We start from the raw sequence: 144,179 nt of genomic DNA, 5'->3' as shown, positions 1-144,179 counted from the left end.
GGTGGGTCCCCAGTGAAAAATCAAGTCTCTTTCCCCAGAGTGTTGTGGCACAGTGGCTTCCCTGGGGCAGGGCAAGATGAGGCTCTGCACTGAAGAGAGACGCATGGAGGTGGGAGATACTGTTTTTCGGTTCACCGTCTTCCAGTTCCACCTCTCAACCTTCCTTCTCCTTCAAACTGCTAATTAGCATACCAGGTATTTCACTCTGGGGAGCATACACTCATTCTCCCCAGGAATAATCTTGGATGTGTACACAGCTTAGAATTTTGGAGATGCAGAAGTGGAATGGGTTAAAGGAGTGGTATTGGAGATGAAAGAAGGGTGGGTATCATGGCCTCCTTCCGAGCAACACCTGGTTTTAGTTTTGCCCAGGACAGCATACTTTTGATTTAATTGGAAACTTGAATTATATTTCTACTGATGTACCTTGAGTTGTTTGTGTTTTTTTTTTTTAAATGTGAAGGTAAAGCAAAGACATGATAAGAGTAGACAGTGTTTCTTTCGTTCCTTTTTCTAGAACTGATCTCTCTAAATTTTTTATTACATCATGGAGTATAACTAATTTAACATGTTATTTTATTGATTGAACAAACAAAATATATATAAGGGCACCAGAGGAGCAAAGAAAAAAGCTGTTGAGCAGATCCTGCTTCCCCAGGCAGGGTGCTCATTTACTTTTTTGTGTGCTTCCTGACCCTCAGATCCTGGATTTATTCTGCCCCCCATGTTCCCATATAAGTGACGTCTCTGGTGATTCAAACTAACAAATCATAATGCACCCAGGATTTCCAAATGTATCCTAGAGTGAAACAAAATGACAACCCTCATTAGGGAAGAAATATCTTCCAATTAAATGTTATACTTATGCAGATTCTAGTTTGGAAATATCTTATTCTGTTGCTGTTTTAGAAAACATATGGGTTTGTTTCTTCCTCAAACCTATTTGTGAGATTCCTAATTTGGCATATTTTCTATAGTCAGTAAAAAGTTAATAATTGATTTAACCTGGCACAGTGGCTCTCTCCTGGAATCCCAGCGGCTCAGGAGGCTGAGGCAGGAGGATCTCAAGTTCAATACTAGCTTCAGCAACTTAGCAAGACCCAAAGCAATTTATTGAGACACTGTCTCAAAAACAAAAACAAAAACAAAAAAAATATTGCAATAAAGTAAAAAATAAAAATAAATGCTGAGAACATAGCTTTGTGGTAAAGTGCCCCTGGACTCAATCCCCAGTACGAAAAAAAAAAAAAAAAAAAAAAGACTGAATCATGTAAGAGCAACTCAGTTTGTTTTTTTCCTACTTTTTTCCTTTCCCTTTTAAAAAAATCCCCCTTTAGTTCAAATCACCTAATCTAGCATGCAGATTTCCCTCATGCCTCTATCTATAAGCCACCAAAGCAGAATGGACCTGACATTCACCAGACACCTGTTACATGTCAAGCATTATGACAACTGTCTTTGCATATGCTATTTCATTAACACCTGTGGTATCTTCAGTGGACATATGTGTAACCCAAGACTCAGGGAGGTTAAAAAATGTGTCCAAGGTCACAAAGCTAGTAATTGGTGCGTTCATTTTAGAACCCACATCTATCTGTTTTCAAAGCACATTCTATGGCATGTGATATTGCCAGATAAGATGGATATTAGTTCATCAAGAACTACTAAGCACTGCAGGAACAAATAAACATTAGGAATGTTTAAAACAGTGCTGGAAGTGAGAGAAGAATGTTGACCATAGGGCTCTTATATCTGACTTGTCTTGTGGCACCGTCTCTTCATTTAGGAGCAGCCAGAGGGAGGAGGGAGAGCTGCTGGGCCCAGTGTGGGGCAGTTCCAGGGAGAAAGGGTGACAGAAGGCTGAAGCTGGGACACCATAAAGTAGGTCTGAAAGCTTGCAGATTGGTCAAAACAAAGCATTCTCTTACAGGGATGTTGACTCATTCTTTCATACAATGAATATTTATTGAATGAGGTTGTGAGTGTCTATGAGAGACCAGACATATAAAGCCATCATCTCACGAAATCTTACGAAGACTTTTCTTCCTTCATTACTGAGAAACAAATAAGTGAACAAGCTGTTAGAATAAATGAGATAAAATATGTTGTCTGCTACACTTAGATGCCTCTTTCATCATCAACATGTTGTAGGCATGTGCTGATTTTTGGCAGTTCAGCATCTACTCCACCTTGATTTCTGATGACACTGTTAAATGGAGATCCCCTCCACATTTCACTAATCACTGAAGAGCCACCTGACCCAAGCTGAAGAAATCATCACTCCTTAACAGGAGGAGAGAATAAAAAATGGGGAGATACCAGGTGTGGGGGTGCACGCCTGTAATCCCAGAGACTCTGGAGGCTCAGAAGGATCCCCAAGTTCCAGACCAGTTGCAGCCACTTTGCAAGGCCCTGTCTCAAAATAAAAAATAAAAAGGACCAGGGATTGTAGCTCCATGGTAAAGCACCCCTGGGTTCAATCCCCAGTACCAAAAGACAGAGGGAGCCTGGAGAAGGAAAGAGAGAAATAAACAAACAAACAAACTTAGATTTGGGGCAGGAAACTGGCGACACTGTTGAACGGCCCCTAGATCTATCCAATCCCTACCCCACCAGTTTCTCTCTGAATCTTCTGGTTCATCCTGAGAGCTGATGAAAATATTTGCCCCAAATTCCTATGACTAAATAATGGAAAAACATAAAAGATCCTCTCGGTGAGAAGTGGATCATCGAGGGAAGATTGAAAGCAAGGAGGGCACTTAGCGGCAATTGCAGTAGTTCAGGTGAGCGGTGGCAGAGGCCAGACTCCTTGGCTGGAGAGATGGGAAGGGAGGAACCCCCACCATCAGAACAGATGGACCGAGCCAGTCTTGGGGATTACTGCGTGCAGAAAGCCAGGGATCTAGGTAAGTGAGATGAGGAGTTTTTCAGCGAAACAAAACAGGGCAGCTGCCTCAACCTCCTGACTTTTAGTTGCTCTCAAGGTGCACGCTGACCTGGCTGCGGTTGGGGCAGTACTTTCTTACTGGCTCATCAGCCTTGTTCCACCTCCACCCTCCCAGCCCCGTAATGAACACATCACTTCCTCCTAAAACATTATTTTCATTACCTAGGAAACTTGGCAGGGGCACCAAATGACTCTTTTTATCTCGTCTCATAGGGCCCAGGGATACATGTTCAAGGAGATTCTTGGAAGCAGTCCTGGCCAGCGCATTCCACTCCAACAACAGGCACACTCTAAAGATGATGTGTGTCACAAGGACACTCAGTCAATTCACGATCCCATTTACATGATCACCTGTGTGACCGCAGCCCACACAGTTCACACAGCCTCATCTCACATCTCTGTAGGGATTCCCAGGGTGCTCTGTGTTGTCAGCTCTGCCACAGAGCAAAGGTGTTCAGGTACTTGTGGTCATGTGGAAAGAATTCAGCAACAACACTTGGTCCTGCAGAGCTGGACTGGGTGAACTGTTTTTCCCATTAGAGAAGCTCATAGAGCACGAGCAGACAGCAGCCTCTGTGAGTCAGAGCCCACTCTGCCTGCTTGTCCTTTGCACCATGTCTTTTGAACCAGTAAATATAGTAACATCCATATCGGAAACCTTTGATCTGCAGGACAATAACCCAGTAGCACAGCTGTGCAAGTCACTGAACAAGCATCCACAAGGACTCTACCTTCCCTAGAAAGTCCCTAAACACCAGAGTTGGGAGACTCAGTTTTGAGAGCCAAATGATTAGTTGACAATCTGTTTGGGTCTTTCTGTAGTTTATTATATTAGAAGATAACTTGGGAATTGGATATATTAAAATAAAACACAACAACCAACATATTAGGGGTATTTTGGACTATTACATTGTTTCTTGGGTGATCATTTGAAATAAAAGCAAGGTGTTTGTGTAGTCTAGTAACTTTTGGAATCGCAGCATTTTCAAAATCATGCTATTGAAAATCATATGTATGGTTGCACAAGTAAACAATATACTCTGGGTATTCAGGTTGTAAAGGAAATCTTGATGGATAGTAGAAGAAAAGCAGCAAAATTTATGCTCTCAGATAATTTCGCTAGATGAGTACGTCACCGTATTCATTGCTGCTTGATCACCTGTATTTCATCTTAAATAAACTTTCTTCACTTTCTTTGCCAACAAAGCATATTTGCTACAAATGCCTCAAAATCAATTTATGCTGCTTCACCAGTTTTATGCATTTTAAATATAAGGAAACAACAATTAGGATATTTTCAATCATGAAAAGAACTCCATTAAGCTGCCACAAATGTCAAAAGTTCCTGGCTATGCTAACACTTATGTAATTGTTCTGGAAACCCCACGCACCGGAATAGACCTACAACACCAAGCATGACTCACTGAATATTTCTATGCACATACTCTCTCTAAAACGCTTTCCAGTTGGGATTCATTTTTTTTTTTTTCAAGAAAAAAATATACAAAATATGGTACATCAAATCAAAAAGTTCTTTCTGTGATTTTTTGGAAAGTTCTGTTGCCTTGCACAAGAGCATTAGAAGATGCTGCTGTTTTCATTAATAAAGCAGCCAGATGGGCTAGCACTAAAACAGTTTGAAACTTTGAAATTCTTCTTAAAAAAAAAAAAAAGAAAAGAAAAAGAGAACATGTGGGTTCTCAAATTTCCAAATGGTCCTCATTTCCTCTTGTGACTTTATTCTGAAGTTTGTTTTTTAAAAGTTGTGGCTGGTAGCATATGACTGGTGTCCCAATCTCCTGAGCAATGCTAAAGAAAATGATATGCCATAAAAATTCTGATCAGCACATGCAGGCCTGGACCTACAACACCAAGTCTCATGGGTAGCATGCCCTCTAATAACTTTTACTGAGTACCTTCTGTATGTCCAAATGCTTTGGGGAGGGGTTAGCCAATCATTTGGCATCCTGATAGCCTGTATCTCCAAAAGACTGTTTGGTGCAACCTCCAATACTAAGGAATTGCGTTTTTCATTAGCAATATTCCAGAATGGAGCTCAGGAATTCCATCAGTGGTGAGCCAAACCAGGCTTGACAAGGCAGTTCCGACAGGCAGCTGAAACAGGTTATAAATGGGAATTTATGTCTAAGCAGTAATGGAGGAGTTTAGCCATATGGTTGTCATCATGGACTTGCAATAAGAAGTCATCAGCCTGTGCTCCACCTGCAGAAGGGCAAAGACAAGGAATCTGGCAAGCTAAACTAGCCCTGGACAAACCAGTCCTGATGGGGCTCCAGGGACAAGGACTGGGTTCCACGAGGGACCCATGCTCTAGGAAGGATTGATAAGAAAAGGGGATTTCAGGCTTACGAAAATTGAAAGGCAGAATGTAGAAGAAGAAGTAATCCTAAATCCCAGTTATGGAACTAGAACACAAGACCGAGCTGTGATGGGATTCAAGTGGAAACCTGGAAGCTGGCAATGAAGCAGGCGCCTGGAGCAGACCCCAGAGCCTGAGAGATGTGAACTGCTTACATTTCCTGGGACTAAGAGAAGCTGAACCAGCATTCGGGGTAGGACTAAGCCGCAGGTAGGTCTACGTGGCCCCCGTCCTGAGGTCGAGCCCCAACTCAGGAATTCAGGGATGGTTCCAGGAAGAATGGCCAAATGCCACCCACACCAAAGTCCTCCTAGTTCCCAGCCCTGTTTGTCACAACTTCATCATTTGTTGCAAGCTGGTTTTGTTACTTGGAATTCCCCAGCCCCAGTTGTTTGGGCTGCTTCGTTGGGAGGCACTCCCTGGTTCCTCTGGTTCTAGGAGTGCTTCATACACATCTCTCTGATGACACTTATACACCTCGTCTTGTCCTATTTTTCCTCATACATCCCTTGCCCTGCCTGGCCTTTAAACTTCTTGCCCAAGCAATCTCACTGTCTCGTGAGTCCACCGTAGCACCAAGATAGAAAAGGATCTCAAAAAATGGCTGATGATTGTCATGGTTTGGATCTGGAATGTCCCTCAAAGGCTCAGGTCTGGAAGGCTCTATTTCCAAAAAGAGCAATGTTCAGAGGTAGGGCTTTTGGGAATAAGGGCTGTGACCTCATCAGTGGATTTATTCACTGATAGCTGAATGGACTACTGGGAGGTGGTAGAAACTGGAGGTGAGACCTTGTTGGAGGGAGTGGGTCCTTGGGGTCTGACTTGGCTACTACATCTAATCCACAGCCCCTTCTTCTTCCCTCTGTCTGCTTCCTGGGCCCCATGAGATGAGCCACTTTCCTCTGCCCCACCTTTCCACCATGATGTTCTGCCTCACCTCAGGCCCAGAGCAATGGAACCAACTGACTTGAATTGAAACTTCGAGTGAAAATATACCTTTTCTTCTTTAAGTTGCTTTTCTCAGGAAGTTTTTCACAGTGATGAAAAGCTGACTAACACAATGATAAGTAAATGAATGGAGTGGTTGAGGAAATGGTCATTAAATAAAAATCATTTATTGAAAATCCATTTATTAAATGAAAATCTGTCAATCAATTAGCAGGTTAATCCATACCATATATTGACATGAATAGCAATAGTAATAGATAGCATGTATGGATTAATGACTGTCCTGGGCCCTGGGCTCAGTCCTTTTCATAGATTATCTTTTTCTACCATCATTACAACCTAGGACATAGGTGTTATTCTGACACGCATCTCACAGATGAGAAAGTGTAGGCATCATATCAGAGTCATGAGGAGATTGGTCTGATCTGGGATCTGTATGCTCTACTTAGCAATAAGACCCCTCACTACTTGAACTTTTCACTTTCCACAAGTGATATGGTCACTGTTGGAGGGATAGTGAGAGTGTTATCTGGCTCTGCTTGTTTCTGTTTTCTCCTTCTCCCCGTGTCTTGGATTACCGAGGAGAATATGTCCCATGCAATTCTATTGTCAGGTCCCACACATTTGCCTTTCTGAGGATGATGATAGAGGCCACTCTGGAATGGGACAGAGACCCCAATTCTCCCTTAAGCACTTTACTTTGCTATACTCAGGTTATGGGATGTGCAGAGACTGAACTGAAATGATAAGGAAAAAAAAAAAAAAAACACACACACACACAGAAAGAAAGAAGAAACAAATGCAGAATTGTGGGTATAGCTCAGAGGGAGAACACTTGTCTAGCATGCACAGGGTGCTGGGTTCCATCCCAGCACCACCGCCAAAAAAAAGAAAAAAAATCATATTCACCGGATAGTTGCTTAACTACCTTGTTTAAAGGACCACACAGAGTACTTTACATACATTATTCTCTTTAGTTCACTCCATTAACAGAGTAGGTTTCCTTATCTCATGGCCTACATATAAGGCACTTGAGGTCCCCAGAGATTTTGCAACATATCCAATGTTCCAGAAGCTGGAAGCTGAACCAGGATTTGAACTGAGGCCCAAATGACCCCAATTCGATGCAATTCAATACCTACCAAAAACCTTCTCATGAATCCACTCTTGTTCTTCCCACATAACTTATTGTCACCAATAATCCTTAGTGCCAGAGACTTGGCCATAATTGCCTTTTCTGACTTTTGTTCAGGATTTCCTTTAAAAGCATAATGTTACTGGCAGATTTTTGGTCTGTTTCTTTGGAAAAAGTTACAAAGACCCCCGTTCGCCAGTTTCAACAGCACTTAAGAGACAGCAGAGAGAAGAGCAGTTCCGAAGATCCTTTTGCCCTTCTCTCTTTTGCTCTTTAGCAACTCGTGCTCAGTTTACATGCAGCCATTTTTGGTGACCTGTTCGTGATGGATGCTAACCTGTTGAAATGAGGCACCAGTAGAAGAGACGAGCCCTGTCTGCATCCTACACTGTTTGCTTTGTGAAATTCCAGACTGTTTAATCTGCTCTACCTCATCCTAATAACTCCAGATTCCACTTTTCTTAATGACTTTCCCCTCCTTAAATGCCTACACAGTTATCTTTGAAGAAGGAGAAAAAGCATAGATGAATCATGAGCAGGAAATGGGGGGAGAGACATGTGGTTGGAACAGCAGATGGCTGAGCGTGTGGGCACATAGCTGTCTCTGTTGTTCCTTCCACCACCCTCTGGAAACAAGTCCTTTGGAAGTGTATATTCATTCCAGGGTGGGGGCTGTATCCGCTTTCAGGTACTAACATGTAAATCCACATCCGTTTAGATACATCTTAGACATCCAAACGCCAGACTCCAGCCCAGGTTGGGCTATTTATCCTCTCCTTGAAGTTTTGACACTAAACCTTCTAAAGATAAGGTGATAAACTACTTCAATTAGTGGTGACAGAGTTTCTTGTGCTGTCTGCTTTTGTTCCTACAGGATATGAAGTAACTATATGAATATTCTTCATGTGCCATAGGCAAGCTCCTTGACCACATAGGAGCTGGGAAGTTCTTAGAAGCCAGAGGAGACAGTACATTCAAAGAAAAATATGTTTAAGCAGGAAAACAGATTGTTCTTGCTGGAGCTTTTGGTGATGGGGGCGTGGAAAGGACATAAAGGAAATGTATGACAGCCTTGGGGACAAGTATCCATGTGTTGCTCCCCAAGGTTAGCCTTTTATTAGGGGGGTGACGCTAATGGTAATTCATTTCACTCAAATAACTGAAATACATTTCTAGAATCCAAAAGAACATGAAGTTTGAAAGACTTTAACTTTCCCAGAAGGTTTCATTCAATTCTTTTATTAGTTTTATATAAATTTCCAAATATCATCTGAATGTATGCCAAGTATTTGTTATCTTTATGTGTATGAAACTTGTTTTATTTCATTTATTTATTTGTTGAAACTTTTTTATTGATAGTCCCTGTTTCATTGATATTTTTTCCCTACCACAACCTGTCCTCAAGATTGGTACCATAGTACACAAATATGCAGAAGAATAAGTGTTGGTGATTTTTATCCTTAGTGCAATAGGTGTTTTAGTGAAATATGTGCCTAGAAATTGGAATACATGTCTTGGCACAAGTTACTATATCTGAGTTGGAAACAAAGCACTGTGGTTATGAACATTTTAAAATTAATGAACGCTCTTTTAAAAATCACCTATAATAATAAACATTGTCTGACAAAGCATGAGTAAACTCAGCCCAGAAATCAATCTGAAGAATTGTAAAAAATATTTCAGCAATCATAAATCTTGTTATTAATACAATTAACACCCCATACCTATTATGAGTTGGTGATTCTTTTTAATCTGAAAGTCATTCATAATAAACTCTACAAAACCTCTAATCCTTGGATCTTAAAAGGTTTTAAAATTAATCGTCATAATTTTAAGATAAAACTATACCAGACCAATTTTTGGGCCTCTCAGATTTCCAGCCCCACCTGCCCACAAATCTTAGCCTTTTCCTACATCGACCTCCAGTCTGCAGGATGAGACCTGCAAAACCTCAGTGGCTCCAGAACACAGGCTGACCTGAGGAGGCTCTTGTACCTGACTCTGTGACCGCCTTCCTCCCTGTTCCTGCAAGCAGTTTAGTGGGACATGGGATCTAACTTCCCCACAGACACCCTTAAATGACTGAATAACAACCCCAAAGTGCAGGGAAGTTAAATTTTGGATCAAGGAGCTGGTGGCCAAGAAGATAAATTCCTCTTTGTTTCTCCATTGCCCCTTCCCACCCAGTGGATTGCTACAAAGCCACGTGCAGGAACCAGCAAGTGGCTGTTTCCTTGTGAAGTTATAACCAGTCCTTAACACACCACCCAGTATTTGCATTCCTTCCCCTCTGCCTCACCTCGCTCCCTCACTTTTATAGCCTTTGAGACTGCACCCTCCCTACTTAACCTTAGCAAATAATCTCTGCCTCGGGTTTTATTTTCTAGGGAATTTGGGTGAGGTAATTTTTAAACCCATGTTATGCTTTCAATTTGGCCTCTAGCCTGCAGCCTGTTTTCTTCTTAATGAGATGGATGAATGAAGACCTATAATTCTTATGAAGGGTAACTAAAGTCGCTCCAATGAAGTGTCTCTGGGTTAAGAACATGTTCCCTGATTCTCATCTAACTTTTCTGAGTTTAACCTCACCACAATATGATTGGATGCTGGCTGGGGATGTAGCTCATGGCAGAGCATGTGCTTAGCATGGCCCTGGGTTCCATCCCCAGCACTAAAACCAAACCCCCCCCCCCCAAAAAAAAAAAAAAAAAAAAAAGACAATCAAACATGATTAGATGCTAGCAGTTATTTTCTTGGATTGGTTGTTTCTGTCCAGTCCAGCATGGAAGTCCTTCCTACATACATTCTACCTGCAGGTATTTACAAACCTGTTTCCTGAGCGCCATCTTGCATTCTGTGTCACCTCCTTTGTCTTCTTGGTGTCCTTGCCACCCATTTCACATTCTGTGAATTCCAGATAGGTATCTAAGACAAAGCCAGTTCAAACTAATATTCACAAGCCTTTCGATTCAGGATATTCTACTTTGTGTAAAACACATTATCTGTTAAGTCACCAGCTAAGGAATATCAGCTGCCAAGAGCGATGTGATATTTAGGGGTTTGTAAACAGGCACTTTAAACCATCCCCAGACTGACAAAGCAGCAAAGGGACTTTTCTGCTTCTTTCTTTAATGGACAAGATAATCTCTCTTAATGGAAGGTGGGGAGTTAGATAAAGGCTTTCAGATATTTAGTAGTATCATTTTCTTTTTTCTGTTCATGCAAAGGCAGAATATGTGATACCATAAAGTAATATTGAGGCTTTTTTCTTTCAGAGCTTTTTATTATTTATCAGAGAATGACTTTTTACAGAGATGGCACTTGCACAAAATAGCCTTGGAATTCCAGTGTATGAATTTTTGTTTGTTTGTGGTGCTGGGATTGAACCTAGGACCTCCTGCATGCTAGGCAAGCACCTAAACATTAAACACAAGGCTTTATTTTTTATTTATTTTTTGTTATCGGGGATTGAACCCAGGGACACTCAATCACTAAGCCACATTCCCATACCCTTTTTATATTTTATCTAGAGACAGGATCTGTCTAAATTGTTTAGGTCCTTGCTATCTTCCTGCCTCAGCTTCCAAAGCTATTGGGATTATAGGCATGTGCCACTAGGCCTCGCCCAAGACTTTGTTTTAATCACTTAAAATTCCTCAGAAAATGTGCATTGATAATCTATGCCAGAAACAAAGTTTAGCACAAATAACTCTTCTGGGATTAAAATAAAACAAACAAAACCCACGTTCCACCCATGAGGACAGTTTTCTTTACAATTTGAGGTTTAGAATGAGTTGAGAAGGAAATTTCGGGCATCAGTACATTCTGTCTGAACGTGTGCTTTTAGACAATTGAGTGACTCTACAATTTTTCCTGTGTGAAACTACTGATGAAGGGTATTTAAGTTCACTGGCTATAATGAACTTAAAATTATGGTTGAAAATAAGGTGTAAAAGTAGGATGAACAATCCACTTTAAAAATGGGTAAAGAATTTAAATAGCTCCTAGAAAAGGAAACTTGAACAGCCTTTAACCATATGGAAAATGGTCAATTTGACCCTTAATAATGTTACCAAAAGCTCAGTCATTGCCCCAAATGCCAATCCAATAATGAGGACATGATTTTGAGAAAAAGGAAAAATAATGTTTGTTGCTTTGCTAGCAAAGGAGAAGCACAGGAGACCCTTTTCCCAGAAGCTGTGATTCTGCCCATCAGGGGGAATAGAGGAATAAGAAATAAAGAGGTATTTCAAAGGTTACATTCCACGTGTTCTCTGTTCTGAGTTGTAATTCACTTGTTAATTTGGAAGATAATCATTTCTGGGATTTCTGGTGCTATCCCCAAATTACTTCGTTCCTATGCTGGGTCTGTGCTCAAGGACAGATAATTCTTCCTAGGATGAGGAAGAAAGGTAATCCCGTTTCCCTGAGATTAGAGGGTGGGGAGATTAAGAAGGAGGAGGGAGAGAGAAGAAAGAAACATGTCTATTTAAAAAATAAGTCTCAGTGGCAGGGCAGTAAGGGCTATATTCAAATCATAAAGTGGACCACTGTTATAATAAATATCAATTGAAGTTACCATGAGATATAAATATTCACCCACCAGATAAGCAAAAGGGGTTTTGAGCACAGTGTGTCACTGAGGTACTGGGGATACATTATTGGTGGGATACAAACTAGCAAGTCCCTAAAGAAGGCACTGGATGATACCTATGGAGATTATAAACTCACATGCTCTGACCAAACAATTCCACATATCTTTATTCTAAAGATATATTCACATAAAAAGTGGATAAATGTGTTGACTTTTTTTTTTTTTTTTTTACTCATTGCTTGCTATAGCAAAGCAGATTATGAGAATCTTCAGGATTCATCAAGAGGAAGACTGGGTAAGTTTCACCTTTGATTGACATATAATAATTGTACACATTTATGGAGCACAATGTTATGCTTCCATGTTACCTTGATTAAATCAAGGTAATTAGCAAATCCATCACCTTAGGCATTTATCATGCTTTGTGGTGAGAACACTCAAAATCTCCTTTCTTCCAGTTATTTAAAAAATAACACTTATTATTTTTAGAGAAGAAAAAAATTCAGTATTATACATGAAAACATTTGAAAGGGGGCTTTCATCTAATTTGTGGGTAAATTATATTCTGTAGTTCCAAATCTCCTGGAAGCAGTAGTCACATGAAAAAAAAAAAAAAAAAAAAAAGGCAAATAGTTTACCTTTAAAAGATCAGAAGTCAGAATTATAAAATGGCAAGGCACTGTATTAATAAATGTGCTCTCTCTTTATAATTGATTCTTCTTAGCAGTACCATGTTTTTAGTTGATTTCTTTCAGCTCTTTGCAGTAAAGGAATCTATTAAGCTCATGGAAGAGTACATGCATATTCAGACTGTGATCTGTGATATTTAAACTGTCCATGAATTAAGAACTGCATTGTGGAAGGATTAAAAAAGGCTTATTTTTCTGTACTTTGTAATCTCCCAATTGCTTTGTAATAAATTTTACCACTTAGTTTTGCAAGAAATGCATAACAAAATAAATGAATCAGAATAATTTGTTGCCATAGTGCAAATATTTCCATTTGAAAGAACTAATCATTCATTACTCATGCAAGTGTATCTCAGAAAGGAGCATATATTATCTTCTTCCTATGTATTTCTGACATGTCTCCTCTTTATATCACTGTAAAACAGTTTGTTATTTTATTAGTAGCATTTTGTGTTGGGGATGGAACCAAGGTCTTGTGCATGCTAGGCTTGTGCTTTTCCACTGAGCTAATACTCCCAGCCTTGTATCCATTTAGTTTTTTCATATATAAAACGAAGCACTTTGGAGATTTCCTCTGTAAGGTCAAATCATCCCAACCTGGTAGGAAGGAAAGACTCCATCAGTCACTCAACACAACCATCCTTGTGGGTTTTGAATGTTGATACTGTTTTAACACAGCATTGTGTGCTACTCTTGTAACTTCTTGCTTAGATACAGTTCTGTTAGTTTCTTGATGACAGCATCCCCATATTATTTGTCTTTTTATCTCTCAGAATATTTTGCAACAGTTCAGAAAACATATTGCACATTGATTCTTTTTTTTTTTTTTTTTTTTCTTTTGGAGGAGAAGGTACTGGGAATTGAACCCAGGGGCACTTGAACATTGTGAGCCATCCCCCCTCCCTTTTAATTTATTTATTTTTGAGTTAGGGTCTTGCTAAATTGCCTTGAACTTGTGATAGTCCTGCCTCAGCCTCCCGAGTCACTGGAATTACACCACAGTGCCTAGCTTGAGCACTGATCTTTTAAAAAGCAGATGACAAAGTCATTTTGGCAACACTTAACGCAGTTTCAGTCTGTTGCACATTTTGCAAGACACTGATGATACTTTTTCAAAAAGAGAAGAGAATTTCAACGTGGCCCATGGCAGTGAAATGGAGATCTAGTTTTGGGAAATAGCAGCACAGGGAAAAGGCATGACCAGCTGCCCTCGACTGTCAAGACTTCAACCTTCAAAGGGCAAAGTACAGTCTGAAACATTATGCCCAACTCAATGTGAGAACCTCCTTCTAGTATATCCCCTCGATTCAGCAATAGAAATAACAGGAGCAATATCCCCCACACTCCCGTTCATAATAGAAAATAGTCCTTTCTTTACAAAAGCTCACTTTGTAGAGCAGTGTTTGTAACCAAACAGATTGTACTGGTACTTTCATCCAAAAGGCATTGTGCCCTGGGATTGAAAAATGCCACTTCCTAGGAGATAAGTACTGGGTATTTCTGCTTAAGTTCCCCTTCATTTTTTGCTTTCTTCTGAGGTGCTGGGGATTCGAGCCCGGGCCGGTGCGCGTGCTCTGCAAGTGCTCTACAGGCCGAGCTAATCGCCCTTAAGTTCCCCTTCAAAGGGTTCCTTTGATGCTTTTACTCCACTTGCAATTTTTCTGTAAGTCTGAAATTTTTATAATAAATATTAGTGGGGGAAAGCAGTTTCTTTCCTCTGCGTGGAATTACTGGGACTGGCATTTACAATAACATTTCCCTCTTTCCCCGCTGTAATTACACACATCTCTCAGTACCTCTCTGCATGAGGTAAGACAAGTATTTTGTCATCTCTGGTTAATAGGGAGGGATTTTGAGTCACCTGGAAGACTAAGTGACTTTTCTAACCCCAGAAAAAAGAAAACAAAAACTAAGCAGGTTGATTAGTACATTATTTTAAGAAGAGGGAAACAGTGCCAGGCTAGCCTGATTTTCCTGGACAATTATAATTGCTTCCTAATTGGCTTTCCTACCGTCAGTTTCTCTCTTTCCTCCAATCTTCCCACTCCTTCATTACTAGTTTTATATTCTGAGATCATGTCACACCCTTCCATAAATATCTTTGATGACTTCTCACTGCCAAGAAAGAAGAAAGAAAGGAAAAAAAAAAAAAAAATTCCCAACTCTTTCTAGGGCTCTGCACTGCCCTGTCCATGCTCTTTGCCATGCACATGGCTCAGGGACTCTCCAATGGTCAAGCATGTTCATCCCGCCACACCTTGGCTCACGAAGTCTGTCTCTTTTGCAGAGAGTGCCTTTCTTCTCCTATCCCTCAAATATTACGATTTGGATCCTGAATGTCCCCAAAAGATACAAGTTAAAAGGTTTGCATTCCAGCCTGTGGTAGTAGTGGAAGAGGGTAAAACCTTTATGAGGTGGGGCCTGGTGGAAGGGAGGTAAGCCAATGGGTACTTTTGAAAGTGATACTGGGATCCCAGCACAGTGTTCTCCCTCCCCTGCCTCTCCTACCTGCCCCACTCCGCTTCATGGCTGTCTTGAGGTAAGCGACCTCCTCTGCCACACACTCCCACCATGATGTTCTGCCTCAGTACAGGCCCAAGAGCAAAGGGGCCAGCTGACCATGATCTGAAACCATGAACGAAAATAAATTTTCCCTCCTTTAGTTGATTTATCTCAGGTATTTTGTCACAGTGACAGAAAGCTAACTCTCAGGGATGGGGAAGAGGGATAAATCTGCTTACCAACAGGGTAAGCAGATACTGCCTTCTCTGGGTCACTTCCCAATGCTACCCTCCTTCTCCCTCACCCTGTGGTAGTTGAACCACTTCCTCCTCTTGTTCCCACAGCACTTCCTTTCTATTGCAATTGCCACATTTATTATGTTGCATTCTAGCTACCTAGGCATGTGTCTAACTTCCCCAATCAGACTTTTTTTGTGACAGCAGGGCCTGAATCTTACTCATTTTCATCTGCTCCAACAGTCATTTCAGTCCTAGTCATACATTTGGTTCTCAATAAACACTTGACGCTGTTATCCAGAGACACTTTCTTTCATTCAAACACCACAGGCAGAGAAGGGTTGTTTCAGGTTTCCTGAATGAACTCAGAGCATGTCAGTTCCTGAGCTGTACCTTCAAGGGCAAGTGGATGAGATATGTCTAGCATTGTTTTCCTATTATGAGGTTCAGGTACTTCTAAGTAAAGGGTACTATTTGATTCATTTTTCAATGGATCCTCAAGAATATTCCTATACTCATTGACCAGAGGTGATGAGTCAAGAATCCCGATGTTAGGGATATCATTTGGAGCCAGCTTCCTGGCTGCTGGATAGGGGGCCTCCCCAGTTCTTCTGAATCAGAACCCTTGTAGGGGAGGCCAGGAGGTGAACTGGAAGCAGGTACTTCCAGGTACTTGTAGACATTTAATTTTGAGCTCCACTTGTCTGGCTGGGAAGCTCTCCTGCTCATTGGAGATGTCTGCCTAGACAAGAGACAGATGTGGATGAATGTCATGAATCTGCCTAACTCAATGGCCTCAGTGCAAGTCACATGTTAGCATTCTTCAGGGAGCTCTTGAAAAATACCATGTCTAATATCTGCCTTAGACCAGTTTAATCAGAATAACTGGAGATGGGATTTGGGCATCTGTATTTTTTCAAAAGCTTTTCTTCTGAGCTGATTTGGAGGTAGGGTAGGTATAATTATTCTGATCAAACTCAGGGTCCTTGAACTGAAATAGTTAGAGGTCCCAGGTTTAGATTATCATCCTCACTCTAAAAGTAAATCTCATACCAAATTTAACTGAATTGAAAAAATTTCCATCTGGTAGGTACAGCCATATACTATGGCTGGGAAACTGTCCTCCCTGCCCTCAGTACTCTGATTAACAGCACTTTGCACAAAGGGCCCTGCTAAAGCTAACACAGCAATGTTCCCAAGTCAAAGCTGGAACTCTTTTGGTCTCATTGGGGCAGGATCCGAGGCTCCAAGGTTGGAAGTTACACTGTTATAAACACAGGTAGACTTATATCTGGTCATGTCACAAGTCATAAGCCCATCAATTTTCAAAAATAGAAATAATTCTTCTAACATCTTTTGTGTTAAATTTAAAAAAGCCCTCAGGTCATCAAGTCGATTCACATTAAAGAATGTCACAGCTAAGCCAGGTGTTGTGGCCTATGCCTGTAATTGCAGCTACTTAAGAGGATGAGGCAGGTGGCTCTCAAGTTCAAGGTCAGTCTGGGCACTCATTGAGATCCTATTTGACAAAAAAGGGACGGGGTGGTAGACGTCCCCTGGGTTCAATTCCCAGTACCACAAAAGAAAACAACAACTTGGTACCACATGAGTAAAAATTACTACAGAAACCATACTAAGCAGTGGTCTGTGTACTTGAGGTTGGTGAGGCTTCTACATCGTGGATCCCAGTAGTCTTCTTCACCCACAAATGGAGGATTCCTTCCAGTCATGGGAGAGTGATTTTCATACTCAGCTCTGAACTACCTCTTCCCTTGCTACCTATACTTGAAGGGTATGAAGTTAGAGGGAGGAAGGAAATTCCCAGAGGGTGAGATTTCTTATTGGCAGGACTCAGAATATCATTGTGTGCTCCCACAAGCAAAGGCAATCCCAGATCATTGAGAGAGGATGAATACTTGGCTCAGGTCAAATTTTCGATTCCCCTCTGAGCCAGCAGTGACGGAGAAGGAACAGTACCTCCTACTTCAACAGGCGAGTCCTAGACTGTTGGCAAATCTTTGGGTGCGATCAGCACTTTCGTTGTCCCCAGTTTCCAGCACATGGAGAAACCCTGATTTCTGGACTGCTTATCTCAGCAATAATAATAATAATAATAATAATAAAGTAATTGAGTCTGTTCTTTCTTTCCGCCAAATTTTATGTGGATGAATTTTCTATTCCTAAGAACTAAATTGACACATGTTTTTCATTTTATTATCGTTTTCAGCAAGGTTTATAAACGTAGTGAGAGCTGTGTGTGTTATTGGTAAAAGCAGGTAGCAGTCAACGAGTTAATTGTTTTAGGGTTGTTTTTACCACTTTACAAATATGACTTATTAACTGCCAATAGTTGATGGAATCATAGTCCCATTTTTTAGATGAGAAAACGGAGGCACAGGAAGACTAAGTGATTTCCCTCAGGGTCATATAGCTAGAAAGCAGGTGAGCCAAGATTAGCATCCATAGTCTGACTCCAGAACTCCCAGTTTGGATTAGCAAGATGAGGTATAATGAATTATATAGAAGCTGCCATTATATAACAGGTTAAATTCATAGTTGGTTGCACAACATGCTCTAAGACCACTATTATAGAATGCAGTATGTACTAAAGAGTCTTTAAAGGAATGGAGGTATGAGTTTGGGTTATAGCATAACTATCTGACATTTGAGCGCTGGGTTTCCCCACTGTAAAACTATAGTAATATAAACTCACTTTGCAGGATTATTATGATAGATTTCACATGTATAAGACTGGAGTGAATAAATTCTAACCATAACATTGCTATGCGCATGATACATTAAGATATAACTTTTGTAATTAATCTACCAATGGCTTAAAGCAGTATTGCTTAGACTGAAGTCTGGGGTTTCCTGGGGTTCCACCAATATTCTTGAGGCATCTGTGAGTTAAGATTGATAAACTGAGCTAAAGCACCCTTCATTTTGTGGACACAGTAATTTCCACTGACTGCTGAGACAAAAATAGGGTGGCAGGGAAACATTACTTAGAAAAATAACTAATTCTCTTTCACAACAGCTATATGTACTGTTCACAAATGTATAAAAAAAGGAACAGAAGAAAAGACACCAAATATGGCCCATCCAAGGAGGCATTAGGCAAATATTCAGCCTGTAGGTGCAGCATGATTAATGTCCAGGATGCCACACACATGGTACATGACCAGAGAAGGCTTTGCAAAGAGGAATACACACATGGTCCCTTGCCTCCCAAGAAAGCGGTATAAGCTATATGTTCCCACTAAGGACCACAGCTGGGGCTTCAGAAATAGGATAATAGGAAGCAAGGTGTGTTTCCAAAACAATAAATAAGAGGCAAACAAGCTCAGATATACTGCAGAAATGTCAACATCCTAATGGTTTCTTACATATGCATTTATATAGACTTTTACATTTCCTACTTTGTGAAAATTAAAAGCTGAAAGGAAAGAATGAACGTTTTCCCAGTGGAAGGAATGGAACTAAGACATCTGAAAGAAGAAATTAACATTCTTTAAATAAGCTTCCTTGCAAGAGATTTTCCACCTTTAAAACCGTATTCAGTGTCCTTGAGTTCAGCATGGAAAGAAAAAAAAAAAAAAAAAAAAGCATATTCTGGAAAAGAGAAATGCAAGATAGCCGACAATGACCATTACCTTTAAAAGCTTAGTCAAATTGGCTACGGCCTGAATTTCACAACAGAGGAGTTTATATTTTTCTTCAGATTATGCCATCCTAGCAGGGTGGGAAAGTGCCATCCTGTTTATAGGAAAGTTCTGATCATCCCCCTTAGATGTGCCTATGGAAGGGTGATGATGGCAGAGCTTGGAGGCTGCCTCTTCCCTGCAGTTTACCCTAACTTGTCTTTCTGCCACCGTTTCACTGTTAGGGTTGACATCCTAAACAGTGCTCAGTAAGTGCTCAGCAAGAGCACAAGAAGACCGTGTTTTCAGTAAGACCCTGCAGCTCCTCACCAAGACACCTGGAGCTTCCATGTGAGAAGCAGTTTGATTGTAAACCAGAATCTGCAGTTCTGAGGAAATGCTCTCCTGGTACCTGAATTGGGGACTATCTAAACCTCTGTTTTTTCTCTGTGCACAGCCTATCAATACACATAATCAGTATTTCCTATTGTAGTCCCTCAGGCTTCCTGGGCTCCTCTGTTCAGACTTCCATGGTTTTTTGTTTTGTTTTGTTTTGGTTTTGGTACCAGGGATTGAAACCAGGAGTGCTTACCCACTGAACCACACACCCAGCCTGTCTTTATTTTTTTTGAGACAAAGCCTTGCTACATTGCTGAGGCTGGCTTTGAACTTGCCATCCTTCTGCTTTAGCCTTCTGAGCTACTGATGTTAGGTGCACACTACCACACCCGACTCTTGCTATTTTTTTGAGGTATCTGTTAGGAAACCTCAGGGTAAAACTGGTACACCCCATATAACTTTAAGTCAGACTATTTCAAACTGTATCCCTTATAATACTGTTAAATTTTGCTCTGAGGTTTAGCTGCTTTGAAAACCACTGTCACTTTGAGGGCCTCCCTGAGACCTCCAACAGTAAATCTTAACCATGCTACACGACTTTTTTGGAAGTAAGACCTTCCAAAACACCCTCTTCTTTGCTGAAAATCTGTTTAACTATTTTCACATGATGTGTTAATAAATGTCATTGTATTCAGAGAGATTACTCCAAGAAGATTAAAGGTCATACTAACTCATGTGGGCCTTGTAAATCCCAGTGTCCTTAAACTCAGAAAAATTCCTGCAAACTTGGACTGCTTCCCAGTAGAAATTCATAACCAAAAGACTTACCAACAACTTTTAAGCTTTCCGGGGGAAACACCAGGAGGAATTAAAAAATCAGGTTCTCTGTGCATGCAACACCGAGAAACTAGGATCCACAGAACCGCACCTCTGCCATTAAGACAGTGGGTCAAGATGACTTGCTGTATTCACCAATCCTTAAACACAGCCCCTATACATGAATGCCATTCTAGAAGGGAACTGAAGCCTCTGAAATCAAGGAAGCCTGGGAGTCTTCCCACCGCTAGCACCATTATCTCCTGAAAAAGATTTTTGAAGCTTGTCCAGAAGCGCCATGATGGTAACATTCAAGGCAGGATAACCAGCAAAAGCTTTATGCAGAAATGAAGCAGTGATCTTTTTAATAATCATCTTTTGTAGGGTACCTACTTCGTACCCTACACTTTTGGGGTATCATTGTGGTTCTTCCTAATCCTCAGTCCTTTGGGGTAGGTATACATATTCCCCAGGTTTACACAGTTCTCTGTTCCTTTCCTTGCTTAATTTTTCTCCGTAGCACTTCCACTTGCTAACATATTATAAAATGATTTAGTTTATTATCTCTCCTTATTAGAAAGTAAGTTCCAGGCAACTTATTCTTGTCTGTTTGAACCGCTGCTTCTTTCCTGGAACCCTAGAATAAATGAGTGCATGAATGAATCAAAGTGAAGCCCAGAGAGGTTCAGCGACCTTTCCCTCTATCAGACCACTAGCAAGTGACAGGCTATTAGATAAGTAAAAGTAGTTGTGAACTAAAACCTAGGATGTAATCTTAAGGAAAAATCAGAATATGTTTCAGCTAGTGAATGGTTCACTAATGAAAAGTTCTGTGCAATTGAGAAAAACACTGGAGGGTAAAAGGAATAGGCAAAGAAGCCTAACTTTCTATCTTTGACATTTGTGGGGTGGGTGCAACAGAGTACCTGACCCTAGAAAAGCCTGGCAGTCAAATTCAAAATGCAGTCCTTGAAATCCTTCACATTTTGGCAGAAACAGCACATGAAGGTGAGTGAGGGGTCCACAACACCCTTGTTATCTGTGCAAGTGGTAATCCTTTAGGATCTATAAAGAGACTGAGTTGGAATGCTCACCTCATCATTTGCTACTGTGTAACCTCAGGCAAATTCCTTCATCTCTGTGAATGGGGATAATTTTACCTGGGTTTTCTGGATACTGGCCAATTTATGCATGTAAACAGAAATAGGGCTCTTCCTACCCTGTAGTAATTGTCTAATATACACTATTTCTACTATACCAGCTCGATGTGGTTAGAAAAAAATATTTAAAAGGATATCAGCAAGAAGTTACAAAGGTAGCTGGGACCACTCTGGTAATTTTACTATGAAATTCTGAGCCTGGTCTAGGAAAGCTCCTACTTTGCTTGATAGGTAAACCAATGGATTAAAGTGATTAGCGTAGTCCCTTCGGAGAGGTTTACTGCAGGTGAGATTTCGAAGGCTGTTAGGCCTCAAAGGGCATCTTTGGGATGGAAAGAAACGTCCCAAAGGGCTCAGGCCACTTTGCAGGTTCTTCGTTCAGAATAATAAAAATTAAGTCGACAGTTAATGGCACACTCACCATGTTAGGGCATTTCACTGCACCCTATGAAATAAAAAGATAGAAGTACGCCAACGTGTTAGGCTGTAATTTAGAATAGTCAAGATGAAACCGAGGTCGCACTTCTGAGGGGTGGGATTCAAACCGTGGTCGCTTTATTTCTCGGGACCCAAGGCCCTTTATGCCGCACCGAAGATCTGAACGTCATTCAATAAAATGTGCCTGGAAGGGCGGATGTTCCCGTTGCCATAGGGTTCAGAGGCAATGTTTCCATCTTCCAATTGCTAAGTGTTGCAATTATCCTCTCAAATCTGTGCTCTACTCAGGTAACTGCACTTTAAAAACAGGTAAGCCGAAACCCAACTTCCCTCCTTTCTTGTTGCAGGTCCTGGGTTGAAAGGAGTGCTGTTCTCATTCCCGCTGCAGGGCATCCTACCTCCAGCCTCCCGACCCCTGAACCCAAAGACATAAAAGGGTCTTGGGGTGGGTACGTAACAGTTGTGGAAGAATGTGGAGGGGAGTGCCTAAACTCGCGCAGGCCGCCCACACTGGAAATGGAAAATATCCAGTAAAATATGGGCGTATCGTTCCAAAGGCTGCCCAAAAAAGGCTCGGGGAGAGGCGGCAACCCCCACCTTCGCCGAACACGCTCCCCCAGGGGCTGCCTGCCTTCAGCGGAGCTCCAAAATTGGCAACTTGGGCCTCGCAGCCGCCTTTTTTAGCCCACATTTCCCAAACCAGGGAAGAGGCGGGTGACTGAAAATGTAAATTGCAGCGGGGGCGTGCGCAGGCAGCTCGTGGGTGCGGGGCGTCGGGCTAGGGGAGACCCTGTGACCTGAGGCATTTTCGCTGCGTTCGCAGTGGGTGCAAAACGCAGGGAAGGAAGCTCCAGGAGCGGCGGGCGGCTACACCCGCTTCCGCCTCCCAGGCAGCTTTGGGACAAAGCGTGGCCTCTTTTCCGCCCGGGGTTAGGGAGGGGAGGCCGGATTAGGACTCCCGCCTTCCGGCCACAGCCCCTCGGCTCCTCCGCTCCCGCCCGCCGTACACAGGTGGTTTTCCGCTCGGGAGGGGCAGGCCTCGGCACTTTTATATAACAATAGGGCTCTGCTCGCTGGGAATGCGACTCCGGGCCCCGCCGCCCCCCTCCTCCATCCGGCTCCTGTTCACCCGCCTTGCTACCCCGCGCCTTGGCTGCGGGCAGCAGCACCTCCCCAGGTTACCTGCGGGCTGTGCAGGACAGCAGAGACAGTCCCTGCGACTCCCCGCACTTCTTGGGAGCAAAGGGTTCCCGACAGGATTTCTTTCTCACCCTCCCCACCCCGAGTCCCTGGTCTCCACCGAATCCAGAGTTCGGCATTCAGCCCGGCACGCGTCCACCGGGTGGTACAAAGCCCCGGCTCCCGCCCCTCCCAACTTGCGAGTGGGAAGGTGGGGGCAGTGGGGCGGTGGCAAGGAGCGCAGCGCGCAAGCGCGACTGGTTCTCCTGTCGTGCACTGCGCGGGACAGGGGAGGGGGGCGGTGGGAGCAAGCGAGGGGGCGATGTAGGGCAGGGTACGAAGGCACTCCTTTGACTCGCCGATCTACAGTAACCAATGGCTGAGCCAGCGTACTGGGGCCCTGTAGCCTGCGGGCTTTGCGGGAGTATTTCCCAATGTCCCGCTGATGGCGGGGAAGGCTGGTGGTGCTCCGCACGTTTTAGTGCACAGAACCCAGGCAGCCCTACTAGACCGGCTCTTCCGCCAAAAGCCGAACTCCTTGCCCAGAAATCTTTGAAGAGCACGACTCTGAACGCGTGTTGGGTGACTGCGGCGGGGCGGGAGTTTGGTGACTTGGGTCCCCGGAACAATGGCTCATAACGCCTCAACTGCCGGACAGGAATAAAAGCTTTAGACTGCCCGAAGAGCTTTTTTCTCCCTACGGTTTAAAACGAAACACTGTGTGTTGGGTGGGGAGGCTTCCGATTTTCTGGATAACCAGAGGTTCGTTTGGTTGCTTTAAGTTGTTTCAACAAAATCCTGGTTTGTTTCGAAAGATGTTGGATTAGCATTTAACACATCGTCGGTCACTAAAGCCCAGGCAGTTCACTAGCCCCAACACAGCCTCTGCTAAAAGAACATCAGAGCAAACAGAGCTAGGCTTTTAAAATAGGCAAACAAATGCCACACACTGCCAAAGAGGGCGGGGGCAGGGGGTTAAGGCGAACTTGAGTCCAAGTGAGTTTGAAGGGAATAAAAAGGGAAAAAAGTCGGCACAAGTTTTCCTAAAGCAAGCTGGAGAGCACAGGAGTCGCAAACAAGGGCTTTTGTGCATGCTAATTGCACCATTTGTGTGCAAAAGTTCCGACGCGAAGTGTGAACTCTCAACAGAAGGAAACATGAGACAACTGAAGTGCCCTGGTTTATGTGCCCTGCTCCTCCTCCACCGCCGCCTCCTCTTCTTTCTCCTTCCTCCCGCGGAGCCCGCTGTTGCAGCTTGTTTGCACTGGGGCTTATCCGGAGCGGAAATTCCTTTCCGTTTTTGTGAATGACAAACTCATTAACAATTCATCAACACAACCTGTTCCAGCCGGCCCGTCCCCACGGCAACAGCCCCTTCCGCAGCGCGCTCATTGGCTGGCTGGGAGAATGTATCCATTGAGACGCTCGCTGTTTGTATCCATTGAGGAGCTGCCTCGCGCTGGGGGTGTGCGAGGACTGGGTCCTAGGGGCTGTGAGCAAATCGAGTTTTGAATAATCCTGGGAGAAAGGCGCCCGGGTGGATTTGAGGTGCAGCCTTGTAGGGAGGGATTAGGAACCTCTAGACTTTTTCCCCTCCTCTCTCAGTAGCACGGAGTCCGAATTAATTGGATTTCATTCACTGGGGAGGAACAAAACTGTCTGGGCAGCTTCATTCAGAGAGATTCATTGACTCCCAGAGTGAGCGGCTGCAGCCGGCTGCAGAGACTGCCGGCTTCACTTCTGTCTCGCATCCAGCCGCTAGCTAGCCTCGGCTTGGGAAAGGTGAGGCCGAATTAAACCCCGCTCCGAGAGCGGCGGCTTCGCTCAGAGCGCTCGGCCTATGCCAGCCCGGAGGGGCGTCTGGTAGGCACCCCGCCCTCTCGCAGCTCGACCCCCATGATAGATACGCTCAGACCCGTGCCCTTCGCGTCGGAAATGGCGATCAGCAAGACAGTAGCGTGGCTCAACGAGCAACTGGAGCTGGGCAACGAGCGGCTGCTGCTGATGGACTGCCGGCCGCAGGAGCTGTACGAGTCGTCTCATATCGAGTCGGCCATCAATGTGGCCATCCCGGGCATCATGCTGCGGCGCCTGCAGAAGGGTAACCTGCCGGTTCGCGCGCTCTTCACGCGCGGTGAGGACCGGGACCGCTTCACCAGGCGCTGCGGCACCGACACCGTGGTGCTCTATGACGAGAACAGCAGCGACTGGAACGAGAATACGGGCGGCGAGTCGGTGCTCGGGCTGCTGCTCAAGAAGCTTAAGGACGAGGGCTGCCGGGCGTTCTACCTGGAAGGTACGCGTCTTGGGGGTAAGCGCGCGGGGCAGGGCGGGGATGTGCGGCTACCGGCTTGCGGGCCGGGCGCGCCGGCTGAATTCCTCTGCTGCTCCAGGCTGGCGCTTGAGTCGCGCTGCCTAGCCAAGGGGCTGACCGCCGGCGAGACAGGGGCTGTGAACCGCGAGCGTTCCCCACGGGAGAACTCGGCCAGCCTGCACTCCTGTTTCCGGCCATAGGAACCCGTGACCCATGGTTTTTTTTTAACAAATTCTGCGTGTTCTTCCTCGGAACATCGTCCACCTTTCCCTGCTTTTCTATCATTCCATTTTGAATTTAAATGTGCAGGACCAGAGAGGTTGTTGCGGGTGCAGGTTGGCACCTGCTAGCCCCCTCAATATTCGGAAAAGTTGCCATTTTGTGCATTTCCGGATTCAAAAGGATAAGGGTTCTCAGGGGAGACGACTGTTAACAATTCCCAAAGGTGCACATTGAAGTGTCTTACATTTGACTCTGCGTGTAGGTGAATGGAGGGTGTTCGAGGTGTTTCCTGCACCCAGCTGCGGTTCTCACAAGCTGTGAAAACTACTACGGCATCTCGGGTTACACTGTTGCTTTTCTCGTTCTGGCAGGTGGCTTCAGTAAGTTCCAAGCCGAGTTCGCCCTGCACTGCGAGACCAATCTAGACGGTTCGTGTAGCAGCAGCTCGCCGCCGTTGCCAGTGCTGGGCCTTGGGGGCCTGCGGATCAGCTCCGACTCTTCCTCGGACATTGAGTCTGACCTGGACCGAGACCCCAATAGTGCAACGGACTCGGATGGCAGCCCGCTGTCCAACAGCCAGCCTTCCTTCCCGGTGGAGATCTTGCCCTTCCTTTACTTGGGCTGTGCCAAGGACTCTACCAACTTGGACGTGTTAGAAGAGTTCGGCATCAAGTACATCTTGAATGTCACCCCCAATTTGCCCAATCTCTTTGAGAACGCAGGAGAGTTCAAATACAAGCAAATCCCCATCTCGGATCACTGGAGCCAAAACCTGTCCCAGTTTTTCCCCGAGGCCATTTCTTTCATAGGTGAGACTAATTAACTGTGGTGGTTTTGACTTTTAAATGCAAAACTCGTGGCCATTCATAGAGTTTAAGCCGGTAATCGTTCTTGCTACTTGCTAATTTGTCCAAGGCAGGTCTCTAATATTCTTCTGGTGTTCTTAATTCTGGCTTACTACTTGCTAAGGAGAGAAAAGTGTCTTTTGACACGTCTTCAAATCTCAGGTCTATCTGAAACACTTGTTTCTTTGAATCTTTCAATTCAGGCATTTAACAAGGTGGCCGTTCATAATCAGACAACAGATTTTTCCCAGTCTTTGAACTGGGAATGAAGGTGAAAAAACTGGATAGAAATATTTATTGTAGACAAGATTTCTAGCATTGCTTTGTAATTTTAAAAGACCTAGGAGTTGTTTTAGGACACCAAGTTAGTTGTTGGAAAGTCCTATGAATGCTAAATGTTATTCAGTTGAGCGATACTTTGATACGGGGTAACAGTGAGACAGTGTGGGTAACCTGATCCGGGCAGGAAGAACTGTGGGCTGGAAGCCTGGGAGAAGTGAATCTCCAGGCATTGTAGTGCATTTCCTATTACAAAGGAACTCATTTTCAAGCCATGTCGACATCCTGTTCCTCCTAATGGGCTGTCCCCTGTGACTTCCCTCTCTCTTTTAAAATGCCTGAATACCTCCATTGTTAGCTGCACAACAGTTGGGGAATAATTTAATAGACCCTTGCAGTCTGCTTGTCTGTATAAAAGGCATTCATGACCATATTGCAGGGTTTCTGGTATTCACATGCTGAGGCAAAGAATGCACACATTAAGGAGTTTTTTGTTGGTAGAAACTTAATACAAAAGCTCTCTTTTCAGAAAATATCTGAAATATGTAATTGTGTTCAGTGTACATGTTTATTTCAGTGATACATTTTCTGCTGCCTGCAGGGTTCAACTGCCACACACAATTGTTTCATATCTTTTTCTTCCACATTCAGGTTTTAGACTGATCATTCACATAGGGTGGTGTTCAGCTTACTGAAATCTTGCTTTTCTTTTTGTGTTCACAGATGAAGCCCGGGGCAAAAACTGTGGTGTCTTGGTGCATTGCTTGGCTGGCATTAGCCGCTCAGTCACTGTGACTGTGGCTTACCTTATGCAGAAGCTCAATCTGTCCATGAATGATGCTTATGACATTGTCAAGATGAAGAAATCCAACATCTCTCCTAACTTCAACTTCATGGGTCAGTTACTGGACTTCGAGAGGACGCTGGGACTCAGCAGCCCCTGTGACAACCGGGTTCCAGCACAGCAGCTGTATTTTACCACCCCCTCCAACCAGAATGTCTACCAAGTGGACTCCCTGCAATCCACGTGAAAGGCCCCACACATCTTGCTGGGATGTGTCCGTTCCTTCCGCAGTTTCTCTTGGCAGCGTCAGCTGGGCTGCTTTCTTTGTGTGTGGCCCCAGGTGTCAAAATGTCACCAGCTGTCTGTATTAGACAAGGTTTACAAAGTGTGGAATTGGTTATTACAAAGGGAGAGATTTGTTCCATTCTCTTTGGAAGGACAGGACTCACTGTCTAGTTACAGGCAGTAGGTTTGCTCTGCACCCATGTGTACAGCCTACCCATGCAGGGACTGGAATTCAAGGACTTCCAGGTATATAGGGTAGGACCAAATGGTAGGGTTAGGAGCATGTGTTCTTTAGGGCCTTGTATGGCTGTTTCCTTCTGCAAATGGAACTAACTATATATTGTCTTCAGTGAAGACTGACTGATTCAACTTTGCATATAGAGGAGCCAAAGAGAGATTTCAGCTCTGTATTCGTGGTATCAGTTTGAGAAAACAATTTGATACTTCCTTTGATTATTGTAAATATTTGATCTTAAATCACTTCAGAGTGTTTGGATTGTATTTTTTTTTTCTTTGATGGGTTTAAAATCATCCAAAGGGAGAAAGAGCAGTATGCCACTTCTTAAAACAAATGAAAAGGAACATTTTGCTCTTTTCTAATCCAAAGGGTATATTTGCAGCATGCTTGACTATATTGTACCAATTCTGATGACATTTTCATGGACATTATCACTAAGACCTTGTTATGGTGCAGTCTTCAGTCTTTCATATATTTTCCTTATGATTTTTTTTCTCAGTGTAGTTTGACTATGCCTTATCTTTGTAAATATATTGGCTTGTGTTGTCTTAAAGGGGATATCTTGGACAGACACCAAAATCATGGGCTCAATTTTTTTTTTTTTTTTTAACTTCAGCTGTGCTAAACAGTTTTATTACCTCTGTACAAAATTCTTCAGGGAGTGTCACCTCAAATGCAATACTTTGGGTTGGTTTCTTTCCTTTTTTTAGAAAAAATTTGTATAAAACTGGAAGTGTGTGTGTGAGCATGGGTACCCATTCGATAGGTGGAATGCATCAGATTGTGAAGAAGGGAGAATTAAGTTGCTCCATTAAGTTCATGGTGTAAAGTTTTGAGCTGGAATTTATTATAAGAATGTAAAACCTTAAATTATTAATAAATAACTATTTTGGCTATTGAATGTGTATCTAATTTTACCTACATACAGAGTGACTTCTAGAAGTTTTCAGCCATGGCCTGATAATTGACTGTAGGAATAGCTAGGTAAAATTCTTATTTTTAAGCTGTTCCTAGAATGTTTTTCAGGTGCAATTTATGAAATTCATGTTTTGCTTCAAATCAAGATGGCATCATAGAATGACTGTATCATGTTTATATGTTCTGTTGAGTATACTTCAGGATAATTTAAGATGTTATTGCCCCCAAGGAAAAGTCCGCATCTACCTTGCTGAGTTATACAATTCATGAACAGCCATAAGAAGGTGTACCAAAATAAGGTGGTAGCCACATGTTAACCTGTCTGTTCTGTACTGTCAGGAAGATGTGTGGGTGGTTATTTTTCCAGGCTGTGGTTACTATGTGGCAATTCTGCAAGTTATCCTAGCATAGGCATGCTGAATCCCGGAATGTGGTCTTTTCCCCTCATGTGCACAGGGCATGTTCTGTTTTCTCATTGAGCCTGAATCTGGCTTTGAATTGTGCATTGGCATTTGAGATGAAACTTTGCCATCCTTGTTTTAATGTGCTTTTGTGCTTAACTGGTTTAGAATGTAGGTCAGAATCCCCTGTTGAACCTTAGGTGGAGATAATTTTGAATAGTTGTTTCTTTCCATGCTAAAGACTTAATATTCTGTCGTCGTCCTTGACTTGTCTCCCCACCCTGAGTGTAAAAGAGTACACAAGCCAAAATAAAGGTAAAGGTGAGGGTATAGAATCAAAACAACTAGAACATAACATTTTGGGCTCTTTCAACACGAACTCAGTTCCTTCCTCTGAAGTAAGGAAGATGAGCTTTTAACCCAAACGGCACATATGACATGTCAGTTCAACTGTTTATAGTCTAATGTGTTAGGAGACAAGTGACCCATAGCAATTGCATGAAGCTGCCCAGTGTGATTTTTGAGCAACTAAATATAAAAAGCAAACAGATGCTGCAGAAAAATAACCAAGTCAGTCTCTTATTTGGGTGTCCCAAGTCAGCAGGAGCACACAGAAAGGAGAAGTGGATTGCAGTTCAACTTGGCTCCTGTTAATCCAGTTCTGAACAGTTTCCGCTCCTGGCATTCCCTAAACTGCCTGTTCAAAGTAGGGATTTGCAAAGCAGCCTTAGCAATTTCCTGTCCAGCTGCAGCTCAAGTAGCTGGTTGCTTTCTCTCCCCTTTCTTTTCTCTAATTTCTTTTTTCTTTCCTTCTTTCTTTTTTTTTTCTTTCTTCCTTTTTTTTTTTTTTAAAGTATGGGCTGTGGATAATTTTAGTGCATTTCCTCTTTGTGGATTATCATCTCTTTCCTCCTTGCCTGCATACATTGAGTTCCTACTGCTGGGCTCAAGCCCACAGCTGGCCTCCCCAGCACTTCCTCTCGTTTCACCGTGGGTTTGTTGTTTGTCAGTCCACTTCTGAAATTAATAATGTTTTCTGGCCAAGTGCCACAAGCCATTACCACAAAGGGGAAGTAACACATATGAATAGCAGGAAGCCATGCAGGGTCACAGTGTGAGCTGAACCTGTGGAGGAGCATAATTGAGCCTGGCCCATTCAGCAAGTGTCTGAGGGCAATTTGGGGAGAGGGAGCTCACAGCATTTAAGCAGCTCAAGCTGAGAAAAAAAAAAAGTTTCCAATAAATTGGGAGCAAATGGTCTTTGTCACCAGTGTGAATAAGGGAGCCAGAGCAAGGAGAATTTAGGGCCCCCATAAAGTCACAATGTTTGGGGTTTCTCCCCTCTCTCCTGGCATATTGTTTCATAAGCTGGTGAACAGAGGGGAGCCTGTTTCCCTCTCTTCCCACCAAAGGACTCGTGTTAAATGGGTGGTTTTTATGGTTCACATAGGCCAGAAGATTCAAAGAGCTATTCTCCTTCCTTTGTTTTCTTCTCTGAAAGGTGGAAGGTCGGAACTGACAGCACGGACCCCCACTCGCCCTGTGCGCCTCCCTTTCTCCTGGTCATACCAGCACTCCTCTGGCTCTTTTGTGCTGCATGAAGACGGATCATTTTGCATCTTGGAGTTGGGCTGGCTTCCTGAATGGAGCCTGCATGGTTACTAGGGCAACCTTTGCCAGCAGCGGCAGCTGCTCGCCCTCCCTCCTCACCTGCTGTCCCCATTAGAGGCTTGCGCAGGTCTCAGACAACACTACCTTTCTTGGCCTTCTGTAGGGGCCTGGGGGGCCCTTGGGAAGAGGATGTTATCTGCAGGTTTGTGGGGGCTGCAGGAAACTTAGGGCATGCAGTAATTAATGGTATGGGCTGATCTTCGGGTTAAAATTGGAATGAGGAAGGGTTATCTGGGGATAAAGATACCAATACAGTCTTGAAAGGAATGAAAGTGGAGTTTTGGCCTGATGGTACAATGAGCAGACCTGAGCTGTAATCCTGCTTTCTCACTAATGAATCAGTTAGCTCTGGGCAAGGTACCTGACCTCTCTGAGTTGTTGTTTGTTTGTTTGTTTGTTTTCCTTTTCTGTAAAATGGGGAAATGTTTATCTCTCATTCTAGGGTTTTCTTAAAATTCTAGCTTTCTGATCATGGATTGGTGACACTAAGTGATAAAATGAGGTATGGAGTGGGTGAAGCAAATAACATTTATTATGGGTTCCAGATACTGTACTTTGAGGACACTAGCATCTCATTTGATCCTCAAAACAGCTCTGTGAGAGAGGTCCTATTGTTATTCTTATTTTCCAAAGAGGAAATGAGCAGAGAAAGGCCAGTAATGCTTAATGCCCACCCCCATGGGATACCTGTTCACTGTCTACCACTGTTGGGGACTGAACTTTGAACCATTAATTCTTTCTGCTGCAAACTGCTCGTCCTCGTCTGTATATGCTCTTCTTTATAAAGTCCCGTGATGTTGGCTAGGAAGTGGTGTTCCCTATTTTATAGCTGAGGAAGTAGAGGAAGCTGTCAAATTAAACCTAAATTCGACAGTCAAACCAAACCTAAATTCGACAGTCAAACCATGAAAAGGTCCCAACCTGGTGTGCCAGGTGTCAGTTCATCTGGAACCTTCTATCCTCCCTTTCCACAGAAAGGTTGCTCATTTTGGAGTCCATTAGTACATGAATTTCAAAACAGATTTCCCTAGGGATCTCTAACCTGGCAAGCAGATACGGGGCCTGGGCCTGGCCCTGACTCTTGCTCATACTGCCCTTTCAAGATTACACAAGATAGTTTCCCCAAAGGAGCTCACTCTCATACTCTGATCCCTCCAAAAGAAACGTGGGAGAGGAAGATGGGCAAAGGAAGGGCAGGTGGTAGGCTGGAGAGGTGAGGGTAGACATGGTGAAGGGGGAGGACATATAGAGGGCAGGTCATGTGGTAGCTACCTGTAAGACGAAATTCTTGAAAAGTTCTCCTTAGAAAGTCAGTCTGCAGACCCATCCTGCTTCACAAGGATTATTTTAGATATAAGTTCACATGCAATTCCCCACATGGCTGTATTTGTTTTCTAAAAGATCCTGCAAAGCTTTCAAATGCCCTTACTCCCCTATGTCCTCATTGCTCACGTTGCAATTGGCTCTGGAGCAGCCAGTTTTGATGAATGAATCTTCAAACTTCTTTAAAGTTAGTAAATTGATTTCCTAAGAGGATTGAAGGGCACAGAACAAAGTTTGAGCAATTCACAAATATTTACCCAGGCCTTGATGTGTGTTGCACTGGTTCAACGAAACAAGGTAAAAATAAAGGGCAGCTAAAGACATTAATAGGACCCCTCAAAGGAGGGAGCCATGTTATATTTCTAGACGTTGCTACTCAACCTTTCTGCTAGTGCCCCAAATCAAAGAGGGTTCCTTGAGGGACACATTCTGTATGTCCTTCTTTGCCTCAAAAGCCAACTAACATTTTAGATCCTGCATTTGAATAGTTACATGAGAAAGGATTAATAGTTCACATGTATGCAGTTTGACTCACCCACTTCTCTACTTGTAGAAAATACCATTGAAGAAGGTGTGTAGTATATCCATTGCTTATTATTGCTGGGCATGGTGTCACACACCTGTAATCCCAGAGACTGTGGAGGCTGAGGCAGGAGGATCTCAAGTTCTAGGTCAGTCTCTGCAAATTAGTGAGGCCCTCACAATTTAGCAAAACCTGGTCTTAAAATAAAAAAATAAAATAAAGGGATGGGGATGCGGTTTAAGGTTTAAGTACTCCTGAGTTCAATTGCTGGTGCCACAAAAAAAAAAAAAAAAAAAAATTCTGATGCACTAGAAAAGTTTTGAAATAACATTCCTCCAAAACTGAAGTCAGTCAGACACACAGGAAAAATGAATAGCAGTACATTATCTTGTAATGATATCTTAAAAGACACAAAGCAAATCTGGAAAAGGTTCTTGCTTCACTAGAATTAACCCCTACCTGCTTTTGGAGAAAATTTAAGAATTTGCTACATCAATTTTGTGTGTGCGTGCGTGTGTGTGTGTGTGTGTGGGGGGGTGTCTTAGGAACTGAACCCAAGGCCATGTACAGGCTATACAAGAGCTCTATCAGTGAGTTACAATCCATATCATTGTTTTTTATTAGGTACAGTTTAATTTCTATTGCAAACGTTAATAGGACAAAAAGGAAAGAAAGAAGGGAAAGTACGAAAAGAATCTTTGGGAGTGCCCTGTCACTTTATTTTTTATGTTTCAGTTATTGTTATAACAAACTACTCTGAAATTAGTGGCTTCAACAATGATCATTCAGTTTGTTCATGAGTCTGCCTTTGGGCAGGGTCCCTAGAGAAGTCCCATCTCTGCTCAGTGTAGTATCATCTGGGGCAGTTCAACTTCAGGCCAAGAGACCCACTTCTAAGATCCCTTTTTAACTTCACTGGCAAACTACTGCTGGCCACTGCAGCTCAGCAGGGCTGGGGCCCAGGACTTTGGTTCCTCTCCATGTGGCCTAAATTTCCTCAGAGTACAGTGGCTGGATTCCATGGATGAAATCCCAGTGAGGGTGCCAGGTGGAAGTTGCATTGACTTTTATGATCTGGGCTCAGAAGTCACTTCTGCTATACAGAAGTTCAAGGAGAGGGGATTTAAAAATACACTTTTAGTGGAGGAGAGACAGGACTCTGAAAGAATAGTTGGAATAGAAAATATTATTGCAGTCATCGTTGGAAAATACAATGTTACATCTTACATGGAAGATGTTTGAATGTAAAACTGTAAGAAGCAGCAGTGCTAGGTGCAGTGCAGTGGTGCACACCAGTAATCCCAGTGGCATGGGAGCCTGAGGCAGGAGGGTTGCAAGTTCAAAGTCAGCCTCAGCAATTTAGTGAGGCCTAAGCAATTTAGTGAGTTTCTGTCTCAAAATAAAATATAAAAAAATGCTGGGAATGTGGCTCTGTGGTTAAGTGTCTCTGGGTTCAATCCCTAATACCATCTCCCTCCAAAAAAAAAAAAAAAAAAAAAAGTAATAATGAGGCTAGGCATAGTGGTTCAGGCCTGTAATCCCAGTAGGACTAAGTCTGGGGAACTTAGTGAGATCCTGTCTTAAAAAAAAAAAAGGGAGGGGATGGTGCTGGGGGTGTAGTTCAGTAGAAGAGTTCAATCCCCAGAACTGCCAAAAAAAAAAAAGGGGATCCTAAGGAGATAAATCAAAAGAAGCTTTGCTTGTGTTAGTCTCTTGGTCCCATCTTGAAAGCACCATTTTCAATAACTGCTGTCAATATTCTTTTAATTTTACTTTTTTCATCTGTTTTTATGTTAACAATAGAGCAATGCCATCAAAACATTTTTTAGATTGAACTATTAAAAGAGATTTTCATAAAAAACATTATTTTGATGGAGAAAATGTTACGTTTGAAATTTGTTCATCCAAGTTATCGAATCAATAACTTTCCTTTCTGGAGAAAACTCTATTCCCACTATAGGGAACACTATAAGACCCTAGCCAGGCCCGGAAGTGCCCCATTTTCTGATGTCGGTATTAGTTTGGGGATGGGACCAGCTGATCATATTCATCATATTGCAATCTGAATTTATGTATGGAAATGACTTTCCCTTGGGGTTGCTAAGCCACAGACCTTCTGAGTCAGATTATTGGAAATGAGGCTCAGGAATCTGTTTTTTTGCAAAAGATCTCTAGGTGAGTCTTTTGATTGTCCAGTTTGGGGATTACCAGCTCTGCCATGTGTATCAAATTGGTAATTAATTTAATCCAGCATCTCATCTCTCAGTATTCTCAAAGAACAGTGAAATGATCTTGACAAATATTTCCCATAACACAGACATCAAATGTAGAGCATAGAATTTTGTGTAACTACACATAAGCTATGACAGACTCACAACTGTAGACTTTTTTCTAGTTTATTATTTGACTTTTGGAATAGCACTTGAAAACATGAATTGTCCTGCATCACTTGATTTTAATTTCACCAGGGCTTCTGTGTCTTTGCTAGGACTTGGTGTTACAAGCTCCATAGACTGTTTCAGTGCCCCTTTTGATCTTAGAGACTCTGGCCCACTGATCACATTTTGTCTTTCCAGGGTAAACCATTTCAAAGTTTCTTTAATTTTTTTTCAAATCTTAATCAGTTTAAGTGTCTCTGGACAGTTTCTAGGTTCATTATGGCATTTTTGAGGTTCAGTAACTGGAACTATATGCTGTATTTCTGGAGCAGATGAATTCTGGTGTCTGGGTGTATGTGTGTGCGTGTGTGCGGACACGCCTAAGATCGTACTTTCTATTTTGTTCTTAACATCCTTCCTGATGATGCTTGCTTTTGTGACTGCCACAATACATTGGACCCACCTCTTCAGGGAATGGTCGGCAATGATGCCATCGTCCTTTCCTGGATCACGTCTGCACTTGGAGGCCTCCGTTCCCCCGATGGAAGGTGGGTTTTCTACTGCAGCCATGACCAGGCAAAGGGACTCCCCTGATTATTTTTTGTCAGGTTGGTGTTTTAAGTGCCAGCAAACCTGACTGTCCTCTGCATATTTGAAGTTTCACTTTACCGATATTTAAATTGTTTTTGGAAATTTGTAAGCAAGACTGTTCTATGTATAAATCCACTAAATACACTATTTATTTATTTATTTGCTTACTTACTTATTCATTTTGGTACTCGGGATTGAACCCAGGGATGCTTTATATTTGAGCTACATCCCCAGTACTTTTTTTTTTTTTTTTTGTGGTGCTGGGGATCGAACCCAGGGCCTTGTGCTTGCAAGGCAAGCACTCTAACGACTGAGCTATCTCCCCAGCCCCCCAGTACCTTTTATATTTTTATTTTAAGAGAGGATCTTGCTAAGTTGTTGAGAGTCTCACTCAGTTGCTGAGGCTGGCCTTGAACCTGCCTTCCTCCTTCCTCAATCTCCTGAGTCTCTAGGATCCCAGGCATGTGCCAATGCTCCCAGCTACATTCACAATTTTTAATATATCTTTAAACAGAACAGTGATTACACTTTCAATCTGCCCTTAGAATACCCATTCACAAACCTAGGCGTACTAGGACTTGATTTAAAAAGCCAATGAGCCTCCTATGAAAATATTTTTATGATAATTTCAAAAGTCCTTATCCTTCTCCTCTAATTCTAATAAGAATGCTCTTCCCAAACCCTTCCTACAAGGAAAATAAGAATTGACACAGATCTCTATCCAGGTTTAATACTTTTAAGGACCCTAGAATTTCCTGACAGAAACTATTCGAGTCATAAAGGTTTTCACAAGAGAGACAATGGGCAATGGGTGTGGCTCAGTGATAGAGTTCTTGCCTAGCACACGTGAGGTCCTGGGTTAGTGGGTTTGGTATTCCCAGATGTGAACTCATATCCATCACTTGTGTTTGACCATGAGCAAGTTACTTGGTCTCTCTGAGGCTTGGTTTTCTCACCTATGCAGTGGGAATAATAACAGTTGATGGAATCATGAGGATGCAGTGAGACAATTGATAAAAAACACTTAGAACAGTGCAAATAAAGTGTGAAGAATGAGATTCCAGGGAGTGGATCTATACCATACACACATTCCCCATTCATTAGTTCCATGATATGTAACCCGTCATATTCAGGGAATATTCTGGGGGTCATAAAAGATAAATTCAATGTAAGTCTTGACCTTTTGTTCTTGATAAGAAAACAACAACAGACACAAATCATTATAAGATGTACAGTAACCAGGAACATGAAATTAAAAACATAGGTTCTAGATTCAGATTCAAACATTAATTTTATCTGCATTTACTGATGTAACCTTAGACCAGTTGTTTAATCTCACTAAGCTTTTTCTTCTCATCTGTTAAAAAGTGAAGATAATAACAGTATTTATCTCAAAATATTATTGGGATTAAATGAGAAAATCCACAAAAATTGTTTGGCACTTTGACTGACTCATTGAGGATAATGTTAACTATTTCTATAAAGCATCCAGAAGAAGTCCTGCAGAAATTCAGAGGAGCAGAGAATTTCCCTCTGTTTGGGGAAGGGAAAAATCATGGAAGACTCCCTGTAAGAGGTTGATAAATCACAAAGCAAATTTGAGTTTGTTGAAGAACAGAAGTTGTACATTACCATGCAGCTGACCCAACTACATTAGGAAGTAGGTTTTATAGGAATATTAAGTCTTCATCTTTCAGATGAAAACAGAAATCCAGAGTTTTAATTAAGCAACTTGCTGAATTTTCCCCAGGAACCTTTCGATAAAGCTGGTATCTGTCCTCAGGTCTACTCCAAGGCGGAGATTCTCACCATCTGCTCAGTGCCCCTCCGCATAGATGTGGGGGTTGCTCATCTGAAAGGCTTCTCTTTTCCCTGGGATGAGGATGAGGGTAGCCAGGGAGCTGAATTTGTCATTACAAGATTCAGAGTTGTGGGAATTTGTGGCATACGCTCTCCAGGTTATATCAGGGTGGAGACCAATCTTACTGTTCTGTGGGAAAACAAAACAAAAACCGTGCCTTTTTAATCACTGGAATGTTAATGTGATGCTGGACCACTCTGACAATTTATTATCCTATGGGTCTCTTGTCCTTGCCTTTTTTCTGGAATTCCAATCCCTTCTGCATTGGTTGTTAAGATGTAGCTAGTTAAAACACAAATTGTTGTTCATAGGTTAGATTCTTTACCTAATCTAACTTTACCCTAATCCCTAGATCAGAAACAGAAATACACTAGTTCATCAACCTCAATTAACAGATGATTTTCTGTAGTTAAAACGAAATCTACATTTGTGGAGGCCTTCCTTTGTGCCAGAATGGATGCTGCATGCCGATGATCTCATCTAACCTTTGCATGCTCGAGTGAGGCAGAAGTTGCTCTCATGTCATGGTTCTGGAAGGTTCTGGGCTCCACCACTTCCTGGCTGGCTGACATGGAGCAAGTTAACCTCTCTATGCCTCTGTTTCTTTATCTCTAAAATAGAGATAATATAAGGGCACAGAATTAAATGAATTAATACACTCAGGGTGCTTACAACAGTGATTTGATCACTGTTAGTAAACAATGCATGTGAGCTCTGCTGGAGAGGAAAACATTTTCCATTACTCTCTCAGGTTCAGTTTGAGGGGGCTACAAATAAAACTGACAAAAGACAAATTAGCAAGAAAAAAGGTTTTCATAAGATGACGCATGGAAGTGATTCGTAATAGGTGAGGGAGAGAGGGAGAGGGCTGGTCATGGGAAAATAAATGACTTTGAAGGAAGATGAATGGGCACTTGGGAGAACAGATGGGAGATATGACAGTCTTGTGACAAAGCCGTTTAGGTTATTTCTTTTCTTTCTACTCTCTGGTGTGTTAAGAGTCAGACTTTCCTGGTTATGAAATTTCTGGGAGGGAGTTTATGACATTTGACCTTCTTTTTTTTTTTTCAAACTACTGGAAATTGAACCCAGGGACTCATGTATACTAAGCAAGTGTTCCACCACTAAGCTACATCACCAGACAGCCCTTTTCATTTTGAGACATAGTGTTGCTAGGTTGCCCAGGCTGTCCTCATACTTGTGTTCCTCCTGTAGCTGAGGGTATAGGCCATGGTACCCAGCTAGACATTTGGATACTTATGGGAGACTATGCTTTTAAGCAGATCAGAGAAGTTTAGCAAAAAACTCCTCATTCAGACTAGTGTATTTGAGACCCCCTTCAGTTCTCATTATGTCCCTTTGACAGATGGCAAAATTGAGACTGAGAGAGATAAATTCGCCCAGCATTGCTAAAATGGTAAATAGTGAAGCTGAGATTTGAACCCAAGTTAGTCTGACTTTAGAGCCTTTGGTATTGCCCCTATAAGAAACCACAGGAGTTACTAATCTTGTCTCAAATTTCTGGGGGAATATACATTCTTCAGAATAAATTTATACCAGGTTCATATCTCCATCATTTTTGCAAAATGAGAATGTTGAACAATATAAATTTTGAAGGTCTTTCTACTTTCAAAATTTTTATTTCTTTTGGGTGTTCTAGGCTTAAATCATCGGTGGAAAAGAATCTATGGTCCGTCATGTTTCAAAGAATGTTCGAAAGGGACCATTTCTGTATGTGTGTGTAGACCCACGTGCATGCAGGCATACCTGCGTATGTGCTTCAGTTGTTCTGAAAAGAGTGATTGTCTTTGGAAGGAAAAGGGAAGATCCAGAGCTGTAGATAGTTAATTGTTTATTTCTGTAGCACATGCTGTTGACCTAGGATTCCGCACGTCCTCAGGGAGTGTCTGGTAGGCTTTTTCCAAAAGGTGATTGGCAAGGGAAGTCCTTCAAAAAGAGATAAGTGGCTTCTTAAAGTAAACCTAGAATAAATGGAGTACAAATTCTGTTTACTAAATATTTCCTGGTTGATGGCCACTAACGTGCAGGCGGGCATGGCGTGTTCTTGGAGGAATGGAAGACATGGAGTTAAATCCTGTTTCTCTATCATCACAAAATTCATTTAAATACATTCCTTGTAGTTTATTAAATCTGTAGAATTCTTTACACAACCACAATTTTCTCTGTGCAGTTCACTTCCTTTCTGCCAAATACCCTTTGCATTTTCAAGGTTACCTTTGAGAATTGTGGTTTTTTCTGCTGGTGGTTAATCTTACCAAAGGCTTTTCTCTTACTCTTCTAAGGGCAGATAGGAAAGAAGTGTAGCTGAGCCAATTGACTTAAACATTCTTTTCTTTTGTTCCTCTTCTTTCTAAAATAAATAAATAAATAAACAAACAAAAACTGTTCTTTTTACTGTTTGTTGGTGTTGAGTCTTAGCAATGCTAATGCAGTAGTATGATTCTTGCATTGTTTCTGACTTATCAAAATGAATTTTTGAGCCTAAGGATCATCTGTTGTGGCCAGGCCTATAATTCCAATAAAAACAAAGGCTAATCTAGGAAGAGAAGTCAAAGGATTCAGAAGGCTACCTCAACCACACTGAGCCATAAATTAGGGAAAGAAAATATACAATCTGGCTTCTTACTTCACCATGAGAAAATACAAAAACAAATAAAAGTGAACCAAACAAAACATAAGGACAGTAAATAAATAAATCACCATTGACCCACAAGAGCCTGCCTGCATTGGGGAAGAGAAGTGGCCTATAGCCCATTGGGTCAGAGAAACAAGAAAGGAAGTGGGTGGGATCACTAAATGAATAAGGTTTGAAGGAGCCATAAAGAATCCCACTGATGTGTAGATTTGAGGCTTGGAGAGGCCCTAACCAAAGTGGGTGGAACTCACAGGTCATCAGCAGGTCACAGAAGGACAGAGGAAGCTCAGGCAGCCTCAAAATCATGCCATCCAAGGTAAACTAGGGTGAGGTCAGTCATTCACTTAGTTTAAGGACAGTGGGTAAATCCCTTGAAGGGAGAGTTTGGGGGAAAATGAGTTTAAGGGAAAGAGCATTTTCTTTTCTTTCTTTCTTTCTTTTTTTTTTTTTTTTTTGGAGCCTATTCTTCAATTTGGAGAGATAATCAGGACTTTTAGGGTTTTATTATTTTATTTCAAGTATCCATATATTTACCTTGGTTGGAACAAAGAAGTTCTCCACACGTGCCTAAACAAATGAATTTTTTCTGTTTCTTTCCTAAAGCCTCTGTCCTCTTCAGAATCCAAAACTTTGCTCTGGTAAATTAGAAAACTTTTTTATGGAACCTACTTGGGCTTGCAGTGTGTGTACACCCCAGCTTCACTTCTAATGCACGAACTAATACCAAACCTAGGCAAGACCCAGTGGCAATAGTGTTGGGGTGGAGCTTTCCAAGCTTCAGGTTTGTCATGCAATCAAAGGTCAAGAAGAAGAGCTCAGCACAGGTCCCAGCATGTCCCTATAGTAACTGTAAGCTCCTGGGCAAGTTCTCTCATCTCTCTTCACCTCAGTCTTCTCTTTTATGAAAGAGCCATAATGGTAACCTTGCCAGGGTCATTTTGCAGCTTAAATGCAATGAAGTGTTTTCAAGTCTTCTTAGTAAATATCTCTGTTTCCTTCAAGTCTTAGCTCAAATGCCACTTCTCCTGGGAAGCTTCTGAATTCTCTAAGCAGATTTAGGAGTTGATTTTAATATGGTCTTGACAAATTTGTCTTTGTTGATACTGTATATACCTCATATTCTATTATAAATGTTGGTTCAACTGTGTCCCTCGGTCTTTGTGGCATGGTCTTTTCAGGCAGCATACTGGTTAACAATTAGGCTTTGGCATGGGTTAAAAATCTTTGTTCAACTCTTTACTCTCTGATACTGAACTAGTTGCTTAACTTCTCAGCACCTCAATTTCTTCAACTATAAAATAGAAATGATAATACCTGCCTTGTAAGTATCATTGTTGTTAACCTGTAACCTGGAATGGTGCTGGTGCATACCATATGCTCAATAACTATTGGTAGAATGCATGAACTAATAGCAACATTGTGCATATTTATGAACTACATAAATAAAGCACAGTGTCATGGACTTTGCAGACTCAATACATTTATTTGTAAAGTGAATTTTTAAAAGGTCTAGGTCACTGCATTTCATTAGATAGAAAATGTATACTTGCTTGTGCTCTAAGGGTGTAAGATCTTGTATAAGATTTTGCTTAGGTGAGACGTGAAAATAAATGAATGTTTGCTAAATATGAGTCACCTAGAGATAAGAAGAAAGTCTTTGGGAATTTGATATCCTTAATGTGCTTAGAATTATAGAACTTTTTGGGAAAGAAGGGCACTTTGAGAATCTTTATCCAAGTCTTTTATTATGTTAATTTTTAGTTTGTTACCATTTCTTTGATTTCTGCTCTTATTTGAATGTTACCTTTTTCAATTTATTTTGGACTTACTTTTCTTTTTCTAGCTCCTATTTAATTTAAATTTTTGTGGTGCTGGAGATTGAATTCAGGGCCTGGTAAGGAACTCATCCTAGAAAAGCTGTCTTCCACTGAGTTACATCTCAGTCCAGATAACAGTAATGTCTCCTTTCTTTCAAACTGTTTGAATCTATTTCTTTATTTACATTTTCTTTTCCTTTTTTCAGTACTGGGGATTGAACCCAAGGGTGCTTTAGCACTGATCTACATCCTTGTTCCTTTTTATTTTTTATTTTGATACAAGATCTCACTAAGCTGTGGAGACTGGTTTCAAATGTATGAATTTACAATCCTCCTGCTGCCTCCTGAGTTGCTGGAATTACAGGCATGTGCCACTGTGCCTGGCTCTTTCTAGCTTCTAATGTAGGAATCTTGGATTCTTCACTTTAGTCTTTCTTTTCTCCACCTACCCCTAAAACACACACACACACACACACACACACACACACACACACACACACTCCCTCTCTCAAAGCTATGATTTTCCCTTCAGTCACTCCTTTAGCTGCATCCCACAAAGTTTGTTTTCTTCAACCTACTGCCTTTAAGAAAATGAACCCCCTGTCCCATACAGGAATATTTAGGCTTAGTACCCTAAATTTAGAAGAAATGTTGCCAAGGACAATATTTCTATAGGGATGCCTAGGCTGGGAGGTGGTAGGGGATAGGTTGGGTATTTATTGAGCACTTGCTTTGTATATTCAAAAGCCATTGCATATATTATCTCACTCACTCCCCAACATCAGCCCTGTAAATTAGGCAGTGGTGTTAATATTCTGTCTTTACAGAGGGAGAACCTTAAGCTCTCAAAGGGCAAGCATGCCCTGTCTGAAATGGCAGGTGCCAGATATGTCTGCACTGAGGAACAAGCTTCTGATCTCTAAGAACATGCCGTGGAGAGTATGTGGGGCAGGCAGGAGCAGGAGGTGGACGGTGGGCAGACCTCAGTCCCCAGGGGACAAGTGCCTTTGTGAGCCTCAAACCTGGGACTGTGTTCAGAGATCAAGACTGTCCTAAACTGTCCTAAACTGCCCCTTACTTTTGGCAACAGTAGGGCTTATGTTTCCAGAAATCATAGTAGTGATCACAATGAGGCTGTGTTCATATGTAATCTGGTTTGACAGAAATTAATATTTAATAAGAGGCTCCATTCAGTCAAACAATTGCCCTTAGGGGCCCATGTCAGGGTCGGTCACCCAGGGCTTGGCACTGGAACAGTATGTGCTCTTGGCTGTGGCCTAGGGAGAGTGTGTGTGTGTGTGTGTGTGTGTGTGTGTTTGTGTGTGTGCACACATGTCTATGTTTGTGTGTGTATTTGTGGTGCGTGTTGGGGGGAAGATTCTGATTGGTCTTAGTCAAATTTTAAACCAGGATTATGAGTTAGTCTGGGGAGGAGGCACCTGAGCCATTTTTGATTGTCAAGAAGAATAAATGAAATGCCCATTTTGGTCCCAAATACTAAGTACACTTTCAAATAACTGGAGATCTGGCAGATGCCCAGAGCATGCCCTTTGCTGTGGATTTAGTAAATGCTGTTTACTCTGTGCTGTTATTTAATCCTAAAAGCAGCCCTTCAAGGTACAATGTCATCAACTCAATTTTATACAGTATGTATTTATTTTTAACTTATTAATTTATTTTTGATCCTGGGCATTGGACCCAGGGGTTCTTAACTGAGTCACATCCCCAGTTCTTTTTGTGTTTGATTCTGATACAGGGTCTAAGTTGCTTAGGGCCCCACTAAGTTGCTGAGACTGGCTTTGAACTTGTAGTCCTCCTGCCTCAGTCTCCCGAGTTGCTGGGATTGCAGGTGTGTGCCACTGTGCCTGGCCAGAGACTGCATTTTACATACAAGGAAAACTAAGTCTCTGAGTGCTTACGCGACTCAGAGGAACACGGGCAACTAGAAAGTTGGAAGGTGGGACTCCATGATGCTTGTGCCAAATCATCTCATCTCTTCGCTGTGGAGATGAATGTCCATCTATCACCATTCCCCTGAAAAGGGGTAGTTATTGGAGGCAGTGCTCCAACTCTATCCCACTTGCTCTTTCTCTCTCAATAGAACGATGTAAAACAACCATATTTATGCCCACTACAGATTTTTCTACATACTATCAAGCTGTATGTCACACATATCTTTTGCTTGTTACCAAAACCAAGAAGGTGGTTTTTACATCATTTTCAGAAGCTCTGGGGGCTTCTGTGCTTGTTCTTTTGGAGACTGCTTCCGTTTTTCTGTGCATTTTCTCAGGAAATGTACACTTTTTCTTTTCTTTCTTTTTATTCTGTGAAAAGGCAGAATCTTGCAGCTCAGCCTGCTCCACGTGGGTGTCGCTGCCATTTCTAGTACTGCAAACTTATCCTCCAGCCGCCCCCGAAGGCTTTATCAGGAGACAGGGTGACTTCTCTCCTAAATTACACAGATTGGTTTAAAAATAGAGTGCAGGGGTTCCCTTGTCAGGAGCACTGTCAGGCTGCCCACTTTTGACAGTCTCTTCTACCTCCCTTCATTGGTACACGTCAAACCATTTTTATTTTTGTTTTTAAAATGTTCTGCTTAAGGAATCTGGAGGTCTGAAAATACCAAAACGGTTCATTTCAGCATCTCAGGGTGCCTTCAGAAATGTTTCTGTTCCCTGGCTTGAAATCATGCACAATGTGATTTTCTATGCCTTACCATCTTTGCAGGGGCATTGTTAGCATGAAAATGAATTTTAAAAATACATTCTCGCGGAGGCGAGAGGGCTGACTTGCAGAGATCCGATCTATGTCAAGGTAGGCTAAATTGGGGGCATGAAGTGGCTTTTGTGCTCCGTATATATTTATTAGTCTGCATGGACAGCGTAACAAAAGGAAATAAAAAATTAAATCAACAGAAGACAAAACAAAAACCAAGACACTGAAAAATACAGTCTGGAAGTAAAATAAAAAAATCATGATGATGATGAAAATCCCATCACACATAGAAATGCTGGGAAAGAGAATGGTCTGCCACTTGAATAAATATCCTTTAGTTAATCCTTTTCCAAAGTTACAGGATTTGTTGAAACATCTTGTCCTTTGTGTGAGGGAATATAAAAACCTCCATTTTTTTCTGTAACCTTTTGCCTTTTCATTCCTCTCTTCTTATCTGCCCTGTCTGCTCCTCCCATATATGGCTGTCCTCGGAAGTCCAGGAATTTGAATGTTATGTGAAAGGCTAATTCTAATTGGGCTCAGTGACATTCATGTCAAATGGGAGATGTATGGGGGTCACCGTGGAGAGATCAACAAGGACCTGCATCTGCTGCTCTGCATTGCTTCTTTCATTCCTTTCTCTCTAAATACCAGCCTTAGCTAAATGGCCTAACAGTCCTCTGTCCCCTCCAACCAGACCCCCCTCTTGATCCCTCTGTTTCCTTAATTAGCAGGACAAAGACCATTTCCTAGCTGTTCTTTAGCGTTTCAGCTTTGCAAAAAAGATGTTTACGTTTATGATCTCATTTATTACACAGAGAAACCTGTGAGGTAAAGAGGGCAGGCACTTTTAAAGCATGTTCATTTTATAGCTGAAGAACTGGAGACTTTAGGAGGATCTCCTCATTGCTGTGACTGCACGGTTCATTAAAGGCAGAGTCCACTTCCCCTCTCCCAGCCCCAGGCTCCTTGGCGCCCTGTTTGGGTGGATTTCCTTAAACAGAATACTTCCTGACTTTGGACATCAGGCACCACTTGTGGTTCCAAGGGAGATAACTTTGTAATACGAATGCTCATCCAGATTTATGCCTCCACATTAAATAAGCTTTCCTTATCTCAATCTAAATGACTTCATGCTTTAGGAAGTATATTAGCTTCATCTATTTAACAAATATTTGTACTAGTTTAAGTATATAGCAGTGAACAAAACAGAGAAAGTCTCTACCTTCATGGAGCTTACATTCCAGGGAAGGAGACCAAGAACGACAAGGAAATAAACTTATGTGTGATAGGTCTGGTGGTGAACAATGCTAAGGAAGAAAATAAAGCAAGGTGAGTGTAGTGTTGTTAGTTTTATATGAAGAGATCAAGAAAGGTAGTGACCTTTGGTGAGATACCTGAGTATTCAAACACGTGGGTGCTCCAGATATTTGGGGCACAAAATAGTTCTAAGGAAGGGTGTTGGTACATGCAAAGGCCCTGGGGTGGAGAATGCTTGGTAGGTTAGAAGAAATTCAGAAAAGATGTGAGGGAAGAGGTCAGATAGGTGGGAGGGGGAGGTGTCGGAGGGACAGAGCCATAGTGAGAATTTTGACTTTAATTCGGAGTGACATAGGACACCCCTGAAGGGCTTTGAGTGAGGGATGTGGGATGTTGGTATCAAAATGGGCCTTTAGACAAATGTCTGCATCCTGCTGGGCTATGGCCCAGTTCTGACCCCTTCCATTCCAGCCTCTGTCCCACTCAGTCTCTTTTCATTGCTCACCAGGGGTGGTGACATAAGTTGCATGTCCTGGTTCAAAAAGGATGTGTTGCCTCTTGTTCAAATAGCGGGAAAAAGGGTACAGTTAGAGGTACTCAAATACAATGCTTTTTCCTTCTGCAGTCTCACGTTCAACTTGGTGTTTAAAATTTGCTCTGAGGTTTTAAATTTGCTATTCATTAATTCTAAGAAAAAAACATTAACATTTGAAATTATTAGCATGAATTCCATGGTTCATCTTTATACTGTGTGATGCCAGTTTTCAATGCAAACATAAGCATGAGCATTTTCTGGCATGCAAAATCACCAAAGTGATATATTTCCTGTTTCATAGTTCATTAATACTTATGTATTGTGTTTTCTTAACCAGGACAGTGCAAATACTACACAAAATGAGCTCAGTTGTTTTTCCTTTCTGATCTGCAACATTCTACCAACACCCTACCTTTTGCTCGCTGATGAATAAGGAAGGATGAAAAGGAAAAGGAGCTGTTGGTTTCCCCATTTTTCTATTTTTTTTTCTACATCATTATTTTAAGAGTAAGTGACTGACTTTCACAGGGAAGTATTGGGGAGCAATGGGATGTGAGAGAAGAAGAGCTAGAACGTCCTTGTCTTCTTTATGCATTTGAAGCAAGTTCTGGTTGGAATGGAAAGTGTAGTCCCTAAGTGTGGACAGCAGTCACTGAGGTGACATGCTTGCCTTGTATGAGCTTTCTGTCTTGCCAAATTCCCAAATAGTATAGATTCCCAACTTCTGTGTTCATGGAGCATTGCAGATGCTGCATGGGAATGGGGTGGTGATGAGTGGTAGGCAGGCATATGGGTGGACCTCTGCTCATGTCTGCGCTCCATTGTCCCACTGGACTTCAAAGCCCAAAGCTGGAGGACAGAATTAATACGAACCCACATGCATGTGCCCTTGATGCACAGGTCGCAATGCCCATGAAGCTGGTCCTGTTGTTCACCCTGCATTTTCTAGGACTAGCCTGGTCTTCGTGTAGGAGGTGTTAAAGGGCTGAAATAAATAAACCTACTGCCAGAGGCCAGTCCATACACTTCAGCCAGATGATGGTTCACACAGCTTATAAGGAAGAGAGTTCTTAAGAAATTCTGGTTGAGAAAGTGGTACTTGCTTAGAACAGAAAAGTTATATCAGACTCCCTGAGAAGCGTTCTTCTCAAGCGAGTATGAGAGAAGTGGATGAAGAAGACACAATTTAACATGAGTGAAAAAGCATGTGGGGAATGGATGAGGAGAATATGGCTGACAGTGAGGGCAGCCATATGGAGGGGTCTGCAGTAGCATTGGTGCCAACGACTGAAAAACACGACTGGGCTCAGAAAAAGGGGTCACCATGGTGACATTGGTGGTTCAGCTGGAGTTGATTTCAGTCTTAGGACTACAGGCTGGCCTACCTCAAAAAAAGAGAATCTTAATAAAATTAGGAAATAATAGGGCCCAGGAATGAGGAGTCAGTCGGGTTTGAGTTGAAAACAGTAACGGGGCCCTAGTTCCCTGATTTCTTCGGGGACGTGAGGGAGGAGAACCGACTTTAAGATGCTTGCTGAGTATGATACATATCTATCCTCCCCACTTCCCCTTGGGGGAGGATGAAAGAGTAGGATCACCTTGGGGCAGGATGAAATGTCAAGAAAAGACAAGCTTTCTGAATTTGGAGAAAATGAGAAACTCAGTTTCATTTTCACACTGAAGAATAATGTCAGGAATGAGACACTGGAAAGAAGTTGGCTGCCTGACATTTGTTTGTGACTTATGGTTAAGGTGGTGGGGGTGGAGGCGTCGTCCAAAAGTAGTTGGAGCACAAAGGACTTCCGAAGAGTCCATGGGTCTGTGTGAGAAGAACCAGATGGCATCTCAAGGTCCCCTGGGGCTAAGGCCCAAGATGATTTAGAGGATAAGGCTGTGGTCTGTTCAGTGTTGTCCTGAGACCGAGGCAAGTAGTGCCCCCACCTTGGGCCCCACACTTGAGAGGCTCCTCTCCTGACTTCCTTGGGGATAAGTAGAAAAGACGTCTGAAAGTCCAAAGGGGCCACCTGCAGTCCGTGTTCTCTTTGGAGACCATATTATTGATGCCCATGGACCCCGACACCCACAGGCTTGGTTCCAGTTCCATATAGCAATTTTCCTCCTCCCGAATCAGAGGACTATTGTACACTTATGGGTCTGCGGGATTGCCAAAGGCCAACTATTAGGCAGAGTTGAACTGCATGGCTAAGGGGCTGCCTGTGGCACAGGGTAGATGTGGGAGATGGAGGGGATGGGCAGGGGCAGGGGCAGTGAAAGCTGTCCCTGAGTCACTATGCTCAGGGAGGAACACTGTGAGTCCACAAAGACTGAATTTGAACCTGGCTTTCCTGTGTATTTTCAACTTTTTGACACTGTGATCAAAATACCTGAACAAGAGCAACTTAAAGGAGGAAAGATTTATTTTGGCTTGTGATTTCAGGGGTTTCAGTCCATGGTCAAATGACTCTAAAGCAGAAACATCATGGTGGAATAAATAGCACAGCAGAGAAAAGATACCGAACTCATAGCAGCCAGGAAGCTGAGAGAGAATGAGAGAGCCAGAGAGAGAGAGTGTGTGTGAGAGAGAGAGTGTCCAGGAACAAGATACACCAAGGGTATGCCTTCGGTGACTTATTTCCTCCAACCATGCCCTGCATGCCTCTAGTTTCCAGCTCCTCCCAGGGGTCCATTTAAATTATTAATCCATCAAATGGATGAATCCACTGATGATGTCAGAGCACTCATGATTCTCAAAAACCCCACCTCTAGACCTTGCTGCGTTTTGGACCAAGTCCTTAATACATAACCATGTGGGGGACATTCCAGATCCAAGGCAACACCTTGTAACTAAGAAGGTATAGTTGTTAACTTGGAGGATCACATGTACCTTTTTTTTTTTTTTTTTCCCAATTATTTACTTCTTTTTATAAGTTTTACTGATTAATCCATTTGATACGTGGGCCTCCCTTCGTTCTCCTATCCTGGTTCTACTCCACGTGAATTCTTTCTTGGCTAGTAAGGTTTAGAAAGTGGCAGAGGGTGATGAAATTCCCCCTTCCCTCCTGCATTATTACTGTTTGTTATTATGTTATTATCCTTAGTAATTACATTGAAAACCCTTAAAGACAGAGCAGTGTATATATAATATATATATATACACATACATATATATATACACACTTACATATACATATATATTTATTTATTTTGCCTAAGTGTACCCTTAATTATTTCTCATTTTATGAATGGATATAGTTATCTTTAGGTGAAGAGTAAAAATATCTTGATGTTTTAGCTATCACATGTTCCTTTGAAACATTGTACACAAGGGGAAAGTGGAAAGACCAGAATTACAGGTTAAACTGACTATCCTGTTTCAGAAGTTTGCAAGACATTCTTTACTTTGGGGGCTGGGGCAAGAGTTCTTCTGCAACTTGGGGAAGAAGTCGACATTAGTCCATACAGCTTGATTTCTTCCCACTTTGCTTTAAGCCCAGATCCTGAGCATTTATTTCTTCCCGAGACTTGGAATTAGGGGGTGGGTCAGGAGGGAAGCAGCTTAGGCAAGGTGAGGTGTGGATCCAGAAAGTTCCGATGAAGTTAGGATGTACAAGTTCTGCATTGTTTCCAAAATACACAAGCAGGAGGACCGGGGTTGTGACTCAGTGGTAGAGCGTTTGACTTAGCATGTGTGAGGAACTGGATTCGATTCTCAGCACTGCATATAAATAAATGAATGAAATAAAGGTCTATCAACATCTGAAAAACATTTTTAAAAAACATGCAAGCAGAGTTGGAGTCTAAGCAATTGAGAGGAAAGCAACATTGGGATTCCTTTACTGTACATGCGACCTGACAAACATGTTGGGATTTGACAAACACGTCAACAATAAGACATTTCCTGAATACCTCCTAATGTGCAAGCATATGATGGACACATCATGTAATTAATACATTCTAATATGATTCTTCTTCTCATTTTATGGATGAGGAAGGATGAGGAAACCACAGTGTTGGGAATTTAAGACACCTGCCCCCAATTTTATAGTCATTTATGGAACTGGACCTGAAAAATGGTTCTTTTTGATAATAAAGCTCATGTTTTGACCACAATGCTATACTCACAGGCTCTCCAACAGTACTTGGCATAAGGTTAGGATAGTTTTGTCATTTAATTTGCAGTAGACCAGCATTTAGGGAGGTCCACGTAATCTGACCTTTCCATTTAATTAGTTGTGAAAGCACAGACCCAGAGGAGTCAGATGATTTGTTTGAGGTCAAACAATCAGTTAATGGAAAAATTCAAATCCAGATGTGCTGTATTCTAGGTTGGCACTCACTCTGCTATAATCTGATGAAGGACTTAGTTTGGAAATGCAGGTTGAATAATGGCGATGGGTGAAGTAGAAATGTTTCCTTTTAAAATTCAAACTTGGCGCAGAGTTTCCAGTCTCTCTTGTTTCCTTGCACTTTCTTTGCTCTGCAACCTGTTGTATGAATTCTGGGAGATTTCATGCGGAAATGTTTTGCTTATGGTTTGACTTCACTCTGTCATATTAACAATGAAGGCACAGGGTGGTTTCCCTACAAAATTAATGGAAGGGTGTCGATGGGCAGGAAAGACATGCTCCAATTTTTTTTTTTTTTTTTTTTTTTTGCGGTGCTGGGGATTGAACCCAGGGCCTTGTGCTTGCGAGGTGAGCACTCTACCAACTGAGCTATCTCCCCAGCCCAGCTCCAATTTTTAAGTAACAAATTTATGCTTGTGGGATCACCCTTTGTTCTCCATCATACCTAACAGAAATGATGGGGAGAAGTCACATGGTGTCTCTAATTTTCTTTAACATACTCTAGCTTAAAAAAAAAAAGATGAAAAAGATGAGTTTAAAAAAAGAAACTGAAAAAAGTTTTTAGTTTTACCTACTGTATGAGGTCAGAAGTTGTTTCAGTTAGTTTTGACAGTAGAACAAATGCTCCCCAAATTTCGTGACCTTTTATTTGTCCACAGTCATGTGAGTGAGTAATTCATTTTGCACTCAGCTGGCACTGTCACCTCAATTTTCACTGTGGCCAGTGCAGTGATGCAGTAGGTGACTTGCAAAGATGGCGTGACCATGCCTTCTGTCTCCGAACAATCATCCTCTTGCAACGTGACTTGGTCACTTCTCCGTCAGACCGGAGAGATGATTGCTCATTTCTCTGTTCCTTGTAGCTACATTGAACCATGTAACTTATGCCCCAGGGAACATTTGCAAATGTGACACAGAAGATATACGAAAAGTCCTTGGATTTTGGGCTTGCTCTCTTGGAGCACAGAATGGGGGACCACCTTTTGATAAATCCTCAACTGGCTTTTTGGAGAAAGAGAAACTGTGTTGATGTGGTTTGAATTTGAAATGTTCCCCCAAAGATTCGTGGTTGAAGACTTAGTCCCCAGTGTTGCTATGTCTGGAGGTGGGGCTTTTGAGATGTGATTGGATCGTGAGGGCTCTGATCTCATCAATGTATTAGATCTTTGGGCTTCTTCCATGTGCTTTCCCTTTGCTTCCCAGTTGCCCCAAGGAGGACAATTCTCCTTTGCCACTTTCCCTGCAACATGATGTCGTACTTCACTACAGGCCCATAGTGATAGGGCTATGCCACCATAGACTGAAATCTCAGAAGCCATGAGCCAAAATAACCTTTTCTTTCTTTTGTTGATTTTCTCAGGTTTATTGTCACAGTGATAGAAAGCTGACCGACACACTTGTGGAAAAAGAGATTAAAGATACTGGCAATTCTGTCTTAGATCTTAGATATGTAAGTGAGGTTACCTTAGACCTGCAGTTTGCATAAAGTTGACACAGACCAGAAGAACTGAGGGAAATAATAAATCATGGGCACCAAATATTCATTTTGGCTTGCTTGTTTTAAATATTACATTTATTGCTCTTGATCAAGTCTGACATACAACAGGTATTTAAAAAATTTTTGCATGCTAAAGGAATTTGAATAACTAGCTAGGAATCTAAGACAGTTTCATAAATTTTGTTTCACTAAATGGTGTTATTGATATATCTCATAAAATAGTGGTTGTTCATGGGTCATAAAACTTGGAAAGCAGGAAGTCCTTGCTGGCAAAGAAACTTAATCAATGAAAGGAAAGTCAAGATATTGTGCTAGTGTCACAGATTGTCACGTAGCTCTAAGCAAACTCTTTCACCCTTCTCTTATGGCAAGAGGATCAAAAGCTAAAAACACCTTCAAAAATCAAGTGGTACCTGTAACATTTACCTAAATGGATAAAAGTCAAGTTTGTAAGCTAAATTAATGGAGCTCATGATTTAGAAAATTAAAAATAAAGATGCAAACTGGTGAATGTTTTTACACATTCCTCTTGAGAGTTTTCTTCAAGCAGGAGCAGGGAAATCGCTTCATACTCTTACTTACAAAGTGTTAATAGGTAGATTATACTATCAGGTCTAATCACATCAATGTCTTATGAGAAAATAATCCCATTGGCTTTCAATAGATATGGTGCATAACAATTCACTAAGAAACACTCTGCCGCTATGCCTTTGACTGGATAGAGACTTAAAGGGAACTGCTCATTCTGTCCATGTTTTCTAAGTTCTTTGCTGTTGATTCTGAGTCCACTGGACTAAGCAGCTCCGGTTGTGCTCTTAGAATCAAAGTCAACCCCCATCAGGACCTATCTGAGCACAGCTTGTGTGGCTTGAGACTGGGTAGGTCCTGGGACACAGGATGGCCAGGCTTATGGGACATAAGAATAAGGAGAATTGTGAGCAGTGCTGGACCTGGTTCATCAGAAGGCTCCTGGGTTATGAAAAGCTTAATCCATTCAGTTTTGGAGTGTTTTGTTTTTCACTAAGAACTAACCTATATAGAAATAGAGCAACTTTAGAAGACTGCTCAGAGTTGAGTAGCCTTTGGAAAAATAGTGCTAATTATGCTTGGGATTTTTATAGAAACGAAGTTTTCCAGATATGAATAGCATAAAATTACTGTTATTAACATCAGTGATGGTGGTGATGACTCTCATAGCCACAATGTGACTTACTTCCTATATCATCAACAGTCTTTATTATGTATTATGCAGTTATATGTTACGTATAGGTATGTATATACTAAGAAACCTGGGCATATACAATATGTTAGATATGACATTGTTCTCTAAAAGTTAATTGGTACAATGGGAAATATAAAACTGGCACACAAAAGTAGTATATATAATAGAAAAGGGTAAGGACCATATGTTATGGTTTAGATGTGAGGTGTCCCCCAAAAGCTCACGTGTGAGACAATGCAAGATTTGGAGGAGAGATGATTGGGCCATAACCTTAATATAATTAGTGAATTAATCCCTGATGGGAATAACTGAGTGGTAACTAGAGGCATGTGGGGTGTGGCTGGAGGAAGTAGTTTATTGGGGATGTGGTTATGGGGTATATATTCGGATATGGTGAGTGGAGTCTCTCTGCTTCCTGATCACCATGTGAGCTGCTTCCCTCTGTCACACTCTTCATGATGTTCTGCCTCACCTTAAGCCCCAAGGAATAGAGCTGGCCTTCTGTGAACTAAGACCTCTGAAACCGTGAGCCCTCAAGTAAACTTTTCCTCCTTTAAAATTGTTTGGATCAGATCTTTTAGTCACAACAGCGAAAAAGCTGGCTAAAACACCATATCAGTAGGATGCTTTCACTGGAGGTAACCAAACTCCACTCATAGTGGCTCTAATGATGAGGAAATGATGGGCTTATGTAATTAAAAAGTCCAAAAGTAGATCAAGCTTAGGAAGCTTGCTCTGCTGAGGCTTCGTCCATTTCTTCAGTTATGCTCTCCTTTGTATCAATTTTATCCTCAAGCTGGTTTCCTTCGTGGGAACAAAAAATATGCCCATGGCATCATGAGCCAAATAATCTCTATTTTCCAAATGCAGAAAGAGAGTGTCCTCTCCCATGACCACTCATGGACAGTCCTAAGATTTGGGCCAATTGGACCTTGCCTGAACCAGGGAAATCTGTGTGGTCAGAAAAGTGACAAAGGCCTATTGGTCAGATCTGGATTACCTGGACCAGTGACTCAGTCAGAAGAGACAGATTATCCTTACTGGCACAGAGCCTGCTCTAGGAAATGAAGGTGGGCTCAGTCTCACTGACATTGGCTATTACCACAGGTTAGAGTGGGTGGAACAATGGTGGGGGGTGGGCAGATGACCAAAATGTCTACTCCAGAAGAGCCATTGGTAACACCACAGGAGTTCAATGAACTCAGAGGTTGGCCCCATTGGTTAGGAATCTTGGTGAATTTGTGTATGAGCTGGTCATAAAGCTCATGAACTGGCTTTGGATATGAGGGAGAGCAAGGGTAAAAGGCATTCCAGGAAAGACAGCTGAATGAGTCAAGACAGGCAAAAGATCACAGAGTGTGAGTGAAGAGCTGTTAGGCAGATGAACCCAATATGGACTATGGGAAAATGCATTCTGCAGTCCAAGTACTTAACAAACAAGGTTTTGAAACACAACCCATTAGTAAACTGGGTTCTCTTAGCGATAGTGGTAGCCCTGTTATAATTTGTAATGCTTAGATTTTAATAAGTGTAGAGTTGACCATGCAAAATCATAATAGAAAAACTATAAACTTGTTTGAAAAAGATGGCAGGCAACACTTCCATTTAATAGTCCTGTGGAGCCAAAGATTACAAGACTTTTGAATCATATTTCAAAATATGATGACCAATGACATATTTTATAGCAAAATATTTGTTGACATGTATAAAAAAAGAATTCCTTTCCTCTCTGAGGACCTTTGTGGACTACATGTTATTAATCTAAAGAGTGATTTAGATTAGAGAGAAAAGGCAATTTTAAAAGTCAGATTTTGTAAAGAATGCTATGAATCTTCTTGTTCTGTTTATCATTTTATTTTGAATATTTACAAAGATTATTATGTTCTTAATTTAGTATAAACTCCCTAAACAAAATTTGAAGTCCATTAACAGTGTGAAAAGAAGAGGAAGAGAAAGGAGAAGGAGGAAGGGGAGGTGTTAATATGTGTGGGAAAAGTAGATAAATGGGAAGACAAAGTTAGTTATCAGAACAATGAAAGTTCTAGTATCTTTTAAGCCTTTTAAAATGTCTCCCTGGCTTTTTCTTTTCATTTGTAATGTATGCATCTCTTCTTTTTCTTAAAAGTTTAGCTATCATTGTACCTAGCTTGCTGTGAAACAACAGTAGGACATTTTTCAGGGACCTACGTCAGTCCTGGTCATTTCCTTGAAGCATATTTGGATCCTTCTCTAAAAAGTTTCAAGCTTTGTTAGCGTTCATTGACTTCCCCACTGGTTGAGTCTAAATTTGTAATGACCTCTTGCTGGAGAGGAGAGGATTAACAGACCTTACCCTAATTGCTTGTTTTTGTAGAGTTGTTAAAAAAGATTTGGGCTCCAGAAACAGAGGGTGTAGCCAGACAGAAGGCAGCCTGGAGTTCAAAAGTCTTGTAATCTTTGGCTCCACAGGACTATAAAATGGAAGTGTTGACTGAATGTGAACAGCCTGCAGTCTGAGTGGACCAGACCCAAGAAAGGAGAGAGGTCCATCATCAGTTGAAATGGCAGGGGTTCATAATGACTCGTTAATGGATGGTCACATTTGATTTCCTGGCCCCATGAATACCAGATCTGGAGCAGTCTGCCACACAACAAAGCTTTGCTTAGCTCCCATGTTCCTGGAATTTAAGAAGGAATGAGGCCTCTTGCAAAGGTCCCACGTGAAAGGAGTAAATTGGAAATATTAAGAGATGGCGATGCGATCGTAATACACCCTTGTTTCCTGGTGTCCCTCTTGAGGTAATCATTATAGGCTTGTAATTTGTGAGCAAGATTAAACTCAATATTAAAATGTTATTACAGGCAAGTTGGAGTTCTTCTGGGAAAGTGCTAGTGATCATTCACCTCCTCACCTGGAAGTCTTAAGGTTACCGGAGGTTATAAGGTTTAACGAGTATGGAAAGTTTTGCTGGGAGAGGCCATTTAAAAAATTCAGCTTCCTAAATTGGAAACTCTTTCAAGTGAGTAACTTCACAGCAAATCCTGCCTTCCTGCTCTCCATGGCGTTTTAATAAATTGACTAGAGAGTTTTGTAAGAAAAAAATCTTGGTTCTAAATGAGTAAACTACATGGTTTCCCTGATTGATTTATGAAATAAAAGATAGATGTGTGATTTTATTTAAGAAGATGCAACATAATATCACATCAATCCTGGTTATAAAAAGATGTTACTAGAACAATAGAGATAGACTTTTAAAATGTTTATGTTTTAACTAGGCAGAAACAGGAAAGAACAAATGACAATGGCTTTCTTTTCTTTTTAAGTTTTTTTTTTTTTTTTTTTTTTTTTTTTTAACACAATACCTTTATTTTATTTTTATGTGGTGCTGAGGGTTGAACCCAGGGCCTCACTTGTGCTAGGCAAGTTCTCTACCACTGAGTCACAACCGCAGGCCCCTAAGTTGCATTTTTATCAGTAAGATAACTTTCAACTATTTTGGTAGAGATCTATTTCATTCAAATTTGAAAAAAAAGAATAAGTGGAAATAAATATTTTTAAATGATTTGAGTGAATCTGATTTTTGCCCCTTTCCTCTTCAGAGGAAGACTCTTTAATTTTAGAAAATCCTCATTTTATTTTCATATTTTGCTAAAGCAAAGATAAAAACTGTATCTCAGTATTTGTACTTTATAAAATCAGGAGGTTTCCTATAATCACACTTTTATCTCTAACTCCATTCGTGATGGTATTTAAATTTCTCAAAAAATTTCCAGGGTTTGCTATTTGAGAAACATATTTCTTATTCACTTCTTGTACTCATGTGTGATCTTTTAAAACTAAAAAAACTAAAATAATTTGAGGTCCAAATTTTGCAAAGAGATGCTTGTTATGGGAGCTTTGTTACCATGTATTTTCTCATACACAAACACTTCTGAATCCATTGTTACTAGAAGACACTGTCTCTTTGATGCTATGCATTATTTTGGCATCTCTCTGACTTTCTGATCTCTGGAAAAAAAAATGTCAACACTTGTGAAGCAATATGGCCTCAGAAAGTAGTTACTGAATTGTCTGTTTAGAAGGAACATTTTCATTTCGAATAGAATAGTTTACCACCCTGCAGAGTGTCTGTCAGTTCCGTATTTAAGACAATGTTTTCTTATGTGGTACTGGGGGGAGAACCCTGGATCTTTCACTGCAAGGCAAGTACTCCACCACTGAGCTACATCCCAGGCCTTTTTTTACTTTTGATTTTGAGACAGGATCTTGAGAAGTTGCCCACGCTGGTCTTGAATTTGTGATTCTCCTACTTCAGCCTCCTAGTTGCACTTCTAACATATTTTGGACTTAAGTTTGGAGAAGCTCTTTCTTCAACCCCAGAACATCAGTCCCACAGCCAGGCAGCATGGGAGGTTGAGCAAACCTTGTGGCTTCTGTGGCAGAGTACAAAACCTGTCTCCTCTGGGAGTTCTTACCTGCTGGTTTGTGGGAAAATGTAAACATATTTTTAATATGTCTTCAAATTAGTTTAATCTGCCTCTCATTGTGGTGCACCCCTGTAATCCCAGTGACTCAGGAGGCTGAGGCAGGAGGATTGCAAGTTCAAAGCCAGCCTCAGCAACTTACCTAGGCCCTAAACAACTTAGTAAGACCTGTCTCAAAATAAAAAATAAAAAGAACTGGGGATGTGGCTCAGTGGTTAAGCACCCCTGAGTTCAGTCCCCAGTACAAACAGAAACAAACAAACAAAAAAAACCCCAAAAAACTAGTTAGTTCGATCTGCAACTTAAATAATCCTTTAGGTCATACTCAGCTTCTGGAGAATAAATTTATTCAGAGTCTCATGTGGTCCCCGTTGTCTCTTGCCCCTGTCTATATCACTCAGTATAAGTGTACAGGTGAGTTTGCTTGAGCCTTGAGAAGGTGAGGACTTGGGGCGGGGGGCCTCTTTCAATTTGGTGTCACCTGGGCTCCAAGGTCACCGCTGCTGGTTTCTTGGTTGCTGAGTCTCTCCTGGCTTTCAGAGGATACAAACCTATGGATTGTTATTTTGCTGAGGCAATGCTACCACTGTGGTCCCTGGCTGTTTTGACTTCAATCACCGAGTCTTTGGCATATCTTTGATTTGACTTTAATTTCAGCTATAGAGCCCTTATGCTTTGCCATGGTGGCTCCATGGTTGGCTCACTGAATTTCACACTAAAATCAGACAACAGGGAAATGTGGGTAGTTTAGGAATACTAAATCTCAAGGCTTCTTGGCCTGTCCACATATTACTGCTAAGGTTACTTTGAATAGGTGTGCCTCAAATTGGATTCTCTGCTAGGTGGTCTCTTTCAGACTCTAAACAGGATAACTGTCCTTATGTGCATTTTATTTATCATATTTCTTCCTTCATATGGTAGAAGCCAAGGTGGGAAAATTTGGAGGCACATGTTTATTCAATTATTTTTTCTTCTCTTCTCTTTTTTTTTTTTTTTTTTTTTTTAACTATCTTGTGTCCAGGAAAGGACAGACTTACTCTTGCTTTATGGAACATCTTCTGTCTACCATAGAGATGTCCTCACTGCCATAGGAGGATGGGTACCTCTTCCACACCACGATAGAACTCTATGCTCTGAAACTATCCTACTTAGCTCTTGATACGTTGGAGGAAAGAGTCACGTGGTCTGGAAAATCTTCTTTCAATGCAATAATATGGAACGCAAGGCTGTTGTCTTGGAGCATTTTCAGACTTTGTACCTCACAAGCTTTACGATGCCATGAATTTACAAAACAAAACGAAAAATGTGGATAGTATCACTGACAGGTGCAACATATCTTGGGGAATTTTACAGATTCTTGGGGAATTGAAGTCTGTTAGATCTGTTCCTTTTTTTCTTCAGCCCCTTCACTTCAGCAATATTCTTGGTATTTTGTTAATTAAAATGGAAACTAAATGTAACCACATAGTGTGTGTGTTTTCACTTTCTGACACGATCTAGCCTGCATGAGATGTTTACCACCTCTTTTTCCTCCTACTCCATCAATTAATTTGTTTCTGTTAACTTATTGTACTTTATAGCACTTAGTCTTAATGAAATTATATTTTTTTCATTTGCTTGCCTGTTTATATCCTGTCTCTCCCACTAAAATGAAAACAAAGATAAGAAGACTTTATCAGTTTTAATCACTGTGATATTCCAAAACCCAAAATGGGGTACACTTAGTAAGTGCTCAAAAAACATGTTGAATAAATGAATTTATTAATAAATAGATGGATTCATATCCATATTCCACAGTCAATTGATTTTTGCTTTTCCATGTTAGTTCTAGGTCTCTACAGAATTTGACCTTGCAATGACTCATTGTCAATGATGTTACAATAGATGCCTAAACAATCTTATTCATTGAGTTAACTGTAAGTTGTGCATTTATTTTAAAATGTCTTTTAGCCTGAATATTGTGTTAGTTCATGGAGAAGTTATTTTTCTTGGGTTGGAGTAGTAGTATTCTGATTGTGGAATTAATGGAAGAGAAACGTATGCAACATTCAACTAGTACTATATACTTCTACTAACATCTTGTTCATCATTTTATCTTGGTGCCCAGCCCTGTACTTGTCACATAGTAAGCATCATTAATATTTGCTTAATCAGTTCAGTCTGAAAGGTACTTGCCAGCCAGCTATGAAAAGGCATTGGTGGAATTGGTGTTTCCTTGAACATCTCTGCTAGTAATTTAATAAATATAAAAATGTGAAGTTCATTACCACTGTCATTTCAGTCTATGATATAAAATTATGTTTTTTTTCCAATATGCTCACTAGTCTGGAAGCAGAAGAAAAGAACTATTCTCAAGCTGATCAGGAAGCCCTTGCGTGTCCTTGTGGTTGAGGACTTGCACAACCATTGTTGACTGCATGGGATGGCAGTTTACTTAGACCCTCTGTGCTTGGAGGGGCTCACCCCAAGAATTGTCCAGACATTCAGGAATAAGTTATTCCAGGCCAGTGTCTATAATGAACACAACAACCCTTCTGCTTTCTCATGATTATGGCTGTGAGTCATCTCAACTTTGTGCCCAAGCCATCTGGATCTCCTGGAAAGACCTCACCTGTGTTCACAGGCTGGGCTAAAGGAACCGAGGTCTGGGCACACTACCGTAGCCCCGGGACTGTTGGCACATCCAGGCAGTTCTCCAGCTGTTCAGTGAAGTGATTAAGTTGAGTTATTCTCTCATTGATGATGACAGCGGTGCAGTACGGGGCACTTTTCAGACACATGGATTTAGACACAGAGCTAGGATGTGTTGTTATTGTCTACAGATATTTTCCTGGCACAAAAGAAGCATAATTTTTTTTTGCCAATATGATGTTTAGTTTATTGATCGTAGTTCACTTAGAACAAGAAGGACCGATGGAGAAATCACTCTCTTCAATGAAAAAATGTGTATTAAACATCTTTGGGGTGATAGGTACTACCATACTAGGTAGGCCTTGAGAGCTATAAAGAGAAGCAAGAAATGATTTTATCCTTGAGGAGCTTAAAATCTACTGAGGCAAAACTTAGACTTTGATATACATCAGATATATTTTGACATAAGAAGATAATTTTTTTTCTTTTAGTTCTCATTAAGAAAGTTAATGGGTTGATGGATTTTTTTTTTTTGTCTTTTGAGTCATATAGAATATCCTTATATGTCCTTTGCTCATGTACCATAACCATTAAAAATAGCACCAAAAATTGCATAATAGAAATGGGTGAGTTTTAGTCAAACTTAATAAGAAAACAACCTAACAATGAAAACACATGAGTTATTGAGTTGGAAGTTTATACATTTTATACATTCTTTGATATTTATTTTCTTTGGATCATTTCCCTCCTGATGTAGAAAGCATGCAAAAGAAAATCCCTGGTTGAGATTTATTTTATACTTTGCTGAAGCCTGTGTGATTTTTCAGAGTTCCTTTCGGTTACCAGTTTCAAAAGCATAATATTTTAAGTTTCAGACTCTTGGTGATTATTTTTATTTCTCAGGAAAATCCTTTTTTTCCAGCCTTCTATCCTGCTCATCAGCAGAGAATACAGCACCTTATAAGTCTCTCTTTTCTCCCACAGCATGCTTCCCAATGTTCTTTCAACGTGTAAGTTTTCCCAGCGTTCTTCACTTCAGCTCAGCTTCCAAATTTAATTCATTTGTTAGGCCTATTTTTACCTTGAGACATGAAATCTGAATGTGTTGCTAAACTATCAGAGAAAGTACTTTTCTTCGTGCCTTCCATCTAAGGCAATGTGTGTTTCCTAATGGTATTATTTATAGCTGTGAGCTGTGGCAATGGAGTACAGACAGGCTGCCTACATCCCATGTCACGCTTGCTTTCTTTTTTTTTTTTTTGGAGTAGTTAGTCATTATTACTGAATTGTTTGGTCACGAGCAGAATGAGAGTGAAAATGTAAAATTCAATATGCTTCATTTCCACAGTTGTGGTGTGACATCTGGGGGGAGGGGCAGGGAGAAACTCCTGAGTGAGGTAAGCACCAGGACTCACCTGACAAAGGGTTCCAGGTACATGGTGTATCCTCAACACCTTTCTCCTCGTCCCTTCTACCTGGAAGTTTGTGTTCGTGAATATTAGTCAGGACAGGGTGGTGTAGTTCATGCTGCAGTAACCAATGACCCCAAATCTCAGTGACTTACAGAATGATGTATCTTCTACACCACATCCTTTCTAGATTGGTTGTTGCTCCCCTCTCTGTTATCTAATGGAGCAGCTTCCATCTGGAACACTCAGTCTTTGTGGCAGAAGGAAAACCCAAACCAAACCAAACCATGGCGAACCGCTTGCTGGTTCCGAAAGCTTGTGTGTGAAAGTGACACATACGATTTCTGTCCATATTGCACTGGCTACGGCAAGCCATTTGGCCACCTGAGTTCAGCAGGGCAGAGATACACATTCCTCCCTCAGGGAGAGACTCTACGGGAGGGCCCTGGAACATGGTTGGACAGTGGTGTTCACTGATTTTGATTCCATGAAAGTCAACAGCAAGTAAGGCTTGAACCTGTGGACTGAGATTGGCCAAGTACCAGTATCTTCTTTCCTAAGACTCTTTTCCTCCCTGGAAGTGGGGAAGTAGACATGACATAGATGGTCTCATTATCTAGAACACAAAGTTCTTGAGGGCCCCTTTCTACTGTGTTTACGTCTGTGCTACGCTTTCTCTCTGTATTAGTTTCTGTTTTCATCTACCTAGTTAAAAAATTAACCTCTGGGGGTTTTGATTTCCAGGCGACTCTGATTTGGCCTTTTCTTCTGTACCTAGTTTCTCTGTCACCACAATCCTGCCTCAGACTCTAGGCTCTGGCCACGATTAATCATTTGTTATTTTAGACATTTCCTCTCATCCTTTAAAAGGACTCGAAATCCATATTGCTTTTCGCAGTTCAGGGTAGGTGCTCTGTGTTCCAATAGCAGGCAGCCCTTACCTGTCTTTACCGTAACTCTTATCCTGTAAATAACACCATTTGTTTGCCAGTCTCTCTCTAAGTTTAACTCGTCTTTGCTCCGTGAGGCCCTGACGCCAACATCATTTCCCATGATTCTGCTCTTTTGCTTCTGATGCTCCAACCAGAGATCCTCTCTTGGTTATGTCAACAAGCCTAATTTCACTGCACCTTAGGGGCCTTTCCATTATCTGTGTCTGCCTGGAATGTTTTTCCCTCTCCTCTTTAGAACCCTGGCCCTTTTTGTCATTCATGTCCCAGCCTAAATGTCACTTCCTCAGAGATGCCTCCCCTGACTTCTCAGTCGAATGTGGCCAACCAGAGTCTGGCTACCATGCTACCTTACTCTAACATCCTCATCACTACCCAGGGCTTTTCTCATTTATTTATTTATGCATCATCTGCCTCTTTCATTAGAATATAAACCTCATGAGCAGAACCTTTTTTTTTTTTTAAATTTATTTTTATTGTAAACAAATGGGATACATGTTGTTTCTGTTTGTACATGGAGTAACAGCATACCATTTGCGTAATCATACATTCACATAGGGTAATGAGGTTTGATTCATTCTATTATTTTTTCCTCCCCCCCACCCCTCCCACCCTCTTTTTCCTCTATACAGTCCCTCTGTCCTCCATTCTTGCCCCCTCCCACCCCCATTATGTGTCATCATCTGCTTATCAGTGAGATCATTTGTCTTTGGGATTTTTGAGATTGGCTTATCTCACTTAGCATGATATTCTCCAATTTCATCCATTTGCCTGCAAATGCTATAATTTTATTATTCTTTATAGCTGAGTAATATTCCATTTTATATATATACCACAGTTTCTTTATCCATTTATCAATTGAAGGACATCTAGGTTGGTTCCACAGTCTGGCTATTGTGAATTGAGCAGTTACGAACATTGATGGGGCTGTATCTTTGAAGTATGCTGATTTTAAGTCCTTTGGGTATAGGCTGAGGAGTGGGATAGCTGGGTCAAATGGTGGGTCCATTCCAAGTTTTCTAAGGAATCTCCACACTGCTTTCCAGAGTGGCTGCACTAATTTGCAACCCCACCAGCAACGTATGAATGTACCTTTTTCCCCACATCGTATCCAACACCTATTGTTGCTTGTATTCTTGATAATTGCCATTCTAATTGGGGTGAGATGGAATCTTAGTGTAGTTTTGATTTGCATTTCTCTTATTACTAAAGATGGTGAACATTTTTTCATATGTTTGTTGATTGCTTGTAGATCTTCTGGGAAGAGTCTGTTCATATCCTTAGCCCATTCCTTGATTGGGTTATTTGTATTCTTCATGTAGAGTTTTTTGAATTCTTTATATATTCTGGAAATTAGTGATGAGCAGAACCTTTTCTGTCCTGTTTACATCTGAGAACAGTTTAGCTATTATTAGTGTTAGGTAGTGTCAGAGTCCTGATTGGAATGTCCCCTCAAGACCTCTGTGCTTAAGGCTGGTTCCCCACTGCAGCTGTATATAGAAGGAGGGATGTGGAGGAGGGACTGGGTCATGAGGGCTCTGAACTCATCAGTGGATTAAATTCATAGCCAATGGCATTGTCAGGAGGTGGTGGAAACTACCGGAGATGGGGCCCAGTGGGAGGAAGTCGGTCACCAGGTGTGCCTGGGTAGGGTTTATCTTGCCTCTGGCCCTCTTCTCTGTTTCATGGATGCCATGCCCATCAACCATGATGTTTTTGACGAGGAGTTATCCAAGCATAGACTGAAACCTCTGAAACTAGGACACAAAATAAATCTTTCCTCCTCTAAGTTGATTTTCTCAGGTGTTTATCACAGAGATGAAAAATTGACTAACATAGGTAGTCTATGAATAGCGGTTTGATTTTGAATGAATTAATAGAGTTATGGTAGTTCTTCTAAATTCAGACTAAAGCACCCCATATGTATTAGTTGATTATTAAGTAATAAAATTTTTGAGGTTCTTCAAAATCCAGGTTAAAAATCTCATTTTCTGTTGACAATTTCTACCCATACAAGTCTTCCATAACACGTCTCATTATTTTGTAATATAGTCACAATATACTCCATTTTTTCCCATGATATTTAGCAACAATTTTCTATTTTAAAGTAGTTTTTTTTTCTTTTAGTGGTGTTATAGTTTGTATCTTAAAGGTGTCTTCTCAGAAGTTCATGTGTTAAAGGCTTGGTCCCCAACCCATGGCACTATTGGGAGATGGTTGAAACTTTAAGAGGTGGGGCCTAAAGGGAAGAATTTAGGTCACTGGGGGCAGGACTTTAAGGGAGATTTTGAGACCCTGACGCCTTCCTCTCCTTCTCTTTTGCTTCTTGCTATGTGGTGAACAGTTTTGTTCCCTATATACTTCTGCCATGATGCATTGTTACCACAGTCCCAAAGTCTTTAAGACCAAAACAGAGCCAAGAGAAACCTTTCCTCATTTTAAGTTGATTATCTCAGGTATTTTGTTGCAATAACAGAAGGCTAATGCAAGTGGATTGTATAAAAAAAAAAAAGCTTCATTTTGCAAATACCATTGCCATAGATTACTCATATCTAAAATAAGTTCTACCAAGATAAAGATTCTTCAAACATCTTGAATCACTCAGACCAAATTTTCCTGACCTTCTATGAGTTAAGCACGGAGAATTAATTTCCATGAGTCTATGGAAATTGCTTGGCATGAACTTTTAAGAAGATTCAACATGATTTAGTAATTACCAAAGAAGCTTTTCTAAAATTGTTTTAAAGCAGAATTTCATTCTCTTGCAAATGGAATATGCATCATATTGTGATTTTAATATAGTTTTACTTCATTTATAAGCCATATTAATCTTGGACATGTAGGTTGAATTCTCTGTGCCTCAGTTTCTCCATCTGTAGATGACAGATAATATCACTGACTTCCCAGGGTTGTCGAGAGTGTTGCTATTTAGCTAGTTAGCTAACTTAAAATATTTCCTAAAAAGAAGGTACTACATAATTGTTAGCTATCATCACTATTATTTTTTAATAGTCATCTGCCACACACTGGTGTTTCAGTCAACAATCAACTGTATACCTGATGGTGGTCCCTTAAGATTATATTGCCTAGTGGCATAGTAGCCACCTTAGTTTGTATAAGTATGCTCTAGGGTGTTTGTACACCAAAATGGCCTAAGATGCATTTCTATAATCTGAATTACATATAACTGTAATTTAAATTAAAAATTAATGGTGAGTTTTTAAGAAAGGTGCAACTTTTTTGTTAGAGAATGAAAGCAATGAAACAAATCCCAGAAAATAATAGGTAGATTCAATTTTCAAGTCTCTGTTAAAACAGTACCACATTTGTCTTTCCGAGGCCACTGTAAATTTACCTTCAGGGATTCTAAAATATAGCACCTAAAATTTAAGCCAGTGGGAAACTCAGTTTTATGGGACTCCTTCTGAGGACACGTAGGGTATTTGGAAGGGAAGGAGCACAGAATCTGGTGTTTGGGACTCCTTACCTCCTAACTCTGCTCCCTTGGTTCCCTGTTGTAGTTTAGAACAGCAACCTTTCCTGTTTTAAAATATTAGACTTTTGTATAAGATTTTGGGTCCAGGCTTTCAGAAAAGGGATGAGAGTTTGAACACATTGATCTCACTTATACTTTGGGGAATGAAAGTTAAATATGTGGCATCTGAGGACAAAGAACAGCAGGCAGTTCAGATCCTGGCCTGGCTCTTAGAGTGACCCAGAACTAAACACAGGGTATCAGCTATGGGTTACCACCCTTGTCTCATCTGCTCTGCCTTTTCTTCTTTTGTTCCTTGCCCCTACATTCACTTCCATGCCCTTGACCGTTACTTGATGACCAGCTCCAGCATTTGGTTTGCTCATTATCTTGATCTTCTACCTGTGATATTGAAAGATAGGTTGTTGTTGTATATGTATGACAACCTCTGCCAATTTCAGACAAGCTGATGTCAAAATGCCCAATCATATTGATGAGCAACCTCAGACTAAATGGTCAGCATAGAGATAGTTTAGCTGGTTGTCATACAATCATATAGAAAGGTTCTTCACTGATGTGGCAAATTCGTTGTTTTTCTGATGCAGCCTGAGATCAAAAGTAAGAAATACAGAAAAGTTTCGGTGGAGTGATTCAGGAATTTTTTTTTTGTTAAGGGAAAGCATTGGCATGGTTAAGTTGGAAGGGATAGCTTTATTAAGCTATATTTAGGTCTATCCTACCCACCATTTTGCCTTAGAAAACCCTGACACATAAGGATAGGTATATATTTTTGGTTTACCATGTGATGTTTTGATATGTATATTCATTGTATAATGTTCAAATCAGCATAAACCTATTTATATCCTCAAACATTTAACGTTTTTGGTGAAAACATAAAAAAATCTGTTTTTTAAAAATACGTTATTGTTTTCTATAATCATTCTATTATTCAGTAGAACACTAGACTGTCTCACTCTGATCTATCTATAACTTAGTATATGTTAAGCCACCCCACCCTCTCTCCTCCCCCATACTCTCCCAGCCTCTGGTAACCACCATATATTAATCCTATTTTTTGACCATTTAGCTATGTTTACCTGTCTCTCTGTGGATATGTCTCTTTTCCTCATTCTCTCTTGCCTTCTTTTCATTCATTCATTACCTCTCCCTCCTTTAAACTCCATCCCTTTCCTTTTCTCTATTGTTTACCATTTTCTCATGTACTAGCTAAGAGATATATATTTTCTCTAAATATTGCTGATGTGAATAGCCTCCATCAAATAAAACAATGTCTTAAATTGCTCATAGCAAAATTTATTATAGACTAAATATTAATCATTTTGGTTTAGACGTAGTATCCCCCAAAAGCTCACTTGTGAGACAATGCAAGAAGGTTCAGAGGAGACGTGATTATATAGTCTTAACCTAATCAGTGAATTAATCCCTGATGGGATTAACTGAGTGGTAACTGGAGGCAGGTGGGGTGTGGCTGGAGGAGGTGGGTCATTTGGGAATGGCTATGGGGTATATATTTTGTATCTGGAAAGTGGAGTCTCTCTCTGCTGCCAAATCACCATGTGAGCTGCTTCCCTCTGCCACCCTCTCTCGCCATAATGTTCTGCCTCGCCTGGAGCCCCAAGGAATGGAGCCAGCCTTCTATGGACTAAGACCTCTGAAACCCAGAGCCCTTAAATAAACTTTTCCTTCCCTACAATTGTTCTGATCAGATCCTTTAGTCACAGCAGTGAAAAAAGCTGACGAAAACATTAAGAAAATGGCTCCGGGCTGGGGAGATAGCTCAGTTGGTAGAGTGCTTGCCTTGCAAGTATAAGGCCCTGGGTTCAATTCCCAGCACCACCAAAAAAAAAAAAAAAAAAAAAAAAATATATATATATATATATATATAATAATAAGGGCTCCTTCACAGTGTTTAGATCTGAAAATTCTCATCCAGAATACTTTGTAAGTGAAGTTGGTGGAAATAATGACCTCAAAGGAAACCTCACAAGGCTAGCAAAAGTTGATGACAAAAACTTATTGATGGGTGACATTGCATTATTACAACTTAAATGGAAAATAGTTAAGACACACACACACACAAAATGCAGTTGAAGAAGAAAATTGAAAAAGGAAAAGATTCACCTAATCAAACTTAAAATGTTTGTTATTATAAACATCCTCAGAGTTGAAATTTCCTCAGAAAAATAACATATTAAAATATGGGGTTGAAATGTCCTGTAGATATTATTCTGTAATCTGCTTTTCTGAATAACAGCTTATTTTATAGAATTTTGTGTGTCATTGAATATTCATCTGTCATATTTCAATGGCTGTATAGTATTCTACTCTGTGCAGTCATCTTTAACTAACCTTCTTTTATTATATATTAAGATTGTTTTAAACATTTTGTTATTACAATTCCATGAAGAATATCTTTGTAGGTGGGTGGCAGAATTTTCACTAAAGGAACATTTCTTGAATCTTTCTGTTTTATATGGGTTTCAGAAGTACATATTGTCTGAAAAGTTGCTGTGAAGAAAAAGAGATTCTGTTTGTCATTCTTATTCCATTCAAGTTTGATTATCTGGCATTAAGACTATTTATTAAATACAAGTCTTTTGGAACAAATTAAATCTTTTCTTTAACTTTCAGTGCTGCCTGGGACTGTGACAAAATATGATATGGTGTCTGATCTTGACTTTTAAAATAAGCAAACCCAAAATACCTCAACTCAAATAGCTCAAAAACAGCATGAAAGGATTGAAATGTCACAGGGAAGCTGTAGGATTTGATCAGTGGGAATTTATTTGACCTGTGCTTATTCCTGTGCTATTTATAGTCAAAGGCAAATATAATTTTAGGTCTTCTTTTGAAACCACAAGCAGAACCAAATGTCATTTCTGTATGAGGTTAGAAGAAATGGATTGGGAACAAACTAATTTCATAGTCACTGCTTATCACAGCAAACACAATTCATGAACAGTTATTAAATGAATGAATAAATTGATTAATTAAAAAGGAATATTAATTCCATACTTGTGACAAGCAAGATAACTACTAAGTCTACCACGCAGCACAAGCACAGCAAATTCAGGCATTCAACATGATTTCCTGCCAAATGAATAAGAAAATGATAAATTTTTCTACCACTATAAACATCATTGGCATTTAAAAATATCTGAGATCATTGTGGTTGCATTTTAGCACTGGTTACACTAAATAGTCATTGGCCTGCAGAAGGGCATATGGTGATCTTTAGTGTAATTGGCAACAGATGAAACCTATGAATGAATGCTATGAGGGAATTAGTTTTCCTTTCAAAAGTAACCACACTGTGTAAAGCTTATACTATGTGTCAGGTACTCTTCCATTTTATAGATGAAGAGTTAGAGGGTAGAAAGTTTAAAAACAAGAGAACAAAACTCTCTCCTAGTTGTACAGACAATAGATTGAATTAAAGACCTCCCACTTCTTCATGATACAAAGCCCAGAAACCCCATTAAACCTACTGCCTATTTTATAAGTATAAAATTAAATCCAAAAATGCATATTAAAATTACTTGTAGTCCTACTATATAAAAATAGTTGCTGGTATTTTCTAGAATTTTAGGAACCCTACCTATTTGCAAAGAGAGATATTTGATATTATATGTTTTTTCCATGATATTTCCTTTCTTTTTCTCTTAGTGATATATTTGAATATTACTTCATAATGTTAAGAAATTTTGACCATATACTTAGGTGGCTATTCACCATCCCTAAACCTCCAGGTAAATTATAAAGTCTTTGAGAGCAGGGACTTTTAAAAAAGTACCATTACTTTACTGTTTATAGTTATATTGGGTATAACATAGATAATATTTATTATATGACTATAGCTAAATTACATAGTGTTTAATATTGGGCCAGGGATCAGTCCAAATGCATCATGTGGATTGATTCATTGAACTTTGAAAAAAGTTCTATGAGGTGGTACTATTATTATCCCACTTTCCATATGAGGAAAGTGCTTGGGTCAGTTGTGGTTAGTAAGTGGAGGAGGCAGCTTTCAAACCTGGGTGGCCTGGCTTCAAAATGCATGCTTCCAACCACCCCACTCATCTACCTAAAATAGATATGAAATGAGTACTTGTCAACTCTAGGAAATGGAGAGTAAAGGTAATTACACGTATGCCTTGACATCTCTCATGTGTAATAAGCCACACTTCATCTCCTTAGCTACTGCTTGAGTTCTCAATTCTTCTGCTAGGTTTTCTAATTAAAAACCAAGTTCATTCTTATTTCTTATAATTTCCCCTTGAACTTTTGGTCTAGTGAGAATGAATGCATGAACACCCATACCATTCTCATTTTTCTGTCTTACGCTATCCAAATTTTCTCAGCCACAGAAGGACTAGCTCCGTTCTGGTGTCCTCTATGAAACATGCCTTACATCTTGCAGGGCTTGTTGCCTGTTCTTCCTTCTAACTCTTCTGGTCTAATAATTACACAAGGATTCTGTTTTATTCATGTCTATATTTCTTATTGTCTCAGAAAAAAAAATGCTTGATTCATGGCAGATAGGATATCACCATTCCATGGTTGAAAGAAAAAATGGCAAAGTAAATAAGTGAGACACCTTTTGAAACATTCTGCATCTGTACTAGTCTTATCTCTGTAAATAGACTATAGGTTCTAGGTAGAGAAGACTCAATTTTTGAACTTCCTCCAATCCCCCAGAGTGCCTCAGATGACCTAAGTCTAAACAAGATCCTTGGCCAATTTATTGTTGGGGCTTAGTGGGGAGAACATAAATGGTAGAGAAGATAGTGACCTGTTTTAATCTTTTAGCACTTGGACTAATTAGTTTTAAAGAATAAAGCCTACTTGCCCTTTTATTAGATGTGCTTAATTTCTTATTTACTTATTTTCTATTTGCTTATAAAGAACATATATTAAGGAATCATTTTGAATGAATCACCAATTTTCAGGGTTTGATAAGAATAAAAAAAATCTTTACATAACATGACCAACAAATATTGTTGCTAGAATTTTCCTACTTCCCAACTACAGTTGAGGGTGCTACCTACAAATGAATTTATTTTTTCTAGACAGACAAACTAATTAACTACCATTTAAATTGGTATAAGTGGAATTATTAATGCTTCTTTATTGTGAAATATAGCATTCACACAGAAAAGTACACGGAGTAAAAATATATGGCTCAAAGATGTATGTTATGGTTTGGACCTGGTCCCCAATACAGTAATATCCAGAGGTGGGGTTTTGGGGAAATTATTGGATCATGAGGGCTGTGACCTCATCAGTGGCTTAATAAATTTGATGGGTTAATAATCTGAATGGACTACGAGGAGGAGGTGGAAACTATAGGCAGGTGGGCACATATATAATCATCACCCCAAATGAAGAAACAGAATGTTTCTAGTACTGTAGGTTCCTCTCATACCTGTTCCAATATTAGTTCCTCCATTCCCTTCAATAATAATAGATACTCTGACTTTTATGATAATCATGCTTTTCCTTTTCTTTACAGTTACATCTGAAACCATGCGTGTCTATAGTTTAGTTGTACTTGCATTTGGACTTCTATAAATGAAATTACTCATTATGTATTCTCTGAGACAGGATTATTAGATTTAACATTACCTTTAGAAGATTCATCTATGTTGTTGTGTGTGGTTGTATTTCATCTATATTCACTGATGAACAGTATTATTTTACTGTATTTGGTGACTATGCTTCAATTTATTTATACATTTTACTGTTCTTAGAATATTTTTGGTGTGTCCACTTTTGATTCTGAGGGATAATGTCACCATAAGCATTTTCATACATATTTATTGATATGAGTATATATGCGTTCATATTGGTTACATATATGAATGGAATTGCTAGTCCATATAGTAGCATACAATACCATGTTGTTGAGGCCAGTGTGGTGGTGCACACCTGTGATCCTGGGACCTTGGGAGGCTGAGCTTAGTGAGACCCTGTCTCAAAATTAAAAACAAAACAAAATCAAAACAAATAAAAAGATAGGATCAATTCCAATACCAACCAACCAACAAACCAAAACCAAAGCGGGGGGAAAAAAAAAACTGTTCAGATAATCTGCTTTCCACAGTGTCTATACCAATTTATACTTCCCCCAGCAATGTGCCTACCCACATGGTTGTCAGCATTTTTTTTATTGGTCTCAGATTTTTGCCCTCCTGATGGATATGTAGTATTATCTTAATGTGGCTTTAATTTGCATTTTTACAACTTCTAATACATTCGGATTACTTCATGTGTTTATTGACCATATATTTTCTAGTGAAATGTTTAGGTTTTTTTTTTGTTTTGTTTTTTTTTTTTTTTAACCTCTTAATCTGTTGGATCTCCTGTGGTTTATTATTATTATTATTTGTAGGAATTCTTAATAATTTCTGGAAATATGCCCTTCATGAAGTAGTCTTACAAAAATCTCCTATTCTGCCTGTTTATTAATGATTATATATATATATCTTTATATCTTTATATATATCATATATATATGTCTTTTTTTTTTTTTTTGGTAGTACCAGGGATTATGCCTTGGGCATGCTAGGGAAGCACTCTACCACTCAGCTACATTCCCACTCACTTTTTTTTTTTTTTTTTTTTAAATTACAGCATTATAACTATATATAGTATTTGAGTTCCTGTTGACAAATTGTATACACAAGGAATTTGATTGCGATTCCCCCCACACAAGTTTTCCTCCCCTCTTTTCCTGCTCTTCTCCCTCCTCTACTCAACTGATCTTCCTTTCGCTCCTTTATTTATTTATTTTTAATGGGTACTTTCTATCTACACGTAACAGTGAAATCCCCTTTGATACACTTACGTGTGTACATGACATGATTCTTTTAGATTTATTCCGTATTTCTTTCCCTTTCCCTTGCTTCCTCCTTCCCTCTCATTCTCCTACTTCTAGTCCACTGATATTCCCTATATCCGATCTCCTCCCCCACAGCCTTCTTTCCTTTATTTTGCTTTAGCTTTCACATACGAGAAAACATTCCACTCTTGATTTTCTGAGTTTGGCTTATTTCACTTAGCATGATTTTTTCCCATTTCCATCTATTTAATGCTAAATGCCATTATTTCATTTTTCTGTATGGTGGAAAAAACTCTATTGGGTATATATATATATAGACCACATTTTTTCTTAGATATGTTCATCTATTGACAAACTTCTGGATTGATTCCATCATTCAACTTTTGGGAATTGTTCACATTGCAGTAGCCATATTGCTATAGTATGCTGATTTTTGTTCTTTTCGATAAATACCAAGAAGTGGGATAGCTGGGTCATATGCCCACCCCTTTGTGAACTTTGCGACAGGGTCTTGCTAAGTTGTCCAGGTTGATCTTGAACTTGTGATCCTCTTCTCTTAGTCTCCTGAGTCACTGAGATCAGAGGCATGTGCCATCACTACTGACTTAGAAAACTTTTATTGTTGCATCATTAAATGAGAGTTCTGGGTCCTTGGTTTAATGCTTTCAGCCATTATCCTTTAATATTGCTTCTGACCCAACTGTCTTTTCTCTCTCTCCTGAATCCTGTAGTATATATTAGAATCATCACTGCTTTAACTCTCTTTCCATCCCTTTATGTCTCATTCTATTCTGAATATTTCTTTTGATCTTTCTCCTAATTCATTAATTTTTCTCTTCATCTTATCTAATATGTTGTTAAACTCATCTGTTGCTTTAAGTTTACCTGCTGTATTTTTTCATTTATGTTTCAGAGCTTCCACATGAATTTTTGTTAATAATTTACAGTTTTCTACCAAAAATTCCCAGTGTTGGGTTTATGTCCTGCAACAAAGAAAATGTTGATATTTTAAGCCCGGATCTAGCAATACCTTGAAGTCACTGTTGCGTGGTTTTTATTGTCTATTTTTCCACGGTTTTGAATTTTTGTCATTTTTCTTTTCTTTCATGCCTGGGTATTTTCTGTTATAATTAGGACAGTGTGCTTAATTGTTTATAGGAATAATTTGAGTCCTAAAATGAAGTTACTTTCCTTGCTTGAATATGGTAAATTTCAAGCATGGAGATGATGTGAAGGGGAGATTTAATCCTTAAAAGACTTCTTCTTTATGGCTCATTCTGAAGTTGTTCTTTTTAAAGTCCTGGTAGAAAGTAAGGAGGGTTCACCTAATTTCTCCTCCTTGGTGCACTCCAACCCCAAACTTTGTCCCTTTACTTGTGACTCCCCAGATTGTCCAAGCAACCCAATTCAGTTGTCCAGCTTCTCTTCCACTTCCTCTGGAGCTGGAAAGGTAGCCCTGGGTGCAGTTATTCTTAACTGAGTTTCTGTTTTTTCCTGGAGCCTCATCCTTCACTGCCATGTTAGTTTTGTAGTAACTTCAAGTAGAGATTTATATATATTAAAACGAGTCTGCTTCAGAGTCTGTCATTAGTGGAATCAGAAAAGTGTTACTCACTTTTGATTTCTTACTTTTCATCCTTTATACTTCTTGGTGGAATAAATCTTTTGAATTTTACTCATATTCCTCTCTCTCTCTCTCTCTCTCTCTCTCTTTTTTAGCACTGCAAAATAAGTTGCTTAGCTATTTATAATCCTAACTATTTAAAGTAATCCAAATGATGGGGGTTTGTTGGAGAAAGGAACTGGTCACGTACATGGCATACAAATACAACTGGGACGACTAGTAATGAGTGTTGAAAATAGGTTATTAAGAAGAGAAGAATGCTGTCAAATTTGACTTTTGTGTATCATGAATATACCTGATTTTTCTTAATTGCAAATTAAGTATGCTAATTTTTTTTCATTGGATTGTTATTTTAGTAACCTTAAAACAACAAACCATATCCTTTGGGTTTTTTAAAATAATAGCTAATAGAGAAAAATATTTATAAACATTCTTTGACAGTTAAAAAGAATTTTTATTGGAAATAACTGTAGACAGGATTTATACCAAATAGAGAGGTATTTTATTAATTGACAGATTAAAAAAAAATACTGACTAGTGAAAATACTGAACTGCTTCATTAGGACTAGTAATGCATTTTTTGTTTTTAGTTATAATCAATGAATATGTAGAGAGCTGTATCAAGTACCATTCATAATACAGTAGCCAGAGTAATTTTTAAAAGTAATACAATTCAAATCAACCTTACAATGGCTAACAATTGCATCTAGAAAGAAATAATCATTGCAGGATTTCTTATATAACCTATCTGATCTGACCTCCACTCTCCCTCACCCTCCTTCCTTTCTATGTATTTTTGAATGAACTGGGATTGTTTCTGCTATAAGTGTTTGCACTTGTAGATCCCTTTGTCTGGAAGTTTTTGCCTTTAGCTTTTCTCGTGGCTGGCCTCAATTTTATTTATTTATTTATTTGTCCTAATTAGTGATACATCACAGTAGAATGCATTTTGACCCATCATACATTAATGGGGTGTAACTTCTCATTCGTCTGGTTGTATATGATGTAGAGTTACACTGGTCATGTAATCATATATGCACACAGGGTAATAATGTCTGATTTACTCTACTATCATTCCTACCCCCATGTCCCCTCCCCTCCCTTTACTCCCCTCTTTTTAGACCAAAATACCATTATTCTCCCCACCCCCTTATTGTGAATTAGCATCTGCATATCAGAGAAAACATTGAGCTGGCCTCGATTTTGCCATTCAGGTTATAATGAGAACTAATCTCACAGTCTGAATTAAGCTCCCCTCATCTCTGCTGCCTGTAGTTAAATACCATTAAATCAACTCACTTGATTTTCATTTTTTTTTTTTTTTTTTAGAATCTCTATCTCTTTGTTGAAATGATCTTTTGCTTCCTGCAGTTGCTCTTTCAACTGCTTATTGGAGTGATCATTCATTGCCTGCATTTGCTCTCTTATCTCATCCTTTGCTTCATGAATCATTTAATCATGTATTTTCTGAACTCCTTTTCTGACATTTCTTCTACCATGCTGTCGCTGAATTCTATTAATATAGGATATAGGTTTGTTTGAAACATTTTCTTCCCTTGATTTTTCCATGTTGTTCACGCCTCTTCCCCTCCAGCAGTGCAGATCTGGGTTAATGCAGTTTCCCCCTTATAGTCTTATAGTGACCCTGCAGGTTTTCAAAACCTCTTCTTTAAGGAGGAGATCAATATTAGTAGCACCCAGTACAGACAATATGCAGTCCTAAACCAAAGAGCCCCTATGAAGACGTTAACAATATTGTCATAATAAACAGAGAGGATGAGTTCAATTATTATCTGCAGTGTAACAAATAGATTTGCAGTTTCTAATGGAGGACAAAGAGGATGGGGAGGAGTGTAGGATGTAACTGTTAAGAAAAGAGTATGCAGAAGTCCTAGATAGTAGAAAGAGTGCAGATGTAATCATGAGTGTTAGTATGAGAAAAGGGAGAAAGAGACTCTGAGGAAACAGGTAAACAAAAGGAAAATAGAGCAAGAAAAGCAAAGAAATAAAAACTTAAAATTTTTGAAAAGGAGGAAAAAAAAAAAAAGAAAAAACCTACACTATAACAGTCACATAGTATTCAAACCTCCCAGTCTTCAGTATCGTGATGCGTGAGAAGTACCTGACAATAAGCTTCCATTCTCCAGCAGACATCTCGGGATGGGATTTGCCCCACCTAAGGATGGGAGTTTCTGCTTCCAGGATAATCCAAGATGGCCCACTAGCTTCCAAATGTGTTGACAAATGGGGAGCTGCAGCTTGGGGTGTGGGCATGGTTGGCTGGGGGTCCTGGAGATGGGCCTTGGTCAGTCTGGCCCGGGATCCTGCAGGATCCCTGCATGTCCTGGCTGTTGTTTCAAAATGGCAGCAGCCATATGTAATCAAACCTGTGGGTACTGTGACAGTGGTCTTCCAGGCAACAGCAGGCAGTTGGCAATCCGTTGGTGGCCTGCGGTCGGTCTGCAGGCTACTAGTGGATGATTAGCAGGTGGACCTCGGGTGGTGGGTGATGAGTAGGTGAAAGGCAGGCGATGGGCAGGCAAGAGGCAGGCAAATGGCAAATGATAGGTGCCAGTCAGTGAGCAATCTACACTCAAAAAGTAGTTGATATGCTGGCAGACTGCGGGTGATTGCAGTGGACAAATAGGGTAAATAACAGGGGATCGATAAGCAGCAAAGGTTGCCTCCCAGAGAAACAGATATCCTCTGCTTGAAACCCAAGTTATGGAGTGACTCACTTGATTTTCTTCATAGTGTGGATCATTGTCTGAAATTAGCCTATTTATTTGTTGACTTGCTTATATTTCCCCTCTTTGGAAAATAAGGATCTCTACAACTTTCAAAAGCCTAGAACAGTACCTGTCACAAAGTAGACCAGAAAATGATGCTTGATAAGATCTTCAACGCGGTATTTCAAAGACTGTGGCAAAATATATTGTGGTTGTTTTCACTGAGAGTTCCATTGCCTAGAACAGCAAATTTTATTTTGGAGAAAAATTTGGTAGCATGAGATTCTTTGGGGTGAGGTAATCCTAAACTAAAGAGTGTTAAATGTCTAACTTACAATGAAACCAATCTTCAGCGTTCAAATTTGCCTAGAAGAAACATAAGCATATACACATATACATATACACATACATATATATTTGTATGGAGAATAAGATCATATTCTCTGAATAAGGAATGTTGAAGGGGCTGGGGTTGTAACTCAGTGGTAAAGCACTTGCCTGGCATGTGTGAGGCCCTAGGTTCAAGACTCAGCACCTCATATAAATAAATAAAAAGATCCATTGACAACTAAAAAAATAAAAAAAAAAAAAACCCAGAAATGTTGAAGTAATTCTTACATAAAAATATTATTTAAACAGCATTTGCTGTCTATCAAGCACTTGTATTTTTTTGATTAATTTTAAAAAGCTATCTTTTACTTAAATAGGCAAAATGCATTTCCTAACCCTCAACCCCTAATACTGCATATATACATGAACACAATTTTTCAAGACTTGGATGATGCTCAGAAGAGAAAAATATTGGTACTAAGACTGTAATGAAATTTCCAGTTACCATGGTTACCTTTAATTAAAGTCTACACATATGGGAGCTCTTAAATCTAGCTAACAATGTGTAATGATGCTCATGTGGCAGAGTATTTGGATTAATAATTAATTCCAGTTATAATTTCAGTATTACAGTAGAGGTCTACTACTGTCTATCAAGTGAAGATAGGACATATTCTGTAAGAGCCTCCAAGGTTCCTCTCCTTTGGTGAAAACAACTTGTAGAATCCCCAACTCTTCCCTGTGGGACAGACTCTGAGTATGCTGATTTGACTTCTCTCATTAGGTTGTTCTATTTGTCAAAGGCAAAGGAATTTTGCAAATGAAATACTGGTTCCACACTGGTTGATTTTGAGTTACTCAGAACAGGAGATTATCTTGGGTGGGCCTGGTGTAATCAGACAGGCAGCTCCGCAGGCAGGAACTCATAATGAACACAAGTCCTAGTTCAACAGTAACCATTCAGGGGAGTGGTTAGTAGAAAGATTTAATCATTAAAATTTCTCTATAGGCATATGGTTTTAGTGAAGTAAATCCTTCCAGAGCTATGAAGAATTCTTGATAATTTAATAATTCCTTCCTAATTTCATTTATCTAAATTTATACTTAAAAATATTGTTATTTAAAGATGGTTCTGTTAGGTCTGTAATCTGCCAATGTCTTTCGCACAGACCAAGGCCTTAGTAAACCTTATGGGACAAGAACAAAATGGTATGGCTTTACAGAACCAGGGCCTGTGAAATAGCGTGTAGGCCATAATCAACTGGGTCAGAGATAATTATGACTACTTATGGATAGGCAAAGGTTTTAAAAGCAAGATTTTTGACATGTCAAGCTAATACATTCATGTATTTGTGTAAGAGACAGCAGGAGGTGGATATAGTACTAACTATTAGGATGTGATATGTTTAAAAGCAACATTAATTCTACTGTTTCTGGTTTAAAACCAAATATATCCCCATCGCATGCTGAGATTCCATCCGATGCTCCACAACACTCGAATTCATTAAGTACTTTATTGCCTTCTCTTCATCCCTTTCCCCAGCCAGGGGTTCCCTCTGCAGCCGCTTCTCAGTTGTTCTGTCTTTAAGAAGGGACTCATTTCCTTTGGTTTTGTGTGTTTTCTTTGTTGATTCCTAATTATTTCACTGCATTCATCTAAGCTGTTAACAAAGAAGCTCCAAGAACAGACTTAATGAGAGTGACAGATTTTGACTTTCATATAAAATTATAAACCTGTGTCCATGGAAACAGAAGAAAAAGCAAAGTCTGAGAATCCCTTCCTTTTTATCTTGCCATGTGACACAATGAAAAATAACCACAGTGCTAATAGCACAATTACATGTTGCCGCAAATCCAATATTCCAGGTGTCAGGAAGGCATAGTCCCTCAGCCTGCAGACTTTCATCTACTACGAAGGGGGCACACTTCATGTTAAAGGAATCATGTCTCAGCCACTATACATCTCAGTGTGCGATTCTGATCTATTCTAACCTGAAAGCAATAGAATGCTAGGTTTTAATAAACATTTCTTTGGATAGAATTACCATGACAACTATGAAGAGATAATGAAGATGCAGTTATTTGTGACCACTTCTGTATTAGAATCAACTGCCATAACAAAATACTATAGCCCAGGTAGGTGAAACAACAGAAACTTATTCTCCTACAGTTCTAGAGGTTGGAAGTCCAAGATCAAGGGCTGCCCAAGCAGGTTTAATGCTGAGGCCTCTTTTCCTAGCTAATGGGTAACTGCTTTCTGGCCAATGTGCTCACATGACCTCTTTGTGTACTATGGGGAGAAGAGAGCGAAAGCAAGCTCTGGTGTCTGTTCTTTGAAGAGTACTAATCTCACCCCACCTTCATGACTCATCTAACCCTAATAACCTCATCTAACCATAATTCTCTCCAATTTATCCCAAATTAACTTCAAATACCATCTTATGTTAAGTCTTTAACATATGAATTTGGGAGGGACACAAACATTCCGTCCCTTCTACTTCCTTATTTATTTCTTTATATACTGTTGTGATGGCCATGAACGTCTGCCATTGACATCTCCTTCCAAGGAAACTGCTGGGAGGGGCACAGATGAAGAAGAGTCTCAGCCACTCCTAGCATCCCCCAAAGTGTCCACACTTCTTCATGGCGGCTCCCAGATGATAACTGAACACCAATGGGAGCTGGAGCTTCTGGAATGTCTGACTTTGGCTCAGCAACTCAGCTGACTGAGAGTATCCTAGAGTGACTGTAGTTTGTAAATGGTAGACTGTGGCACTGCTTCATCTCCATCTCATAAGCCAATTTCCATTAGAAATATCATTGTGTGTGTGTGTGTGTGTGTGTGTGTGTGTATCCATTCTACTGGTTTCCCAGGACCCACAACCTACCAACTTTTCTCTAGTTTGTAAATGGTAGACTATGGCACTGCTTTCATCTCCATCTCATAAGCCAATTTCCATAAGAAATATCGTTGTGTATATGTGTGTGGTGTGGTGTGGTGTGTGTGTGTGTCCATTCTACTGGTTTCCCAGGACCCACACCCTACCAACTCTTCTCTCGTTTGTAAATGGTAGACTGTGGCACTGCTTCATCTCCATCTCATAAGCCAATTTCCATTAGAAATATCATTGTGTGTGTGTGTGTGTGTGTGTGTGTGTGTGTGTGTGTGTTCATTCTACTGGTTTCCCAGGACCCACACCCTACCAACTCTTCTCTAATTTGTAAATGGTAGACTGTGGCACTGCTTCATCTCTATCTCATAAGCCTGTTTCCATAAGAAATATCGTAACTCTTCCTTCCTACTTGTCCTCCTGGGACCCTTTCCCTGGCCTGCTTTGGTTCCCTCCTCTTTATCCTTCACAGGCATCTCCCCCCATGCGTCCATGCACACCTAAGCACATTTTGGTGTCTGATTCTCTGAGGATCTCAACTGGCACAACTGCCTTTTCCAAAAAAAGATGTAAAATGGTTTGCATAGATACTGGCAATATTAAAAGATGCTTAAAATAATCGCAGAAAGTTAGAAAATTAGGGAATTTTAAACTTTAAAATTATTTTTCTTAATGTTAACGTGGATCAGTGTATACCCTAAATTTTAGTATGGGCGACAGTAGTAGGAAGCGATTCATTAGGCTTCACAGTTGAAGCCTAATATTTATTCATCGAGTGTATGTGGTGTGCTGCCTGACCTCAGGGACTCTATATGAATCAAAGTGGTCGGTGTCATCTCAGTTCAGTCTCAGATTGCATTCCATATTTGGATAATAGTAAACTACATTCAAAGGTCTTAAAAAAAAAGTCAGGAATTAATTTCACTCATACACAATATTGTGTTCACTCAGATGACTAACTTTTTACATTACTTATTGTGGAAAAGTAACTTTTTGTCAGGAGAAGGATCTGGGGTTAGAGGAGATACCAAGTTGAGCCTAAGTCAACTACAGTTTTATTAAAAAAGGTGAAATATGACTCTGGGACATATTAATAGACCTGCAGAATATTGGTAAAATAAAGGGGTCAAATAATAGTGGCTAAGTGCAGGAATCTGAAGTTAATATATATTAGCAATAATCATCATATCACCATGTTAACTTTTATCTATCTGCCATTATCCTTTCAACTTTTTTTAAAGGAAACATAATTCAGGAAACTTTAGCCAGTTATTTTGATTCAGAAGGCAATCAAACTCAGGCTAGTTATTACTCTCATTCCTCCAATACTCATTAAATAAAGTACAGCTTTGATGATTGCTTTCTCCATTACTTCTCTATTTTAAAACCATTAGCTCAACACCATATATAATCTTTATGTTTTAGCACCAAACACTGTTAGCTTGAGTTGGAAATCTGCTAATATTTCTTGATGTTTTGCAATAGAGTCAATGCTAGTCAGATCATTCTGATGATAGGTCAAATTCTAAGCTGTATAGTGTAGGGAGAATTTAGGAGTAATTAAAAAGAGAAACCAAGCTTATCAAAGTGCTGTTATGACTTTAAAAGCTAAAGTACAATTTACAAACTGTGATTATTAGTTTTTATTTTTTTGTATTGGGGATTGAACCCAGGAGCAGTTAAACTCTGAGCCACATCCCAGTCCCTTTATTTTTTTTTATTGTAAACAAATGGGATACATGTTGCTTCTCTGTTTGTACATGGAGTAAAGGCATACCATTTGTGTAATCATAAATTTACATAGAGTAATGTTGTTTGATTCATTCTGTTATTTTTTCCCTTCCCCCCACCCCTCCCACCCCTCTTTTCCCTCTATACAGTCTTTCCTTCCTCCCCAGTCCTTTTTAAATATTTTATTTAGAGACAGAGTCTCCCTGAATTGCTTAGGATGTCTCTAAGTTGCTGAGGCTGGCTTTGAACTCATGATCCTTCTGCCTTAGACTCCAAAACCTCTGGGGTTACAGGTGTGTGCCACTATGCCTCTCTGTGTTGATTAATTTTTGTGTCGACTTGACTGGACTAAAGGATACCGAGATGGCTGGTTGCACATTTCTGGGTATGTCCATGAGGGTGTTTCTGGAAGAGATTAGCGTTTGAATCATTGGACTGAGTAAAGTACCTGGTCTTTGTCAGGGAGAGTAGGCATGATCTAGTCTTTGAGGACCTGAATAGAACAAAGAATGGTAGAGAAAGGATGAGTTCACTCTTTTTCAGGTGGAACATCTTCTGCTCTGAGACATTGGAGCTCCTGGTTTTCAGGTCTTTGGGTTTTGGGACTTAAACTAGCACCTTTCCCAGGACCCATACCCTACCAACTCTTCTCTAGTTTGTAAATGGTAGACTGTGGCACTGCTTCATCTCCATCTCATAATCTAATTTCCATAAGAAATATTATTGTGTATATGTGTGTTATCTGTGGTGTGTGTGTGTGTGTGTGTGTGTGTGTGTGTGTGTCCATTCTATTGGTTTTCCTTTTTTCTGGAGAATCCTGACTTGCAGACATCCATTAACATGTGTTGATCTTAAGTTCTACGGATTTTAAGAGCATGAACACACACAGATAACCAACATCTAGGTTAAGTTATACTGCATTATTCATAACCTAGAAGCATCCTTCAAGTTCCAATCATTCAGTTCTCCACTACAAGTTATCATTACTGTTTTTATTACCATAGACTCCACAGAAATTTTTGCCAGTTTTTGAAACTTCTCACTTTGTAGTAATCTTTTTAAAATTTGTTTCTTTCTGTCAACATTATGGTTGGAGTTGTGAGATTTATTCACGTTATGAGCAGCAATAGTTTCCTGTATTTCAATTTTTTCATAGTATTATTTATATGATTTACTTATTCAATCAACTATTGATGGACAATAGGCTGTTTCCAGGTTTTGACTATTATGAATGATGCAATTTTGTTTGTATTTTGATGTATGTGTATACATTTCTATTGAATTTCTATGAGTAAAATCTGGGTGATGGACTATACATATATTCAATTTTAACCATACAGCTGGCCAAGTTTCCAAGGCAGTTGTACCAACCTGCATGAAACCAGAAGTGTATGGTCATTCCAGTTGCTCCATATGCTTATGGAACATGTGGTGTTACTTTTCACCCTTTGCTGGGTCAGTTCAAACACATATCTTTGTGTTATCTGCCATTTGCATGAAGCAGAGTGTTCTGAAGTCAATGAAGAGTACAAAGATAGAAAGAAGAATAAATATTAAAAAGACTAGGAAGAGAAGATCATGAAGGAAGCAAAGAAAAGTGTGTGATATGGTGGGAATACTTTTGTATTTTTATCACGTGTAAAGAAACAAAATGAATTTTAATTCTTTTTTTTTCTGTACTAGGGGTGGAATCCAAAGGGCCCTCAATAACTGAGCCACATTCCCAGTCCTTTTTGTATTTTATTTAAAGAGAGAGTCTCACTGTATTGCTTAGGGCCATTGTTAAATTGCTTTGAACTCTTGATCCTCCTGCCTCAGCTTCCCAGTGACTGAGATTACAGGCGTGCACCACTGTGCCCGGTCATGAAGTTCAATTCTTTTTGGAGGAAAATTTTATTCTGCTGATTTGAAGCTCTGAATTTTTGGTTGTTAAGGATATGGTGTCAGGGCAAAGGTAGTAAAAAGAAAACACTGAGAAAACACAGAAAATAATCAATAGATTTCGATGTTATTGAAAGACTCTAGAAAGCAAGTTGTAAGTCAGCATTAAATACTTTGTAATCTCTGCTCTTGCATATCCTATCTTGTCCTACCATAAATGTATCTACTAATATCTTCATGCAAATTTTTTATATTAAAAATTTAGAAATTCAAAGAGAAAAAAAATGAAGATGATATTTTATTTCTTTCTGCTCTTTCCTTTTATACATTCTTGTACCTGAGCTAACATATCTTTTCCATGGGAATTTGAGTGAGAGCGACAAGTGATTCACCATCTAAATCATCCCAAATACCTGAGCTTGTTACCTGATGTGCGGTGACATAGACCATCTCTTGGAAGAGAAATACTATAAATGGTGGAAAGGGAGGTGATACTAGATACCTTCAGGAAAAATGACTCTTTTTTTTAAAAAAATCTTTCTACCAAATGTGTTTGTTTTGAAGAAAAATAATACCTTCTAGTGTAATGGTTTTAAGAAGGAAAATTCCTAAGAGATTGAATCCCTCTGCATCCTTAAATCTTGTTGGTAACCTGTGTAATTTCTGCTTAGTAACACTAGCTTCAATTAAAGCTAGTTGGGAGACAGACAACCATTGAATATGGAGCAACTGTGCCTCCTTGGCTTTACTTGCTAATTCTGCCCCCTACTCCCACTCTACGAGCCATCTGGAAGAAGGGAACAGGCTCTGAGTTAAATTTGGAGATCTATGAGGCATGAGATGCGTAGTTGCTCTATTCATTTGAATTGAAAATTTGGTCCAATTCTGGAGACTTTTCAGCATCAACCTTCTGGGTTGAGCTGTAAATCTGGAAATGACTTTGTAACATTATTTGCTTTGACTTCACAGGGCAAACTGCTGTCTCACACCTAGCAGAAAAGCAATAGAGCAATAGCACTTGAACTGCTGTACTTGACATCTTTCCTTTCAGTTAAGAATACCAAAGCACTTTGAAATAATTCTATGCCTAAATTAGCATAAGTTGAACCAGTCCTGTCACCTGGAATTGTTTCCAGGCAACTTCTTGGTGCTTTTCTTCATTGTGTTAGTAAGATATTGTTTCTGCTACTGTCACAGATCAACTGAGGTCATAGATTATAGACAGAAAATAAGGGGTAGGAGAGGCAAACTGTCATACATCATTGAAGAGAAAGCCAAAACACACACCTTTCATGGTTACTATTACTGACTTGATTTCCTATTAACATATATGTGATACCTACATGGTAGTGAAGGCTAGATAATGCTGATGATAATTTCAGTGGAGCTGGATCTTTACCAAAAGCATATTTACTTTGCAAAAATTACATACTATTCATTGCTTCTTTTTAGCTTCCATGGTAAATTCTGTTGGGACTATTTATTTCCTAGGTAAAAAAGATCCAAAAATTAAGAAAATGTATCTAATCTATGAAGAATGGGTCCACAGGCCTGGGTAAGTTTAAATAGTGACTGAATGAACAATCTCTTCCTCCTTTTAAAAAAATAAGGTAGAAACATGAAATAGATTTAGATACACTCTATAAGAAATCAATTTCTCTACCACCCATAAAGAGTTTAAAAGCTGATAGAGACAGTAGAGATTTATCCAGTTTGATCTTTTCTTTGTATAGATGAGGCAGTGTGTGTTATAGAAACTAGGGCTGAACCAAACAACCCCTCTATTCTTTTTCAACAATCACATTCTAAATTTATGAGACTAATTAAACTATACAACAAGCTAACATTGACAGATATGAGAGGAAATTTCATGAAAGAATTGCAGAGATCTTTTTCTTTTCTTTTATTCTAGTCAGTAAAGGTCATTTCTCTAAATGTGAAAAAATATGGATATGTGAATGAGAATCAGACCTTTTCACATAATTTGTTTCTGAAACACAAAGTATTTTGTGGCTCTCTTGCCATCCACTTGTTTATTTATTCGATATATAAGTACAATGGATTTGACAATGCCCTGGTTGCTAGTGCTGCAGAAGAAACAATATAGATATGATCTTGCCCTCATGTGTAACATTTCTGAGCAGTGGGGGACACAGACCCATTAACATTGTTCTATTGATTCTGAGGCACATATTTCTCCCCTATATTTTAGTATCTATGACATCAGGATACATCTTAAAATTGAAAGAGTAAGACAGTTTGACATCCTCTTTCTTTTTTTCTTTGTGGTGTGTAATAGAGTGTTTTGTTTAACAGTTGTAGATATTCTCAACTATGTGTCAATAGAATATAATGATATATGTATACATGTCATTATACACACGTACATACCAATATACATCTCCAATATTTACTATGACAAGTAGTACAAAGAAAAAGTGTTATAGAGAAACTAACAGGATTCGTGGTGTGGGAAGACCCTTGGACAAGGTAATGTGTATCTTGAAGGAAGAGAAGCATCTGGTTGAATGGAGGAGTTAAGAGCATCACAGGAACAGAGAAGAGACTTTGTGAAGGCCCAGGTAGAGGACAGTTTGGGCCCGTTTGAAGAAGAGATGCAAGAAAAAAGTTGCTGGACCATCGAAAGCAATGAAGCTTTGAAGAAGCTGCTGCTTTTAGCTCCTTGCAAGCATTTATTTCGGAAAGACCTTTTTGAGATCGCTTGTTTTGAAGGCCTTTCCTTTGTGCATCAGTCATTGCAGGATGGAGTAAAGACATCATAGGCTCTGCCACCACTTAGTAAATCAGTCCAAAATGACATTTTTTTTTTTTTTTTATAGAATCATTTTTAACCTAAGTGTTGGGAGTACATGCAATCTCATTTGAGTTCAGTTATTTGACTTTTTTGGAATTGTGTATCTATCAAGGTAATTTTTTCTCCCATTTTGGCTTTATAGTTTTTCAATTCCTTACCATTTTAAACCAAGTACAGTAGACCTTTCTTAATTGAAATTCTTTAGGCTGAAGGCTTATTGGGATTTGGTGATTCTAATGGAAAAATAAGTTTGCTTGATTAGTGCACATATACAAGAAAACATTTCCTAAATGTGGGGGTTTTGTTGCAGCAGCTGCCATTCACAAGCTTAATTGTGATGAGCCTTTAAAAATTAAAAGTAGAAAATAACAAAATTAAATATACACAAAGGTAAACAAAAAAATACCCCAAAGTCTAGAACACACAGTTTTTATTTTTAAGTAGGGAAATATGTTCTCTGTACCTGATATATATTTAAGTTCATCAGCAAATGTTTTCTGCTAGTATCTTGAGGCTGCATGGCTACTTGCAGTCATAAAGGGAAATTCATGTTAATGGAATTTTATCACAAAATATTTTTTATTCTTTTCCAACATAAATTACACACTTTTTCCTGTGTGTCCAATCTAAAAACAATTAACTTATCTCATGCACACCTAAGTAGGAATCTCAAAACCAAAAGAAAATACTTAACCAAGTCTAAGGAACACTTTCAAAAAGAACCACAAAATATTAAATTATATAATCCTATTTTAAAAATTGATTTGGACATTGTATATTGCCACCACCACCATTAATAACAACATCTCCAAAAATAGGTTCAAAATATCTTGTCACTGTTTGAGTTTTTGCTTTTTTTTTTCCCCATGATTGTCTTCCAGGCATCTGTTTCGCGTTCCAATTTTATTTTGCTAAAGGAGATTTTGTATAGGCTTTTCTGAATGTTGCATTCACTTTAAAATGCAGGTGCACATTTGCATGAAAGTATTTACTGAAAATAAAGACAATCCCATGATGAGGAGGAAGGAGATCTTTAATGAAAACAGTACGGTTCCTTAAAAGAGTGATTCGCTGCCAAATTAGATAAGGTGGGGTCCTGCCTAAGCTGGTGTGCTCTATGCTGAGGCTATTGAGGTGAAATCGTACCCATCAAGCTCCAGCAATGTTTAGAAACTAGATGTAAACCCCGCTGTTTCCCAGGAAGTGAAATCGTTTAAATGGAAACTTCTCCATACTGCTGGGATTTAATTGACCACACATGGTGGAGAATGTGAGCGGAAGAACTCAGAGGATTACGTTCAGTTCTAAGTGAAAAGTTATCCAACTTAAACAGGAAGGAACAAAATCTGAATGCCAGAGGATGGAACAAAATTGCTATAATTTCTAAGGTGAAAATCTCAGATGGCTTTATATTTTCTCTAAGTTTTCACATAGGAAAAGAGAAAGCAGCAAAGCACAGCTGAAAAGACTGCATTGAAAGTAAAGTGGGGAAAATGTTAAAAATAGAACGATGAAAATCGAAAGAGAAAAACGATTCCTGGAATTTTTATGCTTCATCATTCATGCTTAATTAAATTAGCAATGATGGATATATTTTGCTTAGTGTTCATTAGCCACCTAAAACCCTCATGTAACCATCATATAGTCTATTATGACTGTATTCAGATTTTGAATCAAATTGTTTGTTTATATAACTAATATGAATGCTTTTGTTGGGTTCCATTAGTATTTCAAAATAGTGTTAATAGACCTGGAGAAACAAAACATTTTAAAAAGAACTCCTAATGAGAATAGCAAAAACAAGTAAACCATTAAGAAAACAGCATGCACAGAAATGATCTACTACTAAGATGGAGCTTTTGTGAATGTAAGGATACATATTTATACATACATGTAACATTTTTCCTTTATGTAGGTAAAAGAAGATGAAGTAGAGTACCAACATAGGAGCAGTATGACTAATTGACTTCTGCTTTTGTATCTGTCCTATCTGCCATTAGATTGTGGACTGTGGGCAAACCATCTTAATTTGATCTTGAAAATCATTTTTTTTTAAAATATTTTTTCATAGTTGTAGACGGATAGCATGCTTTTATTTGTTTATGTAGTGCTAAGGATCTGGGTGCGAAGGATTGAGTGCAGTGCTTTACACCAGGCAAATGCTCTGCCACTACAGCCCCAACCCTCAGTTTTGTTTTTTTTTAATTAAAAAAAAAAAAAAAAAATGGAGAAGCTGGGTACAGTGGCGCATGCCTGTAATCCTGGTGGCTTGGGAGGCTCAGACAAGAGGATCACAAGTTTAAAACTGGCCTCAGCAACTTTGTGAAGCCCTAAGCAACTTAGTGAGACTCTGTTTCTAAATAAAAAATAAAAAAGGGCTGGGGATGTGACTCAGAAGTTAAGTGCTCCTGGGTTCAAACCCTGGTACCAAAAAAAAAAAAAAAAAAAAAAAAATGGAGGAATTTACAATATTTTCCAAGACAACTTCCTATGGCAGTCAGATATGAGGATATATATATGTGTATATATATAATGTCAGTACATGGTAAGAGGTTAAATAAATCAATATTAATGAAGAAATATTTTATCACTGCTATTAGTATTATGCTAGAAATATACAATTATAGGCAGGAATGTGTAGGTCTACAAGGCTAGTGTCTATTGCTAAAATAATTTTTGTTTCCTTCCAGGCCTCAGTAAATTACTGAAAACTTATTGTTCCTATTGGCCTTTCCAAAAGGTAATGATCAAATAATTTAAGTTAGACAGCCAAGACTGAACTCCAGAATTAATTTTGGCTTATTGTACTCAACATGCTTAAAACTGTCAACAGTTTTTGTTCTCTTCAATATTTAATAAGTTCAGGAGTTTAAAAAAAAAGAGAGAGATTTTCTTGATAGGGTTGTTTCTTCTTTCCCTTTGGGAAACATCACTGTGCCTAACTGCTTTAATGCTGAAATTGGCAGGGCTTAGAGGTTGGGAGCAAACAATGAAAAGTCCCTCCCTGAGACAGAGTATGGAATGAATGCCCCAGGGAACTAACCACCCTCCTCCCTCCTCCAATCTCCAAGGCCAGATGGGCTCTAGACAAACCCTGGGGAGTGGAGGCAGGGTGGTGGAGGTTAGCTGCGGTTGTAGGAAATCCCCTTTCTGAAAGACACGTGGGAAACCTGTTTAGATACCCAGAGCAGTGCCAAGATGGTTAGAAATGGGACAAACATGGTGGACTTCAGCAGAGTCTGTACAGACAGAAGCATCTTGCTTCTAAGGAGCTGAAACTCAAGATTGCTGTTCAGAGTACAGTAAAGATTACTAGTGGTGTGAATTCTCGTGACTTTAGTTGCATACCTTGGCTTTACGAAAAGGACTTTTCCAACAAGTTTATTTAATTGGGGAATGACTGCCAGTCAACTGAGCAGGACAGGGAATGAAAAAGAAATTTGTTTATTATAAGAGCAAAGGAACAGGCAAAGAGGATGCAGTGAGAGATACTTTTTGTCTATTCAAAGGGTGTAAACAGTTCATATAACAAAAAATTCAATAGCTCACGTATGGTAAATTACAGAGCCTTGCTTGCAAATAACAAAATGCTCATTAAAAGAAGTTATGGCATCTTTGAAAACCTATTAGAATCACCAAAATAAATAACAATAAGAAAATGCTCAAATTAATTTATTTTTGGTGAGTAATAGGTTCAGAGTCTGCTATAGTAGAGTGTTATATATGAAATGTAAATATAACCTAAACAGAGTAATCTTTGTGAGGTTCAATTTTTTTCTCATCTGTAAAGTGTGGATAGAATCTGTTAATCTTAGAAGGTTTATATTAGATTCAAGTAAATGAATGGAAATATTTTTCTAAAGGTAGACATTGTATAAATATGTTCTTCCTGTTTTTATGCAGATAAATAATAAATGGTAGCAAATATTAGTTGTTTATTTTTTTCGGAAGCCTATGGGATGCAATTTATGAATATATTAATAATGTTTAGGAATTCACTTTGAGAAATTGAATGAACTAAGGAAACTATCAAAATAACATGGAGGGGTTTATTATTAAAAAATTACCATTTTGTGGACTCCATCAATTTGTTCAGATTAAACTCAGATTTAACCACATTTCCCTCATTTTGTTTGGCGTTTCCCTCTATGTTAGATAATTTAATCCACAAAATAATCAAGACAGGTAGACATTATTCTCCCCATTTTAAGGATGGTAAACTGAAAGACACCCAAGTTCATTTCATCAAATGGACTGATATTTACATAAACATATGTTTAATTGAAAAAAAAAAAAACTGAAAACAAGATGGCGCACACATTTAACATCATATATGAATTTATATGAGGACTAAACTGAAAGACACTTTGAACAAATATACGTGGTTTAGAAACTAAGCATTTAAACTTTTTTTAAAAAAAAATCATGATGCTTTTTTAAAATTCTAAGACAAGGAAAAAAAAAAAAAAAAAAAACCCAAGGGAAGTCTTCTTGGTATTATTAAAGCAAAATACCATCACCCCAAGGGAAAATCAGTTTAAAAATCACTTAAACTCTGAAAGATATTATTATAATTTAATAATAAAACCAATTTTACCACAAATCAGAGAAACCATGACCTTTACCAGCACATGGGGGCCATGGGAGTTCATATTCAAACCTCATGGAAAATTACAAGAAAAATGACCCTGGTGGATAATAATTCACTTATCATCCCTTAACAAAGACAAGAACACGATCCTGGAGCGTTTTCCTATGTCAATTAACAGTTAATATGTTATCTGCTCAATGACATTAAGATGTGGTTCCCCAAACCCTTCACAAAGACATTGGCTTTGATGAGTGACAGACAACAACCCAGATAGGCTGGTGAAAGGAAATTCAATTACATTGCTTCTAAATTGTACATGCTCTGGGTTGAGCTCAGAGATTCAAATACCAAAGAATCACACTGGACCCTGGATTTCCTTTAGGGAATGCTGAGTGATTTCACAATTTTGTCCCTGCTAGAGAAGGGCATGCTTCAGGGCAGATCTGGCTGGTCCAACCGCAAAATGCCCTTGGATAAGGAGCAGCAGGGCTGGCATTTAATATTTAAGAAGCACTTCAGAGAGTGGCAGGTCACTCAGGGTCTTGATCATTCTACACATAATAGAACAAGGGCAGAGATGGCTTTTGTCTAAGAAGCAATTCAAAAAACAGCTGTTCTCTTTGTTTATTCAAGTAGACTGGTTTCCAAGGTGGGGGTTCTTGTATCCCAGAAGTTAGTTAAAGACGATCAGCTGGGTTCTGGAAAGAAAACATTAGAACTATTATTTATTTTTGCCTAATAGCGTATGAAGGGAATTAATCTTACCAGGATTTATAGAAGGGGTTGGAGGCCGGCACTGCTAAGCACCCTTCCTCGATCTGTGTGTGAGACTGCTTTGTATTTTGAACAGGGTGGAAATTTCTCTGAGAGGAGAATGGAGTTTCACAAAGTGGAGATGGGGAGGGGGCCATTATTTCCACTCTTTTGTTTGCTTCAGACTTTTGAAGTAGAGCCTAGTAAGTGGATTTGCAGATTATATTATCTTGTTTTAACTGAATGAATGCTCACTAACTAGACAAGTACCTTGAGAAATGACCCTTGCAGAAAAACTTCGGATTAAAAAAAGCCTAATAACATAAGCATGAATGAACAACAATAAGATGGCAGAAGTGACTCTTTGCCTATTTAGTCACATGGCAAAGGAAAAGCAATGATCAAGTCAGCTCGATTAAGAAAGTAGCTTTTTTATTTTCATTTATCAGGAATATTATTTAAAATACCAATGTGCATCCATTGTTGTTAGTGATGGTCCTCACTCCAAGTTTGTGTTTATGTTATGTATGCAGTGCCTTTGCTAGTTACCCTCAGCTGTGATGGCTGGTATGTTTGCTAGGACTGCAATGCCAAGTAGCCCACACTAGGTGGTTTAAACCAAAGCCATTTATTTCCTCACAGTTCTGAAGTCTAAAAGTGTAAGGTCAATGGGTCAGCAGGGTTATGCTGCTGAGGTTTCTCTTCCTGGCTTGAAGATGGCCACCCTTTGTCTTCACATAGTCTTTTGTCTGTGGACATGCCAATCTGTGTCCAAATTTCCTCTTCAAGAGGACACCTCTGTTTCCTGAGGAACATGATATGAAACAATATTATAGTTTACAGCATTTATAGTATGTTATGCTATGTTACATTATATCATTTAATATTATATTCTATTACAGTTGGCCCTCCATATTTATGGATTCCCCATGTATGGATTCAAACAACCACAGTAGAAAAGGAAGAGTGAAACAGGAGGCATCACAATACCAGACCTTAAACTATACTACAGAGCAATAGTAACAAAAATGGCATGGTATTGGCACCAAAATAAACAGGTAGACCAATAGTACAGAATAGAAGACACAGAGACAAAATAAATACAGTTATCTCATACTAGACAAAGGTGCCAAAAACATACAATGGAGAAAAGATAGCCTCTTCAACAAATGATGCTGGGAAAAGTGGAAATCCATATGCAGTAAAATGAAATTAAACCTCTATCTCTCAACCTGCACAAAACTCAACTCAAAATGCATCCAGGACCTAAGAATTAGACCAGAGACCTTGTACCTAATAGAAGAAAAAGCAGGCCTGAATCTTTATCATGTTGGCTTAGAACTAGAATTTCTTAACAAGACTCCTAAAGCACAAGAAATAAAAGCAAGAATCAATGAATGGGATGGATTCAAACTAAAAAGCTTTTTCTCAGCGAAGGATACAATCAACAGGTGAAAAGAGAGCCTACAGAGTGGGAGAAAATCTTTTCCACATGCACTTCAGATAGAGCACTAATCTCCAAAATTTATAAAGAACTTATAAAACTTAACATCAAAAATACAAAGAACCCAATCAATAAATGGGCCAAGGAACTGGACAGACACTTTATAGAAGAAGATAAACGGGTGATTAACAAATATATGAAAAAGTGTTCAACATCTCTACTAATGAGAGGAATGCAAATTAAAACTACCCTAAGATTTCATCTAACTCCAATTAGAATGGCTATTATCAAGAACACAAACAATAATAGATGTTGATGTGGATGTGGGGAAAGAGGCACACTTTTACATTGCTGGTGGAGTTGCAAATTGGTGCAGCCACTCCGGAAAGTAGTATGGAGATTTCTCAGAAAACTTGAAATGGACCCACCTTTTGACCCAATTATCCCACTCCTCGGTTTATACCCAAAGGACTTAAAATGAGCATACTACAGTAACGCAGCCACATCAATGTTTATAGTAGCTCAATTCACAATAGCTAGATTGTGGAACCAACCTAACCTAGATGCCCTTCAATACATGAATGGATAAAGAAACTGTGGTGTATATACACAATGAAATATTACTCAGTCATAAAGAAGAATAAAATTATGGCATTTTCAGGTAAATGGATGGAGTTGGAGAATATCATGCTAAGTGAAATAAGTCAATCCCCCCAAACCAGAGGCTGAATGTTTTCTCTGATGAGTGGATGATGATACATAATGGGGGCGGGGGGTAAGAGAATGGAGGAACTTTGGATTAAGTAGAGGAAAATGAGTGGGGGGAGGGAGTGGGGGTACTATTTGCCTCTCTTATCAGAATGCAAACTCCATTAAAGCAAGTGCTTAGTTTTTTTTTTTTTTTTGTTCACTGCTCCATAGCTCCCAGAACACTGCCTGGAGATTATTAGGGCCCAATAAATATTTGTTAAATCAGTGAACAGATATGCAAAGTGGAATAAATGGACTAACTTCAAATGATGAAATTGTGATAATCTCTATGTAGTCTTAGTGCAGCATTTAGCATATAATAGTGCTCAGAAACCTTGGTATTTATTTTTATGTTCATTTCAAAGATGATTTATCACTCTCCATTTTTTAAAAGGCAATCATTCAGCTCTTTGTTTATGTGTTAATTAATCAAATATTTATTGCGAAGTACTGCATTAGGAACTGGGGCCACAAAGAGAATAAGAAACATCCCCTGCCCTGAAAGAGAATCCAGTTGACTGGCAGGGTCATAGGAAGCATTTCTTTAGCTACTTCATATTTTTCCATTTATAAACTAGCTTCTTTTGTATATTCTTTCCTTTCTTATATTCTCTGAGATGTGTTCTTCAGCATCTGTTTGCAAGTGGCTTTTTTCTTCTTCAGTTCTTTGGATGATTCTTTCAACTGAATATATTCACATAGAACTTTGGGCAACAACTAACTCACTCTACATTGGAGAAAATGATTGTCATGCTTTAATTGAGCTGAACAAATTTTTAAAATTTTCTAGCTCCTTATTTTGCTGCTACTGCTGCTGCTGATGACCAATTAGAACATTCAGAAAGGATTTTATTTGCTAACATTTTGTGTGAAATCTTTTTGAACTTAAAGATTCCAAACATTCTACTAGAATTTTGCCATCTACTTTTTCTGGAAAAAATTTTTCAGGTAGTCCCTCCACCACAAAGCCTTCCCAGGTTAAATTAGCTACCTGTCCCCCTTGACCCCATTGTACACAGTCATAGGTTAAGCCACTTTTGCCCTTGAGACATTTTGCTGAAATTCTGCTTTTGACTGTCTTCTGTACTAGCCTGGAAGCCCCTTTGGAGTCAGGAACTAGGCCTGTCTTATCCTGGTGTCTCCACTGCCTATCATGATGCCTGTCAATTAGTCAGAATTGTCATCTCAGGTAACTCTTGCTATGTAGGCAGGCACTGCTGTGCTTTCCCAACCCGCACACTGACCTTCTGACAAATGAACTATGATCATCTGCATTTCCCTGATGGGGGAAGGAAGGTCCAGAGGTCTCCACTAACTTGGCAAAATCATCCAGCTAGTAAAGGTCCAAATGGAATTTGAACACGGACAGTGTGACTGGGGAACCCACATTAACCCTTGTACCCTACCCGCAAATGTATGTTGAATTGAACTGTGTGTATAAACTGTTTTACATGAGGGAAGAATCATGGCAGGAATGTTTAACCACAATTTAAGCTTAATTCTTTCTTATGTTCAGAAACTTCAATAAGTACGTACCAGTTTTTCAGAAGTATGGTTTTTTTTTTTTTTTTTTTCTGTATTTTCATTTTCTGGTTTAAAAGTAGAAGGTTCCATGGGTTATTGAAGTACTTATTCCTATATTGCTATAATCTTCTGAAAAACTCATGTTTAGCTTTCTGAGAAAGGATAATTTATGCCAGACTTTGGTTCTGCCCCATTTCCTGGGATGGCATCTATCCTCAGGAATAACAATAATGTGAACCAGCATTTACTGAGCATTCTCTGTATAACTTGGCGAATGACACAGAGCTGGTGAGTGGAGGGACAGGAATCATTCACTACTATGAGCCACTAAACCATCCTTCTTCAGATCGGACCTTCCTCTGCCCAAGATTTGTAGCCCAGTGGTTAGAACTCTGGACTATGCTCCCTTTCCCTGTCTGGGAACTCCAGTTCTTCTGAGTGACTTAAAGTTTTACTTTTAGTTACCGTGGTTGGCTGTCTAGTACATTTTCTTGCTCATCACTGATTTTTCTACAATTGTCAATAACTGGAAATTGTTAGACCACTACCTCTTTCAATATTCCTATTGCCTACACATTCTTGATGTATGGATAGAGAATCTACATTGCCTTATGTCTGGGAACAATCCCAAGCATCACCTATCATACATGACTGATACTTGAGTACAACTTCTGCAGTATTACTGCCAAGTAGTTGTATGGATGTTTTTGAAGGGACCTATTCTGTACTAGAATATTCTGTGTTGACACGTATTCTTACCCCCTGTAACTTCTACTCCTTGGTTTGTTTCCATTGGTTACACAAAACCAAATCCATCTTCTCAGTAACAGATTTTACAACATTGAAAATCAATTCTGTGTTTTTATGAGTGCTCTTAATATTTCCATGTCATTTTTCCTCATAAATACTGTTTCTAATCCCCTTGCTCTGAACATACAGGAAGGGGAAGAAAAAATCACTTGGAGTCAGACGCATCCAGCTTTGAATCCTGGCTCAACCGCTTATTGACTGTATGTGTTTCAGTTTCCTCATTTGGAAATTGTTGATAGTGACACAGAATTTAAAGGGGAGCTGTGAAAATTAGATCAAGTGGCAAAATACAGAACTTGACACAGTGCAGACACTCAGATAAATCATACTTGTTTATGCTCAGAGTAGTTGGTCTTTTTGGTGCTTGATGTTATTTTGTTATCATGTTTTTAAAGTAGGGTTTGAAGAACCAAATACACTCAGGCCTGATTTGATCTTCCAAAAGCACAGTGACACTCTCAGCCTGTGATAGTGAGAGTTAAGAAGACACTAGTACTAAATGCAGGAGCCTTTTTATTTTCTCCCTTTCAGACATGGGCTAAGCACTTGCTGTTCATATTCTCTTGGGGTCCTACCAATCATCCTTTGAAATACATATTATTCACATTTTACTGATGAGGATGAGGCACAGAGGTAGATGAGGTCAAATAACTAGAAAGTGACAGAGATGGAACAAACCATAGTGTCTGACACCAAATATTTTCTTGCCTCAAAAATTAGAATTGTACTATTTTTTTTTTCTTTTTTTCTTTTTTTTTTTTTTTTTTGAAGTTGTTGTTGTTAAATATAGGGTGGACTTTCATAGCACTTACTTTTAACCGAAGCTCCTCCCTCTCGCCATCCCAAGTTGCTGAGCGAGATAATGTCTGTTTTAAATTCAACAGATATTTTGTTTGTTTGTTTGCTTGTTTCCTAAATGCAGGTATATTAGTTTCTATGACTGCCATAACAAAATACCGTGGACTTACACAACAGAAATTTATTTTCTCATGGTTTTGGAGGCTGGGAATCCAAGATCAAGGTGCTTGGCTTGTAGATGGCCACCCTCTTGCTGGGTCCTCACACGGTCTTTCCTCTGCGTGAGCTCTACACATGTGCATCCTTTATGCCTCTGTGTATCCAGATTTCCTTTTCTTATAGTGAAACCAGTCAGATTGACTAACGGGCCATTCTAATGGCTTCATTTTAACTTAATTATGCTTCTAAAGGCCCTATCTCCAAATGCAATCATATCCTGAGGTACTGAGAATTAAGGCTTCAGTGTATACATTTTTGGGGATGCTGGGGATAGAACCCAGGGTCTCACACATACTCACTGAGGTACTTGCCCAACCCCTTAATATTTGAGTTTTGAGGGGACACAGCCCAGTTCATAACAGCAGGATGTCATACTTAGCTCATTAAAACTTTTTGTTAGATTTGGCTTATGGCTCATTGAGAATTTTTTAAATGCTGATTTTGTTCCCCAGCATTCTTGCCAAAATTTGTGCCATCTGTGAACTCAATATGAGTTCTATCTATATCTATTTCCATTGATTAATGAAACTGCAGAAGACAACAGCAGTGATCTTGGAGCTCAGAGATACGGAGCTAGACAACTTTATCTAATTTAATGCCTTCTTGCTGCCTTTGGACCCCTGTGGAATTCTCTGTCTCTATGGCAGGCTTACTGTCCATGTGTCTAGTTTAGTCCATGTAGCTATTCTCTGTACACTAGTTTTGACCTAAGAGATGAAATATAGGTACTGTGTTTAGCCCATTCTAATGATATACTCTTAATTTGGTGGTTTGGATAGTAGAAAAGCCTTCAGATGAGGAATCAAACCACTTGAATTCTAGTTCTGGTTTTATAATTATTTGTATAATGTAATCTCTTGGATTCTCAAGTTCCTCACTTGTGAAAATGGAATAATACCTGCCCTAATTCAGGCATTACAGGGTTGGTATCAGATTCCAGTGAAATGCATAAAGGCTCTAATGAGCAAAATGTTAGCAATCCATGGTTAACGTTTTGTCAGATATTTTAGGATTCACATCTTTCAGCTTATTTTCAGGTCAATTAGTTCAAGTTTTACCAGTCAGAAGATGATGAAAGCATTCACTTTTTTGAGGTTGGACTATTGTTTTATGTTTTTGTTTTGTTTTGTTTTGTTTCAGGATTCTTTTGAAGATCAATACAGTACAAATATGCCTTTTAAAAATAAAAGTTAATTAAAATAGAGTTGCCCCCCAAATTCAGAGCTGTCCTAAAATATAAATCATTGATTAAGGGCATGAAGATCAAATCTAGTATCTTATATCTAATATAATTAGTACAGCATATCTGTCCTGTGAAGATATTCTAAGCAAAATAGAAGAAACATTTTAGAATATACCTTTCCATTATTTGAATAATCATTGTATGATTAATTATAACCAAGGCTCCTTGTAAGATGAATTTCTGAATATCTAATCTTATTTTCCCATTTCTTTCCTTATAACATATAATATACAGCCTTATGGGAACTGTATGTTAGAATAGCATTATGAATGAGCTTGCTGAGTCATTTATCTATTTGGGACAGAATCTAGGCTTCCTGGATTGTGAGGTGCCACAGACATATACTGGGGAGTCTCACAGGGTATTAGAGTAGAGAAGGAAGGTAAAGAGGGACTTGCATTTATTGCATGCCTATGAGTCATACTTTATGTGCTGTTGAAATTCCCGTTTATTCTTGACAATTCTGAGGTGGCACAAGTATAGCAGCTGGGATAAGAGTATATATAACAGTTGGAAATGCCAATGTACTCAAAATCAGCTTCTTAAATTGTGAACCATGTCTGTTGTTTCTATTTGTAGAAATTAACACTGAAAAAAATTTTTAATTAAGATTAAAAAGAAAAGTCTGGTTCTGTGTTCAGGAGGAGGGCTGCTTTAATGCTGGGGTAGTTGACCAAGTTCAATGTCTGATGGTTAGTGCTACTTTCTGCAGGGTTGTCATTAACATCCCAGTTTTTCAGAATTGAAACTGAAGCCCAGAAAAGTTAAATACTTGTTCCATGTCCCAACTGGTATCTATTCGAACTGGGATTCAAGCCACGTTGGCTTCTGAGTGTGTGTTTGCTCTATGCCCTGAAAACGCTGGATCAGGATCCAGCACTTGTCCTCTCTGCCTTTGAGTACCAATCCATGACATTTTTAGGAACTTAACTTCTTTAGACTTCACATTCTTGACCATAGTAGGGGGACAGTTTTATCCTGGATCAGAAAATAATCTTTTTTAGTCTTTGAAACATTCATGAAGTGCTATACAAATGGAGGGTTTTTTCCTCCAAAAAATCCTGGAACCAGATTATATGTTAAATTCCTTTCTTAATTTAGAGTGTTTACAATCCAACAGTGTAGTCCAATGGAATATTTCACAATGATGAAGTGTCCAGTGGAGTAGCCACTTGCCACATGTGGCCATTGAACCCTTGATATCTAGCAACTGTGTCTGAAGAACTAAAGTTTTAGTTTTATTGATTTTTCACAAATTGAAGTCTAAATTAAATTGCCATACATTGCTAGCGACTGTGGTAACAGACAGTGCAGAATGTGGGATGATGATTTCACACCGAAATGTGGCTTCTGAACAATTAGTTCATTGTTACCTGAATGATCCATAGTCTAACCGTAGCTGGTAAACTAAAAGGGGTATTTTGTACTCCCTATAATCCTGGTGTCTCAAAGGCATTTTAGATTGGTCATTTCAGTTTTAATCAAGAATGATATTTTTAATTTTCCTGACTTTGGGTGGCCTTCATCAATTTAATTAATATTTTCTTGTTGAATGAATGCACAGAGTAGGTAGTTGGTAAGGTTGATTCCCCTTTCTCTGTCTGGGTCTCTTTTATCTGTATGACCTGGGGAGGCTCAGACATTGCAGACTTACACTGATGTCTAGCATGTGGAAAAGCCTCTGGCGCAGCATGTAGGAACCTAACTAAATGTCATTCCCTTCCCTGACCCTCCAGATAAATTGTGTCCTGTAAAGGAAAGAATATAGTACTCACGCAACTGGCCATCCTGGGAGTCAGTGTTGCTCATCACAGCTGAGTCTCACTGTCAGTTGTCATTCATTTCTTTGGTTCACGATTTGTAAGTTTAGCTCATCGTTTGGGATGATCTTTCATTGTGTAGTTGAGTTTGCATTTGTTTTTATGATTTTTAAAAATATGAAATCAGAGGGAGTATTTTCCTCTTTCCATAAAGCTGACTTCCCCTACTCAATACATGACTCATTCAAAAATATATTTAATTGAGAGCATCTTAATTTCTGTAAATATAAAGAGCCCAACTGCTCCCACGTTTCTCAAGCAATCATATGATTTTTTTTTCATACATTTTTTAGTTAACTGGAAGAGGCGGATACTCCTTTCTCCTCATCTCCTCATCTCCTCAATGTGTGGGAAGTTGTGAATCAGCACACATATAACTTTAGGAAAAATTTATATTAGGAGAGTGACTGTAGATCACTATAGATGTTCTTGGCTTTGTGACTTAATAGGACATTGTTTTTCAGCAGTATAGTTTTAATATTTTACTTTCTGTAAATGAAAAAGAGAAAATTTTACTAACAGAAGTACTAATGAACTTCTTCTGTAAAGGATTCTTTTGACTTTCTGTTGAAACAGACCATCCTTATCAATTTGTGGAAATTCTTGTCCCACTGATATGGAATGTGAAGCTTTGATTGTATCTGACTAAGTAAAGACCTGCACAAATCTGCTTTATTCTAACTGCTGTTTGGGAAGGGAACAAATTCTTCAGAGAACCTGGCGCCCTGAAGGGCTATTCTGCCTTTGATCTTATCTTTGATTTTTCCTCTTTAACTCAAGGCTAATCTTAAATTCAAGTCATCCTTCTTCCTTAGAAAGACCCCATAATAGTTTTCAAAGTGGGAGCACAAGCAGTTTTTCAAAAGGTAATCATTATGAGATCAGCTATAAAACATATAAAAGGAAACTAAACAGATATCCTTAATAATCTCTCCAACCTGAAAAACTGATTTTTATTTTGGCTTAGGCATTATTAACACCATTAGGCATAGCAATGCATTTTTGCTCTGTTTTAAACTAGTATTTTAGTGAAGAAAAAAAGAAAAGTTATAGTAGTAAGCCACAACTGTACTTTTTGCATGAGAAGCTTCAGGAAAAGATTAGAATTAGATTAAAATACAATTAAGAAACTCATATTGCCATCACACAAACCTGGCAGAGGTGAACTATGAATCTAATGAAACACTGAATAGGTGTTGAGAGAAGTGGATTTTTTTTTCTGAGTTCTGCTGATAACTAGTAGTGTGACCTAGAGTTAAGTAAATGCTTTAGACTCTCTGTATCTCTTTTCTCACCTAAGAACCTAACACAAATGAGCTCTAAAATATTATGGTAAAACAATTCTATTGAATACCTTTCTGTAGAAGTACATATGCAGACTTTTATATACAGAAATGAAATGCCAGGGGCCCCTTGCCATGCTTTTGGAATTGTTCTGTAATATTGGTAATGTTTTGTTCCCATCCGTCTACATGTTCTCTTATGTCACCCTAATGACAGTCAAGGGTAGGTATTTCTGTCTCCTGTCTGGGATGAAACACACTGAGTGTGAACATGTTAACTTTGGTCTCCCTGGCATTACACTTGAACCAATTATATGAATGATGTTGCAAGGGCAGTTGCCACAGACTTTATACCCAATAATGTCCCCAAAGAGTTACAGATGGTTGTTCCTTGACCCAGTAAAAGTCAGTCATAAAAATCCACCAGGCAATCGGAAACTGTCCAAAGTCATTTCTCAATGAGTCATTCGTCACTGTTAATAAGAATGAGTTAGGGATTGCATGGAAAATGTTTGTTATTTTTATGGTAACCAAATTTCAACAGATGAACAAAAGTTATCATTCAGGACTTCTGAGGAACAGTTGGGTTATTTCAAAGTCATCAATCCTTGTTTCCTTTAGGAATGCTTAGAAATGCCTGTCATTCAACTTCCTAGATACCCATTCTCCTGAGCTGCCACAGATTTTCAACTGGAAAATGGGAGACATAGTAAATGAACCTGCAGAAGTCTTATCTGAATTTTTTTCTTTTCATAAGTCCTTTAACCTTTTTGAATATTTGCTTCTTCATTTGTAAAAAAAGTTGTTTTTAGATAATCCCTCAAGATCACTTCTGTTCTAAATGTCTGTGACTTATGAACCCAGTGGCCTTAAGTAAGTTGTGAAAAATTCTCAGTATCTTCCTGTTGAACTTGAAATTAGGAGAAAGGGCATGTGTTTGTAATATACTTTAATCAACAAAAAATGTCTCTATACTCTACATTCTTATTCTTGTTTTTTTGATACATGAATGATTCTCTTTCCTGATTTCTCTTTGCTAAGCATAGAAAATTACTCTAAATTAGCAATTTAATTTGAAAACCTTTTACTAGTTAATTGCTCACAGTTTCAAATCCTTATCTACAGAATGGTTATTGACCTATTTTCTGTTAGAATGAAATTTTAGATATAAATTTGCTGTAGTTGTGAGATACGGAGTCTACAGACGTATAAATGTTCTTAAGGAGGTACAACTCCCTTCCTTCCCCAAATCCCTCTCTTATATTCTTCCAAGCTTAATATTCTGGAAATCTTGTTTTATTTTCTTTAAAAGACACTGGATTGAAGGTTCTGAGGAAGCTGCTGGCTGAGCACCATGGTGTCATCACAGTTATTTGTAGCATATTGTTCTCTGGTGAATGGATTGGAGATTATTCCATTCTATTTACCAAGGTGGCTTATTTGCCAGGGTTTGTGTATTTATGTAGTCATGAAGGAGTTTTCAGAAATGGAATAATGGGTTCAGCAGTTGAAATTATCATAGACAACCTTGTCATATCTCCAGTTGACCATGAGCTAGATCCTTTGGGGATGGTGAAACAGCCAAATACTACCACGTTGACTGAACAAATGTTCAGTGCTTTCTTGGAGGCGGCTGATTACTCAGAAAGATTGTGATGGCTATATCAGCTGAAAGATAAACCGTAGTGAGAGAGTTATCAGGTTGATAAATAAGGGACTCAGATACAGGCCTGAGATGAAAGGTTAAGAGGCAGGGCCTAAATAGTAACCTGACTTGGTTATCAGCTCTGTTAAAGAAACCATTCTTGGGCAATACTTAGATTGCAGTTTCTACTGAGTAAGGGCTATGCACTGAAGGACAGACAATACTTTTTATTTTGATTGGCATTTAAAATTTTGATTTTGAAAAAGCAGATCATGTATGTGGACAAATGTAGACCACAACTTATCATTAGTAAATGAAATTGTGATTTTTGTGAGTACTTCTTTTTCTTCCTCCCAGAAGCATAAGTCTTCCTCAATCAATAGTTTTATGTGCCATCTTAGTTTCGGTGTGGAGAAGGCCATAAACTTTACTAAATATTTAGCAATTGTTTCAAATATCTAGTTAAGATCTGCCCTACTTTAGTAGAAACCTATATTTTCTCCCTATTGTTTGTATTATTTTATTTTTTATTGACATAATATTTGCATATATTTATGTGGTACAAGGTGGTGTTTTAATTTGTGTATATCTTGGGGGATTATCAGCTCAGGATAAGTAACAAATTCATCACCTTAAATCTTTATTATTTGTTTATTGTAAGCACATTCCTAAATCTTATAACTACTTTGAAATATATAATGTATTACTTTTAATTATCTTCATTCCACTCTGCCATAGAACACCTGAACTTTTTCTTCCTATCTACCTATTTTCTCTCTTACGAGCTCATAAATCAGCTGGGCACAGTGGTGCATGCCTGCAATCCCAGTGGCTTGGGAGGCTAAGGCAGGAGGATGGCAAATTCAAGACCAGCCTCAGCAACTGAGCAAGACCCTAAGCTACTTAGCAAGACCCTGTCTCAAAATAAAAATGAAAAGTAATTAAAAGGCCTGTGGATGCAGCTCAGGGGTTAAGCACCCATGATTTTTAATCCCTGGTACCAAAAAAAAAAAAAAAAAAAAAAAAAGTGCGTTTAAATCTATAACACTTTAATGTTATTTTTTTTTCCTTTTTGTTGGAAGAGATCTCCTTGTCTCCTTCTTTTCATTTTATTTTTAGGGCTATAACTTTTGAAATTATATCTGTGTCTTTAAATATCAAGTCGGTGCCTACCATTCAAGTATTCCCCCCCCCCCCCCCCTTATTTTTTTTGGTATAGGAGAGTGAATTCAGGGGCATTCAACCACTGAGTCACATCCCCAGCCCTATTTTGTATTTTATTTAAAGACAGGGTCTCACTTAGTTGCTTAGTCTCGCTTTTGCTGAGACTGGCTTTGAACTCTTGATCCTCCTGCCTCAGCCTCCTGAGCCACTGAGATTACAGGTGTGTGCCACTGTGCCCAGCTTCCCCCAACTTTTGAGTACTAAGAATTGGTCATTTGGGATATTGGATAGGAATTGGCAATCCATGTTTCTTCTTAATCTTCTAAAACAGTATATTTTGATCATGCACAGTATTAGTTCAACAAACCAACATTCAACCATTCTAACCTCAAATATCAGGACAATTCATGAATCTACTAATTCTGTCTTTCATTGTTTTCTTTTTTGTTTTTTGCCAGGACACCTATGTATTCAGTTTAGAAGCCAGGGATCACAACAGCCCCAGTTTCACAAAACAAATTTCTGATTAAAAAAAGACCTACTTTATAGAAAATTTAATGCATTCTAGAAGTTTAAGAACCTAACCTTTGCAAAAGGATGGGGTATTAGTTTGGGTTGGTGACCTGTTTATTCCAGAACTGCTCAGAGTCTAATTGATGGCCAACCATTTGTTGAACATCTGCTCTTTGTATGGGCTGGATGAGGCAGGTGGCAGTTCTGATGACAGACAATGAATCAGATAAAAATGTTAGATGAGTGCTCCTTTCCTTTGCCCAGTCTCTCTTGCAGTTAGGTCGAAGCCATATGAATAGCTTTCATTTGGCCAATGAAATGTGATCAGAAATACCATGTGTGTCACCTTTGTGCTAGGACATCTAAGAGCTGCTCAGCCTCCTCCATTTCTTTCTTCCAACAGTTCCAAATGGAATAGGTATAAAATAGGAGAGGTTGGGTGATATGAGATAGAAATACATTTTTCACTGAGGTAAGCCACTAAATTGGGGCTTGCTATTGTAGCAGCTAACATCAGTGATCCTGACATAACCAATGATATTCTTAATTTTATAGTTAAGAGAAAAGCCCAGTGCATGCCTGTAATCCTAGTGGGAGACTGAGACAGGAGGATCAGAGTTCAAATTCAGCCTCAGCAACAGCTGAGACCCAGTCTCTAAATAAAATACAAAATAGGGCTGGGGATGTGGCTCAGTGGTTGAGTGTCCCTGAGTCCCATCCCTGGTAAACGCCCCTCCACCCCCCAAAAATTTTTTTTTCAGAAGAGTGGGGCAGTTACCTAGAAAAGAGAATCATAATTCTGACTTTGAATCAAAATCAACTTTAAAGAAGTTCTCATTTCTGGGACTCATATAAGTTTTACTAAATAAATACATGTGAATCAGTATTTTTATCAAGTTTCCCACATGATTTTAGATCAATCCCTTTGATTCTAAACTTGTGCAGCTTAACATCAAAGCCTATTTTCTGGGATGGTGAAATGGAAGATTAAAAGCGATAGAAGAGAAACAGAGGGTTTAGAGCTAAAAGAGAGATGGACAAATGATGACCCCTGAGGGCTAAGTTTGGCCTCCTTGTCAGTTTTAGTGAAGTCCTATTGGAATACAGCCAGGCTCATTTGTTTACTTACTGCCTGTGGCTGCTTTCAGGATAAAGGCAGAGTTGAATAGTTGCAACTGTGACCTTATTCCCCACAAATCCTAATATAGCCACTATCTGTCTTTTACAGAAAGTCTTTAGACTACTATTCTACATATAGTCTCTCTGCTTGAAAAAGGCATGAACTCTTGGTTTGACCTTGCTCATAATTGGAAGACTCACATTCATAGTACTCTTGATAAGTGCATAAGACCAGTCATGGAAAGTGATTTAACTTTTGGGTCAGCCACATATTATGGTATCTCCATCCTCCGTGAAACAGTTTTCCATTAATGTCTTGCAATTTGTGAGACCACCAGAAGCACAACCACAGTAAGATGATTGTCTCAATAGAATCTAGAAAGAATCGGAAGACGTTTATGAGAAAATAAATTACAGTTTCCAAATATGTCTGTATTCTTTCAGTTCTTTTACTACAAAGGAAAACTATGGAACAGGTTAATATTTAATGGCACTTGAGTCACATTCAGGTAACCTTCCCTAAAGTCTATTTTTCATTCATGTTCAATTTGTATCCAAGTCTTGGCACAGTCTAAAAATTTAAAAATAATCTATATTTAAATATATATGTACATTTAAATATACATATTTAAATACACACATTTAAATATAAAATTTAAAGCTGCCAGATATGGGAAATTCCAATTCCAAGTGTGGTTCTGGGGGATGGCTATTTAAACCAACTCTAAATGAAGATATAAACCAAAGATCTTTTTAGTTCAATGCATTATCATTGTATATAGATATTCTCTTCAATCCTCTTTCATCTCTCCAAATACTCTTTAAAGGGTTACCAGTCAGAAACTTGGTCATAACAAAGAAAGTCAATACTCTGGTTTTTAAGTAAACAAGAAGATGATTTTGTCTCATGGGTTAAACACTTTGTTATTACTCAGTAAAGAAAAGAAAAACAAACGCTTTTTTAATCACAAAAGGCCTTGTCTTATTATTCTTTGTTTTTAATGGTCAGAGCATTATCTTTAATTTCAATATTCTAATTTGTAAGAAAAATGTACGTGTACACTACTTGTGCAATTAAGATTAAATTTAAAATATAGTGGTAGCTAGTGTCTGACCTGGTTATTCTTGAGGACCACAGGTGGAATTCTGATCACTACTGCAGAACAAATGCTAAAGTCAGATGGACTATCGTAACTGAAGCATCGAAGGAGTTAAGATGCATGCAGTTCTTTCACACATTGAAGGAAAATGTTGTGCGGTCTCTGCTTACGTGATAGTTTTAATTTATATAACTTTTTGGAACTGGAGAAGAAAAACCAAAGCTCAACATAGAATTTTGTTTTATTCCCTAATGGAAATAATTGGTAACATATGTATCTAGTTTTGGTTATTCACTCTTCTATTCACTTGTTGCTGGTTAATTGAGAGTGGCAGTCCCAATTAAATAGCTCCTGGTAGCATGTAATGGCTAATTGTGAGCAGGTTAGAAGCTTTCTTTGTCTTTGAAAAAAGGTCTCTTAACTCTCCAGGGCATGTCTGTTTTGGATTGAAGTCATAGCCTTGTATTGGATGATTTAAATTTAAGAAGGTCCTTCAATATTAAGGTTCAAATAAATGAATTTACACTCCATGTCACATTTTTAGCAGGTGACCAAAACCATGTGCTCCATTCCCCATTTAGTGGAGAATTACAATGTGTAAAGGATTTAAAATAGCTTGTGTCCAGCCTTGCAGCCGGGGGCAAAAATAAATGTCATTAATACAACAGGAAGAAGTATATTCATTTGGACCACTAGAGTGACTTCTGAATAAATTCAGGTAATTTCTTCTAAAAAGACTTCATGCTTCTCTTCCTTTTACCAATATCTTTCTAATTTCACACCTAAACACACATTGATTTGTGTAGTCACTATTACCAAGTGACTGGGTCAAACATGTCCTTCAAAATTCTTAGGCTAGTGGGATCTTAGAAAATGATTACGAAAATCCAATAAGATGAAGGTGCATGTTATTTGTTGTAACAATTGCTGTTGCATCCCAAAGACAGTGTCCCCCCCCGCCCCCCGCCCTTCCTTTCTCTCTCTTTTTCTAGATGAGGTTTTAATTCATGGTTGAATGACTCCATTGCTTTGGGTCTGTGGTGAGGTAGAACATCACGGAGGAAAGCTGCTCATGGCAGATGGAAGGAGGGAGGGAGAGAAAAAGAGGGTGGGCGAGCACCAGCCCCAAGACAGTTTCCTAAGCATGGTGTAGGCTAACAGACTCATTAAAAGATGGCAAATGATGATGGCTGAGGTTTTATCAACACAGTTCCCATTGATGGAAACGAAGCACATGGGCGAGAACCATAACCCTCTTTGTGCTCATGTTTAGACTGAGCAGCACTTTCAAACGAGATGCCATTTCCCTCTCCTTTAACCCAGAACCATATTAAAAATTTATGAAAGTCATCATGCTATTTTGAAATTATTTTTGGATAATGATGGACCTGGTTAATTGGGAAAATCAGTATAGGCCATTTCAGGTTGCACATTTAAATTTCTTCACCATCTTTCCTTTTGACTCACTATAAGGACAGCACTCAGGAAGGTATGTTACTCTGGTCTGCCTCTAAACCATTCACACAGCCTCTGTACCTCTCTAACCTTTTTGATTTTAAGTTCCTATGCTGTTTCTTTCTTTCTTTTTCTTTTTCTTTTTTTTTTTTACTTATTTGCTATACACATAGTACTTGTTTCTTAAAGAAGCCAGGAAAATTGGAGTTAAGAATCATTTAATAGTTTTTGTCTTTATTTTTATTCTTTTTTCTTTTTCTTTTCTTTTCTTTTTTTTTGGGTGGCGGGGCAGGGGAAGACCTGTAGATAGAAGTATATGTACGTCAGTCTATTAGTTGGAATATAGGTTCTATTGTAAATTATAGGGATTCTAAAATATCATTTTTTACACAACATATATATTTGATTATCTCTCATCCAAGAATAGATATAGAGCCTGAAATGATGAGTTCCCAGTCATCTGAGGCACAGGTTGCTTCTACCTTCCACCTTACCAAGGTTTATAAAACAGATACATGACCTTCACCCTAACAGATGGAGCACTAGCCCTTACATCCCAATTCCTTGCAGGAGGACAGGGAAACAGGAAGGAAGGAAATATCCTGTATAATTAAGAACATGTTTCAGATGTTTTGTACATGATGTCTGCTTATATCATATTGGTCAGAACTTTGGCTATGCCTAGTTTCAGGGAAGACTGAGAATTCGGGCAGCCAGCTGAAATTATGGAGTTCCAATAATGAGGAAATAGTGAAACAAATTTAGAGACAACCAACAGTCTCTACTATGGTCTATTCAGGTGGAAACATTTATGTGTATCATCTTCCCACACTTAAAACACACTTACCCTTTCCCAAGGGAGAAGATTCAAAATCCTCTTCAGTTACTGAAACTAGCCCAAAGTTCAGGATCTCTGGATGATTCTCCATCCCTTCTATTAGGTTAGAATAGAGTTCTACTAAGGTCTATAATTTTCTGGTCCCGTCTTACCCAATATGCTTCAGTGCAGTTGTGACATAGTAACTGCAGCAAAAAAATCCCACTTGGAAAAAGAGGGAATCCAATTGCTTGGCGATAGACGTTATCAGGTCCTGTTGGACCAAAATTGAGAAGAAGCCTGGTCCTAGTAGAAGAGTAAATCTTATGCTTAGCACATCTGGCAGTTCCTGATTCTGCTCCCTGGCAGGAGCTGTCTTCTTACATTATCCTCACTGATCTCATCTAAAGTAGGCCTTGGACACTTGACCCATTTCCCAGCCTCTTTCCTTCAAGGTGGAGGATTTGGGTTCAAGGAGTTGCTTTAGGGCTGGAATAACCACAAACTTGGAAAGACTGGGACTATGGTTTCAATTTCCTCTCCAAATTAGGAAGTGTTTAGTCTATTTGTTTCTGGTTAGTAACCTGTCCAGTAAGCAAAGTCAAGGATTCCTTTACACTGTTTTTTTAAAGCTAAAAGAATTTGTCTTTCACTTATTGACCATTGGCCCACTTAAAATTCTGCTACCTGCATTAGATTTCTGCAACCGTCATAATAAAAGACCACACATCAGGTGACTTAAAACAACAGAAATTTACTTCCTCTCAGTTATAGAGATTCCAAAAGTCCAAGATCTAAGAATCAACAGGGTTGGGTTCTTCTGAGACTTTTCACTTTGGCTGGTAAATGACCGTTTTCCCCCTGAGTTTTCACATAGCCTTCCCTCTGTGTGTGTCTGTGTCCTAATCTCTTTTCATAAAGACACCAGTTATATTGGATTAGGGCCCACCCTAGTGACCTTGTTTTAATTTAATAGCCTCCTTAAGTACTCGATTTCCAAATTCAATCACATTCTGAGAAACAGAGGTTAGAATATCAAAATGAATTTGTGGAAAACATGTTTCAGTTTATAACACTACCTGTTGTGTTATCTAGAAAATAGACTTGGTTAGAAATGCAGCATGTTGAATGTGGGTTTTGATGCTAGACTGACTCCCATCATCTAGAAGAAAACTTTCATTTGATGGAAGACGGAGACAGGATTTATTTTCTGCCATGTCTGTAATTCTTTCCCAAGAGGGTTTGGTGTGAGTATAGACAGAAACAGTTTTTTTTTTTTTTTTTAAATTCTTTTTTTTTTTTTTTTTTTTTTTTTTTTTTTAAACAAATGGGATATATGTTGTTTCTCTGTTTGTACATGGCGTAAAGGCATACCATTTGTGTAATAATAAATTTACATAGAGCAATGTTGTTTGATTCATTCTGTTATTTTTTCCCTTCCCCCCACCCCTCCCACCCCTCTTTACCCTCTATACAGTAGTTCCTTCCTCCATACTTGCCCCCCTCCCTAACCTTAACTCTAACCCTTCCCTCCCCCCGATTATGTGTCAACCTCCACTTATTAGCGATATCATTCGTCCTTTGGCTTTTTGAGATTGGCTTATCTCACTTAGCATGATATTCTCCAATTTCATCCATTTGCCTGCAAATGTCATAATTTTATCATTCTTTATGGCTGAGTAATATTCCATAGTATATATATACCACAGTTTCTTTATCCACTCATCAATTGAAGGGCATCTAGGTTGGTTCCACAGTCTGGCTATTGTGAATTGAGCAGCTATGAACATTGATGTGGCTGTATTTCTGTAGTATGCAGATTTTAAGTCCTTTGGGTATAGGCCAAGGAGTGGGATAGCTGGGTCAAATGGTGGTTCCATTCCAAGTTTTCTAAGGAATCTCCACACTGCTTTCCAGAGTGGCTGCACTAATTTGCAGCCCCACCAGCAGTGTATGAGTGTACCTTTCTCCCCACATCCTCGCCAACACCTGTTGTTGCTCGTATTCTTGATAATCGCCATTCTAATTGGGGTGAGATGGAATCTTAGGGTGGTTTTGATTTGCATTTCTCTTATTACTAGAGATGTTGAACATTTTTCCATATGTTTGTTGATTGCTTGTAGATCTTCTTCTGTGAAGTGTCTATTCATTTCCTTAGCCCATTTGTTGACTGGACTGTTTGAATTCTTGGAGTAGAGTTTTTTGAGTTCTTTATAGATTCTGGAGATTAGTGCTCTATCTGAAGTATGATTGGCAAAGATATTCTCCCACTCTGTAGGCTCTTTCTTCGCATTGCTGATAGTTTCCTTTGCTGAGAGAAAGCTTTTTAGTTTGAATCTATCCCAGTGGTTGATTCTAGCTTTTATTTCTTGTGCTATGGGAGTCCTGTTAAGGAAGTCTGGTCCTAGACCAACAAGGTGAAGATTTGGACCTACTTTTTCTTCTATAATCTGCAGGGTCTCTGGTCTGATTCCGAGGTCCTTAATCCATTTTGAGTTTAGTTTCGTGCATGGTGAGAGATATGGGTTTAGTTTCATTCTGTTGCATATGGATTTCCAATTCTCCCAGCACCATTTGTTGAAGAGGCTATCTTTTCTCCATTGCATATTTTTGGCCCCTTTGTCTAGTATGAGAAAATTGTATTTATTTGGGTTTGTGTCCGTGTCCTCTATTCTGTACCATTGATCTACCTTTCTATTTTGGTACCAATACCATGCCGTTTTTGTTACTATTGCTTTGTAGTAGAGTTGAAGATCTGGTATTGCAATACCCCCTGTTTCACTCTTCCTGCTAAGGATTGCTTTAGCTATTCTGGGTTTCTTATTCTTCCAGATGAATTTCATAATTGCCTGCTCTATTTCTGTAAGGTACGTCATTGGGATTTTAATTGGAATTGCATTGAATTTGTATAGCACTTTAGGTAGTATGGCCATTTTGACAATATTAATTCTTCCTATCCAAGAACATGGAAGATCTTTCCATCTTCTAAGGTGTTCTTTAATTTCTTTCTTTAGTGTTGTATAGTTCTCATTGTAGAGGTCTTTCACCTCTTTTGTGAGACTGATTCCCAAGTATTTTATTTTTTTCGAGGCTATTGTGAATGGGGTAGTTTTCCTAATTTCTCTTTCTGAAGATTCATCACTTATGTATAAAAATGCGTTGGATTTATGGGCATTGATCTTGTAACCTGCTACTTTACTGAAATCACTTATGAGTTCTAAGAGTTTTCTGGTGGAATTTCCAGGTTCCTCTAAATATATAATCATGTCATCAGCGAACAGGGATAGTTTGAGTTCTTCTTTTCCAATTCGTATCCCTTTAATTTCTTTGGTTTGTCTAATTGCTCTGGCCAGAGTCTCAAGAACGATGTTGAATAGAAGTGGTGAAAGAGGGCATCCCTGCCTTGTTCCAGTTTTTAGGGGGAATGCTTTCAGTTTTTCACCATTTAGAATGATATTAGCCATGGGCTTAGCATAAATGGCCTTTACAATGTTAAGGAATGTTCCCACTATCCCTATTTTTTCTAGTGTTTTGAGCATGAAGGGGTGCTGTATTTTATCAAATGCTTTTTCTGCATCTATTGAAATAATCATGTGATTCTTGACTTTAAGTCTATTAATATGGTGAATTACGTTTATTGATTTCCTGATGTTGAACCAACCTTGCATCCCTGGGATGAAACCCACTTGATCATGGTGCACTATCTTTTTAATATGTTTTTGTATGCGATTTGCTAAAATTTTGTTGAGAATTTTTGCGTCGATGTTCATTAAGGATATTGGTCTGAATTTTCTTTCCTTGATGAGTCTCTGTCTGGTTTAGGTATCAGTGTGATATTGGCTTCATAGAATGAGTTTGGGAGGGTTCCCTCCTCTTCTATTTTATGGAATACTTTGAGAAGTATTGGAATGAGCTCTTCCTTAAAGGTTTTGTAGAACTCGGCTGAGAACCCATCTGGTCCCGGACTTTTCTTTGTTGGTAGGCTTTTGATGACTTCTTCTATTTCAGTACTTGAAATTGGTCTATTTAAATTGTTTATGTCCTCCTCATTCAGTTTAGGCAATTCATATGTCTCTAGAAACCTGTTGATGTCTTCGAAATTTTCTATTTTGTTGGAGTATAGATTTTCAAAATAGCTTCTAATTATGTTTTGTATTTCCATCCTGTCTGTTGTGATATTTCCTTGTTCATTCCGAATTTTAGTGATTTGGGTTTTCTCTCGTCTTCTCTTTGTTAGTGTGGCTAAAGGTTTATCAATTTTGTTTATTTTTTCGAAGAACCAACTATTTATTTTGTCAATTTTTTGTATTGTTTCTTTTGTTTCAATTTCATTGATTTCAGCTCTGAGTTTAACTATTTCCTGTCTTCTACTACTTTTGGTGCTGTTCTGTTCTTCTTTTTCTAAGGCTTTGAGCTGTAGTGTTAGGTTGTTTATTTGTTGAGTTTTACTTCTTTTATTAAATGCGCTCCATGAAATAAATTTCCCTCTAAGTACTGCTTTCATAGTGTCCCAGAGATTTTGATATGATGTTTCTTTGTTCTCATTTACCTCTAAGAATTTTTTAATTTCCTTCCTAATATCTTCTGTTATCCATTCATCATATAATAGCATATTGTTTAATCTCCAGATGTTGGAATAGTTTCTGTGTTTTACTCTTTCATTTATTTCTAACTTCAATCCATTATGATCTGATAGAATACATGCTAGTGTCTCTATCTTCTTGTATTTGCTAACATTAGCTTTGTGGCATAATATATGGTCTATTTTAGAGAAGGATCCATGTGCTGCTGAGAAGAAAGTGTATTCACTCTTGGTTAGATGGAATATTCTATAAATGTCCGTTAAGTCTAAATTATTGATTGTGTTGTTGAAATCTATGGTTTCTTTGCTCAATTTTTGTCTGGAAGATCTGTCCAGTGGTGAGAGCGGCGTGTTAAAATCACCTAGTATTATTGTGTTGTGGTCTATTTGGTTTCTGAAATTGAGAAGGATTTGTTTGACATACATAGATGAGCCACTGTTTGGGGCATAGATGTTTATGATTGTTATATCTTGCTGATTTATGCTTCCCTTAAGCAGTATGAAATGACCTTCTTTATCCCTTCTGACTAACTTTGGCTTGAAGTCCACATTATCGGAAATGAGGATGGATTCTCCAGCTTTTTTGCTGAGTCCATGTGCATGGTATGTTTTTCCCCATCCTTTCACCTTTAATCTATGGGTATCTTTTTCTATGAGGTGAGTCTCTTGCAGGCAACATATTGTTGGATCTTTCTTTTTAATCCAGTCTGCCAGTCTATGTCTTTTGATTGATGAATTCAGGCCATTAACATTCAGGGTTATTATAGAGAAATGATTTGGTTTCCCGGTCATTTGGTTCATTTTTAAAATTTTGTTTATTTATTTGTTTGACACAACTTGTTTCCTCCTTTATTTGACAATTCCTTTAGGATAATTCCTCCCTTTGCTGATTTGCTTCTTTGTTTTTCATCTCTTCCTCATGGAATATTTTGTTGAGAATGTTCTGTAATGCTGGCTTTCTTTTTGTAAATTCTTTTAGCTTTTGTTTATCATGGAAGGATTTTATTTCATCGTCAAATTTGAAGGTAAGTTTTGCTGGGTATAAGATTCTTGGTTGGCATCCATTTTCTTTCAGGGCTTGAAAAATGTTGTTCCAGGACCTTCTAGCTTTTAGGGTCTGGATTGAAAAATCTGCTGATATGCGTATTGGTTTCCCCCTGACTGTAATTTGGTTCTTTTCTCTCACAGCCTTTAAAATTCTGTCTTTATTTTGTATGTTAGGTATTTTCATTATAATGTGCCTTGGTGTGGGTCTGTTGTAATTTTGTGTATTTGGAGTCCTGTAAGCCTCTTGAACTTGATTTTCCATTTCATTCTTCAGATTTGGGAAATTTTCTGATATTATTTCATTGAATAGGTTGTTCATTCCTTTGGCTTGTTTCTCTAGGCCTTCCTCAATCCCAATAATTCTTAAATTTGGCCTTTTCATGATATCCCATAGTTCTTGTAGATTCTGTTCATGATTTCTTACCATCTTCTCTGTTTGTTCAGCTTTGTTTTCAAGGTTAAATATTTTGTCTTCAATGTCTGAGGTTCTGTCTTCCAGGTGTTCTATCCTATTGGATATGCTTTCTATGGAGTTCTTAATTTGGTTTATTGTTTCCTTCATGTCAAGGATTTCTGTTTGGTTTTTTTTCAATATCTCTAACTCTTTATTGAAATGATCTTTTGCTTCCTGTATTTGCTCTTTTAACTGTCGATTGGTGCGATCAATCAATGCTTGCATTTGCTCTTTCATCTCATCATTCAATGCTTGCATTTGCTCTTTCATCTCCTCGTTTGCTTCTCTGATCATTTTAATTATGTACATTCTGAACTCCTTTTCTGTCATTTCTTCTGCCATGCTGTCATTGGGTTTTATTGATGTAACATCTAGATTTGTTTGCAGCATTTTCTTTCCTTGTTTTCTCATGTTGTTCAGATATCAGTGGACCGCTGAGATATTGCAGATTTCCTCTGTTGATTTACAATGACCCTGAAGATTTCTATATATATCCCCTCTTAGCCTTCAGTAGGCTGAAGTCTTGGAGGAGGTTGATAATGCGGTGCTCCACAAGGAAGCTGCCTCTCTAGGAGTGGTGGCCTTCAGGTGGGGTATATTCCCTGCTAGTAGGCAGAGGTGCCTCCACTTGTTCACCAATGGTCATCCAAAGGGGACCTAGGCTGTGGGCTGAGGCAAGGCCTGTTTGGGCCTGTGTCTCTGGTTTTACCGTCCTTGTGGGGAAACCTCACCAGGCAGGGAAGACTCACCCGGTGGGGAGGTCTCGCTGGTCAGTTTCCTCCTAGAGGTTCCCCTCAATTTACAGCTACTGCCTGGGCTGGGCTGCCTTCCTCTGCAAAGTTTCCAGGGGCCCGGCCCTACCTCCTGGGCCTGGGAGCCTCACCCTTCGCAGATGAATCTCCTTAGGCTGCCCCTCCTCAGAGAATTTGCCCATAGGCCTGGAACCTTCGCTCCGCCCTAAGCCTGTCTCTGTGCGGCTCTTCCACCCAGAAACCTCCTAGATCCTGGGACCCTGTTCTGCACCTAATCGCCTGGCTGCGTGGCCCCTCCTCTGAGCAGCCACCTGTGGCCCCGAACAATCGCTCTGAGTCCCAGAGACCCGCCACAGGCCTCTTCCTCCAGACAGCCGCCCAGTATGCCGGTGTGGTCACTAGGAGTCCAAGAAACTCACTTCGTGCCTCCTCCTCCCACCAACCACCCGTAGCCCGGGGCAATCAATCACTCTGAGTCGAAGTGACCCTCCCCGTTCCTCCTCCTTCTCCAGATAACCCCCTGGGTGTTCAGGAGCAGTCCCTCTGAGTGGCTCTGAATCCACGTGACCCGCTGCACGGGTCCTCTGGGCACCGCCCGGAGCTCTGGTGTGGCCCCTCAAGACCAAGCGTCCCACCACGCTTCTCCTCCAGGCAGCCCCCCTGTGTTCAGGAGCTGTCACTTTAAGACCAAACAACTCACCACTCGCCTTCTCCTCTGAGCAGCCGCCTGGAGCGCTAATGCAGTCACTGCGAGTCCAAAGGACCCGCCGTGCTCCTTCTCCTCCTTCTCCTACTCCTCCGGGCAGGCCCCGGGGTTCAGAAGTGGTCAGAGTCCAAACAGCTCGCCACGCAGCCCCTTCTCTGGCAACCGCCTGTAGCTCCCGTGTAGTCACCCGAATCCAAGCGGCCGCTCCTCTTCCTCCTCGTCCTCAGGGCAGGCCCCGGTGTTCAGAAGCGTCGTTCTGATTCCAAACAGCTCGCCGCGCGGCTTCTCCTCTGGCAACCGCCTGCAGCTCTGGTGCAGTCTCTCCGAATCCAAGTGGCCACGCTCCTCTCCTCCTCCTCAGGGCAGGCCCCGGTGTCCTGAGTCCACACAGTTCTCCCCGCCACTCCTCCCCCGGGCAGCCACCGGAGCCCCAGTGGCTGCTCCGAGTCCCAGCGCTGTGCCGAGCCTTAAATTCTTGAAAGCCTCCAAATTTTGTAGGCTTCTCCAATAACTTAGGTTGCAAATCCTAGACAGAATTGCATTTCTGCAAGTGGGAAGTTCTAACTGGAGCTACTACCTTTCATAATTCTTTATTAAAGGGGTGAGCACTCACCTGAATTTTTTGACCATGTGATTTAGGTCTGCAGAGTAGATTGGCTGGGTATAAAAGGAGATAGTTGTATTAAATGTTATGCCATATCATAACATGGGACTTCAGCTTGCCATGCCTGTATGCTTTCTGCTTGATATCACTCTATTAAGCCAATGCTACATATTAAATCTCTTTGGCTATGAGTAGAAGAGATTCAAAACAATTGGCTTAAACAAGACAGAAGTGTTCTTTTTCTCTTAAAGTCCAGTTGTAGGCAGCTCAAAGATGATATGGCAGCACTGCTATGCTACATATAGTGGGACCCAGCTTGTTACAACTTTCTACTGTACCATTTCTTGGGTGTGCTTTTTACTGCTGTGATCCCATCTGGTGATCCTGTCAACGCATTCCATATCCAAAGCAGCAGGATGGATAAAGGGCAACAAGGAGGAGACCCTCTTCCTTAGAAGATGCATCTCAGAAGTTGTACAAAAAGTTCTGCTTACATCCCATTGGCCAGCACCTTGTCAAACGATCCCTCTCAACTGGGAAGAAGTCTGGGAAATATAACCGTATTTGAGATTGTCAAATTTTTAGAGTTCCTTATTATGGAAACAGGGAGACTGTATACTAGAGGACAACTAGACTAGAGTCTCTCATACCAGTAGAAAAATTTGCTTCTTTTATTCTAAGTGGAACTTTTTCATACTTTGTTCAATTATAGAACAATAGCTATTGACTTTCATAGTGAATCTGTTAAGGAACAGTGTGATGGTTAATCTTGATTGTCAATTGGACTGAATAGAAAGATGCTTAGAAAATTGGTGAAGCATACTTCTGGGTCTCTGAGGGTGTTTTCAGAGACAAGTGGCATGTGGGTTATGTGAAACCGATCAGGGAAGATCTACCCTGAATGTGGCAGGACCATCCAGTAGGTTGGGGACCTGGATGGAACAGAAAGCAAAAGAAGGGGGGAGTTCCCACATGTGCGCAAGCTTAATTCTTCTTGAATGGGTATGTTTTTGTTTCTACCATTACCACAGACATCAGACTCCGGATTTTTCCCACTTTAAATACGAACTCACAGCAGTGACTCTCCAAAGACGTCTCAGGCTAAAGAGCCTTGAACTGGAGTTGCATCATTGGTCTCTCTTGTTCTGAAGCTTCCAGCTTCTTGGACTGAGCAACTACTGGTTTCCCTGGCTCTCTAACCTGCAGATGACCATCACAAAACTATCCAGCTGCTGATCAGGTGAGTCAATCTAGTAAATTCCCTCTTATAATTATATATCCACCCTATTGCTTCTGTTCTTCTAGAGAATCCTAACACAAACAGTAAGAGTCTGAAATAGTTCTGAACTCTTGAAAAATCTGATTGTTCTCAATGTTATGTAGAATATATTTTGTGGTATCTCAATTCCAGTTAAGTTAGTTACTGGAGGGCTGTAAAGTCAATGCACGGTAATAACTAACAGAAATAAATATTAGCTATTAGGTGCTTTCAATTTGTAAGGTGCTATGCTAATAACTTGAGGTACAACTTTCCATTTACTCTTTTCAAACATCCTGAAAATGAGATGAAGAAAGTTTTACAGATGAAGAAACTCAAGATCAGAGGGATTAAGTAACTTCTTCAAAGCCACGCATCTCTTCAGAGGTGGAGCCAGTATTCGCTACTTGTCTGACTGGCTCTAAAGCCCATTATATGTACCCTCTGAGTAGTTTGAGAGAAGTGGTTCTCACTGGGAGCAATTTTGTCCCCTAGGGGCCTTTTGACAATGTCTAAAGACATTTTTGGTTATTACAACTGAAGAGATGCTACTAGAATCAAGTAGGTACCGGGCAGGGCTCCTACTATGTAGCCCAGAATGCATAGGGTGACACTTTCAATTAAAGAATTATTTGGCCCAAAGTGTCACTGACGTCAGGATTGAGAAACACTGAATTGGGTCTTACTACTTAAAATATTTGGTACTCTCCTTGGTTCTTACTAAATGACAGTAGATGACTTGTATTCATGTAGATTGCTAGTCCCTGGACTTCCATTTCTGCATAAAGGGATGGATTTTTTTCTTAGTCAGTAGGGGTCATTTCTTCATTTTTGAATGTAATTGTTTTAAATTGTGTGAGAAAAGAGTGAGTTTTTTGAAGGCATGGGGGCAGGGAAATTTATTTTAAAAAGTATAAAACAGCATTTAGAAGCCAATTATAAATTTTATCTCTGAAATTAAATAGAAAATAAAACTTTCTTCCCAATTACAAAAGAAATGGAGTAAATGATTATTTCACCCCTTTTTTATTTTAAGAAGATGAACGCTTGTGTGTGTGTAATAGATACACTTGGAATTTGAGACAACATTTGATGCTACTCTGAGGTTTTTGGTGGTATGGATTTCAAATGCTGTAACTGCATTAAGACCAACAAGATAAACTTTTCTTTAAACAGGAATTGATTAAATACTTAAAGTGAACAGGACTTGTCCAGGGAAATGACTATGATTTATTTACAGTTTATTGGAAAGAAACAACAAAAAACCCAATAGCCTTCATGTGAGGGGATGAAGTGATACCATGTTGATTCAACAATGTCAGAATGGGAACTGGTAGAGGTAGGTGTGGGTACCATGTACTTACAGAGGAGGAAACTTCTATGACTGTGGAGGAGGTAGGATAGTGAAATGAGATTTTAGTTAACACTGAAAGATGATCGGGGCATGGAAGGAAAAAGCCCAGACTGCCTTACACAACTATGTAGTCTTTGCCTGAAGTCTGGTTCACACTCTGAGGCAGGACCGTTTCCTCTCAATGAAGGTGGCAACTTTTTCTTTGTGCAAAACTTACTCTAACCTCTAAGCCTGGCCTCTTGGAGTGCATCTCTCTAGAAGGGAATTCTACTGAGAGTGTGCAGTGATACTTCCTTCTTCTGTGAAGAGGCCCAGGACCAATGCTCTGGGTTTTGGGTACAGAACTTGGGAAGCCATTGAGGAAACAAGCAAGATGGCAGAGGTTGTCTCACATGGAATGAAGCTCTGAAGTGGCTGCAGCAGTTTATCACCTGCCTTTCAGAGAGATCCCTGGGGTCTATTGGAAGATTGATGGGTTGATGCTGGCAGATATGACTAGAGTCTCAGGGTTCATTGATTAGTCCTTCTGGAGCAAATTTAAATTAGCCTAAGTGTAATCCAAACCAATGCCTTAATTAGCTTTAATCCTTTGAAACTAACTTAATGGGAAGATCATCTGCTATAAACATTTTACTGGCAGCAGGATATGAATCATAAAAAATCCAAGTTTGGAAGGAACAGCCATCTTATCCAAATATCCTTTTGGTACAAAGAATCAATAAAATGACACATGCATCTCTAAGGAAAATAAAGATAAAGATGGAGAGTTCCTTAGAAGACAGTTTAGTTTTTCCTTTATGAATTTTGACTTTACAAGATGGTTGCAGAATCTGGTTTCCCTCTGATTGTTGAGAAAATTTATTATCATTTACTAAATGGAGTGTGAGGTAGGGAAAAAAATTAATCTGATTTTTGTGACCTTTGTGATGTTCGAATTTTAAAAAAATCTGTAAGGAGCGGTTTCATAGACCCATGGACTATTAAAATTGGAAAGATTTTAGAAATAATATCTTTCAACTTCCTGATTTTACAAATGGGAAGCTTGTTGTCCAAAGATATTATGGGATTTATCCAAGTTGTATAGTTAGCTACTAGAGTATCTAGAAACTGAATTGAGTTTTATGGTTTCTTAGTCTCAGATTTACTCCATCAGAAAAGTAGTTTTTAAAATTTTTTCATCTTAAGAATTTTCAAAATTGGCAGTGATTTGCTTATTTTAATTTCATAGCAAATTTCCCCAGTTCAGTTCAAGGGCTGTAATTCCTCTAAGTTGTATCAATTGTAAACAAGTGATTGGGAATGATCTTTGGTTTGCTTGTGTTTTGTTGATTTTCTTCTTAGTCTTGAGGATCTGAGAATTCTGGTTTATTTTCTTGTTCTTGCTGAAAAATGTTGGGGGAAAATCCCTCTCCTTTGTAGTGGGGCTATTTTTGCCCAGGTGTCTAGTCAGAGAATAAAAACCAATTATCAATGAAAGCATTAATGAGATTGGGACAAAATCTTTTAAGTTAATGGGTAAGTACTTCATGATAAAAGACTTTGGATTTCCTGCAGGAGTAAAGTAAATGTGATGCTCAGACAATGAAATAAAGTAAGTAAAGTCTTAAAAGTCTGTCAAATAGGTTGGAAAAGATTTCCATAAGACTTTGCAAATGGCATCTGGTAGTCTCATTCTTGATTGCAAATAGGAATTATTCTTTGGCCTCAGAAATATTTTCTCACAGTCAAATGGGGGTGTTGTCACTTCATCTGACCTGATATTTCATAAACCATGAACTCTGTGTCAGAGTAGGGCTCTTTCTTCTTTTGGAGTTCTCCAGACTAGTCCAGGCTTGTTCAGGGTGTCCTCCCCAAAATGTTTGAATTTTTAAAAGACTGAAGCTTGAGTGCTGTTCCAACACAGCTCTACTCCAGCTCTTTTCTGGGTCAGCATATTAAGATTTTCCCTGATGTAGCTTGGCCTCAGTGAGACTGGATGACTCAAGTTTCTGTTACATAAACAAGAAGGTTCATACTTACTGCCTCAGTTTTTGTTGTTAGGATCTTTATTCATTGCATTATACCCAGGGTGGCCCCCTCAAGTTTCATATTAAAAGGTATATTGTATATTGTCTGTACTTTGCAAAATTGAAATGACCTTTTAATAAAGGATTGAACAATCCAGATAACTTTTCCTCTTTAATTTTGTGAGACAAACACTGGCAAAAGTCCTGTCCCCATATTCCCTATGCCCCTACTCTTCCTAAACTTTTGCTTTTTTTCGGGGATGGGGAGTGGGGGAACCCCAGCATGGGGCAATATCAATGGATAATGTCTATGACTTTCTAGGTGAACAACACTGTGCCATTGTAGTGCGTCATCTTATTTAATCCTGCGCACCATTCTGTGAGCAGAGTCCTATTATTAGCTCTGTTCTACAATGGAGGAAACAGACGCTTAGAGAGATTAAGGACAGTGCTTGTTAAAGAATAAGACGAGATAGTTTTCTAGACCTATCCCTCACAAAGGAGTGGGCCATCTTATAGTTTCATCTTTATAAGTGTCTCAAATTTTGGGATTCTTCTTCAACTTCTAAAGTCACCTAGGCCCAACATAGCCTCAGATGATTCTGGTCTCAAAAGCTTGTAGAAGTCACCCAGAGAGTTTTGTAAAAAGGAGTCAAAGGGATTTTACAGATTCATTCATTATTCTTGGTGGGTGAGGGGTGGGGCGATGACTTCACAAACTTGCAAGGGATGGATGTCATCATGAACAGCCTTTACAAGAGGTCTTTCAAAAAGCAATACGTCAGCTATTATAGTACATTAAGTGAACACAACAGCCCAAATATTCACTCACAGGATGAATGAACAAAGTAATGGTCTTAATGCTCTGAGTACAGGTACTTGTGCCTGGGATAAAATTTCTCATGACAGCCTCAAACAAACCATGTGGAAATGGCGATTAATGTCCTGTGAAGATCATCAGGTGCCCTTATATCAATGCTGTGTATTAAAAATCTGAAGAAAACTATTGCACAAAATGAGTGAAAAAATATTTTTAAATTACTAGGTTATATGATTCAAAAATATTTAGATGACTAAATTAATAAATTAAGTATTGTAAATAGACATTTGATTATTTTATTGATATTGCTAAAAGTTTACATAATTCCACTTGGTAAGGAAAGTTTTCAATCTTCTCCTTGGGAAAATGGAGGAATTCCTTATATTCAGGAAAATACAGTAATTTATTCAAGTTCTTGTAGCTAAAAGTGACATAACTGGGATTTGAACCCAGACCTCTCTGACTCATGGGCTCACAGTGACTACACAGAATGATGGATTTCTAGAATACCAATTCTAAGGGCTATCATAAAGAACTTGTGTCTGTAATTGTACTTCTTTCCTCTCTTGCTTGGAATTGAACCTAGGACCATGATCATGCTACGCAAGTGCTCTAACCATTGAGCAACACCGCAACCTTCCTTCTCCTTCTTAAGTGTGCTTTGCAAAGCCGTAAGACTGAATGTATGCACAGCTCTAGGAAATTAAGTGTCTCTATATAAAATGTTTACTAGGTACATGCAATGAAGATTCCATTGTGTGCTCAATAATTGTTTTTATTTGGTGCTGGGGATTAAACCCAGGGCTTCATGCATGCCAGGCAAGGGAAATCACTCCTTCACCTCCACCCCTCTTGTTCCTTCCCTGGTCCTTCAGTTCAGTAGCTCCGTTTCACATTTAAGAGGAAATGCTTTTTCCAGAATGTTTTTCTTTTTCCCGGCCTCATTCTGTAGAGGGGAAGATGGATCTGCACTGGGCGATTCGTCTTCCAGGGATGCTTCTGACCTATTACAATGTAGACATTATATAAAGAATCTTAGGCAGGTTGTATAATCACCTATTCCTGTCTTCTCATTTGGAGAACAGGTACATTGATTTTTTTCTAATCACTTCTCCTTTACCCCTTCTCTCTTCCTTCTCCTCTACAAACTCGGAAAGTATTCAGAATGATGCTTATACAGTGACCATCTTGCCTTAGGATGAGAAATTATGCATGATGGAAAACACATGAATGCATCTCGTAAGGCTATTAGCCTCCGCCTCCCATCCATATACTCCTACCATCCACTCCCGCATCTTTTTGCTAAAAGCTAAAAGCAACTGATATAAATTAGGTGATACTACTGCTTGGTTTAATGCACCAAATCTTTTATTCCATTTCTTGCCTGAGGCTGTTGAGGCTTTCCTTTACTTTCTTCTATAGGAAACTGACTTCTTTCCTCCCCGTCTATATGATGGAAGCCAATATATTAGGCCAGTGGCAGTTACTCGGATGTTCAGACATATGGTTCACAAACTGCTTCATTCTGTTTTAAATCAGTTCCTCCTGATGGCCTCCATTCTCTCTGCCATTTATGCCACAGGTGAAGTAATGAAGATGCTTATTGTGGCTTCCTGTTAATATTCCAAGGCCTGAGGCTCTGAACAGCAGGATGTCTGTTCTCCAGCTGTTTTTCCAACAGGAAGAAAGGATAAAATAAACAAAGCATCCACAGTAGTTCATTTGAAACCACAGGTAATCCACAGCTGCAGTGAAAACAATTCAGGGTTGCCTTACAAGTCCACCAAAGAGAGATTCACATCAGCAAAACACCTTCAAAGTCAGTTTCTTTCATGTCCTTTACACCTGGAATGCAGTTAACTTTTAAGTCCAGGTTTGGATCAGTGAGACCTAATTCTTCTGCTTTTAAAATGATTTGAAAGTGGAGTTCTAGGCAGTAAAAAAAGGGACACTTTTGGAACAAACACACAAAAAATTACTACTGTATGGTCTTAAATTTAAATATAAAATGCATGTGAATTAGCAGGCCCTTCAAAATAGAACAGGATCTTGTGTAACATTACTGCTGATATCTTACTGCACAATTTTAGCTCTCATTATGTCCCAAGACACCTGAACGTAATACAGTCGATTGAAGACACAGGAATTTTAATATGTGCCATTTTTAGTGATACAGAAAACATGAATAGAGTGTAAGTTTCACATAAAAATATTTACCAAACAAGGACCCAGAATCTGATCTCTGGGTCAATTCTATGTAGATATAGATATATAAAGTTTGGAGTCCAAAGCTGATTTCCTTCTTTTATATAAACTTGCTGACTTAAAGGCTAAAGCAATAGATGCCACATAAGGCCAAAATGCATTGTTAATTCATTGCCAACCACCTGACTTTGATTCTTAATGTCCGAGACAGTGCTTCCCCAAAGAAAGATCAGCTTACCTCTTAGTCATCTATAAGATGGAAATCCTGAACTTTTGAAATCCTGCCAATGAATTCCCAAAGACTCTTTTTTTATTTTTCTTTTGAACAACGTGTGCATTTATTCTTTCAATGAGGCAATACTCATTGAGGGCCAAGAATGATTCAGAATGAACTTGAAATTGGGTTAAATGAACCATGCAAAGTCACAGGCTTGAGTGGTCATAGACACTGAGAGTGAACATTGGTGATGTTGAATGGCCTTTCTAAGCTGGACATGCTTACCTTGTCTGATGTTGACCCTGAAGACACTCACATATTAAGTTTTATTATGTTTAGTTACTTACTATTTACTTACTAGAGGTGACTTCCAACTTCCCAGTATTATTTTTCTTATTATTTTCTTTTTCCGTCTTCACCATTGAGTCAGAAAAATCAGTCTGTGAGTAGCATTATCAGAGAAGCCTGATGGATGGCCTAGTTTGACTCAAAGATAAATGGATGCTTAAAAATTGCATTTGACAACAGGAACATCAATTCTGTAATTTTAAGTAACCAAGATTTATTACACCAATCTTCATTTATTAAAAAAAATCAGCAGCAACTTATTGCTTCAGTGAAGAAACTGATGGCTGGAGTAAAGCTTCGCACACTATCCCTGCTAACCTTGCAATATGGTAGAAGAAGCACTGAACTTGGAAAAGGCAGGTGCAGGGATGAATTTTGTCTTGTCCTGGCTTTCGTGAGTCCTTCAACAGTAATCAGAAGCCTGGTTTGTAAGGGATTATTGATCCCTGACTCTGTACACAAGTGTATAACACAGGAATGAAAGGTCTCAGGGAGTGCTTAGACTTTAAGAACACAGACAGGAAGGGGAAATCTTGCACAACAATGAGATGCCTGTAAAGGAGAGCTGCCTACTCTGCATTTCCTCCTCCATTGGATTCCGATTTCTTTTGAGGAATAATCTCTCCTCTATTTAGGGTCAAGTTGGAGGGTGATTTCTAGTGACCAATTCCCACTAGGAAGACTCAAAGGAGGATCTTCCCCACCCAACCTAGTATAGCCTCCTGCTGGTCAGGCTGGTCAGGAGACCTAAGGTTGGCCAATTAGACTCTCTTCTACGACTGTGGCACCAGGATGGAGGGAATATTTTTAGGGCATGCATGACCTCAGGTGAGGTAGAAACATCTAACGGGGATGTTGTTTTCCTCTGTTGCTTCGTGTCAGCTCCTTTGGATCTTGGGCATTTCCAAGTCTGTTTTCTAGTTAGTATTAAGTTCTTGATACACTTCCAATAAGTTCTTTTATTAGAGTTACTTTGAGTCAGTTTCTAACACTTGCAGCAGGAATCATAAAATAGTATCACAATCTAGAATGGGGATGAAGAGAGTCGCCTGGGATAACATGGCAGTTCTGAAGGTTAACAACTCTGCCTGGACTTCAAGGACAAGAAGGAATCTCCTAAGTAAGGAAGTGGGGGAGGGCAGGGTAGGTAGAGGAAACAGCATGCAAAGGCTTGGAGGTTAGAGCAGTGCAAGGGCCTGGTGTCATGCAGAAGAAATGCAAGTAGCTGTGTAGTGGGTACATATATTGTGCATGTGTGAGAGGAATTCTGGGAGCTGAGGCCCAGCAGACTGTAAGGGATGTACAATAATTGACTCTTTTCTCTGTTAGAATAAACTATACCTCTGTCATGTTATGGTACCAAACCCAGGGCTTGGTCTAGAAAAGTGGCTTCATAAAAGCTTAATGAAAATAGGTGACTCTTGAGTTCAGTTCCTCTGAAACACTGTCCCCTAGATCTTAAAGTTGGAAGAGCTCTATCAGATTGTGTCTGTCCTGGATGCCAAAAAAAAAATCCATGTCAGATCTGCAGACTGTCCCTCAAAATTGTGTAGAATTCCATTCCTCTGTTTAGGCAATATTACATGGGGGAACATTCCAGACAGTTGTTTGTATATTGCTGGAGAACAAGAAACTAAGACATCATTCCTGTTAGATTCTTGAGTATTTAGTAATGCTTGCTGCCAAGTAAGTTCCTCATTATCTAACCAAAGTCTTCTATGCTGCAACTTACCCTCATTTCCTGTTGTTCTCCCCTCAGAGGGTATGGACATTATGAGCTCATCACCCTCCTTGGAAATAACAACCTTTCACATGCTTGACATTGATTTCTAAATTGCCTTTAACTTTTCCCTCCAGTTCCCTTAGTTTGTTTCCAGCCTTTAATCATCTCTGTGGGTCTCCTCTCAATCCTGTCCAATTGCACAAAGTACCTCTTAAAGCACTTTTTGGTTTCAAAACAAACACCAAAGTTTCCAGTCTTGTTCAAACTGGCAGAAATGAGATGACTTTCTAAGAAAAAATATTTTTTAAAAAGACATTTCAGCAAAGGAAACAACAATGTGAAGAGAGAGCCTACAAAGTGGGAGAAAATCTTTACCACGCACACTTCAGATAGAGCACTAATCTCCAGAATTTATAAAGAACTCAAAAAACTTTACACCAAGAATACAAATAACCCAATCAATAAATGGGCCAAGGAACTGGTCAGACACTTCACAGAAGATCTACAAGCAGTCAATAGATATATGAAAATATGTTCAACATCTCTAGTAATAATAGAAATGTGAATCAAAACTACCCTAAGATTTCATCTCATCCCAATTAAAAAGACTGTTATCAAGAATACAAGCAACAATACGTGTTTGTAAGGTTGTGGGGGAAAAGGTGCACTCATACATTGCTGGTGAGATTGCAAATTAGTGCAGCCACTCTGGAAAGTAGCATGGAGATTCCTTAGAAAACTTGGAATGAGCCTCCATTTGACCCAGCTATTCCACTCCTTAAGGACTTAAAATCAGCATACTACAGTAATGCAGTCACATCAATGTTTACAGTAGCTCAATTCATAATAGCTAGATTGTGGAACTAACCTAAATGCCCTTCAATAGATGAATGGATAAAGAAACTGTGGTATATATACACAATGAAATATTTTTCAGTCATAAAGAAGAATAGAATTAAAGCATTTGCAGGTAAATGGGTGGAGTTGGTGAATATCATGCTAAGTGAGTTCAGCCAATACCCCAAAACCAAAGACCAAATGTTTTCTCTGATAAATGGATGATGATACATAATGTGGCAGAGAAGGAATAAGGAAAGAATGGAGGATGGATTGTGTAGATGGAAATGAGGGGTGGGGAGAGGGCAGGGGGAAGGAAAGATAATGGAATGAGATGAACATCATTACCTTATGTACATGTATGATCATACAAATGGTGTGACTACTTCATGTAGAACCAGAGAAATGAAAAGTTGTACCCTACTTATGTACAATGAATAAAAAAAAAAGTTATTTCAGGGGTTTCAGGAATATGAAACAATAGTCCAGCCAATTAAGGCAGTAAGAACTTGCTTCAATATTAGTCTTTTCAAGTTGGGGTAGTTTTAAGTTGGTTTCCGAAAGGTGCCATGCGTTTTGAATAGCACCAAGGAGATGATGAGAGGCAATTCCTCCTATCACACAGTTCATAGCCTAGCAGTTGAGGCAGACATAAACAGAAGTCATTCAGTATGGTAGGTATGATAGAACAGGTAAGAGAATAAGGAAAAGTGGGGACAGAAGGAGGTGGAGAGGTGGCAAGTCTAGCTGGTGAGGTCAGTTGTAAGCAGATGCTTAAGAGAGTACTGAGAAATTTTCAGGTTTGGGAAGTAGGTGATGAAGGGTGTTCCTTTCCCAGGAAGAGAATGTGGTGAGATAAGAGGTATGAAGACATGAAGCCGCATGATGTGCTCATCGGGTAGCACAGGAGACAGCGAGCATGTGACAAGAGGTGAGGCTGGTGGAGATGAGTTCCCAGAGGGCTTCATGTGCTGCTCAGAGTTTGGAGTTTACATGGCGATAATGCAGTCCTTTAGGAAGAGTAGCTATCAGAATAATGGCTAAGAAGAGAATGCCTGGAGGCAGATATCAGAGTTAAAAAAAAGTGGTTGATAGACAGATGAGAAATAACATGGGCCTGGTGAGCAACAGCTAGGAGGAGAAGAGACAATAGAATTAAGCTAGAATTTGAGAAAGTTCCATGAAAGCTGAGAATGAGCAAATCAGGGGGATACTTTAGGACCTGGTAGATGAGAAATTTTCCTTGGTATCCAGCTGTCTGCCCATGTGGATACCAGACACCCATGAATGGTCAAGTTCCTTGTGTAAAATGGCATAGTATTTGCACCTAACTTTCACACATCCTCCAGCGTACTTTAAGTCTCTCAATTACTTGTAATACCAAATACAAGGTAAATGCTATCAATAGTTATTAGACTGTATTATTTAGGGAATAATGACAAAGGGAAAAGAAGTTTGCATGTGTTCAGTATGGGCACAGTTTTTTTTCCAAATGTTTTTGATCTATGTTTGGCTGCATTCATGGATGCAGACATGGAGGGGCCACCGTTACTGCTCAACAACTCCTTCATCTCAACGTACATTTCCTGAGGCCAGCTAGCTCCACCACCAGACTTCAGGTGGAGCTCCAGGGGGAGTCGAGAAGCTACAGTGATGACTTCTGAAATCAATGGAGAACATGTTCTAGAATCAGTGTTTCCTTGGGTCTCAGAGAATCAGAGAAGGAGCTCAACACAAAATGGACAATTTGTCATCCAGGATGACCCACCATGGCGAAATAGAACATTCAGTCATTTGTGTGATTTAAGTAGATGGGATCTATATCTAAAAGATACAGGATATAAAATATACCTTTTAAAATGTGCATTTCAGAAGCAATCAGACCCAGGACGCTACCTTTTACTCATTTGAGTTAAATCAATGGGTGAGAGTTGAACAAGTGCATAGTTGCTGTGATTGCCAAATTCCTTGGCATTTTTGGCAGGTTGTGGGTTCTGTAATTCCTTCTTTCACCCCTCCTTCCTCTCCCTGGAGCCTGTAGCCATGGAATGAGGTGAGCGTGGGTTTGAGTTGGGACTGAAGGGAGCATGCAGTGGGTGCTAGCTGGTGGTGGAGGGAGAAAGGTGGTGAATGGATGTGCAAAAGGCCAGGAAAACTTGCTGAGAAGATGGGGAACCCTTGAGGTGGGGCTCAAGGGATGAGGATAAATGAGGTCTCCTCAGATGGGGAAATTCAGAAAATGAATCTGCAAGTTTTTATTGTCATTTGGGATTTGAGGTGTTACTATCTCCACTTGACTCATTTTCTTAGAACTCTGTCATGATTCATGAGAATTGGTCAAGATGAGTTCTTAGGATCGTATTAGGAATGCTGGCTTAATCTCTGTGGTCATTCTTTTTGATGGCTAATCTAATAATGCCTATAATGCCAACAGCGACATCGAGGCTCCTGGCAATTTACATACATTAGTGTTAATTATTACAGCAATGCTACAAGGCAGGTATCATTCTAGAGATAGCAAATCTGAAGCCCAGGAGGCTGATGCTGTGTCCACAACTCTGCCACCTGTCAACGGTGGATCCAGCAGTCAAAACCAGGTCCATCTAACTTGAAGATTTTATTCTCTTCCCTTTCTTTTTCCTCCCAGTCCATCACAGCACAGAATTATGGGAAGAGTAAAGTTGTGTTAGAGTTAGCAAATGGGTTTCTGCCTGCATGGCGATCCTGGCCAACTATTCTACAGTGGTTTTCTGTCTCTGTCTGGGCTAGTGGTGATTTCTCTCAGGATTCTGACTGAGGTGAATGGAGTTGATACTCAGTACCTGAATCATTGTGCTGGCTGGGCTTCTGGTTAAGTTGGAGGCCCCAGGTCTAAGCCAGATGGGAAGGTGCATGTGGGGTGATTAGAAGGTATCAGACAGCTGTAGAGAAGCCTGTTAGGGTAAGAGCACCTAGGTATGAGGACAGATCTCTTGTTTCTTTGGGTGCTCTTCCTGGGTGAACAGCTGGTGCTTGCTTCCTGTCAATGATGCACGATATGATTTTCCTTATATGAGATTCAGAACTTTAATGTTGCTAATGGGCATAACTTAAAAATTGGATTTTATGAAATTTTTCTTGAAATTAATCTTGGGTTATAAAGTCATTCGAAAGATAGGTTTTGAGTACCTAATATATTTTATGTACTGTTCTAGATACTTGGATATATCACTGATTAGAATAGACAAAAATGATCTTCCTTGTCAAATTTGTATGCTTAACAGAAGAATGTTATTCTTATAGGTACATGTCCTTAAAATCAATTCAGCTCATTTTTCATAGTGTTGTATAGATGGAAAGTACTAGGCATTAGAGATGAACATGAAGTTAAAATAAGATAAAGATCATACAAGTATATTACTAATATGAGTATGACAAATTCCATAATACAGACAGTAAGAAAATGAAGGACTAGGGATGTAGCTCAGTGGTAGAGCTCTTTCCTAGAGTGCCTGAGGCCCTGGGTTTGATCCTCCTCATTGCAATTGGTCAATCAATTGAAAATAAATTAAATTAAAAACTAAAGAAGTTGAAGAAATCATATTTGATTATCAGAATTAAGTCTCATAGAAGGACTGATGTATGAGTTGTTCCTTAAAGAATGATAGAACTTTGACTGAGGGAGATTAATGGGAAAGTCATATCCAGTGGAAAGATCTGCATGGTAAACATATGGGTGTGTTCAGGGTAGAGTAAAAAGGTCAGTTTGGGAAATGAAGGCTAAGAAAATAGTTTGGTTGATATTGTGAAGGACAAAGAAGTTGCCAGTTTTTTTTTTTTTTTCCTTCAATAGAAAAAAGGAAGTCATTTGAGGTATAAGCATGTGAAAAAATATATGATCAAAACACTTCTCTAGGGGAAGAGTAATTGAACTTTGAGCAATTATACACTAGGCACTTTAAATTACATCATCTTTCTATACTCTTGTAATGAAGCACCATATTATGAAGAAAATTGAGGCTTAGAGAGTTTGGGAAAATTGCTTAAGATCACACAACTGGGAAGAGAGAAAACCAGGGTTTGAGTATAAATTTGTTGGATTGTGAAATTTTGTTTTCCCAGAATGGAGTTTGTAGTGGTCTAAGTGAGAAGATACAAGAGCTGAGAGGAGGCATTGAGAATGAAAGGAGTCAGATATTAAGAAGATTGGATGGGAATGATATACTGAAAATGGGTCTTAGTGACCTTTGCAATGGAATTTAAGAATGGAAGGGAGAAAAGGATAAAAAAAGAGGAGAGGGTCCACAACGATTGAGGTTTCTGTCCAAAATAACAGTGGCACCACTCATAGAAGCTGGGGAGTCAAGTGGAAGAACTGGTTTTGTGGAGGAAGAGGATGAGTTTGGTTTTGCACATGTTTGCTTTGTGGTATTGGAGGAACATCTAGATATCCGGTTGGAAGATTACAATGCAGGTCTGAGCTCATGACCAAAGAATTGGAAGTGATTCATACAGAAGTGATTGCTTAGTGAATATCATTGGAGGAAAAGTATATTTGGACAAGAGAATAGGGCCAAACCAAGATTAGAAATTGGGTTTCAGGGTAAGCAGACCCAACAAAGGATTCAATTCTTAGTTTTGAAAATGTGACTACTGTAGGGGAAGTAAAGAGAGAAAAAAACATTTGATTAGAATCTGATAGCCTAGAGACTTTGGGATGTGGACTCAAGCACTCCACAGTGACAAGAATGTTTCCTTATATGTTTGAGCGAATATATTTTTTTACTACTTGCAAAAATGACCTAGAATGACATCCTGATGTCACAGAAGTGTTGTATGAGGCCTGGGGTACTCTGGGATGTGCACCAGTGATTCAAACATTGGCATTCCTACTTGAGGATGCTTGACTAATATCTCCCAAAGCCCTGCCTTTAGGGGTTGTTAGCCTGCAGGACATATAGGTTTTTCCTCCACATTTGTTCCTATCTTTTCCAACTAATTCTGATAGAACTTCCTGATGGCTGAGTGGAAATGGCATACTGGAATAATCTATAGACAGAGGTTTGACTCCACTGTACCCGAGTGCTTGGGTCTATGTCTCTCTTCCAGTAAAGAGCTGGCAAACCAGTGCAATCACCTTTGAGAGTTTATGGAGAAAGGCAAATTCAAGCAAGTGATTCATAGATTACAAGGATGAAAAACAGGAAATGAGGGAGCAAAGCTGTAATCAATCTTTATAAATGGTTAGTCAATCCTCCCTTCCTACATGGAAAAAAAATCAGCTGTGAGGAGGCATGGTGTCCTTTCTAAACATCAACATTCTTGAATTTATGAAGTGCTGGTTCATGATGCTTTATTTATCTGAAGTCTGATTTCATTTTTTCCTCCAGATTCTCATGCCCTTTCCTCAATTCACTTGTTCATGGCCTTCGTTTTGTTTCTTATCAATTATCAGAGCCCAGAATGAGGCCTGGCACATGGTAAACATTGGGTAGACATGCATTGAGCCCATGTGCCCCTGTGTCTACTTGTTTGTTCTTTCACTCATTCATCGTACAAATTTTTATTGATTTTTAAAAAAATGTATCAGATTCTGTGCTTTTTCTTCAAGCTAAAAAGGTAAATCAGTTGTCCCTTCCATAATTATGCTCAGAGCCTAGTGGCATGACAATGACATAAACAAAATTATAGTATCTCTGCATAAGCACAATAATAGACTGTGCATGTTTGATGCAGACCCATAGTGTGGAGGATGGAGAGGAGGAGGGGCAGCAGAGGTCACAGGAGGCTTCCGGAAGAAGGAAACCTCCCTTCCTGTACTTTAGAGATCTTCCAGTATTGATTATCTTTTTTGCTTTGTTATCTTAAACCTCTTCCTGTCTACTGTGTCTTTCCCACCAACCTTTAAATGTGTTTAATCCTTCACCATCTTAAGAAAAACAATCCTTCTCAGTCCTGCCTCCCCCCAGTGATCCTCCCTCACCTACTTTTCTTATCCATTCTCTCCGGACCTTTCTGAAAATCCACTGAAATCAGGCTCTGGTCTTGACCTCTCCCCCAAATTGCACTCCATCAAGTTTCATAGTGACATCTTGGTGGCCAAATGCAATGGAGACTTTCCAGCCCATTTTCTCTTGGTCTTTTTGGTTGTGATTGCCTCTGTGGACACCTCCTTCATGCTTAATCTCCTACTTTTGTTACTGTCTCCCCACTTTTCTGTTTCCTTCTACTTTCCTGTCTGCTCCTCTTTACTGTTTGCAGATTATTCTACAGCTCACAATTTAAAGAGTGGTAAACATTGGAAATGGTCAGGGACCTCTTAAAACTTTGTATTTTCTTGCTGAGAAAACTTACCTATTGTGATTCTATTATAACTTTTATCCTGAATATTCCTACATGATTTTTTGCAGTTATGATCAATCTTCTGAGCATCAGACTTTATTCCTGCCTCTAACTCATCCATTCAATAAATATGTGCTGGTACCCACTGTGTGCCAAATACTATTCTTGAGATGGAGATTCAGCATTAAACAAAAGCCTTGCCTTTGTGCAAGTTCTACTAAAGAGACAGTAACACACACACACACACACACACACACACACACACACACACACACACACACACACCCCTTTCAGATGTTGAAAAGTCCTGCAGAGAAAAATAAAGCAGATAAGAGAGTGCTGGGGTGTGAGTGGGGGATTTTTTTCTTGGTAAAGGGTGATCAGTAAGTCCCTTGTAATTAAGTAGGGACAGTGAAGAGAGGAAGGGAGGGAGCCATGCAGATATTTGGGGAAGAGCTCAATTGTCAGAAAAAAGAGCAAGTGTGAATGGCGTTACTGTCCTTCCCTGTTATCCCTGACTATGAGTAAGAAATTCCAGCTCCGGAGAGTCCTCTACCCTGGGATGTGAGGTGGATAATTAAGGGAATCAGTGAGTGACTGGTGCCATTTTTATATTTCCCTCCATGTCCTTCCATTCAACAAATGGACTTCTTTTCTTGCTTAATGTAGTTGAATCATACAGGTGGGCTAGGAAGAATTGAAATAGTCTCTGTAAATTACTGGCTACCCGAAGTCATTTGGCAACAATTATCTTCCCCCACAAAACCACTCCTCCACCCATGTCTTGCTGTGAGTGACAGGTACCAGTGTCCACCCTGTTACCTAAGCCTGAAACCTGAGCATCACCGCTCTCATCCCCAATATTGTAGGTGACATCTTCTCCCAAATCTGTCTCCTTCAGTCTCTGTTTCCCCTACATAAAAATGCCATACCATTTGTTCATTATTCTGCTCTTCCATTTGTCTGAATCACTTTCCTCTTCTTTCATGTACTTGGTTAACTCCTGCTTATGCTTTGCAACTTGGCTTGTGTCTTAGTCCATTTTCTGTTGCTATAACAAAATACCTTAGGCTGAGTGCTTTATAAGTAAGGAGGATTTTATGGTTAATGATTCCATGGCTGGATCCAAACAACATGCTACTGGTGTTCTGATGAGGGTTCCCTGTCTATGTCACAACATGACAGAAAGGAAACTGGCCACATGCAGAATGGGCCAATCAGGTAGAATGCCTTGTTTTGTAACAACCTACACTCATAAGAACCAACCAGGACCCTAAGAGCTACATTTGTTTTTTTCTCTCAAGGGTGATATTTCCAGTGACCCAATTACCTCTTGCAAGGCCCTACCTCTTAAAGGTTCATCACCCTGCTATAGTGCCCCATTGGGGACCAAGCCTTTAACATGTGAACCTTTGGGAGATTGGCTAGCACTTCTTCCAGAAAACTTTCGACTTTGGTTAAGTGACCCTTGCAGATGCTGCAGCCCTCTCCCAGTCATTGTTCTTATCACAGGAATATAATTTTGCTTGCTTGCCTGTACCCCCAACTCTCTGAAAGCAGAGACTCTGTGTGTGTGTGTGTGTGTGTGTGTGTGTGTCTGTTTTATCACTATAACCTAGTTTCTGGCATACAGTGAATATTCAGTAATTACCTATGGGATGAATGAAATCATAAACCAAGTGATAACTGAGCAGAATTGAAGGATGAGGTTACCTAGACAAAGGGGTAATGAAAACAGTGTTCCAGGGTGCGTGCACTGCTCCGATAAAGACACAACAGTGAGAGGCATCGTGATTAGTGGACAAACTAGGAGCAGTCTGGTGTTTCTGGGATGAAAAGCATAAGTGTGGAATTGACAAGAGGTTTGAGAGGCAGCCAAATCATGAACAGCTTATTAGTCAGGTTAAGAGGTCTCAACTTGATCTTGCAGACGATGAGGAGGTTACAGGGTTTGCTTCTAGATCACCCATGCAAGTGGGTCTGTGAAGATGAATTTCGAGAGCAGTAAGAATGCACACTAGAAAGAGTGGTTAGGAGACTGCCCCATCCTTTCCTGGCTCTGCCTTACAATCTGTTCGTGTTTGTTCAACTTAACCTCCATTATTTATATTATGGTCATCAGAATTCTAAGTTGGAGCCCACGACCTCTGCTCCCTGGGTGTTACTCTGTGATTATGATCTGTTACATGACAGAGGAGATTTATGCAGATGAAATTGAGGTTGTTAATCAGCTGGAAAGGAAGATTATTTGGACTAATGTGATCACACAGTAGAGAGAAGGGAAGCATGAGAGGGATTCAGTGTGAAGGGAATTCTGGGTTGATTTTGAAGACGAAAGGGATTCACGAGGAAAGGGACCAAGTGTTGTCTCTAAGAGCTGAGAGAGGCACCTTTGGTGGCAGCCACCAAGGGAAAAGGGCTTCAGTCCCACAACTATAGGAAATGAATGCAGTGGATATCCACCTGAGCTTGGAAGCCTGATACTGCTCAGTCTTCAGGTAGGAGCTAAGTCCTCCATGCTGCACAGCTGTGACCTAATCAGTGTATATTGTTTTAAGGGGGAAAGTGTGTGGAAATTTGTTAGGCAGCTATGAAATAATAATACAAATTTCAGAAAGGTAATGCTTATACTACATTTAGTTGGAAGGATGCTGTTATTATCTTCTTTTGCTTTAAATCAACTAACACTTGGGCTTCACAGAGGACCAAGAGCCACACCAAATACTTGAGAATCGAGATCTCATTTAACACCCCAAACCATCTCAGGTGAGAGGCACAATCAACAATCTACATTTTATATAGAAGAAAACTGAAACTTGGAAAAACTAAGTAACCCGTCCAAAGTCAAGCCAGCAGCAATTGGCAGGGCTGGAACTTGACCATATGCTGTCTTCCTCAGTCACAGACCAGTCAAAAGGTTTTGTGATTAGTGCTGGTGGCATACAGCTGTTTCCCTGACAAGATGGGCTAGCTTATTCATAGGACCGGACAATGGGAATAATTTTCAAATTCAAATCGTGTGTTGTTTGGATAGATTTTGTTGAGGATAGGTTAGAGAATCATCTCTGGCATGATATCATTTTACTCTCATTTGTGTTTTGTCATAGCCTAGACAAGGAGAAGGAAGAAGAAAACGAAAAGTAATTGGAGGGAAACGGTTGGAACTAATAAAAAAAAACTGGGCTTGATGTGGGTTTAAAAAGCAGAGGGTTAGTCCCAGATGTATCCAATTTGGCAATTCGCTGTTTCATGTCCATTCAAGCTTGGGCAGGTGTCCTTTTTTCATGTGTTATAGAAAGCTTGAGGCTGTCTGCCTTGTGCCAAAGAGGGGTAAAAGCAATTAAATATTTTAATATTTCCTGCCTATAAACTGTTCCCTGTTTTATTACTTCAAATGCACTGGATTTAAAAGGAGGTGTGAAAAACTCCTGAACCATTCATAAAAGGCTGCAGCTGCTTGAGCGGAGCGATGCTACATGTTTTTCAAAGGAATGTTTTTGGTCTGAACACCTCGGTCCACAGACTGCTGATTTAGGGTCACCCCGAAACTGATACAGAAGCATGAAGCAAACAATTATAGTGCTTCCGGAATATATCTGGGCAGAATGTAGACAGCGAGTTCTTTTCCTTGGGGAAAACACAAAGAGTAAAGGGAAGAAATATGAAATTGGTCGTTTAGAGGTTATGGTGCAATGCAGCGTCAGCGCGCGCGCGCACACACACACACACACACACACACACACACACACACACACACAAAAGCAAATCTTTTCCCAGAGTAAGTTAGATAAGTTAGTGGCAAATTTCACATGGTTGGTTTGTGAGATTTCTGCTTTGAGTGAACAGAATGAACAGTAGGGATTTAGGGATTTAATGATTTATTTGAGTGTCCGAGAGACATGCCTTGAAATTAGAAGGGAAAAATTAATTTTTTTTTCTTAAAACCTACTGAAAAAAGTCAAAGTCCTATTTCTCAAAGGTCTTAAAATTTATTTAAAAAGATGTTCATGTTCCCTTTACAGGGATGGTGTGTAACAGAAGCCAAAAGATGACGCCTGTTGAAGATTCCTTTCCACCCAGTGAAGCTTTGTTGAGTCTTCCCACATGCAAGATCATGCTTGGTGCTAGAAAGATTCAAAGAAAGCCACTGTTCTCATCCCGTCCTATGGAATTGGTTGACCTTCTGTGTCAACATGCTAAGATCTTTTTGAACATGCTCTCAGATGTTTCCTAAGGTTTAGTCATTCCCATGACACTTTCCAAATTTTGGCTGTGAATCACCTTATTACACACTTAATTAAAAATATTCAGCCCCCAGTATACTTAAGTAAATTTAGCCTCATCTTAAGCAATAGTATCTATGAAATCACAGGTTTACTATGACAGTTGGACCTTTTCAAACACATCTTCAAATAAATAAAACTTAACACTATCTCTACCTAAAGCTCTTTGGGCCAGATGAATTTTAAAATTTAAAACAATTTTGGATTTGACAAAGGTAATGAATTGCATGTGCTATATATTTTGTATCATCCCTATGGGATGTGGACACTACCCCACAATCAAAGATGAACATTTTCACAGAGGGGTTTCTGAAAATTTTTACTAGCTAGAATGTAGAGTAAATAAAAATGTTAAAAAAAAAAACAAAAAAACTCATGTCAGTTGGAAATTTTTTTTTTTTCAGAGCTTTTTGGATTTCATAACTGCAAATAAGGAGTTCTGGAGCTCTAAGTACCATTTTCAAAAGTCTGTGTACAGGAAACAGTTGTCAGTAATGTTCGATGCATGAATGAATTTTTCTTTCAAATACGCAGCTATGCTGAAATTTTTGAAAAATATTTTAAGTAAAGTATAAATACACATTAAGTAAAGATCTTAAGGACGTACTTCTCCTAATAATTTTGTGTACATATAAACTATACATATGCAAACATACATGCATACACATACAGAAACTTCCACAGGTCTCTTCCTAGTCAATACCTTGTCCAGCTCCATACTATGATAACCAATTCTGAATTCTATGAATGAGCTCCAATAAATGGAATCAAAGACTATATGCCCCTTTGCAGGTGTGTCTTTTGTTCAGTCTGTGAGGTTCCTGTATGTTTTTGTGTGTATCCCTTGTTTGCTTGTTTTTATTGTTGTATAGTATTCCTATGCTAATTTTTATCACCACAGAGGGTGTGCCATGTAAATATTTTAATTAAACACTTTCTTGGGGTGAAGGGGTCTCTTTCTCTTCAAAAGACAGGCATTCACATGAAGAACACTTTCATCAGGAAATTTAAAAGCAGCTGGCAGGGCTCACCAAGTCTGCAGCCCCTTCAGCCGACTTAGAAAACACAGCTTGTGTTGGGATGCTATATATAAACAGCGGTTAGATTCATTTCCCATCTTGTTTTCACCACTGTGGTGAGTGGCTGCAAGCTGCTAGCTTCACCAAATAAAAAAAAAAGATCAGGAGATTTTGAAGAAACATTTTGATTTAATTTTTGGACAGTGTAAAATTTTAGAAGAGGAAATTAAAAGCCCATATAGTTATCCAGCTAGACGATGAAAAGACATGAAAGAGACATCCCCATGATTTTTTTTTTTTTTAAATTTTACTAAATTTGGGATGGTGTTTTCTGTTCAGCCCAGCTGTGTGTGGAATGGAGTGAGCAGGGATGAATTGGGAGCAATCATGAGCAGTTTTCTATTTCCTCTCGGGTTCCTCCGCAGCCCGGCTTCATTTAAAACACGTGAATTGGTGTGAATTACTGGAACTTGAGAAGCACTCATTCTCAAAATACAAAAACACATTCCAGAGGCAAATAGAAAGGATTCGCAGACTTTTGCTACTTTAGACTGATAGGGAGAATTGAGAGCTGAATGACCCAAGACAAGTTGGAAACTAGTTTGCTGGGAGTTTTATGAAGGATTGTATTGTGTCCTTGATTAAAACGCTCCAAAGTGGCTATAGAAATTCTCACTAAACCTGAGAAAGAATCAGAAGGGCTGGGAAAAAAATGTAATCTTTTGTAGGCATTTGATGCACATTATATCATGAAAAGCAAAATAACAGCATGTGGGTTCTAGACTGGCAAATGCCACCTCTGTCATTGTCTAGCTATGCCATATTACATCTCTGGTCTCAACTTTGATTTTTTTGGTTTTTCTTTATAAGCAGAACTATCATAAGCAAACCATGCCAGAGAATCTGAAAGTTAGATCCAAAGATGATTAAAGAACCTGTTGCTTCTTATTTCAAAATACAGGGCCTACCCCTTAGGAAGCTGGTTATTTAGGGGCTCAAGTTACAAAGGGAACCGTAACTTTCTGTGGATTTTTCTTTGGCTGGAAGTTTCCAGTACATTTTCAATTATACTTTGTAAGTATGATTTTCCCAAGAAGGCACCAAAATAACCACAGAGCTAGCCATAGGATCATGTTTCCTTGTTGTTATTTTTTAGACTGAGTACTAGGATAAGTCGTGGAAAATTAATTGTCTGAGAGGCTAAGCGGGGAGATAGGGGCAAATAAACTCAAGTGAGCATTCATTATGTGTAATTGAAAGCTAATCATCTCTTCATCGATAACTATTGTCCAGAAAAAAACAGCCAGATCACTTACTACATCCACAAACCTTGCTGGCCAGTGCTGGCAATAATACTGAAAAATATCACTTTCTGAGTTTATCTCATTACACACTGTTTCACAGCCTCTTGATGGTTAGCATGGGTTCTGATCCGTGGTGAACATTTTTTTACCCCAGTACTTTCTTTTTCTCTGCTCCCTTGCACAAACCTAAGAAGATTCATCACAAGAAGTTTGTACCAAGGCCTAAAAAGTACATCACTGAGCCAGGGTAAAATGTGCTTGACCTGTCTTCATTAAGAGTTGCTTGATTTAATCATCTGCAGCCTGGGAGAGGCAGGTAATAAAATACCAATTTGACTTTAAGGGCACTGATCAGAGAGGAGGGAGACAGACCTTCTATAAAATGTTTTTATTTGTCTTTTTTTTTTTATTGTAAATGAATGGGATACATGTTGTTTCTCTGTTTGTACATGGAGTAAAGGCATACCATTTGTGTAATCATAAATTTACATAGGGTAATGTTGTTTGATTCATTCTATTATTTTTTTTCCTTCCCCCTCCACCCCTCTTTTCCCTCTATACAGTCCTTCCTTCCTCCATTCTTACCACCCTCCTTATCCCTAACCCTAAACATAACCCTAACTCTAACGCTAACCCCTCCTACCCCTCATTATATTTCCACATACGCTTATCATTAGCGAGATCATTCATCCTTCAGTTTTTTGAGATTGGCTTATCTCACTTAGCATGATATCCTCCAATTCCATCCATTTGCCTGCAAATGCCATAATTTTATCATTCTTTATGGTGGAGTAATATTCCATTGTATATATATGCCACAGTTTCTTTATCCATTCATCAACTGAAGGACATCTAGGTTGGTTCCAAATTCTGGCTATTGTGAATTGAGCAGCTATGAACATTGATGTGGCTGTATCTCTGAAGGATGCTGATTTTAAGTCTTTTAGGTATAGGCCAAGGAGTGGGATAGCTGGGTCAAATGGTGGTTCCATTCCAAGCTTTCTGAGGAATCTCCATACTGCTTTCCAGAGTGGCTGCACTAATTTGCAACCCCACCAGCAATGTATGAGTGTATCTTTTCCCCCACATCCTCACCGTTGTTGCTTGTGCTCTTGATAATCGTCATTCTAATTGGGTGAGATGGAATCTTAGGGTAGTTTTGGTTTGCATTTCTCTTATTACTAGAGATGTTGAACATTTTTTCATATATCTGTTGATTGCTTGTACATCTTCTTCTGTGAAGTGTCTGCTGTTCAAAATGTTTTTATTTGTCTTGATACCCAAGATAGAGATCTTTTTTTTTCCTGAAAAGATGATTAATTCTTTTTTTTTTTTTTTTGCATACTGGGGTTGAACCTAAGACCTCATCAGCTCTCTGCCACTGATTACACTCCCAGTCCTTTTAAATTTTTATTTCAAAACAGAGTCTTCCTAAGCTTCCAAGAATGGCCTCAAACCTGTAATCCTCCTGTGTCCTGAGTAGCTAGGATTATAAGGGAACACCATGACACCTGGCAAAAATAGACTTTTTAAGAACTTTTTTGAAAAATGTGAGATGTAGTAAATTGTTTTCTGGTTTGGATAATAGTGACTCCTTTCTCCATAAGATGCTTAGTGACTAATGTCTTATTGTATTGTGTGTATTTTACTTTTATTGTAGACCTTTATTTTTCCACAGGCGAACCACTTTATGATAATTTCTACAAATATTTACTGAAAAATTGAACTAAATAGGCACTTTTTTAGTACTTCATGTATGAAGATGAAGGCGATCAGGTTCTCTCCACTGATGACTCCTACGTTTCTGAATTTG

General features: G+C 39.4%; 1 protein-coding gene and 1 long non-coding RNA gene across 3 annotated transcripts; both read left to right on the top strand.

The window, feature by feature from the left end:
* Positions 1-23,380: 23,380 nt before the first annotated feature.
* Positions 23,381-28,872, top strand: DUSP6 (dual specificity phosphatase 6). Of its 2 annotated transcripts, none has more exons than XM_079139206.1 (3): positions 23,381-25,315; positions 25,912-26,349; positions 27,388-28,872. In XM_079139206.1, the coding sequence occupies exons 1-3, from the start codon at positions 24,901-24,903 to the stop codon at positions 27,693-27,695; spliced, it is 1,161 nt and encodes a 386-aa protein (XP_078995332.1). In that variant the 5' UTR covers positions 23,381-24,900; the 3' UTR covers positions 27,696-28,872. The 2 variants fall into 2 exon arrangements, with proteins under 2 accessions (XP_078995332.1, XP_078995333.1); XM_079139207.1 differs by having other exon boundaries at positions 23,389-25,300.
* An 11,952-nt stretch (positions 28,873-40,824) lies between these two features.
* On the top strand, positions 40,825-140,812 carry LOC306660765. Its single transcript, XR_013763739.1, has 4 exons — positions 40,825-41,142; positions 86,155-86,218; positions 90,169-90,218; positions 139,783-140,812. It is a non-coding gene; the product is annotated as an uncharacterized lncRNA (long non-coding RNA).
* Positions 140,813-144,179: the final 3,367 nt, after the last annotated feature.

The sequence above is a fragment of the Sciurus vulgaris genome (assembly GCF_902686455.1).
Source record: "Sciurus vulgaris genome assembly, chromosome: 5".
Lineage (NCBI taxonomy): Eukaryota > Metazoa > Chordata > Mammalia > Rodentia > Sciuridae > Sciurus > Sciurus vulgaris.
Note: the sequence above shows the minus strand (reverse complement) of the source record. Positions and strands in the feature narration are given on the sequence as shown.

What these genes read in the sequence shown, in the direction of transcription:
- DUSP6 (XM_079139206.1), top strand. Translation starts at nt 24,901, where the DNA reads ATGATAGATACGCTCAGACCCGTGCCCTTCGCGTCGGAAATGGCGATC. An exon ending in GGAAGGTACGCGTCTTGGGG is followed by an intron (nt 25,316 to 25,911) that starts GTAAGCGCGCGG and finishes TCGTTCTGGCAG; the next exon opens with GTGGCTTCAGTAAGTTCCAA. An exon ending in CGAGGCCATTTCTTTCATAG is followed by an intron (nt 26,350 to 27,387) that starts GTGAGACTAATT and finishes TTGTGTTCACAG; the next exon opens with ATGAAGCCCGGGGCAAAAAC.